The sequence below is a fragment of the Phyllobates terribilis genome, unplaced genomic scaffold, assembly GCF_046119375.1.
Source record: "Phyllobates terribilis strain yellow unplaced genomic scaffold, ASM4611937v1 Scaffold_5__5_contigs__length_657084704, whole genome shotgun sequence".
Taxonomy (NCBI): Eukaryota; Metazoa; Chordata; class Amphibia; order Anura; family Dendrobatidae; genus Phyllobates; species Phyllobates terribilis.
In genome coordinates this window covers 528,833,341-528,977,519 of record NW_027362765.1, presented here as the reverse complement: position 1 = coordinate 528,977,519, position 144,179 = coordinate 528,833,341, and the positions used below count along the sequence as shown (strand labels likewise).

Below are 144,179 nucleotides of genomic sequence, written 5' to 3'. Positions count from 1 at the left end.
TACTTAGCTGCTTTTTTCTTGCCATAATACAAATTCTAACAGTCTATTCAGTAGGACTATCAGCTGTGTATCCACCTGACTTCTGCACAACACAACCCAATTTATAAGGCAAGAAATCCCACTTATTAAACCTGACAGGGCACACCTGTGAAGTGAAATCCATTTCCGGTGACTACCACTTGAAGCTCATCAAGAGAATGCCAAGAGTGTGCAAAGCCGTCATCAAAGCAAAAGGTGGCTACTTTGAAGAACCTAGAATATAAGACATATTTTCAGTTGTTTCACACTTTTTTGTTAAGTATATAATTCCACATGTGTTAATTCATAGTTTTGATGCCTTCAGTGAGAAAGTACAATTTTCATAGTTATGAAAATACAGAAAAATCTTTAAATGAGAAGGTGTGTCCAAACTTTTGGTCTGTACTGTATATATATATATATATATATATATATATATATACTAGATGGTGGCCCGATTCGAACGCATCGGGTATTCTAGAATAGGTATGCGGCCGACGGGGCGCAATTAGCAGAGCGGCGTTTAAATTTGGCGCCCAAATCGCTGATTGGTCGCGTTAGGCAACCGCGACCAATCAGCAAAGCGGTGTTTAAATTTGGCGGCTATATCGGGGATTGGTCGCTGGCGGCGGCCGCGACCAATCTGCGAACCGTGTTAGTGAGGACTGGAGAGCGTGTTTAAATTTGGCACCAAAATCGCTGATTAGTCGCGACCAATCAGCAGAGCGATGTTTAAATTTGGCGCCAATACTGCTGATTGGTCGTGGCCGCCGACCGCGACCAATCAGCAGAGCGATACAGAGCGGGGTTTAAATTTGGCACCAAAATCGCTGATTGGTCGCCGGCCGCGACCAATCAGCAGAGCGGTGTTTAAATTTGGCGCCAAAATCGCTGATTGGTCGAGGCCGCCGGCCGCGACCAATCAGCGATTTTGGCGCAAAATTTAAACAACGCTCTGCTGATTGGTCGCGGCCGTCAGACGCGACTAATCAGCGACTTTAGGGCCAAATTTAAACCCCACTCTGCATCGCTCTGCTGATTGGTCGCGGTCGCCGGCCTCGACCAATCAGCAGAGCGTTGTTTAAATTTGGCGCCAATCTCGCTGATTGGTCGCGGATGGTGGCCGTGACCAATCAGCAGAGCGGTGTTTAAATTTGGCGCCAAAATCGCTGATTGGTCGCGGGCGGCGGCCGCGACCAATCAGCGAACCGTATTAGTGAGGAATGGAGAGCGTGTTTAAATTTGGCACCAAAATCGCTGATTAGTCGCAGCGGGCAGCGGCCGCGACCAATCAGCAGAGCGGTGTTTAACTTTAGCGCCAAGATCACTGATTGGTCGCGTGCGGAGAGCGCGACCAATCAGCGAATCGTATTGGTGAGGAGCGGGGAGCGGAATCGTATTAGTGAGGATCGGGGAGCGCCGCTGCCTGTGCGGCTACTTCCGCTGCGAGAACCCGGGACATGAGCGACTGCTCGCAGCAGAAGTATCCCGACCCGCAGCGCCGCTCCCCGGTCTTCCCTTCACACCCTAGCCGCTGATCTCCCCACAGTATCCGCATGGTGTTACAAAGGTCCGGACATTTGTGTTAAAAATCGCTGATTGGTCGCTGGCGCTGCCCGCGACCAATCACCGATTTGGACGCCAAATTTAAATATCGGCCGCGACCAATCACCGATCTTGGCTCCACATTTAAACACCTGAAAAAAGCGGCGTTGCAGCCGGGAGATGAGCGCCGCGAGGCGCTCATGTCCCGGCCGGTAGCAGCGGAAGGACCGCCGGCGTCGCTGACATCCATGCGGAAGGGAGGACCGGCGAGCGGCGCTGCGGGTCGGGATACTTCTGCTGCGAGCGCCCGCTCATGTCCCTGGTTCTCGCAGCGGAAGTAGCTGATTGGCCGCTGCAGGACCAATGATCGACGCGGGATTTCCTGGACAGATTGACAGACAGACAGACAGACGGGATAAGACAATTATATAGTAGATATATACACACACACACATATATATATATATACACATATATATATATATACATATATATACATACATATATATATATATGTACACATATATATATATATATATATATATACACACATACATATATATACAGTACAGACCAAAAGTTTGGACACACCTTTTCATTTAAAGGTTTTTCTGTATTTTCATGACTATGAAAATTGTACATTCACACTGAAGGCATCAAAACTATGAATTAACACATGTGGAATTATATACTTAACAAACAAGTGTGAAACAACTGAAAATATGTCTTATATTCTAGGTTCTTCAAAGTAGCCACCTTTTGCTTTGATGACTGCTTTGCACACTCTTGGCATTCTCTTGATGAGTTTCAAGAGGTAGTCGCGTGACCTGTCACATGACTAAATGACGTCATGGAAGGTCCTTTTACACCACCGCAAGCCGACGAAGACACCGGACGCACCATACAGGAGACAGGGGGCCATCAGAAGGTAATGTTTTTTTTTATTTTAATTATTTTTTAACTACAGGTACTATGGTACTCGGGTGTGGATGAGAGTCTCCTCTTCTCCAGACCCGGGTACCATCTGCGCATTGAATCGCTTAATATCCGCATGTGTACATGTAGTGATGCGGATATTATGCGATTCAGTGCAAGTCAATGGCGGCAATTATGATGCGTTTCCACAAAATTAATGGACATGCTGCAGATTTTTACGCAATGAAATCCGCAGCGGAAATTTCTGTAGCATGTGCTGTGGTATCTAAATATTCGTGATGGAACTCAGTGACTCATTGACCTCATCTCATTGACTTATCATGTGGTCTTCAGGTTTATAACCCATGTGGCTGCTATAGGATGATTCATTTGGGACTGACTATAACCTTATTGCTTACAAAAAAGGTAATGTTTCTATGAATATTGTCTGCTTAGACTCCTTTTACGGTCTTTTTTATGCACTTTATTGAAACTGAATACTATTAGTTTGGAGAAATTTTTTTTTTTGTGATTTAGGCCACAATAGTTTTAGAATTAATTTGGAGGCAAGCCTTTGTGTTGCATGTAATATTCATAATCATTGACCTCGATTCATCATTTGCCTTATTTTATGTCACTTTTCTTTTTTGTTATATGGATTATGTTGCTATTTTTCACTCCATATTCCTAAAAAAAAGTAAAAACGTTCTTTTTTTGTCTTTGACCCGTTTTGTGACCCCCTAGTGTAACAGCTGCACGTTTCATAAAACAGCACAAAAATTGCACCAAAATAACTCACATAAAATCACTCTAATGGTGGACTGGAGTACATTTTCACCAAATTTTACAGCTTTTTACAAAGTTGCATTTGGTGAATCAGTCTAAAACTTCTGGAAAAGACACATTGTCATAAAAATCAGAAAACTAAGTAAACAACAAAAGAAAACTTTTAAAAGGTGCAAATCATTAAATGAATTTATTGCAAAACAAAAAGACACAAGTTGAGAGGTATTCTCAAAAATGATAGGCAATGATAAATCAGGCCCAGTGTGTGCATATGCACACGAGCACTTTTTCTTTAGTGGTTCACGTGGGATGGCCTGTGGCCATATCATGGGTCTGGACATGGACTTGTACGTCTGCATTTTTAATGATTAATTTTGTGCATTAGTCTCAAAAGTCAATATTGACCCTTTAACAAGCCTTGTCACATGGCTTAGGATAAAAGCCAAGACCAGAAACTCAATTTGCAGACACTGTGTTTCGGGGTACTGCCCCTCGTCAGTGCAAAGTATGCGTTCTGGTTTGGCTGTGTGAGAGGCGTCAGACCGGTATCTAAGAAGTAACGTTTCTCCTTGTGGAGAGCGACATGCTAAGCATGTCAAGGTGAGGAGACTTTTTAAGACGCAGTGCTCCTCTGGGAAATATGCAAATTGTCTCTTTAGAGAGGAAGAGAACTAGAACTCTAGTGCCACCTAATAGAAGTAGCAATCCTAAAAGTCAATATTGACCCTTTAACGAGCCTTGTCACATGACTTAGTGTAAAATTTCTACTTCCAATAGGTGGCACTAGAGTTTTAGTTCTCTAGTTCTTGAGAAAGATTAAAAGTGCACGAGGTTCTTTTTTAAAAAAATGAATGGGAGAAAGGTTGATATGAATAAAGCTCTGGATAGGAACAGTTTGTGTGTGTCAGGTGAGAATGTGATAAAGGAGGTGAATAGGTTCTAAAGCTAATTATATGAAAAAATGGATTGATTCTGGTCTTCTTTCAGAAGTGATGAATGGGTTAGAGAATTTGGATAGTGGTGAATGTGATATTTTGAATGAGGATTAGTGTTGAGCGATACCTTCCGATATCGGGAAATATCGGATCGGATTGGATCGGACCGATACCGAAAGAGTATCGGATATCGCCGATTCCGATACCGGAAACCAATGCAAGTCAATGGGACAGAAATATCGGAATGAAAATAAACCCTTTCTTTCCTTGTAGGTTAATTCTACATGAAGGAAAACAACTAAGAATAATGTAGAATGTATTGGGGGAGGTGGGGGAGACAATAAAGGCATAGAGGCTTAGCCCAATCAAATGGAATAGCAGGAATTAATATTTTTTTTAAGACGTTCTGAGTTACGGAAATATTGACTATGTTAAGTATTTTTATATTTTGTCAGATATTTATGTTTCACTACTTCCATGCTCTTCACCTTCTTTTTTACTTCTCCCACACATTCTCCTTCATCATCCTCAGCATCTTTTTCATCCTCTTCTTCTTCACCTTCTTCATCTTCTTCTTCTTCACCTTCTTCGTATTATTCTTTTTTTTTACATTCTTCATATTCTACTTCTTCATCTTCTTCATATTCTTCTTCTTCATCATATTCTTATTTGTGACAGGCATTCCTGTAGTTGTTATCTATAAAAGGTTGGACATTACACCTTTCGTTCTGCCCGTCACAAAAGATTTACAACAGGATTTGTCCGCGTTCAGTTTGGCCTGCAGCAGCAGGTCTTTTCCAGGGGCACCACGAGGAGGAACGGACTCACCCCCATACACTGCTTAGTCATCTTCTGCTTATAATTTAGATATTATCTTTTGCTCTGATTTTTAGTCTTATGCTTAATGTTCTTCCACTTTTTGTTCTGCAGCTTCTTGTATTTCTGCTTCTTGGTTTTCTGTCTCTTGTTCTTCTGTATCTTGGTGCTTGCCTTCTCTTCTTTGTCCTCTTGGTCAACTTCTTCAGGGTCATCTTCTTGGTCTTCTTCGGGGTGGTCTTCAGAGTCGTCGTCTTCGGGGGTCCTCGTCTTCGGGGTCCTCGTCTTCTTCGGGTTGGTCTTCTGGGTCCTCGTCTTCGGGGTCCTCGTCTTCTTCGGGGTGGTCTTCAGGGTCCTCGTCTTCTTCGGGGTGGTTTTCAGGGTCCTCGTCTTCTTCGGGGTGGTCTTCAGGGTCCTCGTCTTCAGGGTCGTTGTCTTCGGGGTCCTCGTCTTCTTAGGGTTGGTCTTCAGGGTCCTCGTCTTCAGGGTCCTCGTCAGGGAGATCCAGAGTGATTACCAAGAACCATTTCAAAAAGCTTGAACTTGGAAATGTAGCAGAAGGTACAAGAAAGCTGAGGAACTACCGAGAACCAGCTGACGGTACTGGAACACGGATGGGTAGCAGAAGGTACAAGAGCCAATGGAACTGCCGAAGACCAGCTGACGGTACTGGAACTCGGTTACTAAGCAGGAGGTACCTGTGCCAGAAAGCACTACCAAGGACCAGCAGACGTTGGTGGAACTTGGATACCGAGAAGGAGGCACCTAATCCAAAGGCACTGCCGAGAACCAGCTGACGGTACTGGAACCCGGATGGGTAGCAGAAGGTACCCATGTAAAAAAAAGTTCAAGGCCGCGAGCCGGCCGCAGTTACCAAAACCCACAGTCCTACAGGGGGTGCTTGTCCTATTGGCACTATGGAACCAGCCTTCATTGCCTGATCCCGCAGCCCACATAGGAGTCACCTAAACTGCAGGCACCATAGAGTCGGCTAACCCGACCGCAACACGACAGGACAACGCATTGGAGGCAAAGTGACGTTGACACTACCCGGAAACAGCTGGCGTGCTGGAACCAGGCTGGGCAGGAGGGAGTACCCGTGCCAAAGTCACTGCCGAGAGCCAGTTGACGGTACTGGAACCCAGATGGGTAGTAGAAGGTACAAGAGCAAATGGAACTACCGAGGACCAGCTGACGGTACTGGAACCCGGATGGGTAGTAGAAGGTACAAGAGCCAATGGAACTGCCGAAGACCAGCTGACGGTACTGGAACTCGGTTACTAAGCAGGAGGTACCTGTGCCAGAAAGCACTACCAAGGACCAGCAGACGTTGGTGGAACTTGGATACCGAGAAGGAGGCACCTAATCCAAAGGCACTGCCGAGAACCAGCTGACGGTACTGGAACCCGGATGGGTAGCAGAAGGTACCCATGTAAAAAAAAGTTCAAGGCCGCGAGCCGGCTGCAGTTACCAAAACCCACAGTCCTACAGGGGGTGCTTGTCCTATAGGCACTATGGAACCAGCCTTCATTGCCAGATTCCGCAGCCCACATAGGAGTCACCTAAACTGCAGGCACCATAGAGTCGGCTAACCCGACCGCAACACGACAGGACAACGCATTGGAGGCAAAGTGACGTTGACACTACCCGGAAACAGCTGGCGTGCTGGAACCAGGCTGGGCAGGAGGGAGTACCCGTGCCAAAGACACTGCCGAGAACCAGCTGACGGTACTGGAACCCGGATGGGTAGTAGAAGGTACAAGAGCCAATGGAACTGCCGAAGACCAGCTGACGGTACTGGAACTCGGTTACTAAGCAGGAGGTACCTGTGCCAGAAAGCACTACCAAGGACCAGCAGACGTTGGTGGAACTTGGATACCGAGAAGGAGGCACCTAATCCAAAGGCACTGCCGAGAACCAGCTGATGGTACTGGAACCCGGATGGGTAGCAGAAGGTACCTATGTAAAAAAAAGATCAAGGCCGCGAGCCGGCCGCAGTTACCAAAACCCACAGTCCTACAGGGGGTGCTTGTACTATTGGCACTATGGAACCAGCCTTCATTGCCTGATCCCGCAGCCCACATAGGAGTCACCTAAACTGCAGGCACCATAGAGTCGGCTAACCCGACCGCAACACGACAGGACAACGCATTGGAGGCAAAGTGACGTTGACACTACCCGGAAACAGCTGGCGTGCTGGAACCAGGCTGGGCAGGAGGGAGTACCCGTGCCAAAGTCACTGCCGAGAACCAGCTGACGCTACTGGAACCCGGATGGGTAGCAGAAGGTACAAGAGCCAATGGAACTGCCGAAGACCAGCTGACGGTACTGGAACTCGGTTACTAAGCAGGAGGTACCTGTGCCAGAAAGCACTACCAAGGACCAGCAGACGTTGGTGGAACTTGGATACCGAGAAGGAGGCACCTAATCCAAAGGCACTGCCGAGAACCAGCTGACGGTACTGGAACCCGGATGGGTAGCAGAAGGTACCCATGTAAAAAAAAGTTCAAGGCCGCGAGCCGGCCGCAGTTACCAAAACCCACAGTCCTACAGGGGGTGCTTGTCCTATTGGCACTATGGAACCAGCCTTCATTGCCAGATCCCGCAGCCCACATAGGAGTCACCTAAACTGCAGGCACCATAGAGTCAGCTAACACGACCGCAACACGACAGGACAACGCATTGGAGGCAAAGTGACGTTGACACTACCCGGAAACAGCTGGCGTGCTGGAACCAGGCTGGGCAGGAGGGAGTACCCGTGACAAAGTCACTGCCGAGAACCAGCTGACGGTACTGGAACCCGGATGGGTAGTAGAAGGTACAAGAGCAAATTGAACTACCGAGGACCAGCTGACGGTACTGGAACCCGGATGGGTAGCAGAAGGTACAAGAGCCAATGGAACTGCCGAAGACCAGCTGACGGTACTGGAACTCGGTTACTAAGCAGGAGGTACCTGTGCCAGAAAGCACTACCAAGAACCAGCAGACGTTGGTGGAACTTGGATACCGAGAAGGAGGCACCTAATCCAAAGGCACTGCCGAGAACCAGCTGACGGTACTGGAACCCGGATGGGTAGTAGAAGGTACAAGAGCAAATGGACCTACCGAGAACCAGCTGGCGGTGCTGGAACCCAGGGTAAATACTAAAAACAGAGTGGAGCCAGAGGTGTAATTGGAGCAAGTTTTAAATCAGTAGTACAGTGGATGTGGACAAAGCAGGAGAATTTGCCGGACACACAGCAGGGGAACAGCTGACGTTACTGAACCCCAATAACACTGGAGCAAGCGTTGACTGTGCAGACGGCACTTCTGAGCAGCAACTAGCGGTATTGGAGCCCAGGGTAAATACTAAAAACAGAGGAGCCAGAGGTGTATTTGGAGGAGGTTTTAAATCAGTAGTACAGTGGATGTGGACAAAGCAGGAGAAATTGCCGTCCGCACATCAGGGGAACAGCTGACGTTACCGAACCCCAATAACACGGCAGCAAGTGTTGACTGTGCAGACGGCACTTCCGAGCGCCAACTGGCGGTGTTGGAGCTCAGGGATAATACTGAAAACAGAGGAGCCAGAGGTGTATTTGGAGGAGGTTTTAAATCAGTAGTACAGTGGATGTGGACAGAGCAGGAGAAAGTGCCGTCCGCACAGCAGGGGAACAGCTGACGTTACTGAACCCCAATAACACGGCAGCAAGTGTTGACTGTGCAGACGGCACTTCCGAGCGCCAACTGGCGGTGTTGGAGGTCAGGGATAATACTGAAAACAGAGGAGCCAGAGGTGCAATTGGAGCAACTTTAAAATCAGTAGTAGTGAGAATGTGGACAGAGCAGGAGAAATTGCCGTCCGCACAGCAGGGGAACAGCTGACGTTACTGAACCCCAATAACACGGCAGCAAGTGTTGACTGTGCAGACGGCACTTCCGAGCACCAACTGGCGGTGTTGGAGCTCAGGGATAATACTGAAAACAGAGGAGCCAGAGGTGTAATTGGAGCAACTTTAAAATCTGTAGTAGTGAGAATGTGGACAGAGCAGGAGAAATTGCCGTCCGCACAGCAGGGGAACAGCTGACGTTACTGAACCCCAATGACATGGCAGCAAGTGTTGACTGTGCAGACGGCACTTCCGAGCGCCAACTGGCGGTGTTGGAGCTCAGGGATAATACTGAAAACAGAGGAGTCAGAGGTGTAATTGGAGCAACTTTAAAATCTGTAGTAGTGAGAATGTGGACAGAGCAGGAGAAATTGCCGTCCGCACAGCCGGGGAACAGCTGACGTTACTGAACCCCAATGACACGGCAGCAAGTGTTGACTGTGCAGACGGCACTTCCGAGCGCCAACTGGCGGTGTTGGAGATCAGGGATTACAGTTCAGGTGGTAGAAACATGAACAGAACAGGAGACCTGGATACTTTTGCCAACAATTATTTATTCTGGAAGAGGACTGGCAAATTCATGAGAGATCCAGGCCTTGTTCATTTTGAGAAAAGTAAGCCGGTCAACGTTATCGGAGGATAGTCGCATGCGACGGTCTGTTAGTACACCACCTGCGGCACTAAAGACGCGTTCCGATAATACACTAGCAGCAGGGCAAGCTAGCACCTCCAATGCATACTGACTTAGCTCTGGCCATGTATCTAGCTTACAGACCCAAAACTTGAAGGGAGAAGAGCCGTCTGGGAGTACACTAAGAGGGCAAGACATGTAGTCTGTCACCATCTGACGGAAACGTTGCCTCCTGCTGACTGGAGCCGTCTGTGATGGTGTAGACATTTGTGGCGGCGGGGACACAAAACTTTGCCACATTTCGGCCATACTGGTCTTGCCTTGTGCTGAGGCGCTGCTTCTGCTCCCTCTTTGTGCAGAGCTTCCTCCACTGCCTCGACGCACTGAGCTGCTTTGTAAAGCACTAGCAGCACTGCTCTCGGTTGGAATGGAGAACATGATGGAATGCACCAGTGCGTCTTGGTACTCCCGCATTTTACGCTCCCGGTTCAACGGTGTTATGAGGCTTTGTAAGTTGTCCCGGTAGCGAGGATCTAGGAGGGTGGACACCCAATAATCATCCGTGTTGAGAATGTGGGCGATGCGGCGGTCGTTTCTCAGGCACTGCAGCATGAAATCAACCATGTGCTGCAGACTGCCAACTGGCCAAGAAACGCTGTCCCCTGCTTGAGGCGTGATCTCTGCCTGCTCTGCATCACCCCACCCTCGCTCTAGATACTGACTACTAGAGCATTGTGTACCTCCCTCCTCTGGACAGATGTCTTCCTCATCCATTGACTCCTCCTCATCCTCCTCACAAAGTGTCCCCTGCCTAGGCCTTTGTGAGGAACCACGTTGCGCAGACTGTAGAGAAGCAGATGGCATTTGTGACTCCTCATCCTCCACCTCTTCCAAAACCTCGTCCCTTAGTGCTTGCAGTGTTTTTTCAAGCAGGCAGATAAGGGGGATAGTCATGCTGACTAGTGCATCATCTGCACTCGCCATCCGCGTGGAATAATCGAAGGCACGCAAAACGTGGCAAATGTCCTTCATAGAGGCCCACTCAGTGGTGGTGAAGTGTGAACGGCGCGCACTGCGACTTGTTTGCGCCTGCTGCAGCTGGTACTCCATTACTGCTGCCTGCTGCTCACACAACCTCTCCAACATATGTAACGTTGAATTCCACCTGGTGGGTAGGTCACATATGATGCGATGTTCCGGAAGACGTAATCGGCGCTGCAGAGCTGCAATGCGTGATCTTGCATTGCTGGAACGCCGCAAGTGAGCGCACTCTATGCGGACCTTGTGAAGCAGTGCATCAAGATCCGGATAGTCCCTCAAAAAACTCTGCACGACCAAGTTGAGCACATGTGCCAGACATGGGATGTGAGTGAGGTTGCCTAGGCCCAGAGCTGCCACCAGATTTCGGCCATTGTCACACACTACCATGCCTGGCTGGAGATTCGCTGGCACAAACCACACATCGCTCTGCTGCTTTATGGCATTCCAGAGCTCCTGCGCTGTGTGGCTTCGATTTCCCAAAGAAATTAATTTTAATATGGCCTGTTGACGTTTGGCCACGGCTGTGCTCATATTGGTCACCATAACAGGTAACCGTTCACGGGTCGATGTGGAGGTAGACCGTGACGGCTCCTGCAGCGCTGATTCAGAGGAACTGGAGTATGAGGAGGAGTCAATGTGTACAGACTGGATTCTTGCAATCCTTGGAGTTGGCAGAACACGTACAGCGCCACTCTCAAGATCTGTACCCGGCTCCACAACATTTACCCAATGGGCAGTGAGGGAAAGGTATCATCCCTGTCCATGCTTACTGGTCCACGCATCGGTGGTCAGGTGGACCTTGCTACTGACGGCGTTTTGTAGCGCATGTTTAATTTTTCCCTCCACATGATGTTGCAGGGCAGGGACGGCTTGCCTGCTGAAATAAAATCGGCTGGGCACGTTGTATTGTGGGACTGCCAATGCCATAAAGTTACGGAATGTGTCAGTCTCCACCAGCCTGAATGATAGCATTTCAAGGGCCAGTAGTTTAGCAATGCCAGCATTCAGAGCCTGTGCTCGGGGGTGGTTTGCCGAGTATGGGCGCCTTTTCTCCCATGCCTGTGCTAACGATGGCTGTAGACTGGCCTGGGAGTGTGAGGATGACTGGGAAAGTGGTGCTGTGGGTGGAATTACACTGTGTCTCTGTACAACAGTGCCAGAGATTCTTCCATGGCGATCCTGTGAGGAAGCCGAACCAGCTGTGTGTGAGCTGGAGGAAGAGGCTACAACACGAGCTGAAGAGGTGGTAGGTGGCGCTGTAGGTTGGCCTAGGTCTTCAGTGTGTTTTTGTAACTCCACCACGTGCTTGGTCCGCACATGTTTCCACATATTTGTGGTATTGAGGTTGCTGACACTTTTCCCTCTTTTCACCTTCTGATTACACAGCTTGCATTTGACAAAGCAAATGTCATCTGCAACTGTGTCAAAAAAGGACCAGGCACTGCAAGTCTTGGGAGCGCCCGCTTTGGATTTTGGAAGAGCCATGCTCCTAATGGGTGCCGAAGTGGAGGCTACAGGCAACCAAGTCTGCCCCCTCCCTCTCCCTCCTTTTTGGGCTGTTCGGGGAATCTCTTCCTCAGAGCTGCTCCCATCACCTTCCTGTCCCTCACGCCATGATGGGTCAAGGACCTCATCATCTACACCACCCTCTTCAAACAACTGCTTCTCCTGGGTAGTCTCGACAGCACAGTACGCACCAGAAAGTGGCACCTGAGTCTCATCATCTGATGCGTACTGAGGTGTGCTGCTGACCATAGGCACTGGCCCACCCGCCTCTTCAGATTCAGAGAGACAAAACGGTTGCGCATCACTGCATACTACCTCTTCTTCAAATTCTCGAATTCTGCTTGGCTGGCCCCCTCTTTCCAAGCCAAGAGATTCAGAGAACAGAAGTAGAGATGGCTCCTGTCCAGGGCTCTCTGACTGCCTGGGCAATTTGGCAGGTGGTGAAGAGACAGATGGGTGCTCTTCAGTGCTCAGGACCTGAGAGGATCTGGAACTAATTGAAGTCGATGCGTTAGCTGCCATCCATCCGACAACGGCTTCAATTTGGTCCTCCCGCAGCAGTGGGGTACGGCTAGCTCCTACAAAGCTGCGCATAAAGGACTGTTCCCTGGTAAAACTGGGGGATGCTGAGTCACTGGTGCCTGCAGCAGGCACAGAATCCCCACGTCCTCTCCCTGCAGGCACAGAATCCTCACGTCCTCTCCCTGCAGAAACTCCACGCCCACGCCCACGCCCACGACCACATGCCTTACTCCCTGCCTTCTTCATCTTGGTAGACTGATAAAGATAGGCAGAAAAGTACTAAGGGCTTAGTGTGCTTATTCCTGAACAGCTGCTAACAGGTATAAGAAACACTAATTTTATAAAGTGTGGACTAGACTTTAATATGAGCTAATGTGGCCTACACAACTGTAAAGTGGAGTGTTTGGTGAACTTTATTTAGGTTTTTTTTGTCACAAAAAGACACTGGATGTGCCCAAAGATGTAATACCGATAGTATCACAAACTTTTTGTAGCTATTACAATGTAGGAAGGTAACCTACAATGCAATAGATGAGGCTGCAAAAAATAGGCTAATACTAATCTGGCTGGGGCTGCAGGGCACAATGCTGCAGAAAGGCTCCTCTAACTACTCCTATATAGTGTGTTTGGAACCAATTTAGCTGAATACGGATGGAACCACCACACTAATAGGAGAAATCAGGAAAAATTATGAATTGGCACAAAAGGACAATGTATGAGGCAGTGACACACACTGAGTGCACTACAACCAGACGGGGTTGAAGCACACACTACAGGGTGAGCTGCACTCACACACCAGACCTTGCAGACAGCGGTGAACAGTACAGATGCAGAGCACTGTGTACTAGCGCTGCAAGACCAAAAAAATTTCTCTATCTACTCCTATATAGTGTGTTTGGAACCAATTTAGCTGAATACGGATGGAACCACCACACTAATAGGAGATATCAGGAAAAATTATGAATTGGCAAAAAAGGACAATGTATGAGGCAGTGACACACACTGAGTGCACTACAACCAGATGTGGTTGAAGCACACACTACAGGGTGAGCTGCACTCACACACCAGACCTTGCAGACAGCGGTGAACAGTACAGATGCAGAGCACTGTGCACTAGCGCTGCAAGACCAAAAAAATTTCTCTATCTACTCCTATATAGTGTGTTTGGAACCAATTTAGCTGAATACGGATGGAACCACCACACTAATAGGAGATATCAGGAAAAATTGTGAATTGGCAAAAAAGGACAATGTATGAGGCAGTGACACACACTGAGTGCACTACAACCAGACGTGGTTGAAGCACACACTACAGGGTGAGCTGCACTCACACACACAGACCTTGCAGACAGCGGTGAACAGCACAGAGAACTGTGCACTAGCACTGCAAGGCACAGCGATTTATAAAGTAGCTTGGGTAAAGCAGAATAGACCAAATAGGTAGCTAAAACTGTCCCTCAGAACAACAGCGTCCTATCCCTAACTGAATTCACAGCAGAGTGAGCTCAAAATGGCGGCGGCGGCTTTTATAGTGCATCATGACATCATTTCAGCAGCCAATCACAGCCATGCCATTAGTTAAGATGCCTACATGCCTAACAGGATGTGCCCACACTTCTTAGGATCCTCATTGGCTGAATAAAATGAAAATGGCTCATTGCATTATGGGAACTTCCGATTCCGGTATACGATATTGCAAAAGTATCGGAATTAAGTATCGGAATTCCGATACCGCGAATATCGGCCGATACCCGATATTTCAGTATCGGAATGCTCAACACTAATGAGGATGTGATTATGGATGAAGTGAAAAACGTGATGAAGAGTGCTAAAAAGAATAAGACACCAGGTAAAGATGGATTGCCGGTAGAATTCTATGTGAAAGCATGGGATTTTCTGGGTGCTGATTTGACTGAGATATGCAAGTATATATGGGAGAATGGTAAGTCCTGTGAATCTATGAAAGAGGGTGTGGTTGTGCTTGCGTACAAGAAAGGTGAGAGAAAGTGTCTAAAGAATTGGAGACCTAAAACATTGTTGAATTCAGATTACAAAATCTGCAGCAAATTGTTGGTGAATCGTATGCGTGAAGTGATTGGTAGTGTTGTGGGTGAGGATTAAGTGTGTGCTGTGCCTGGAAGGAGTATGAGTGATAACTTGTTATTATTAAGGGATTTGATTGGAGACTGCATGGGGAGGAAACAGAAGTGTATGGTTCTTGCAATTGATTTTGAGAAAGCATTTGATAGGGTCTCGCTTGTGTTTTTGTTTAAAGTTCTGGAGAGAATGGGATTTCCTAAAAAATTTGTGAATGGGATAATGTCTTTGTATGATCGGGTGTCAAGTGAGTTTCTTGTTAATGGGTGGTTGAGTGAGAAAGTGAATATTATGTCTGGTGTAAGGCAGGGGTGTCCCATGTTCCCTGTCTTGTTTGTATGTGTGATTGAACCTTTGTTGTGCTTGGTGAGACGTGATAAAATGATGGGAGGATTGTTGGTACCTGGGAGTGGTGGGAAGCATGTGAAAGTTCTTGGATATATGGATGGCGTTGTGGCTGTGAGTCAAAGTGTTGCGTATATGAGTAGGGTTAAGTTTTGGATTTTTTCTGTGGTGCATCTGGCTTTAGAGTGAATTGGAATAAATGTAGTTTTAAATGTTTTGGGGATGACAGGGTTAAAATGGAGGGGGTAAAGTGTGAGGAGGGTGCTTTCAAAGTGCTGGGAGTATTATTTAATAAGGATTTTGAAGGTAAGGAGAGCTCGGAGGAGTGTGGATTGCGCATAGAACGTAAGTTACATTTATGGCGACTGAGAGACTTGACCTTGAGTGGTAAGATTTTGATCATAAAATCGGTGACTCTTCCGATTTTGCTTTTTATTGCAATAGTTTTTCTACTGTCTTATGGAAAAATCAAAAGAGTGGACAAGTTAGTTTTTACTTTTTTCTGGAGCAGTAAAATAAAGAAACTTAAGAGCTAAAGTCTTTTCAAGGCTTGTCACCATGGTGGCATAGCCTTTCCAAACATTGAGTTTTTTCTGGGGCTTCAGTATATCAAAACGGTAGTTATGTTGTTGAATAAAGAGAATAAGGGTGCTTATATGGCAAGTTATTCAGCTGGTTGGATGTTGTATGGCTTATGTTGGAGAAAGAGGGAGGCTAGAGTGCCTGTTGCTTTCAAGTGTCTGGTCTGGTATGAGGTGGTTGAAAAGTTTGTGAGGAAGCATGATTTACTTTTAATGTGATGAAAATAATATGTAAGAATAAGGTGGAGAGTAATATTGTGGGGTTGAGAGGGAATTAAGTTTTGGTTGCGTGGAAGAGTTTGGGAATGCATGGGATCTCTAATAGACAAAGGGATATTGTATGGTTATCCTTGCACAATATTTTGCCTGTGCAAAAGGTTCAGAAGAGAAGAGGTCTGACCAGAATGGATGTGTGCCGAGAGAAGGATGTGGTAGATGTGAAACTGTGTGGCATACTATGTGGGACTGTGATTATGCGTACAGTGTGTGGAAGAGTGTAGATCGTTGTGTAAAGAGTTAGCGGGTGTGAATTTTATTGATTGGCGTGTGGCGATGTTTGGAATTGGTGCGTGTAGTCGTCTGAAAAATAAAATACTAGGTTTAATTATGGCATGTGTGATGCAGAGTTTGTGGGATGTGAGGAATTTAGGACTTTTCAAAGAAAATCATGTATCTGTGAATAAGTGTGTCGGGCTGATCCTTTCTAGGTTATTCTTGATTTATAAATTAAACAGCAAAGGCGGTGGTCATTCTGATGCAGAGGGTGTTTGGAAGTTTAAAAAATGGCAGCACCTGATCAAATATCAGTGAGTTTTACTGATGTTTAGCTAAAGGATTTTTTTTTCCTAGAGTATTTAGGATGTCTTTTCTGTGTATACCTTTGGTTTGTTATACTAGAGTAAATATGAACCATGATGATGAGAGTTTGAAACAACGATGGTTAAATTGATGAGCTTATAATGAGTTGTTTATAGCTAACCTGAATGGTTTTAAAAAAAAAAGAAAAAAGAAACACAGTGTCTGCAAATTGAGTTTCTGGTCTTGGATTTTATCCTAAGTCATGTGACAAGGCTCCTTAAAGGGTCACTATTGACTTTTAGGATTGCTACTTTCTATAGATGGCACTATAGTTCTAGTTCTCTTCCTCTCTGAAGAGACAATTTGCATATTTCCCAGAGGAGCATTGCGACTTGAAAAGTCTCCTCACCTTGACGTGCTTAGCATGTCGCTCTCTGCAAGGAGAAACGTTACTTCTTAGATACCGTGCATTAGTCTCCTATTTTGTTCTGTGTCTGGATAATATTGAAGTAGTCTTAGTTTCTTAGATATAACTGCATGCTCTGCTTTGGTTATATTTCTGTGACTTTCTCTTGTGTTACTTTATGTTATTTTTTGATGCAGTGGCTGGCACTACAAATTTAATAAATTGATACCAATCGATACTTAATAGCATTCTACCAATGCTGTAGTGAAAATCAGCTTTCCATGCATGTGGATATACACAGCAGCCAATCTGGTCAGGCAAAGCCTCAGGGAGGAGGAAGAAAACAGCAGTGTGAGCCATGAATGTGTCTCGGGCTACCTCTGACTGCTTGTAGGCACTATTCATAGCCTGTAGTCAGAGATCTCTCTCATAATGAACAAGATCTAAATAGCATCCAACCAGCCAGCACTGAAAATAGTAAACAGCAGGAATCATTCATGACCCATAGTTACTGACTTTTGGATAACTTTGGGATATTGTGGTAGATTGGTAGATACCAGTTCTGCAGAACATGTAAGGCGCTAAAGTGAAGTTATAGATATTGACTTACAGCTGATGTTCTTTCTGATGGAGTTGTTGACTTTTCGCATCTTTTCCATCAGGCCTAGACCACTTAGATGACATCCTTCAGCTGTGATTCATCTGCAGAGTTTACACCAAATACACATTTGATTTCTCACATTACTAGAATCATCCCCATTTATTCCTAGCTTTCACAAACTCCTACTGTCACCTCAATGCTGGGTCCGCTGCTGCCGTATTTGTCCTTATTACTGCACCTGCTGTGTGGCACAGAAACAGTGTTCCCTTTAGTGCCTCACATAGTAATAATGCCCACCACTGTGCCCCTTATATAGTAAAAAGACCCCTTATGCCCTTTGCATAATACATTTAATGTTGTGAGTGCCCTAGAAATATATTACCAACTTTTTGCCCCCTTGTAATAATAATGCCCCCTTTGACTGTTATAACTAGCAGCCCGAGTTCCGAAACAAATAAGTTTTGGAAGTTAGAAAAGCGTGCCCTACATAATAAAAGCTAACTCAAATTACCCATGTCTATTCACTTTCAGCCTTTTTACATGATAAGCAACAAAGTTGTCATCTTTAATAAATTAGTAAATGGTATTACGGAAAACGAAAAGAAAATTTAGAAGATTACAGAGACATTCGCCAATTCAAAAAGTGAACTGCCCATGGCAGATCGCGTGGAAATCTCTCTGTATGTCGTATCACCTTCAGTTGATCCTGTTAAAATCTCTGCCTCAAGAACATTTCTATTCAATGATGTTACAATTAATTGCGTACCGTTGCAGAGTCCTCGTTTTGTATTAAAATTTCTCAACAATATAATAATGCTGCCCATCTTAAGTCTAAGGCAATGACTTGGCATACCTGATGGGGTTAAGCTATTTAAAAATTCAATAGGAAAATGTTCCCTTTCATCGTCATCATCTACAACAACAGAGTCATCGCTCCAACGTCAGCTGATGTTTTTCTCAGACTCACCTCAATATTAAACTCTTAGTAGTAGATAGTAAGTAGTAGTAAGAAAATCCTCTTAAGAGCCCACTTAATATTTAATATTGCCCCCTGAGTGCCCCTAAAAAGTAATAATGTCCACTGTGTCCCCTTAGCTATTAATACTGCTGCGAGTTCCTCAACAAAAATAATAAATAAGTACCGTGTTCCCCGTAAATAAGATCTACCCTGGTCAATTTCGAATGGCCCCAATTTTCTTAGGGGTCCCCAGCATATCTATTCAAAGGTTAAAATTGATTAGGACATTTGGTGACATCACGGTCATGTGACCATGATGTCAACAAAAGGCCTTTAACTGCAGGAGTCTAGAGCAGGGTTCCCCAACTCCAGTCCTCAAGGCCCACCAACAGGTCATGTTTTCAGGATTTCCTTAGTATTGCACAGGTGATGGAATTATTGCCTGTGCAGGTGATGCAATTATCACCTGTGTAATACTAAGGAAATCCTGAAAACATGACCTGTTGGTGGGCCTTGAGGACTGGAGTTGGGGAACCCTGGTCTAGAGGAACTAAAGAGGAGCTGCTATGCAGGGCTGGAGTTAGGGGGAAGAGGCGGAAAACTGGGCAATTTTTCAGGGCCCCCACTCTCTTAGGGGGCGCCCACATTTCTATTCTGAGCTTAAAACTGCCTAAGAACCTTTGGTTATATCACAGTCATGTGACCATGATGTCACCAAAAGTCCTTTAACGGCAGGAGTCTAAAGGAACTGAAGAGGAGACAGGCTGGTATGTACCATATGTGCAGTGTGCCTATATTTTATATGTGTTTGTGTAGTGTGTATGTGCAGTGTGTGTATATACTGTGTATGTATGTGCAGTGTGTGTTTATATACATGTATATGTGCAGTGTGTGTGTGTGTACATACAGTGGGGAAAATAAGCATTTGATAAACTGCAAATTTTGCAAGTTTTCCCACCTACAAAGAATGGAGAGGTCTGTAATATTTATCACAGGTACACTTCACATGTGAGAGACAGTATCTTAAAAAAAATCCAGAAAATCATATTTTATGATGTTTACATAATTAATTTGCATTTTATTGCAAGAAATAAGTCTTTGATACAATAGAAAAACAGAACTTAATATTCAGTACAGAAACCTTTGTTTGCAATTACAGAGGTCAGACGTTTCCTGTAGTTCTTGACCAAGTTTGCACACACTGTAGCAGGGATGTTGGCCCACTCCTTCATACAGATCTTCTCCAGATCTTTCAGGTTTCGGAGCTGTCACTGGGAAACATTGAGTTTCAGCTCCCTCCACAGATTTTGTATTGGATTCAAGTCTGGAGTCTGGATAGGTCACTCCAGGACCTTGAAATGCTTCTTACGGAGCCACTCTCTCCCACTCCTTAGTTGCCCTGGCTGTGTGTTTTGGGTCATTGTCATACTGGAATACCCAGCCATGACCCATCTTCAATGCTCTTACTGAGGAAAGGAGGCTGTTGGCCAAAATCTTGCGATATATGTCCCCATGCATCGTCCCTTCAATATGGTGCAGTCGTCCTCTCCCCTTTGCAGAAAAGCACCCTCAAAGTATGATGTTTCCCCCACCATGCTTTACGGTTGGAACAGTGTTCTTGGGGTTGTACTCATCCTTCTTATTCCTCCAAACAGGGTGAGCGCAGTTGATAGCAAAAGTTCTATTTGGATCATCCAGATGGTCATTGGCGAACTTCAAATGGGCATGAACATGTGCTTACGTGAACAGGGGGACCTTGCGTGACTTGCAGGATTTTAATCCATGATGGCAGTGTGTTACTAATGGAAATGTTTGAGACTGTGGTCCCAGCCCTCTTCAGCTCATTGACCATGTCCTCCCATGTAATTCTGGGCTGATTCCTGACCTTTCTCAGAATCATCCTTACCCCACAAGGCGAGATCTTGCATGGAGCCCCAGACCAAGGAAGATTGACAGTCATCTTGTGTTTATTCCATTTTCCCATCCCAGCCTTGTGCCGGTCTACAATTTTGCCCCTGGTGTCCTCAGACAGCTCTTTGGTCTTGGGCATGGTGGAGAGGTTGGAGTGTGATTGACTGAGTGTGTGGACAGGTGTCTTTTATACAGGTAATGAGTTCAAACAGGTGCAATTAACACAGGTAATGAGTGCAGAGTTGGAGGGTTTCTTAAAGAAAAACTAACAGGTCTGTGAGAGCCAGTATTCTTACTGGTTGGTAGGTGATCAAATACTTATTTCATGCATAAAGATGCAATTTTAATTATTTAAAAATCATGCAATCTGATTTTCTGTTTCTTTTCTGTCTCTCACAGTTGAAGTGTACCTACAATAAAAATTACAGACTTCTTCCTTCTTTGCAGGTGGGAAAACTTGCAAAATCGGTAATGTATCAAGTACTTATTTTCCCCACTGTATGTCTATATACAGTGTGTGTATATACATGTGTATGTGCAGTGTGTGTGTGTGTGTGTGTGATGACATGATTATATTTGAAAAAAATGTTTATTTTTTTGCTGTTCAAGAATAAATGTGTATTGTTGTTCATGGAAAAAATAAGACATCCAATGAAAATAAGCCCTAACCAATCTTTCACAGCAAAAAAATAATATAACACCTTGTCTTATTTTGAGAAAAAAACGGTAATAATGCACCCTGAGTTCCCCACCTATAGTAATAATTAGTGTTGGGCGAGTATGAATCGTTAACCCTTTCAGACAAGCACGCCCGAGTATTTTGGCGTGCTCCGCATTTCTTTTACTGTCGCCGTGGCTGCAAGTGTCACGGCTGTTAGACAGCTGTGACACATGCAGGGATTGCCTGTCGAACAGTAAAAGAAATACCCCATCAGTTCCTGAAATATAGTTAAAAAGTCCCCTGATTTCCCCCATAAAACCATAAAAAAAGTAATAGAGCGGCAGAAAAAGAAAAAAAACCTATACATTTTCACCTAACCCTGGATCCTGGAAAGTCCACATTGACAGTCAACGTCGGACCTGACATCTTGTTCATTTCCCTGCCATCCTCAAGCCTGTCTGTAAGCCGTGGGCCTAAAGTGACTTGCGGCCAACAGACTGTAAAGTTGTAGGGCAGGGGGGACCATGGCTCTCTGCTCTACCGCAGAGGTTAATTGTATCAGCCTTTATGCACGCCAATACAGTTAACAGTGCCATTCGCTCTGGGTTCGTCCCCTTTGCCTCCAGCGTTGATTTTGCAGGATGATTACTTGTTTCCTGATCATCATAATAAATTTCACAACTTTCTGCAAAAATATGAGAGTTTGTAACTTTTCTGTATCATATTGATCGAAAAATTGTACAGTATTGCATTAATACTTCCGATATTGATCTATGGAATAATCTACTGTGCTATTTCATACTTTTTGTTGCTGTATACAAAAGTATACCAACCTACAGAAGAACTAAAGGACACTTTTTTTGCCCATGTCAGGTTAATATAACCCCAAGCAGGAGCTTAGGATGTACAGGAGCCTCTCCCAACGTGCGCGCTAAGTAGCGTGATGTGAACAGGGCCTTCCTCTGACATCTTTTCGGAAAGGCATTTGTAGTTTTGCACTTGCTGCTCATCTTTTATCTGTCTTTGGTATATATATTTGGAGTTCTACTTTTTTTCCAATACTTCTGTCCTCTTAACAAAGATTCAGATTAATGATCCCTCATTCCTAATTGTCAAATTTCTTTTACTTCATCCTGTGTCTAATCACCAGTGACAGAAACCATTACGCAAATGAGAGCAGACGCTTTGCCACAACTGTTCTCTTTGGTAAAAACCTTGTAATTTAAAGCTTTGATTTGTAAAAAGAAAGCTGTGTTTCCCCAAGGCGTGTAGGCATCTGTTCCACATACACAGCGACACCATGCACTTCCTTTCCTTCTACTTTCACCCCGTCACTGCCATTGCCAATTATTCCTCGGCTTGCAACAAATATTTGACTTTACGGAGCAGTAATTAGAACTTACTTGACGTGTCTTTATCATGGTTGGATCAGATGTTTTCCGAGTCGTCACCTCCCTTTACTACTTATTAAGGTTAGGGGGTCATTAATCACAAAGTTTTATGTCTTTTCTAAACTGCTTTCTGGTGCTCTACATCAACTTCATCCAAAAGGAGGATTTATTATTCCTTTTGGTGGCCATTTATACCACTGCTACAGTGGGTACGGAAAGTATTCAGACCACTTTAAATTTTTCACTCTTTGTTTCATTGCAGCCATTGGGTAAATTCTAAAAAGTTATTTTTTTCTCATTAAAGTACACTCTGCACCCCATCTTGACTGAAAAAAAAACAGAAATGTTGACATTTTTGCAAATGTATTAAAAAAGAAAAACTGAAATATCACATGGTCCTAAGTATTCAGACCCTTTGCTCAGTATTGAGCAGAGGTACCCTTTTGAGCTAGTACAGCCACGAGTCTTCTTGGGAATGATGCAACAAGTTTTTCACACCTGGATTTGGGGATCCTCTTCCATTCTTCCTTGCAGATCCTCTCCAGTTCCGTCAGGTTGGATGGTGAACGTTGGTGGACAGCCATTTTCAGGTCCCCAGAGATGCTCAATTGGGTTTAGGTCAGGGCTCTGGCTGAGTCAGTCAAGAATGGTCACAGAGTTGTCCTGAAGCCACTCCTTTGTTATTTTAGCTGTGTGCTTAGAGTCATTGTCTTGTTGGAAGGTGAACCTTCGGCCAAGTCTGAGGCCCAGAGCACTCTGGAAGAGGTTTTCATCCAGGATATCGCTGTACTTGGCTGCATTCATGTTTCCTTCAATTGCAACCAGTATTCTTGTCCCTACAGCTGAAAAACACCCCCATAGCATGATGCTGCCACCACTATGTTTCACTGTTGGGATTGTATTGGGCAGGTGATGAGCAGTGCCTGGTTTTCTCCACACATACCGCTTAGAATTATCACCAAAAAGTTCTATCTTCATCTCATCAGACCAGAGAATCTTATTTCTCACAGTCTGGGAGTCTTTCATGTGTTTTTGAGCAAACTCTATGCGGGCTTTAATATGTCTTGCACTGAGGAGAGGCTTCCGTCGGGCCCAACTGATGGAGGGCTGCAGTGATAGTTGACTTTGTGGAACTTTCTTCCATCTCCCTACTGCATCTCTGGAGCTCAGCCACAGTGATCTTGGGGTTCTTCTTTACCTCTCTCACCAAGGCTCTTCTCCCACGATCGCTCAGTTTGGCTGGACGACCAGGTCTAGGAAGACTTCTGGTGGTCCCAAACTTCTTCCATTTAAGGATTATGAAGGCCACTGTGCTCTTAGGAACCTTGAGTAATGCAGAAATTCTTTTGTAACCTTGGCCAGATCTGTGCCTTGCCACAATTCTGTATCTGAGCTCCTTGGGCAGTTCCTTTGAGCTCATGATTCTCATTTGATCTGACATGCACTGTGAACTCTGAGGTCTTATATAGACAGGTGTGTCCCTTTCCAAATCAAGTCCTATCAGTTTAATTAAACACAGCTGGACTCCAATGAAGGAGTAGAATCATCTCAAGGAGGATCACAAGGAAATGAACAGCATGTGACTTAAATATGAGTGTCTGAGCAAAGGGTCTGAATTCTTATGACCATGTGATATTTTCAGCTTTTTCTTTTTTAATAAATTTGCAAAAATTAATACATTTCTGCTTTTTTCAGTCAAGATGGTGTGCAGAGTGTACTTTAATGAGAAAAAAATGAACTTTTTAGAATTTATCAAATGACTGTAATGAAACAAAGAGTGAAAAATTGAAAGGGTCTGAATACTTTCCGTACCCACTGTATCTACGATTACACCGAAAGATCAGATGTTGCAAAGTGTAGGACAGGGGTGCCAAGGGCGCATCAGTGACCAACTCCACTGCCTTACTTTTCAATTACATGCAAAAATGACATTATCCTCAATAACAAATGTATATAACATTGAACTGGGTAGATTGCTAAATGAGTAAGATGCTGCATTTGTCTGTACATAGTGATTCAAGTGTATTGTGCCAAGTACTGCTCATATAAGAGGGTGGTGGTGGACTCCTGCAGAGGGGCCCACCGGAGGATTCTCCTGTTCTCCTGTGGGCCAGTCCAAACCTGGACTTGTAATAGTGCAATGTGTACATGATAAACAGAGCCATCAACACAAGTGGCTCACATGGAAAAAAATGGTTTACCCCTATAAAATGCATACACACTGAAGAAAAAATCATAAATGTGTATGGGGTAAGAGGGAGAACACAATAAAAAAACAACGCGTTTCGAACACTAATCCTGTTATGATGCAGTTAGCGTTCAAAACTTTTCATCAGTGTGTATGCATTTTAGGTACCTTAAATAAAAAAAAAATGTAATGGTCACCAAGATTTGGAAGCTGGATCGTCTTTTATCCTTCATCATATTACAGGAACGCAGTGCAGTGATCCCGGGCTTCCTCGTTATCTGGATCGATTGACATGGGTGAGCTGGTAATGCCTCTTTTTTACCGCTATAAAGACAGATTTATTGGCCAACGTATATGTAAATACCTAAGTCAATCCATAATTTGCACTGAGAAATTTCTTAAAGGAATTATATTACTAGAAATGAATGCTCAAATGAGGAAGACATACCCATAATTGCCCTCATTGTGTTATTCTGCAGCTACATAGATCTCTGTCAGTTTTGTAGAAATTCTGCAAAGAACACAAGGGTTAATCTCCTGCTGATCCATGCAGTATTCAGCTGGTGTCCTACTCAAACCCCTCCCCTTTATCAAATGGCAGGGGCTTAGTGATCATTGATCTTACCACAGACAGTTCACAACAGGTAGGGTTCTGCTGCTGCCAGTTGTCTTACAGCCAGACACAAGAGAGTTAGGAGAGGGAGCATGGCTGAGCTCCTGAGACACACAGATGATTTCTTTATATATTTTTCAGTTTTAATTGTAATAAGAGACAAAATAGAACCAAAGAAAAGGAGAAAATTGGAATTGAAGTGTTTGAATACTTTTTTTTATTATTATTTTTCTATTTTCTGTGTTTAATATTCCTACTGACTCTTTAAAGTAGTCGAAGTTCTGTTTTTCTAATGCAAAGCTGCAAATTTCCTGAATACCCAAAAGGTTAAAGGTATTTTGTTAGCAGGTTTTTGTTATTTAATCTGAGAGCAACATAATGAAGAGACAGAGAATTTGATTCCAGCAAGATGTCACTTACTGGGCTGCTTGTTGCAGTTTCAATAAAGTCAGTGTTTTATTGTCAGGAGATTATCACTAGAGGACTAGTTGTCTCATGCAATGCAGTCCTATTACTCTGTGTAACTTCATCCCACCACTGATTAGCAGCTTTCTGCCTATGCACAGTGTACACAGAAAGCTGCCAATCAGTGATGTGGGAGGGGTTATAAAGAGCTCAGCATTCACAGAACTGCTAGATCTGCAGAAGAAAAAATAGGTATTTTGGCTGCCTGCAGTAGCAGATTGTTGAATAGTGTTTATTTATAAAACTGAACTCAACCCCGACTGGACAATCTTCTATTTCTGCACATTTGTGTTTTCCTCCCCTTCTTTCAAGAGCCATAACTTTATTTTTCCATGCACGTCGCAGGACTAGTTGTACTTTGAGGCTATGTACCCACGATGCAGAAATGAAGCAGAAAATTTCTGCTTCATTTCTGCAAGTAAAAACGCATGCGGAATTCCGCACGCGTTTATCGCGTGATTTCCACATGCGGAATTGCCTTGCGTTTTTTAATGTATTGAAAAAGGCAATTCCGCTTGCGGAAACGCAAAATTAATGAACATGCTGCGGATTTTTGAACGCAGCATAAATGCTGCGGAAAAATCCGCAGCGTGGGCATAGAACTTGCGGAATCCCCTTGGGGACCATGGGGAGCGGATTACCTAGCGTTTAACAAGCGTTTACGCTGCGGAAATTCCGCAGCATAAACGCTTGAAAAACGCTACGTGGGCACCCAGCCTGAATGACACCATTCATTTTATAATTTGATATACTGGAAAATATGAAAAAATTCTATGTGCAGTGAAATTGTTCAAAAGAATGCATTCTGCAATTGTTTTTTGGGTTCTGTTTCTATGATGTTCATAGCACTGTAAAAATGACTTGGCGAAATGATTCTCCAGGTTAGTACCTTTACGCTGATACCAAACTTGTATACTTTTAATTATTATTTAAGTTGTGAAAGAAATTGAGAAATTTAAAAAAAAAATGTGGTCATGTCACCATTTTCCGAGATCCGTAACATTTTCATTTTTCCATCAACTGAAAATGTGCGAGGGCTTAATTTTAGCGTGGCGATCTGTGTTTTTAATTTATATAATTTTGAGTTAGATATGACATCTTGATCACTTCCTATTGCATTTTCTGCAATGTTGTGGAGACCAAAATAAAACCTGCAATTTTTGCTTTTCAATTTTTTTTATTTCTCTACAGCATTTAGCAATCGGGTTAATTAGTTTTATATTTTGATAGATTGGATTTTGTAGACTCAGTGATACCACATATGTTTATTTTTTTAATATTTCTTTATTTTTTCTTTTGGAGGAAAATGGGTATTTTTTTCTATATTATTAAAGAGGACCTTTCACCAATTTTTTCATGTAGAACTGGACACACAATGCAAAGGAGGCTGCAGAGCGGAACAAAACATTTTTGTTGTTCCTTTTTTTTCGCCTCTCTGTTGTGGAGATATTAGCAATCAATGTATTTGGCACCAAATAAGTTAAGTCCAAGTGGGTATTATCAGACAGTAATTCATGCAGGGATAAGAAGTACTCACCCCCAGTGAAAGTGTCTAATAACACCCACTTGGACGTGACAAAAGTTAACCCATTAGGTACAAATACTTTAATTGCTAATACCTCTGCAATGGAGAGGTGAAATTTGGGTCTGCAGCCAAAATTACATTGTGTGTCCAGTTCAGCATGAAAAATTTGGTGAACAGTCCTCTTTAAAAACATCTTTTATTTAAGTTATTTTTTAGTCTCCTCAGGGACCTTAAACCTGCAATCGTCTGATAATCAGGCAGATTATGCAAATGGCACTGGATTCAAAGTCTATCAGAGTTTGAGCCTAGTGTTACCTTAGTGTGATCTGATTCTTTTGCATAAGAGAATTGTATCACAGGTGCGGAGAAGATGGAAAACCTAATTGCTCCATCTTCTCCATTGTCGGTGTCCATGGTAATCAAGCTGCACTCAGATGAAATCTGAGTGCAGTTGGATGTTTCACACACATCCATAGACTTGTATAGATGCGCGTAGTCTAATTATCGGATGCACCTGCAGCATGCAGTGATAGTTCTCTCATGCTGTACTGGCATGAGTTAAAAAAAACGCAGATCTGCACTGCCCCATAGTATAATATTGGGCTGAGTGCTATCCAATAAAACATTGCATAGCACTTGGCCATGTTCAGGGGCGTACATAGGAATCATGGGGCCCCATAGCAGAAGTTCTAATTGCCCCCCCCCCCCAAACAAAAGTAAATAATTGTTGGGGTCACAGAAGAGCATATCTCACAACTTTCCAGCCTTTACTTAGTAATTTTCCTCCTGCTGAAGTCCTAGATCCCTTTTTCATTGCCCCATAAAGTGTGATGCCAACAAAAGTGCCCCCCAAACACAGTATGATACCCCCATGGAGAATTCCTCCACATTCACAGTATAATGACCCTATTGTACCCCACCTCAACTCCCAAGGCAAAGTATGGTGACCCCAGCACAGTATGATCCCCCAACTGTGACCCCCACACAGCCCTCCATGCAGTATAATGGGCCTACATACAATATAATGGCCCCACGCCCCTCCACACTCCACAGAGTATAATGCACTCGCCATGGTCCTTCATAGAGTATAAAGCACTCGCCATGGTCTTCCACACAGTATAATGCACTCGCCATGATCCTCCATACAGTATAATGCACTCGCCATGATCCTCCATACAGTATAATGCACTCACCAGGGTCCTCCACTCAGTATAATGCACTCACCATGGTCCTCAACTCAGTATAATGCACTCTCCATGGTCCTCCACACAGTATAAGACACTCGCCATGGTCCTCCACACAGTATAATGCACTCGCCATGGTCCTCCACACAGTATAAGACACTCGCCATGGTACTCCACACAGTATAAGACACTCGCCATGGTCCTCAACACACTATAAGACACTCGCCATGGTCCTCCACACAGTATAATGCACTCGCCATGGTCCTCCACACAGTATAATGCACTCGCCATGGTCCTCCACGCAGTATAATGCACTTTCCATGGTCCTCCACGCAGTATAAAGAACTCCCCATGGTCCTCCACGCAGTATAATGCTCTCCCCATGGTCCTGTATGCAGTATAATGCACTCGACATGGTCCTCCACACAGAATAAGGCACTCGCCATGGTGCTCCACACGGTATAAGACACTCGCCATGGTCCTCCACACAGTATAATGCACTCGCCATGGTCCTCCATACAGTATAATGCACTCGCCATGGTCCTCCACGCAGTATAATGCACTCGCCATGGTCCTCCACGCAGTATAATGCTCTCTCCATGGTCCTGTACGCAGTATAATGCATTCACCATGGTCCTCCACACAGTATAATGAACTCCCCATGGTCCTCCACACAGTATAATGCACTCCCCATGGTCCTCCACGCAGTATAATGCACTCCCAATGGTCCTCAACACAGTATAATGCACCCCATGGTCCTGTACGCAGTATAATGCAGCCCCCCATAGGGTAAAATGCAGCTTTCCCCCACCATAGGGTAAAATGCAGCCCCCAGACCTCCAGTTTTATCAGTACTCACTGATTTATAAATAAATACATACTTACCGCTCATCGTTCCCCGCTGCTTCAGTCTCTGCAGCGTGTCTCTGTCATCACCACAGCAGCTGCCAGCTCCACTGTCCGACAAAGCGTGGAGCGTCATTACGCCGCTGCGTCAGACGCAGAGGAGGAATGATGGGAGAGAGAGTGTCACATGACGTTCCCTCCTCCATCATTGCTATCAACCAGGGCCGACTCCAGGTTTTCGTGGGCCCCGGGCACAGACACAGTATGCAGACACGCACACACACACACATTACACAGACACGCGCACACACAGTACGCAGACATGCACACACACACAGTACGCAAACACGCACACACACATTACACAGACACGCACACACACAGTACGCAGACATGCACACACACACAGTACGCAAACACGCACACACACATTACACAGACACGCGCACACACACAGTACGCAGACATGCACACACACAGTACGCAAACACGCACACACACATTACACAAACACGCACACACAATACGCAGACACATACACACACAGTACGCAGACACGCACACACACAGTACGCAGACACGCACACACACAGTACGCAGACACACACAGACACGCACACACACACACATTACACAGACACACACAGTACGCAGACACGCACACACACAGTACGCAGACATGCACACAGACACAGTATGCAGACACGCACACACACAGTACGCAGACATGCACACACAGTACGCAGACACGCACACGCACACACAGTACGCAGACACGTACACACACAGTACACAGACACGCACACACACAGTATGCAGACATGCACACATACAGTACGCAGACACGCTCACACACAGTATGCAGACATGCACACAGACACAGTACGCAGACACTCACACACACAGTACGCAGACACACGCGCGCACACAGTACGCAGACATGCGCACACACATAGTATGCAGACATGCACACACACATTACGCAGACACGCACACACACAGTATGCAGACATGCACACACACAGTATGCAGACATGCACACAGACACAGTATGCAGACATGCACACACACACACATTACACAGACACACACACAGTACGCAGACACGCGCGCGCACACAGTACGCAGACATGCGCACACACACAGTATGCAGACATGCGCACACAGTACGCAGACATGCACACACACATTACGCAGACACGCACACACACAGTATGCAGAGATGCACACACACAGTACACAGACACGTGCACACACACAGTACGCAGACACACGCACACACACAGTACGCTGACACGCGCACACACACAGTATGCAGACATGCACACACAGTATGCAAACATGCACACACACAGTATGCAGACATGCACGCACACATAGTACGCAGAATCTGTGGGAATCTGGCGACAAGCCTCGCTCACCTGCCCCTTGGCCTGTGTCCAGTCCAGCTGTGCAGAGCCGCCGGCTTGTCTGATGCCATCACAGGCCCTGGACCATGAGAGGGGCCCACTTGCCGTTGGGGCCCACACCGCTTCCCCAGCATCTCCGCAGGGAGGACCTCCGGAGGTGTTTGATTACCGGCACTTCATCAGGGCCTGCCTCCTGCTCCACCGGCGCTGCTTAATTGACTGCACTTCATCAGGGCCCCCCTTGGGGCCTACCTTCATCAGGACCCCCCTCGGTGCCTCCCTTCATCAGTGCCCCCCTCGGGGCCTGCCTTCATCAGGGCCCCCCTCGGGGCCTTCCTTCATCAGGGCCTCCCTTCATCAGGACCCCTTCTTCATCTGGGCCCCCCTCCTGCACCCCCCGCTCCGCTGCTTGATTGCCGCCGCTGCCCACCGACACTGTTTACAGGCATGGCCGCGCTCAGTGCGCTGTGCGGCTGTATCTGCTAGTAATGACGGCAGGGGCGACACAAGCACAATTAAAGGCACAGTGTTGCCCCTGCCGTGTCATTACTACAATACACAGCCGCACAGCGCACTACGCGCGGCCATGCCTGAATACAGTGCTGGTGGGCTGTGGCGGCAATCAAGCAGCTGAGCAGGGAGTGCAGGAGGGGGGCAACTGCTATTGGGCCCCCCCAGCTCACGGGCCCCATAGCAGTCGCGTTGCCTGCCACCATTGGCGGTACGCCACTGGCCATGCTATATGCTCATGTGAGCGAGCCCAAAGGTTGGTTTCACTGAAGCACCTCCATGATAAGCACGGTGATCTTCAGCAGACCCCCAGCTATTATGGCAATCCATTGGCGCCACCCTGCTGTCAGAGGCACATCCTGCCTGTGTGACATTATCTACTGGCAATGATGAAAGAAAGGAACCCGGCATATGACGTCAATGTATGTCATGCCCAGAAAGAGTTAATAATAAACATATCCTGCAGGGGGCTCCTATGCTTTCCCTAGTGGTGACTGCATGCATCATTTAACTTTGTGGCTGGCTATGTAGTGGATTCGGAGATGTGTAGCAAAAAAAACCCCACAGCTATGAAAAAAAATATTGAGAAATTTTGGAACTTTCCTTTGTCCTTTCATCTCAAGATTTAAAAATTGAATATATGTTGTTTTATTTAGACCCTACCTAATTACCTATTGCAGCCACATATAGAATTGATAGTCGCATGGCCACTTGAGCCTAAGGAATAAGTCCCGAAATGTAATCTGTCATCAGGATTTTGCCATCTAATCTGAGAGCAGCATAATGTGGGGGCAGAGACTCTGATTCCAGTGATGTATCACTTGCTGGGCTTTTTGCTGTAGTTTTGATAAAATAACTGTTTTATCAGTAGGAGATTATCACTAGAGCAGTGATTTTCAACCTTTTTTGAGCCGCGGCACACTTTTTATACTTAGAAAATCCTGGGGCACACCACCAACCAAAATAGCACAAAATGACACTAAAACAGTCATATTATACATATAGTTAATAATATAGATTCTAAATTTATTTTACTCACTCAGTGTGAAACCTGGGCCTGTTTCGATAAACACAAAAGGGATATCCTGGCAGGAATGGTGGAAAGACACACACGAAGCTCTTCCTCAACAGTTCTCAGTTTCTCCCTATTTTTAGTTTTTATCGCAGTCAAGCTTGAGAAGCCCAGCTGACATAGATATGTGGTTGAAAATGGGAGCAATGTCAAAATAGCTTTGTTGGCCAGAATGGGGAACTCCTTGGCAACAGATAACCAAAAACTGTCCAAAGGAACATCAGCAAACTTTAGCTTTAAACCGCGATCTTGCTTCAGTTCAACGAGTTCCTCTTGCTCCTTTAAAGTCATGTCCTTTCCAGCAACGGATAATGAGCTGTATGGGTCCCTAACCCAGTCAAGGCAATCTGTGAAGGCTGAAGAGAAATAGAACGATAACTTCTCCTCAAGAGTTTTCAAATGTCTGCCAATCGCTTCGCACATTGCAGCAGTATTGTCATCATGCAGTTTCTCGGTGAGTGGGAACATCTGAAGGTTGCCACCCTGCACATGTTGTTGCCAGAGCTGCACCTTTAAACGGAATCCGTTCATTTTATCAGTGCTTGTAAGCAGGTTTTCATTTCGACCTTGCATCCGTGTGTTTAGTTCATTCAGATATTGAAATATATCAGCCAGGTATGCCAGCTTTGCACACCACTCATCACTTGCAAGCAGCTTTGAATAATCGGACCTCTCGTTTGTAAGAAATATTTTAAGTTCCTCTCGCAACTCATACACACGGGCCAGCACTTTGCCGCGTGACAGCCACCTGACCTCCGTGTGGAGCAATAAGATTTTATGTTCCGCTCCCATTTCTGTACACAAAGACGCAAATAAGCGACATCTCAAAGGTCGCGTCTTTACAAAGTTCACTATGCGCACAACATCATCCAACACAGGAGCTAGATCTGCTGGTAAGGTCTTTGCAACGAGGGCCTCACGGTGCAAGAAACAGTGGGTAGCAAGAACATCTGGGTTTCTTTCTTTAACCCTACTTACAAAGCCTTTGATGCGCCCGACCATGGCTTCGGCTCCATCAGTGCAGACACCTGTGCAGTTTTCCCATGTAAGTCCACTTTTATCAAGATATTCCGATATGACTTGGAATATTGCCTCTCCTGTTGATTTTTCTGTCAGTGCCTTGCAAAATAGGAAGTTTTCTCTAATGGCTTCACCATCCACAAAACGCACATTGGCCAACAACTGACAATGTCCACTGATATCCGTCGACTCATCAAGTTGCAAGGCAAATTTCTTACTGATGCGCACCTTTTCCAAAACAACTGTTTCAATGTCCGCAGACAAGTCATCAATCCGTCTGGCAATTGTGTTATCAGAGAGAGGCACTTTAGCCATCTCTTTAGCTGCTTCAGGGCCAAGCATCTCATTTACAATAGCTTTACAAGCTGGTAGTATTAATGTTTCTGCCACAGTGTGGGACTTTTTTGATTTAGCTATGAGTTCAGCAACAAGGTAGCTAGCTTTGAGGGCTCTCTCATTTACCTTTGTGCTTTTTCTCAAAAAAGTTGCCCCTTACTCGTTGTTTGTATGTAAGCGTACAAAATACTCCATCGGTTTATTTTGAACGGAAGGGTGTTTCGTTTGGAGATGGCGTTTAAGTTTGCTTGGCACAATAGCGCTAGTGAAAAGCTTCTCACCACACACCAAGCACAGTGGTGTTGGTGCTGTCGCATCCCCAGTGGAAGTAAATCCAAATGAAAGATAGCTTTCACTGTATTGCCTTGAGCTCACCGTCTTGTCTTTTTTCTTTTGTCGAACTCTCATACTAGGGCCTTCATTTGGGTTAGAATTGTGTCCAGGGTCCTGTTCGGCATTTGCCTTTTCCATTCTCAAATACTTCTCCATCACTGCTGAGATAGTGTGCGCAGCCACACACTAAAATAGAAGAGTATTACATTATCTGCCACACTTAAAGGACCTCTGCTAGGCATCTTTCATTCCTGAGGGCTTAAAAAGCAGCTCTCGTGGTGACAAGAAGCTGATATAAACCCCCCAAGAGTGAACTTCGCGAGAGCTGTATGTGTGTGATAATAACTTATATTACTACGGTCTGCATTTCCTGCTTGAATTGACACTAGTGACGTAGCACTCAGCTTTCTCTATAAGTAGAATAGAGCCGGCTGCCAAGTGCTACGCCACTAGAGTCAATTCAAGCAGGACATGACTGCTGAAGAACGGTACTAATATCATTTATTATTCCATACATACAACTCTCACGGAGTTCACTCTTGGGGGTTTTAAATCAGCTTCTTACCACCACAAGAGCTACTTTTTTAGCCCTCAAGAGTGAAATATGCCTGGCAGAGGTCCTTTCAATAAATTATTTATTTTAAAAAAGTGAAATAAAAAAGGATAACCCCCTCATATATTCAATCCCATGTAACCTCATAAATACAGTCCCACGTATATGAGCACATGATTATCAGCATCATATACTGTGGTGATGTGCACTGTACAGCGCCACAGTATATGGTGCTGATTATTATGTGGCTCATATACTGCAATATAAAGGGGTACAATGGGAAGTACTATGGCCATGAGGCCAGAGTACAAGTGCCAGCTCATATACTCAGCATATGAGCTGGTACTTGTAGTACTACAGCCTCATGACTATAGTATTTCTCATTTTACATTTCTCATTGTTATATGCAGTATACTGCTGGAGTACTAAAAGTACCAGCTCATATGCTGAGTATTCTGCCAACAGTTCATATACTCAGGCAAAAGCTCATATAGTCAGCATTATTGGCGGGCATTACCTTGGCGGCGGGCAAATGCGAGAGTCTCTCCGCTCTCAGGATGACGCGCCGGCCTCGGTGACGTCATTAAGTCGCTCGAGGTTCAAAGCTTGCGCATGTGTTATTGTACACGTCTCCTACATTGTAAGAAGGCGTGACTGCGCATCGAGCGCATTGCCGGGAAACAAAACACAGGGGGCACCATAGTTTGGGGAACTTTCCCCGCGGCACACCCGACCATGTGTCGCGGCACACTAGTGTGCAGCGGAACACTGGTTGAAAATCACTGCACTAGAGGACTAGTAAACTTTCTGCCAGGTAGTCTTCCATATTCATGAACTCTGTATAACCCCATCCACACCACTGATTGGCAGCTTTCTGCTTATGCACAATGTACCCAGAAAGCTGCCAATAAGCAACATCACTGGAATCAAGGTCTCTGCCCTACAGGATGCTATTCTTGAATTGGGTAGGAAGAATCTGGTGACAGATTCCCTGTAAGGTGGTGGTGGATCTACCAACTCATTTATAAGCAGTTCAGCAGGTTGAGAAACTTGGCTGCCAAACCCTGTATTACCCTGTTATAATCACAGCAGTATTGCATTTCAACTACATTTCCCAGACACGGATAGAACAGGTATATCAAACAGAGGACAAGTCAAGGACAAGTATTCAACATGGAGACATTTTCGTTAATAGAAAGTAAAGTAAACCCCAATATGATCTGAAGCTAATGATAAAACACAAGTTTTTGCGTTTATTAACAAAGTTACCAAGGGGAAAAAAAATAGATTTTTAGAAACCTGTGGATGATCTGTGAACACGTGATTTCTTTAGTGTAAACTGGATTTGCATAGCAATGCACATCTGTGCTCTAACACAGGAGCAAGAGGACAACAGGAGCAGTGAGGCAGAGAAACTGCTGAGTTCTGGTTTTCACCCTGGAAAACTAGCAGACATTGATGGCGACACAAGTATATCTCACTGGCTACAAGGAGATGGGTTGTCAAAAAGAAAAGACCAGGATCTAGGAATTATCTAAAGAGGATTCTATATTGGACAAGGAAATTCAGTAGATTAAGAGTAATCTAATATATGGGATTGTTCTTGAATATTAGATGGCTCATATATGTTCTGTTAGAAGACATTCAATATTTTTGTAAAAGTATAAGCATTAAAAAAATGTTCCGGGGTTTTATGTTGTACATGCTGTTGCAAAACCTCCCGAAAAACCTTTTACGTAAGAGGTTCTTCAGCAGAGGTGTATTTTATAGGATATTTACATTGTTACATGTGATACAGAGAACTGCAGAATAACATGTCACACCGGCAGATTCATGTCGGTAGCTGGGCGAATATGCTAGAACTCAGTCCACATAATAGCTGCAGAACCTCTTTGATGTAAATCAGTCTCTGTTTCTCTTCTGAAGCAGGATCTGCAGCAGCTGAATGTGCACAGATGTCACTGGTTTACCGCGACAGAGATAAGCCAGAAGATCGCAGCATCTGATTACAAGCACTCCTACACTGATTAGAAGAACTTCTCCCTCATATTAAACGGCACAGGTTTCTGTTAGCAGTACAGAGGTTAATTTGTTCAGCTCGGAGTCTCTGAAGCTTCCCAGCTTGGATGATCTCAGCTGTTCAGTTTTGGCCACTCCTCTCTCCTATATATTCTCGCTTCTGGTAATCTAGATTGCCAGTGTTTAGTCTTGTACTGCCTGGTGAGGAGTGGAGGGGATTGGAGGGTTGGTGTTTGGCAGAGGCGTTTTGGAGAATTGTTCTGTTACTGTTGCTTGGTGGTTCGGCTGTCCCCATCCTCTCCTATTTTGTTTACCTATCTAATCTCTCCAGTGTTTTCCTCTGTTGTCTGTGTGAGCATATTTTGTATGATTAGTAGTTAAATTTTATCGTATATTGTATGTCATTCCTTATTTGTCTTGTTTTGTGTATTTAAATACACTCTTCTTCCCCACTGCCCTGGGAGGTGGAGGGGAGAGATTAAGGCTGATTCAGGAGCTCAGCAAGGTACATGGCCCAAACATCTTCACCATCAGAAGTAACCTAGGGAGCAGGGATAGCTAGGGCGCGCCTAGCGTTAGAGACAGGGAAGGAGCCCCTGGCCACGGGTTATCAGACAACAGAATCGTGTCAACAAGTTGCTACAAAACTATTTTATTTCAATGCGGTTCAGCAGAATATTGATCAATGAAGTAACTTAAATAGAATCTGCTACCAGGTTTTTGCTACCTAATCTGAGAGCAGAATGACGTATTGACAGAGACCCTGATTCCAGCAATGTGTCAATTACTTTTCTGCTTGCTTAAGTTTTGATAAAATATCTGTTTTATCAGCAGGAGATCACTAGAGGACTAGTAAACCTGCTGCCATGCAGTCCTCCATATTAGTGAGCTCTGTATAACCCTGCCCCAACCACTGATTGGCAGCTTTCTGCCTTTGCACAGTGTACACCGAAAGCTGCCAATCAGTGGTGTGGGCGGGGTTATACAGAGCTCAGCATAGAGAGAACTGCTAGATCTGCAACAGATAAACAGTAATTTTATCAAAACTGTGGCAAGCAACCCAGCAAGTGACAAATTGCTGGAATCGCAGCCTCTGCTACTAGATTATGGTGCTCTCAGATGGTATAGCAAAAACCTGGTGACTGATGGGTTGCTCATACATTACTATCCCACCCAACCTGACATTGGGAGTGGAGACAGACAACTGAGTCCACAGGAAATATAAGGTGGGATTGCATGCCCGGACTACTTCGTTACAGAGTTATGCCATCTAACTTTCGAATCTCATTAATGCCATGGCTTTACATCTTGCCTTACTGCTGGTAGCAAAGTGCCGCTCCACCTGACTATGCCATGAATCTTTACCTAATAACTAAAACTGTTTGAAAGCCATTGTGAGAAATGCATTTCTAATCTCAGAGTATTCTCAATTTATCCTGTTTCCACATTTATCATATTTAGAAATTTAGCCAAAGAATGTCCTAAAAAATAAAGTTTTTTTGCAATTTGTATTAATGGGTGCCATTCCGTTATTTGATGAGATCAAAAATTCAACCATGTTATGATTCTCTAAATCCACTTCCAAGATACTGGAATACTTGGATGTGATTTCCAAAAAATTCAATTAGACAACCAATGTTTAAAAAAAAAAAAAAAAAAGTATGGCTATGGCACTTTTCCTGTCCTGTATACGAGGGTAAATCTCTGCTTGGTATCTGCTCTTATTCTGTACATACAATCCTCAACATTGAAATTGCAACACCAAGAATACAAATTTGTGGAAATATGCAAATCAAAAGATAAATAGACATGTTAATGATATGCAAATGATGAAAAAATGGCAAACATTTTCAAAACATTTTGATTTAAGTATTGAGTATGAGCACCACATGCAGAATTACATGCACTTACACATCTGCTATCAATGAGGTTACTAATGTTTGTTTAAGCAATGTTCTGCCACACTAAATACATTTAGGATGAAAATCATCAAAATCTGCTGCTGGCAGCTCCCTGTGCAATTGCAGATCAATGACATCCCTAATGTGCGAAATGCTGGCCATGGTAGCTCGTATAGATCATACAGGCTGCTCAAAGTAGTATGGGCAACATGTAGCCTGGCATTGTGGTGTTGAAAAATGGTTCCTGAGACACTGGAGAAGTGGCCATACCACTGTTTCCACTATTGATCCATTATACAGCAAGTGAAATTGTATGTCACATACTAAGCCTAAAGCATCAAGCAGTCTCTACACAAACCATAAGAAGATATTTGCATGACATTGGCTTATAAGTCAGATTTCCAGCTACAGATGCTCCATTGACCTCACCGTATCACTCTCAAAAGCTATCATGGTGCAGAGCAAGACGGCAATGCAGGCAGGTATGGAGGTCTATCCTTTTCAGCAATGAGTCCCACATTTGTCTTTGGACACAGTGATAGAGACTAGAGATGAGCGTTGTTCTACTCGAACTGTTCGCCAATCTCAAATTCGAGCTGTTTTGGGCGGTGTTCGAGCCGTTCGGCGAACACGAACAATTTGAGAAAAATTCGGCTGTTCGAGGTTATGTTCGATAACTGTTCGTGCACCAAAATCATAACTGGATTTTTTCCCAGTAATGATGAAAATTAATGTTAATACGCAGTTTGAGTGTACAGCGGGGTGGGGGGAGGGGCAGGGGATGGATCTCTGCAGGAATAATGAAGATCTCCATTTTTTTTTCTCTTTCCCGCATTTACAGTGGGGAGGTGCAATCTGTCAGCCTATCAGCAGCGCACACACGGAGCGAAGTGCTTTTTTTCACACAAGCAAGGGCATGTGTCATTGGCAGTGTATGTCACATGTCCTTGCCCTATAAGACCAAGCCATTTTCCCCGTCGCCACCATTTTCTCACTGCTGCAGCTGCGTGTTAGACGGCACCGCTGTTGCTGTGTGCGCTATACCTTGTTAATTTCAAGCCAATTTTCGCACAAATCTACAGATAGCTTGGGAGTAGGGAATAGTTGTGATTGCAGTCCTTTTAAGGACTAGGTTACAGCATTTCCTACGACTTTTATCAGGCAGGTCTGTGCTCTTAAATAGATAGATTGTGGGAGTAAAGACTAATTGTAATTGGAGTCCTTTTCAGGACTAGGTTACATCAGTTCCTATCAGTTTTTGCCAGGCAGGTCTGTGCCAGTGCTGTGCAAGTTTGTTTCACAGCATTTGGCTGAATCTAGCAAAGCTAATCCTTTTTGGCCTATTGCAGAGTGTGTTAGTCAGTGGAGTAGCCTATCTGTGTTGCAAGATATACCACCTGTGTATAGAATACCAATTTTTTTACTACACCTAGTGAAGTAAAATCTTTTGGGCATAGCATCATTCTATTAGTCCATCTATACTGACCTCCATCAGGTTGCAAATTGAATATAATTTTTTTCTGCATCTAGCTCTGAAAAAATATTGGGCTTCTAGCTGTGTGTGGGACTTGTTGTATTAGTCCATCTATACTGACCTCCATCAGGTTGCAAACTGCATATATTTTTTTCTTCATCTACCTCTGAAAAAATATTGGGCTTCTAGCTGTGTGTGGGACTAGTTCTATTAATCCATCTATACAGACCTCCATCAGGTTGCAAACTGAATATATTTTTTTCTGCATCTACCTCTGAAAAAATATTGGGCTTCTAGCTGTGTGTGGGACTTGTTGTATTAGTCCATCTATACTGACCTCCATCAGGTTGCAAACTGAATATATTTTTTTCTGCATCTACCTCTGAAAAAATATTGGGCTTCTAGCTGTGTGTGGGACTTGTTCTATTAATCCATCTATACAGACCTCCATCAGGTTGCAAACTGAATATATTTTTTTCTGCATCTACCTCTGAAAAAATATTGGGCTTCTAGCTGTGTGTGGGACTTGTTCTATTAATCCATCTATACAGACCTCCATCAGGTTGCAAACTGAATATATTTTTTTCTGCATCTACCTCTGAAAAAATATTGGGCTTCTAGCTGTGTGTGGGACTTGTTCTATTAATCCATCTATACAGACCTCCATCAGGTTGCAAACTGAATATATTTTTTTCTGCATCTAGCTCTGAAAAAATATTTGGCCTTCTAGCAGTGTGTGGGACTTTCTCTATTAGTCCATCTATACTGACCTCCATCAGGTTGCAAATTGAATATAATTTTTTTCTGCATCTAACCCAGCCAATAGTTTTGGCCTAATACCACAGTTTGGCCACTCAGCTCTGCTCGGTTCCCATCCATTGTTTTTTTGTGCAAACAACTCCAGAGTTGTTAATTAGTTAACCACCAAAATGAGTGGAAAAAGGCCTGCTGCTGGTGGAAAGGGGAATAGGCGTGTTGGGAAGGGGAAAAAAGGTTGTGTCCGTGGGGTAGGTGTTAAAGCAACAGTAACATCTGCAGAAGAAAGACCATCTTCCAGCCAAACTAAAATGTCTACTTCTTTTAGCGGACAATGTCATAAGATCCCTTTCTTACGGCCACGCTAATCGCTACAAATTCCAGATGAGGCACAAAAACAGCAGGTGCTTCAACGGATATCAAGTGCTCCTTTAAGTGGGCTCTCCTCCACATCAACTTCAACATCACAAATACTCCAGTCCTCAATGGTGTCACCCCAATCGCACTTGCTTCCTCACAGCTCCCAAATCTCCAGCTACCCGTCTGAGTATGAGGTAGAACAGATGGTTGAGTCTGCAGAGCTGTTTACTCATACTATAGCCTGGGAATCAGAGGTCGACTCCAGCGCTTCTGTGAATCCAGACGAGGAAATGATCTGCACTGATGCCCAGAATCTTTATGAGTCGGATCCAGGACCAGACGCAGAAGGTTCTGACCATAATGTAGACCCTCATTCCCAAACTGTAACTCCTGTTGGTGGAGACAATGAGGAAGACGATGATAAGACTCAAATACCTGATTGGAGCGACAACTTTAGTTTTTTGTCAGGGCAGGAACAGGTTGGCTCTGAGGACGACGGGTGTGATAACGCACAGGGTGATGATGATGAGGTTGGAGATCCCACTTACTGTCAACCCACAGTCAGCCAAGAGATGAGGTCAGCAGAGGAGGTGGAGGAAGATGCTAGTGACGACGAGGTCAGGTTGCGCCTTCCTGGACAGAGACGTAGTACTGGAAGCACGTCAACAACTGCATCCTCAAACACAACTCTGCCTCTCACCACAAGTCGTGGTGGCTCTTCAGGTCGCATGGGTGCTAAGCCTTGCATAGCCTGGGCATTTTTTCAGATCGATAAAGATGACCCAACTCGTGTTATCTGTAACATTTGTCAGCAAAAGCGAAGTAGAGGCCAAAAAATACATAGTTTGAGTACTTCATGCATGAACCGGCACATGGACATGAAGCATAAGTTGCAGTGGGAAGCTCAGTGTGCTACAATGCGGCCTAGCCGGCCGGGCCAACCACCGTCTGCCATATCTTGTGCATCCGCGGCCTCTTCATCCTCTGTGACTGGGGGGACAGCAGTCACACCTGTTTTGGGGCGCAGACCTGCCACCTCTTTACCCGCAACAGCCAGCGTGATTGGCAGGTCATCATTTTCTTTGGAGGTGGTAACACCAGCTGGTGTTGAGCGCTGTCCGACATCGATAGCACCACCTTTGGATCAAGGCAACCTAACATGTCCGCCTGCATCTTCCTCACAGACCGGCAGTTTGCCGGGGACACCCTTATCAACCCCGTCTAAGCACAATAGCCAGCCCTCGGTCCCTCAGATGTGGACAAGTAAAAGACCATTTCCTCCTAGCCATGAGAAAGCTAAGAGGTTGATTTCACCATCTGCAAGTTCTTGGCTACAGAAATGCTGCCTTTCCGCCTGGTGGACACAGAGGATTTCCGAGACCTTATGTCCGTCGCAGTGCCCCAGTACCAGATGCCCAGTCGGCACTACTTCTCAAAGAAAGGTGTGCCTGCGCTCCACCAGCATGTCGCACACAACATCACCGCTTCTTTGAGAAACTCTGTGTGTGACAGGGTGCATTTCACCACAGACACTTGGACGAGTAGGCATGGACAGGGGCGTTACATGTCGCTGACTGGGCACTGGGTAACTATGGTGACAGCAGGACAAGGGGCTGCTGTCCAAGTCTTGCCGTCCCCACGAGTTGTGCGTCAATCCTCTTTATGTCAAAGTTCCTCCACTGCTTCTGCCTCCTCAACCTCCTCTCGGTCTTCCACCTGCACCCAAAGCCTGTCTGGTCATGCCACAAGCTTTCTAACTGCGCAGAAGGGATCCTGCACACCTCCTTACTATGCTGGCAGTAGGGCTCAACGTCATCAGGCGGTTTTTACATTGAAATGTCTGGGAAATGTGAGTCACACAGCTGAGGAGTTGTGGTCAGCTCTGGAGAACCAATTTCATGAATGGTTGTCTCCACTGGACCTGAAACCAGGGAAGGCCGTGTGCGACAATGCTGCAAACCTGGGTGCGGCCCTTCGCCGGGGCAATGTCACACACGTGCCTTGTATGGCTCACGTGTTGAACCTGGTTGTCCAGCAATTTTTAGCCCACTATCCCAGACTAGATGGCCTTCTGCAGAGGGCACGGTCGCTGTGTGCTCACTTTCGCCGTACGCATCCCGCAGCTCAGCGACTTACATCTCTACAGAAGTCGTTGGGCCTGCCACTTCACCGGCTAAAATGCGATGTGCCTACCCGGTGGAATTCAACTCTGCACATGTTGCAGCGACTGTGGCAGCACAGACAAGCCCTGGTGCAATACGTTCTGACGTATAGCCTGGGCCAACGAGATCCAGAGGTGGGGCAAATCACGCTGGAGGAGTGGTCTCAGACCAGGGACCTATGCACCCTTCTGCACAGTTTTGAAATGGCGACGAAGATGTTTAGTGCTGACGATGCCATTATCAGCATGACTATTCCGGTGATTTACATGCTGGAGCACATGTTAAACAGAATTCGGAGTCAGGTGGTGGCACAAGAGGAGGTGGAGGAAGTAGAGGAGGAGAAGTTGTATGCGGAAGGGCTAACATCTGCAAGGTCCAGACGGTCGGCAGCACCAAGGCGGCAGGCATGTGAGGGTGGGGGAGATGGTTTTACCAGGGCGCATGGTAGCAGCCAAACTAGTGAGGAAGGTGCAGGAGCCCAGGAAGAAGTGGAGGACGAACTGATGGAAGACTCATCAGATGAGGGAGACCTTGATCACATTTCTGTTGTGCGAGGTTGGGGGGAGAGGACAGAGGAAGGAAGCATGATTGTTACCTCGCCACCAACACAACAGGGACTTGGTGCTCCTGGATGCGTAACACACATGAGTGCCTTCTTGCTGCACTACCTGCAACATGACCCTCAAATTGTGAGAATTAGAAATAATCCTGACTACTGGGTTGCCACACTGTTAGATCCCCGGTACAAAAGTAAATTTGCAGAAATTATTCCTGCCATAGAAAGGGATGCACGCATGCAGGAGCATCAGCAGAGACTGTTGCAGAATCTTACATGTGCTTTTCCACAAAATACCAGTGGTGCACGTAGTGAATCTCACATTTCCAACTTGCCAACCGTGGGACCGTCAAGTGTTCAGCACTCAAACCGTAACAGAACCACAGTATCTGCTGGTAACATCAATTTTGCGGAATCATTTCACCACTTTGTTAGCCCATCCTTTGCAAGGCCACAGGAGACAAGAAGTCTGACACATAGTCAACGCCTAGAGACGATGGTACAGGAGTATCTCCAAGTAAACATTGAAGCCACGACTGTGTCACTGGACCCTTGCTCTTTTTGGGCTTCCAATCTGAATAAATGGCCGGAGCTAGCCACTTACGCCTTGGAGATCTTGTCATGCCCCGCAGCCAGCGTTCTGTCTGAACGTGTGTTCAGCGCTGCTGGTGGTGTGCTGACAGATAAGCGCACGCGGCTCTCCACTGATAATGTAGACAGACTCACGTTCATAAAGATGAACAAATCATGGATCCGAAATGACTTTTCTACCCCTGTGTCATCCTGGGGAGAGTAAAAGCTTGATGATTGGTTAAAATCACCCTACCAACCGTTTTAAGCTTTCAAATTACTAATCATGTTTATCTGTATCTTGGCTGGAAAATAATTTGGGCTTTGTAGCAGTGTGCAGCACTGATTCTATTAGGCCATCTATAATAAGCTCCACCAGATTTAAAATTACTAATCATGTTTATCTGTATCTTGACTGGAAAATAATTTGGGCTTTGTAGCAGTGTGCAGCACTGATCCTATTAGGCCATCTATACTAAAGCTTCACCAGATTTAAAATTAATAATAATTTTTAGCTGCATCTAGCCCGGAAAATAATTTTGGGGCTCCGAGATGCGCAAGACACATAAGTGCCTTCTTGCTGCACTACCTGCAGCATGACCCTCATATTGTCAGAATTCGAAGTAATCATGACTACTGGGTTGCCACACTCTTAGATCCCCCAAACTTTTCGATCAACCTTTTCATTTTAATAAAGACCAAAAAAATGGTCATTTTTGAAATTATAAGCATTAGCAGGTTGTTAGAAACTGAAATCAAACAGTTTTCAACTCAAAACTTTATTCTAGGTGATGTTACATTTTCACATAGGACCCCTTGTTCGAAAGGAGCTTCTGAACTCTCTTGTCCATTGAATTTGTCAGGTTTTGGATGGTTTCTGCTTCAATTGTTTTGCATGAGGACAGAATACCCTCCCAGAGCTGTTGCTTAGATGTGAACTGCCTCCCGCCATCATAGACACTCCTTTTAATGATGCTCCAAAGGTTCTGAATGGGGTAGAGGTCAGGGGAGCATGGGGGTCACACCATAAGTTTGTCCCCTTTTATGACCATATCAGCCAGAGATGCAGATGTTTTATGTGCAGCATGAGATGGTGCATTATCATGCAGAAAAATGATCTTGCTGTGAAATACACGGTTCTTCTTCTTGAACCATGGCAGGAAGTGCTGTTTGAGAAAATCCACATACATTATGGAGTTCATCTTTAGCGCCTTCAGGGATCCTAAAGGGGCCGACAATCTCTCTCCCCATGATTCCAGCCCAAAACATTACTCCACCTCCTCCTTGTTGGCGCTGTAGCCGTGTTTGCGTGGGGTGTCCATCAACCAGCCATACTCCACTCCATCCATCTGGACCATCGAGCGCTGCACGGCACTCATCCGTGAACAAAACAGTTTTGAAATCAGTCTTCATGTAATGTTTGGCCCACTGGAGCCGTTTCTGCTTGTGTGAAGTGGATAGAGGAGGTCGACAGGATGGCGTATGCACAGCTGCAAACCTCTGAAGGACCCTGCATCTTGTTGTTCGGGGGACGTTGGAGGCACAAGCAGCTTCAAAAACTTGTCTGCTCCTATGACAAGGCTTTTTTGCCGCTGCTCTTTCAACCTGACGTAATTGCCTGTAGGAAAGAGTCCTCAATTTGCCCTTATCAGCACGCACACGTGTGTACTGTGAATCAGCTACATACTTCTTGATTGCCAAGACACTTCATCCTGATCATCGCACAATGTTGATTGTAGTCATGCCTTGACCTAAACACTCCACAATTTGTTGCTTCTCAGCAGCCGACACATCCTTTTTCTTTCCCATTTTGGCAGAAAATGTAGGCTGCTTAATAATGTGAGACAGCCTTCTTAAGTAGTCTTGCCTTTCATTGGACACACCTGCCAAACTAATTAGCACAGGTGTCTGCAATTGCTTACAGTGATATAAAGAGCCCTGACACACATCACCATCAATGAGTTTAACTGACAAACAAACAAATTCTTCCCTTATCACTCCTAAACACTTTTTTGCATAATAATTTGGAACACAGTGTACGTGTGCTTTTCTACAAAACACCAGTGGTTCACGCAGTGAATCTTACAGTTCTAACTTGCCAACCGTGGTCTGTATGGAGTTGTTCAATAAAGGGCCCAAAATTAAGATAACATAGATGGGAGAGGTCTCTATGAATAGGAATTCCTAAGTATTTGATACCCTGTGAGGGCCAGGCAAAGGGAAAGTTGGACTGGATGGAATCCTATATGGATTTGGGGAGGGAGACATCGAGGGCCTCAGACTTCGCTGCATTGATTTTAAAATTTGACCATGTAACAAAGTGATCTATTTCAGCCATAACAGCATGGATGGATATATGTGATTGAGTGATATATACTAGGACATCATCAGCAAATAGAGAGCACTTGTACTCGGTGCCTCCCACCTCAATCCACCTAATATTGGGGTTATGGCGAATTGATGAGAGCAGGTGCTTCGTCACTAGGATGTATAAGAGAGGGGACAGAGAACATCCCTGCCTTGTCCCATTGGTGATTGTGAAAGGTGATGAAAATGTTCTGACGCGCCCCCTGGGCCTTGGGACACCCGGAGCCGGACCCTTTTTGGTGGATGCTGGTGGTTGTAGTCTCCGTGGCGGCAACCCGGTTCCGTGGCTCAGGGCGGTCAAACCAGTGGCGGAACTATTTATGTGGTTTTGATGTTTAAATGTCCGACTACGCCACCCGTGGATTGCGGTCAGAGTGAACCGCCGTTCCAGGGCAGACCGCTGAGGCTGGTGTTGTGGGTGCAGCAGAGCGTAGCATAACTCCCCACGGGAGGAGTATAGCCTCAGGGCAGTGTATGCGGAGGATGGGGGTGATGGTGCAGGGCAGCAGCAGTAATGACACGGAGTCAGTGATGCAGTCCAGGGCCTTTACTCACAGTTCTTATTATCCAGACCACGTCTGCAGGTAACGGCTGCCCACGTCGTACTGTGCTCACCAGGTGAGGGGCTCAGACAACTCCCAGATAACTTTGGAGTGCTTCACAGGACCCCCTTTGTGTGTCCTTTGTCTGGCCTTTCTTACCAACCCTTCTGTCCGGCTGCCTCGGGCCTCCTCTTGGTAAACTTGGCGCCAGTTTCCCTGACCCTATGTGGTGCCTTCCTAGCGGGTGTAGCGAGGGGCTGCGCCACATAAAATGTCACAGCCTCCTGTTTCTAGCTGAGGGTCGTTTCCTGCCTCCAATAGTTTCGGGGACCGGTCTCCCCTTTTGGCCTGACCCCTCCACGCAGGTGGATTCGGGCGTGCGGTGGCGACTCGCCCGTCCGCACCCCTGAGATCCCTTCGTTCCTCGTTCCTGGAGCCTTCTCCGCTCCTCTTCCTTCCTTCTCCCTCTTCCAGGCCTGGGCCTCTGTTACTAGGCCCGCCTCCGGAGCAGAGCTCATGCAGAGCCCCTGCTCCCTGCCACTTCTGCTCAGACTTCTCTGCACTGAACTAAGATGGTGCCCACCTTTTATACTCCCTTCTCAATGCACCCAGGAACTGCTTCCTCCCTGCTCCTGCACTACAGGGTTCCCCTTCCTCAGTGTTCCCTCCCCCCACTCCAGCCAGGGACAGGGACTGTCGTGCCCATCTCAGGGGCATATTGGTCGCCCTGCCCCACGGCAATGTGGTGTAATGCATGCAGGTGTCGGGTCCTGATCCACACTACATCCTTACCTGAGAGTGAGATATCACACCTCTGGGTGAGGTGCAATACCTCTGTAGCAACCGAGCCCTCAGGGTGCTACAGTTCCATTTATCTTCAGCCTAGGTGACGTATTGCGATACAGGGCCGTGATTTTGGCTATAAAAGGGTCCCCTAGACCCCTACCCCAAGCTTTTTAAGAGAATCATATATGGCGTGCCAGGAGACTCTATGGAATGCTTTCTCAGCATCCAACGTGAGTATCTAATTACAAATTTTTAACTGCATCTAGCCCAGGAAATACTTTGTGCCTAGTAGCAGGGTCTGCTAGTCAGCGGATTATCCCGGCTGTTAAGCAAGCTACACCACCTGTAGTTTGGACACTTCATTTTTTCAAAGGAAATGCTTCGGGACCACGGGATACTCAGTGAAGAGCATCAGGAGGCACCCCAAGGCATAGGGGCTCGGACTGGCAGTAGGATGCCTTGCGGTGGACAGCCGAGCTCGATCCTTATAAAAGCTTTTTAACTACAGCAGCTTTAGTGGACGCTACTGGAGCTGGAATTACGCGGCTGCTGGCATGAGACTTGCCCTCCAATAGATCCTTGTAAATGGATTTAAAGTGTATTTATTCAAATTAGAGAGACAATTTAAATTAAAAAGCTTAGAGCTGCCTCCACCACAGGGGGGCTCGCTCGACCCACCAGCGGACAGGCACCAGTATTGGGAGAGGGGGGCTGGCCGTCAGGGTTCACCGCGGCTCTGGCACAAACCCGGCGACACGGAGGTGGCACGGGCAGGAGCGGACTGAACGTGTCGGCTTCTCACTTTTTGGATTTTAGAAGGGCATGACATGCCTATATCTGTGTCTCCCCCTCCTTTTACTCCTCCACCTCTTTTCTTTTCGCATGACTATATGTACTTGTCACTTTTCCATGTGTTAGTTGTGTCTTCTGAGCAGTTTGTCAGCTTTTGGACACCTTTGAAGGTGTTTTCTATGTGTTTCTATGTGTTTTTGTTAGATTGCCATTGGTTTTAACGGTGTTCGAAGGTGTTCGACGAACAGTTCGGCGAACACACGGGTGTTCGACGAACCGAACCGAACTCGAACACTACGGGGGTGGCTCAACACTAATAGAGACCACTTGGCTAACGCAATGAAGAGGCCTTCATGAGGAGACGTCACACTGGTCCTTCTCCTGGCATTATGGTGCGGTATAATGTACGGTAGCTTGTTCCCTATAGTCTTTATTCAAGGTACAGTAACCGCTCAGGCATTACATTGATTTGGTGGTAGAATCAGCGGTAGGGCCATTTCTCCAAAGTGCCTCAGGAACTGTTTTCAACACAACAACACCAAGCCACATGTCACTTGTGCTACTGTGAGTAGGCCTGAGGGACCTAAACATGCTACCATGGCCTGCAGTGTCTCCTGATTTGCTTCCCTTTGCGCACATCTGGGACGTAATTAGTCGACAACTACAAAGGGAGCTGCCAGCAGCGGATCTTGATGATTTTCCCAAGTGCATTCAGTGTGGCAGAACGTTCCTCAGAGAACCATTAATAACCTTGTTGATTGCAGCCAAGGCGTATAAGTGCATGTCTGCCTGTGCCGCTCAGACTCGATATTGAATAAATCAAGATATTTTGAAAATTTTGTTTCCGTTTTTTCATAATTTATATATCATTAACAGGTCTCTTCGTCCTGTGATTTCCATAAATCCACAACTTTATTTTCTTGGTGTTATGATTTCACTGTTGAGGAGTGCATATACATAAATTACATATAGATGAAACACAAAGATGCAATAGATAATGGATTGTAGAAATTGTAATCATTCTGCATAGTCTACAGTACAGTCATTATTTTATATCAGGAGATACAAGGTTTTGCCATAAGATGCTAGGACACAGGCTACAGGCTATAAGAAGCATTGAGCGCTTGCTAATCCTGCCCTCTAGTGGTAAGATAGTAATATGACTGTACTGAAGATTATATCCTCATACTTGTCTATTTGTAAAACAAAAAAGCTATAGCTTTAGAAAAGAATTATGAATTAAAGTTTTGTTGTTTTTTTTATCAGTCAAGATACATTACATACAATATCTAGTAAATTGGAAGAAGAATGATGAGTAAAATAATGTATCCATATGGTGATGAATTTATGTTCTGATCGATCTGTTACAACATTCATGAGCACAAGTCTTTCTGATCTAGAAGAATTTTTTTCATCCTCTCAATATTCTGACATATGTACATGAATGGGAATGGCATATTCAAGTCCTAGCAAAAAAAATAAAAATGTAGATCTCTGCTTGCGTTCATCATATCTAACCCAAAGCTGCCCTTTTTTGCTTACATGGCTGCAGTAATGACATAATGACTGCAGCACGTGACCTCTGCAGCCGATCACTGGCCTTAGCGCTCCTACTTGGCTTCACCACTGCTCCCAATAATTGTCTGCAGTGATCACTTGCTTTAGTCGTGAAGTCATCCCTGCAGCCATATCATCAAAGACTGGCTGGCAGCAGCGGAGGAAACTAAAGATGGTTTATTATTTTCAATAGGCTCCTGCCTTTGGGGAATCATATTAAAAAAAAAAAAAAAAAGTGTACGCACTGGGGAAGCAAATTAGTCCTGGTTATGCAAGAGACTCCTTGTCCGCTTCCCATGCTTGGTACAGTAAATTAGTGGGGGCAATTTTAGCCATGAGCATACCTCTATTGGGCCTTTGTCCTAATGTCTTTATTTAAAGAGGGCCTACCACCAGATAAAAAAGTGGTCAGTTTTTGCTTATATTTTATTTCTGCTGCTCCCCTGAATATACCAATCTTTGTTCTTTTTAAATCCATCAAAAGGTTACAGAGATATGAACCTTTTCATCTAGTGCAGATTTTTATGCTATTTACAAGGGGGTGTGGCTCACAGGGTAATAATGCAGAGCAGTCGAAAGACATGCACCACCCCCTTGGTAAAGACAATAAAAATAATCACTAAATGAAAAGGCCCACATCTCTGGAACTGTATGGTGGGTTGAAGAATAATTTTTTAATCAGGTTTTTACTATAAATGTTAGTTACATAAGGTTGAAAAATTATAGGTTTATCAAGTTTACTCTTTATTGAACAGTTATCCAATATTTCTAGCTATGTCCGCTGGTCCTCTGTATTGACCCCACATGTATTTATACATATAAATCAGATCTCCTCTGCGGTGCCATTTTTCAAAGCTAAACAAACCCAATGTTTCTAACCACTCTTAATAAGGCTATATTTGCACATCCGTGTGACATGTCGTGTAACATTCATTTTTTCCCCCAGACAGCACATGGACCCATATATCATGTTTTCTTGAAAATAAGCCCTAGCATGATTTTACAGGATTTTTGGAGTATGCTTGAAATATAATCCCTACTCCAAAAATAAGCCCTAGTTATGGTCAGGGCCAGCGTTTGGGGGAGAATGAAACAAGGCAATTGCCCAGGGTCCCCACTCTTTTAGGGGGCCCCAGCATTTCTATTTGGAAGTTAAGACTGCTTAAGGACCTTTGGTGACATCACTGTTATGTGACCATGATGTCACCAAAAAGCTCCTAACTGCAGTGGTCTAGAGCTGAAGAGGAGACAGGCTGGTATGTATGTGCAGTGTGTGTGTGCTTATAATATACAGGTGTATGTATGTGCAGCGAGTTTGTATATAGGTGTGCCAGAGCCACACGGCACCTGTGAGATTCCTAATTTATTAAGAGGTGTGTGCCTTTTAAGTAGGTGCATCTTATGCCAGTGGTGCCATTCAGTAATACTTGCCTGAACAACGCCAGTCTTAAAAGGACTCTCTCAGCACAGAATGATTGTTCAAACCAAGTACAGGCACTTGGTGCTTCACAGAGGGGCCAAATCATTTAAATTCACCTTTGTGCCTGCTTGGTTTCCATCTATCTCCAGCCTTCTCTGGCCATATGAAAAAGCTGTCAAAGAAAAGGGGAGTGGAGACTGAGGGAAAACAAGCAGGTGGTAAGGTGTATTTAAATGATTGGCCCCGCCGTGAAGAATCAAGCGGCGGGACTTAGTTTGAAATCATCCTGTGTCAACAGAATCCTTTTAAAGGGGTTTTCCCACCAACAAAGTTAACTTTAAATCAACATTTTAATCAATAGATCTTTGAATAAAAATAAGTTCCATAATTGGATGTTTTAAAAAAAAAAAAAAAAATGTTCCTGTGCTGAGACTCTTATAACTGCCCCTGCTATGTACTATGTAATGACTGTGACCGACAGTGTAGGAACATGGTCTGATCATATCAGAGCCCCATGACCAAGGAATGACGCAAAAGTAGGAATTAGTCCTACCGATAATGATATTTACAGGAGTCCATCATGACAGCACCACCAGGAGGTCTTCCTTCTCATCCTTGATAGGAACAGAAAACACAGAAGTTAGGCTATATGCCCACAATGCAGAAATACTCCGGATTTTTTCCTGAGCGTTTCTGCATCTCCCTGGCAGAAAAAACGCATGCGGATTGTACATGCATTTTCCTGCCAGGGACATGCGGATGTGAAGCGTTCTTCACTTGCATTTCCGCATGCAGGTTGTCAAACACTTTCCAAGCGATTTTAGCATCACTTGGAAAGTGCTTGACAACTTGGTCGCACTATATAAATCCATGCAAACGGCATGGATTTATATAGTGTGACCGAAAGAATGGTAAAAAATTAAATATATACTTACCTTCTGATGGCCCCCGGTGTCTTTATTCGATGTGTCCCGGTTTGATGGCAGCTCGCGGTAGATTTAAGGACCTGCCGACGTCAGCGGTCGCGTGACCAGTCACATGACTAAATGACGTCAGCGCAGGTCCTTTAGTCTAACGCGAGCTGCTGGCAAGCAGAGACAAGGACAACGGGGGCCATCGGAAGGTAGGTACAATATTTATTTTTATTTTATTTTTTTTTCTATGGTACCCGGGTCCGGAGGAGTCTCCTCCTCTCCAGACCTGGGTACCATCCACACATTGAAACGCATGGAATCCGCATGTACAGGTGCAGTGATGCGGATTCCATGCGTTCCAATGCAAGTCAATGGTGGCGAAACGCCGCGCTTCTGCAAAATAATTGGTAGTGCTGCGTATTTTTCCGCAATGATAATCCGCAGCGGAAATTTCTGCAGCATGTGCACAGCACATGCGGATTATCATTGAGGAACATGGCATACCTTCTACCAAGTGTTTTTTAAGCGTTTCTGCAGTGGAATTGCCGCTGCGGAAACACTTAAAAAACGCATAGTGGGCACATAACCTTAAATAGCCCCTCTCCACCACCACCCTCCAGTGATCTTTCAAGTACTACACCAGGATGGAGGCAACAAATGTGTTTATTGAATTTCCTTCTATACACGTTTACTTCACGTAACAGACAGGAAATCCAAAGGAAGGGAATGTAATGGTGCTGTCATGACGGACTCCTGGAAATACCATTACCGATAGGACTAATTCCTACTTTCCAGGACGTCCCTCCTGACAGCACCACCAGGAGAAATATCAAAACTCCTTTAGGGCGGGATTACCGTTTGGAGGACTTTCTTCCCTAAGGCCGACTGTTGATTTGACAAAATGTCCAATTTGTAATTTCTATAAAAGGTATTTAGACTTGACCAGGTGGCTGCTCTGCAGATCTGATCCACAGAGGCCCCCGCTCTTTCTGCCGATGAAGTAGACATTGCTCTTGTTGAGGGAGCTCTGATGTTTTTTGGGGGAGATTTTCCTGCTTCAATGTAAGCAGAGTTGATCGTTGACTTTATCCACCTAGCGAGAGTAGATTTTGAGGCTTTCCTTCCTTTGTTTATTCCACCGAATTGGATAAAAATGTTTGAATAAATTATCCAATGTTACGTAATCTTCATATATTGTAGAATCGTTCTTTTAACATCCAGGGAGTGAAAAGAAAGTTCTTTCTGATTGCTATAATTTTGGCAGAAGGAAGGCAAGACAATCTCCTTACTTCAGTGGAAAACGGTAGCCACCTTAGGAAGGAATGCTGGGTCTAATCTTGGGATGAGACAATCTTCCTGGATCTTCAGGTATGGATCTCACTAATGCGTATTGCTGTAGTTATTGCAACAAGGAAGACAGCCTTTAAGGATATGAATTTTAATTCTGCCTGATCTAAAGACTCATATGGTTTCTTGCATAGAGCGTTTGATACTAGATTGAGGTCCCATGGGGGCACCAAGCTCCTTATTGTAGGTTTAAGGTTAATAGCTTTAATGAATCTGACTATCCAAGGGTGATTCGCTAGTGGATAGTCAAGAATAACCCCAAGGTTGATACCTGTACCTTTAAAAGTATTGGGTCTCAACCCTTTATCGAAGCCTTTTCAAAGAAAATCTAGCATCCATAGAATATCTGGGACGACATGATGGAAACTGGAGTCTTAATTTAGGAAGAAAACTTCTTCCAGATCTTCAGATAGATGGCTGAAGTCACCGGCTTTCTTTTGATCTTAGAATTTCCTTCTCAGGATCCAGGCCAATAGACATAGCATCTCCTTGAGGACATTCACAATCTGGGCTATACATGGGTAAGCACCAGTATGTTTTTGATTGCTAGTGGATTTTTGGCTTTTGATCTTCAGATGGGGGTTTTTATATCCATATTTCATGGATTTGACTAATTGATGGTCTTTTTATTCTATACTTCCATTTCTGGCCTTATGGTGTTATCTCGTACCCTATAATACAACCCCTGGCAAAAATGATGGAATCACTGGGCTCGGAGGATGTTCATTCAGTTGTTTAATGTTGTTGAAAAAAAGCAGATCACAGACATGGCAGAAAACTAAAGTCATTTCAAATGGCAACTTTAGGGCTTTAAGAAACACTAAAAGAAATCGAGATTAAAAATGCAGTACTCAGTAAGGGTAATTTTTTCAGACCAAGCAGAGGGAAAAAATTATGGAATCACTCTGTAAATTTTCATTTCCAAAACTAACACCTGCATCAAATTAGATCTGCTCATTAGTCTGCAACTAAAAAGGAGTGATCACAACTTGGAGAGCTGTTGCACCAAGTGGACTGACATGAATCATGGCTCCAACACAAGAGATGTCAATTGAAACAAAGGAGAGGATTATCAAACTCTTAAAAGAAGGTAAATCATCACGCAATGTTGCAAAAGATGTTGGTTGTTCAGTCAGCTGTGTCTAAAATCTGGACCAAATACAAACAACATGGGAATGTTTTTAAAGGCAAACATACTGGTAGACAAAGGAAGACATTAAAGCGTCAAGACAGGAAACAAAGCAATATGTCTCCAAAACAGGAAATGCACAACAAAACAAATGAGGAACGAATGGGAGGAAACTGGAGTCAATGTCTGTGACCAAACTGTAAGAAACCGCCTAAAGAAAATGGGATTTACATACAGAAAAGCTAAACATAAGCCATCATTAACACCTAAACAGAAAAAAACAAGGTTACAATGGTCTAAGGAATAGCAATCGTGGACTGTGGATGACTGGATGAAAGTCATATTCAGTGATGAATCGTGAATCTGCATTGGGCAAGGTGATTATGCTGGAAATTTTGTTTGGTGCCGTTACAATGAAATTTATAAAGATGACTGCATAAAGAGAACATGCGAATTTCCACAGTCATTGATGATATGGGGCTGCATGTCAGGTAAAGGCACTGGGGAGATGGCTGTCATTACATCTTCAACAAATGCCCAAGTTTACATTGATATTTTGGACAGTTTTCTTATCCCATCAATTGAAAGGATGTTTGGGGATGATTACACCATTTTTCAAGATGATAATGCATCCTGCCATAGAGCAAAAACTGTGAAAGCATACCTTGAAAGAAGACACATAAGGTCAATGTCATGGCCTGCAAATAGTCCAGATCTCAACCCAATTGAAAAGAGAAAATGGTCCATGACAAGGCTCAAACCTGCAAAGCTGATCTGGCAACAGCAATCAGAGAAAGTTGGAGCCAGATTGATGAAGAGTACTGTTTGTCACTCATTAAGTCCATGCCTCAGAGACTGCAAGCTGTTATTAAAGCCAGAGGTGGTGCAACAAAATACTAGTGATGTATTGGAGGGTTCTTTTGTGTGTTTGTTTTTCATGATTCCATAATTTTTTCCTCAGAATTGAGTGATTCCATATTTTTTTCCCTCTGCTTGGTCTGAAAAAAATTACCCTTACTGAGTACCACATTATTTATCTTGATTTCTTTTAGTGTTTCTTAAAGTCCTAAAGTTGCCATTTGAAATGACTTTAGTTTTGTGCCATGTCTGTGATCTGCTTTTTCTCAACAACATTAAACAACTGAATGAACATCCTCCGAGCCCGGTGATTCCATAGTTTTTGCCAGGGGTTGTAGATTGTGCTGCTCCTTGCTATGTCTTCCGTGTTTCCTCCTTATAGACTAAAATGCTATATATGACAGATGTACTTGTTGTTTTTAACCTGCCTTCAATACATTTTGTTTTTATATCCCACTCTTTGGTGGCCTTAGTGTTACTACGTTTCTTTGTATTTCATAAACACTATATAGGCTATGCTACAACACAAGGGTAGGGTGACCCTGCTTGGGCCCTACTCACGTGATCCAGGGATGGTTCTATGGACTGAACCTCCGACTAGCTAGTATTCTGGCCCTCCATGATAAGGTAGACTGCTAGCCTAGCTGATCTTAAGCCTGTAAATAGTTGCCTCACATCATCTGATTTGTCAGATCCTTTTGAGCCCCATCTGCTGCCAATCCTGGAAATTAGGTCCTGTTGTAAGGTGTTATCCTGGTCTATCCCCTGCGCATCCCATACTAGAACGCACGCCAGGGTGCAGAGGATGTTGGTCCTCCAGGAATCGGAAGCCTGATTCATATGGACGCGGGTGGCACTATGTCCTGGGATTATCCCCTGCGCGATGGGTGTTCCAGGCTGGAAAACACACTGGTCCTCCCAGAAGCGCCGGCCGGCACGGCAACTTCCGGCCAGAAAACACGCCCCCATAAGTCTGTCATCGGGGAACGCCCGCGCGCCCCTAAGTGCACGCGGGCCACGTGAGTCCCTCGTATCTATACATGCCACTGCTGGAAAGCCTCCGGAGCATGTCCTACGTGGTCTAGCCACCCGGGTCACCAGCACTGATTCAAGCATGGCAGCAGGAGCCCAGAGCCCCCTAGGGAGGGATAAGGCTGTTCCCGGGAGCACCCAGCTCGACCGGTCTGCAGAGGGACCTTAGGAGGCACCCGCCTGACTCTTCCAACGGTGAAGGTAAGGTCTGAAACACCCCGACCCTCCATGAAATTTTGAAACTCGTGGTGTCTTTCTTTCGGTGTCTCGTCCCTGATAGGGACAGGAAAAACACTGGAGGGTGGTGGTTGGGGGTGCTATTTAACTTCTGTGTTTCCTGTCCCCATCAAGGATAAGAAGGACATCCTCCTGGTGCTGTCAGGAGGGACGTCCTGGAAAGAGTATACAGGCATTACAGCATGGGATCACAGTGGATTCTTTTTTTGATGTAAAACATGGCTTAAAAACAGGCAGTGAAATGTTTAAAAGAAATCACCTGTGATCCCTGCTGTAGTGTCTGTTTACTCTCTTTTGCTTCCTCCCCTGCCCAGGAGCTGTGGTATGATCAGACCATGTCCCTGTACGGTCAGACACAGCCATTACACAATACATAACAGGGGCATATTTATAAGATTCTCTTTTTTTTTTTTCACCTCGACTTGTGGAACTTATTTTTTTTGCAATATCTATTAATTAAAATGTACTTTGTTCGTGGGAAAACCCCTTTAACCCCTTAATTACCGGGGACGTATTAGTACGCATATTTGCGTGCCCCGGGTTCAGTGAGGGCTGCTGCGCTGAGCCCTCACTGAACGGAGCACGTCAGCTGATTCTTACAGCTGACATGTGCCCGCAACAGCCGCGGGTGGAATCGCGATCCACCCACGGCTGTTAACATGTTAAATGCCGCTGTCAATCTCTGACAGCAGCATTTAACGTGCGCTTCCGGGTAGCGCGTCATAAGCCCCGCCCACCGGCGACCCCGTCACGTGATCGCGGGTCGCCGATGGGTGGGCATGACAACCCAGGGTCTGCAGCAGACGCCTGTGGTTGTCATGATCTTGTCGCTATGAGCGCCACCTAGTGGTCGGCGCTCATAGCACAGGACCATTTCTGCTGCATGCAGGGGACCTGCTCGTCCCCTGTATGTAGCAGAGGCGATCGGATAGTTGCTGATTCTAGTCTCCTATGGAGACTATAGAAGCATGCAAAAAGTAAAAAAAAAAAGTTTTTAAAAATATAAAAAAAATAAAAAAATATAAACGTTTAAATCACCCCCCTTTTGTCCCATTCAAAATAAAATAGTAAAAAATAAACCCCACATACACATATTTGGTATCGCCGCGTTCAGAATCGCCCGATCTATCAATATAAAAAAAGAATTAATCCGATCGGTAAACGGCGTAACGAGAAAAAAATTCTAAACGCCAGAATTACGTTTTTTGGTCGCCGCAAAATTGCAATAAAATGCAATAACGGGCGATCAAAACATCGGATCTACCCCAAATGTTAATAAAAATGTCAGCCCGGTGCGCAAAAAATAAGCCATCAACCAGCCCCAGATCACGAAAAATGAAGACGCTACGGGTCTTAGAAAATGGCGCTATTTTTTTATTTTTTATTTTTTTACCAAATTGTGGAATTTTTTTTCACCACTTAAATATAAAAGAACCTATACATGTTTGGTGTCTATGAACTCGTAATGACCTGTAGAATAAGAAGGGCAGGTCTGTTTTAGCATTCAGTGAACGTGGTAAAAAAAAATAAAAAACAACTGTGGTATTGCACTTTTTTTTGCAATTTTACCGCACTTGGAATTTTTGTCCCGTTTTCCCGTACAGGATATGGTAAAACTAGTAATGGCGTTGAAAAGTACAACTCGTCCCGCAAAAAATAAGCCCTCACATGGCCATATTGACCAAAAAATAAAAACGCTATGGCTCTGGGAACAAGGGGAGCAAAAACGAAAATGCAAAAACGGAAAATGCTCCGGGGCTTAAGGGGTTAATGAATGAAGACAATTGTTCTCGTTAGCAGATCGCCCCGTGTAAACAGGAGATGTGCTGCCAATAACATATGTATGGGGACAGAATGATCTATTCGCGATCCGTTCCAACCCCATCGTTCTTTGTCAACATGTATAAAGAGTAGATTGCTGTACATGGAAAAAGAAAACAGGATTTCAAGAAAGTCATGATTTACCGTAATTCAGGTTTGGAGAGTTATGTTGATGTTCCAAAATGTTATGACACAATTATATTGGAATAAATGTTGATTTTTTTGCTCAATACTAAATGTGGGTTGTTGTGTGCAATGTTCCCAATTCATGGAAATAAAAACTAGTATAAAAGATTTTGTGCTGATGTTTTTGAACACACTGCTATTATTTTGAACACTACTGTATACAGAAGGCAGCCTCTATCTCAAAACCTGACAACCCCTTTGAGTTTCCAAAAGATTGGGTAGTTTGTGCACTGCCCAATTACATTATGGGAGATATAAAAAAAAAAATCAAAAAAAAAATCAAGGGAATCGTGCATAAAACCCCCAAACATCTTACCTAGAGTCCCTTCATTTCAGCCACTAAGATGTCGTTACACATCACTTCTTATCCACTAGCTCTAGTAAGTACTGTGAACATAAGCTATATTTGCTTCTTGCTCACACCTCCCCCTAAAGTTGGGCAAATCTTTCAATATCAGTGGGATTGGCTGACAGTCTGGGAGCCTCCCAATAGAGGACGTCAGCGGAGAGAAGGATCAGCATGTTGGCAATGCAATGGCCGATCCGTCTGTTTGGGGCAAAGATAAGTCGCTGCAAGAGGAGTATCTGGGGAGGTAGATGTCAGCCGATTCCCATTCTTCTCACCTTTAGGGAGATCTCATTTTTTGTAACCACTTAAAGGGACCCTGACACTTGAGTCATGCTGCCTGAACTACGGGCAGCATGAATCAGACAATGGCTACATTATAGCAGTCATGTAGATCTTACCCTGAAACGAAAAAAAAACAAAAAAACTTAAAAAGCATTCATGGGGCAATGCAATGGATATGGCTAGTCTGTGGCAGGTACAAGGAACACTGCAGTGTTCCAGAGTGAGACATACCTGGCTGCAATAACAGTGTCGGATTCATGCTCCGTGTGCCTGGCAGCACGAGTCTGTCAAGTCAGGGGTATTCTCTTTCAAATTAAAAAATAAAAATTGTGGTGGCCGTGTTAGAACTAGTAAAATCAGTTGTTACTCATCCTTCGAGAGTCCAGTGCTGTAACCAATCACTGGGCTCCAAGGCTCATGTCATGTACCGCTGAGCTCAGTGATTGTCTGCAGCACTGCTGGTATGACATCGCTGCAGCCTGTAAACAATCAGGGCGAGTACCAACAGTTATTAATCAAATACAATGAAAACGTAAAAAAAAAAAAAAAAAAATTGGAAAGGGAAACCCCCTTGAAGAACAGACATATTTGCTTTCATCTTTGAAATGTTTCAACTGTTTAGCTTTCTTTTTTTTAATGAAAAAAAAAAAAAAAAAAGTGCATTGAAAATAACGAAAACTTACATAGCAAACATTTTATTATTATAGGAGGTAGAAATGCAATCCAAACACATGTAGATATAAAAGGCAACAAAATGTTTCCCTCCAGTTACAAAGAGTCAGGGTGATCGTTCTAATTACTTAAGAATCAAAAATACATTAAAAAGATGCCGACATTGAGCCTGAAAATTGATCTACAAAACATACATTAAATAAGTGTGGACATTAAGCCAATGTGATTGGGAGCCCAACGTCACACGACAGAACGGCCATGATCAGGGCAGTATTTTAGAGCCATTGTAAACTGTACATCATAACATGTATTGTAGCTTGTACTTATATTACATGATATCTGAAAAATAATGTCAGGGCCATAAACCATAAGTATTGGGAAAAACTAATACATGATTAGCTGCTTCATGGGATTCCTGGCAGCAATCAGAGTATTTCTAATTGAACTATTACCTCTTCCTTTATGCCTGGAGCCATGATGCACCCTAGTGCAACTAGGTGATGAGACTCGTGTATTCGGACCTTAGAAGACAATAGAAAGTTGCAATACTGCTCTGTAACAGCGCTCAATTCCATTGTCTTGGCACCAATTGAGCTGAAGTCACACATTTTGAGTAATATGAATAGGCTGTCAAGTCTCAAGAGAAAAATTCCTCTACTAATGGCACACACCTAAAATCAAATTAAAAGCATTTTAAAGGGTTGCCCCATCAAAATTACTATACATCCTTAGAGATGTGGACAGTGATGGTTTCCAGTTAAAGACTCCACTACAAAGCCTGACTTACACATTAGATGGCTGTCAGCCAAATGATGGTTTGGCCAGCAGCTATTTCGGCTGTCTCAGTCACAGGAGCGTTCGTTTGGCTTACCGCCCGTGTGTTTTATAAGACAGCAGTCAGCTATATCGGAGCATAAAGTAAGTGAATGGAGTCACATGGTGAACCGCAAGGCACCGCTAAAAGAAAGTTGCAAAAATGAAAACTGATCCCAACTCAGACTTGCTTGTTGCGGTGTATTGCAGGGCGTCCCCAGTCACATGCATTATTCCTGTAATGTAGCAGTGACAGATTCATCCTTGACAGTGTGACCTGTGCCATGGCCAAAGTTGTAATACAGCCCAAACAAAAAGGTTTGTACATCAAGAGAAAACGCCTTTAAAACCCATCACCTAATATTCTTAAGTTAAAGGGGTATTCTAGAGTTGCCTCTTGAGCAGCTCACAGCTCTGCAGTTTCCTTACTTCTTGGCCTCTGGGGCAGGCACTCCTCCTTGGGTGACAGTTTTGGTCAGGTTTCTTCTGTTACTCTCATTGTTCTGAGAACTGACAGATATTAGGAGTTAACACCTCTCCAACAATGTAACTCGTGAGCAGACTGGGCCTGGCTCTGGTGGTCAGTCTCCTTGGAATCAATCTGTACATTATGTAAGAGAAAAGCACACACAGCAGAATGACAGCAGCTAGAAAAAGCAAGTCAATTGCAAACTTCCTCATTTTCATGGTGTCTAGCTGAAGAAATGTAATAACATGAGAACACCCCTTTAACAGTCTCCCATAATTTGGTTCTATGACCCTCAATAGACATGGCACATGATGGGAGCAGAGGATTGAGAAGTTTAGAGTGGAAGTTTACTTTAACTGGATTCCTTTCCATTTAATATCATTATCACAAATGACTACTTGATCTACGGACTATAAACTACTTTCATATACAGTGGCTAGGCTGTATGATTTGCTATGATAGCAGTTCTGACGTTAATAGTTCTGGAGAGGATAATGAAGCTTTACTTATTAATGTCATTTTTGACTTTAGCATTGTCAACTAGATCATTAATTTAGGTTCCAATATCACCCCGGTATCTTTACGTGGCAGGAAAACTTCAATTAAAAAAAATATACATAGTGATGAACTCATGATTCATTAAGCAACTCATTCACAACATAATTGTTCAATCGCTATAAAATAGAGGAATTCATTTCTGCATCGGTGGCGGCTTTTCACACAATAGCGAATCACACACGATCCCAACAGGGTTGTAGCCAAAACTCCATCAACATTCAACAAAAAAGGAAATAAATTTGCACAGCAAACTAAAGCCCTGTTATTTCACAGTACATGACATAATACCATTCAATATTCACTGTACCCATAGAATGAAAACATGTGATCTGCAGAGTACATAACAGCAATGTATAGGAAGACGAGCACAAGGTGTGGTTGAGAGATTACTAGTTGATTTTCCATACCCAACCCCCCATACTATCATCTTCAATGTCACCCAGTGATTTATCAGCTATACCCAACTTTTAAAAAATAAATTGATTACTCCGAGGCTGCATTGGCATATGGCTGCTGCCAGGCGGTTTTACCCCATTAAACAGTCACGTTTTTAGGGAAACACTGCCTAACAACTTCATGGATTTGTCAGACAGCACTTTACTATCATCCAATCTACCAGGTCTTCAACATATGGCTGAATTGGTCCTCAACTGAGGATGCAGAAGAGGCAAGGCAAGGTGGCAGGATTCAATTACTTTTTCTATCCATTACTGGCAAATTAAACAAAGTTATCTAAAATGAGACCGTGAGTTTCTTAGTGAGCAATTGATACCTAGGGAAAAAAAAAAGCAGATTCTGTGGACTACCCAATAGTTTTGGAAAAAAATATGCTGCCCACTCATCACTAGTGACATCGCAGAGGCACTTTACAACTACCATTTGTAGAAGTGGACTATCACAATAGTAAATGTGGAGCTGGACTATCATCGCTCAACCTTCTGGTGCACAAAGCCATTCCACTAGATGATTATATTGCTGTGCATGAAAAACCTCTGCCCTCGAAGGTGTGACTTTGGACATATTTAAAAGCCATGTGTCTCATTTGCTGCTACAGGCACAGGGAAGGTCCTCAATTTGTTTTTCCAAACTCATTCAGATAACTCCCCTAAGAGCAGCAATGAGAGGTATAAACAAGGATTGTTAGCCGGATTTACAAGCAGATAAACAAGAACTTTTGAATTCCAAAACCAATTCTAGTACAGACTCAAAATAAAAGGTCCCAGGAATCGGTAGAGCAGCCGCTGCCATGATCCTTTATGGGTGTGCTTGCCAAAGATGAAAGTATCAAGTTGTACTGCAGAGAAAAACAATTGCCTGACTTGCCTTCTTAACAACCGTTTACTTTTGGTGAATTTCACTGTAAAAACAAGTGAATTGTTCATGATTTAAATTGGGCAGGACACCGACAAAGTCCACAGAGAATGCCTTGGTTAAAAATCAAAAGCTCATCATCTTTGGATACTGTACGTGACGCAGTGAATGGATGGCGTAAACACTTTTTGCCTGCAGACCGGGTGGGCGACGGGCCGCAGCCCCGATATCCACTGTCTGTACAGAGTGCAAAGAACGGTAAGGGTTGCATTGTTTCGTTGATTTTCTCTTCCTCTTTCCAAAACAAAAAAATTATAAAAAACAGTAGTGAGTGGTGTAAACCAATGTACAGGAGAACAATTGGCCAATTAAGTGCTTCCAATCTGCAGTATTTCTTGTCAGTCGTCTCAGAAGTGAATCAAAAAGTGGCAGCAGTCTCATACACAGTCACTGCTCAGTGAGCCAGGGTTAGTCATAGCGACCCTTTAGCATCGTGTTCAACAAAGGACCAACCTAAAGAGAGTAAAAAAAGAAAACATGAAGAAATGCGTAACAGAAGTGATCAGTAAGAACTCTGCATTGGGCTCGTCTGTTACTCATCCTGAAAAAGTACTAAATAAATTATCAAACGGGTGTTGCCTCTCTTGTCAAAGCGTTATGCCTCTACTCAGTCAACACTGATTGGACAGCATAGTGCAGGGACCTCAACTTGTAACCCCTAGCTAGTTTGCTTTATTATTTTTTTTATGGGGAATAACAGCAGAAAGGCATAATCCAGAATTGGTGTATTATGTGGGATACAGTGGGTACGGAAAGTATTCAGACCCCTTTAAATTTTTGACCCTTTGTTTCATTGCAGCCATTTGGTAAATTCTAAAAAGTTCAGTACACTCTGCACCCCATCTTAACTGAAAAAAATAACAGAAATGTAGAAATTTTGCAAATTTATTAAAAAAAAAAGACTGAAATATCACATGGTCCTAAGTATTCAGACCCTTTGCTCAGTATTGAGTAGAAGCACCCTTTTGAGCTAGTACAGCCATGAATCTCCTTGGGAATGATGCAACAAGTTTTTCACACCTGGATTTTGGGGATCTTCTGCCATTCTTCCTTGCAGATCCTCTCCAGTTCCATCTGGCTGGATTGTGAACATGGGTGGACAGCCATTTTCAGGTCCCTCCAGAGATGCTCAATTGGGCTTAGGTCAGGGCTGGGCCAGTCAAGAATGGTCACAGATTGGTTCTGAAGCTACTCCTTTGTTATTTTAGCTGTGTGCTTAGGGTCATTGTCTTGTTGGAAGGTGAACCTTCGGCCAAGTCTGAGGTCCAGAGCACTCAGGAAGAGGTTTTCATCCAGGATAGCTCTACTTGGCCGCATTCATGTTTCCTTCAATTGTAACCAGTCGTCCTGTCCCTGCAGCTGAAAAACACCCCTATAGCATGATGCTGCCACCATCATGTTTCACTGTTAGGATTGTATTGGGCAGGTGATGAGCAGTGCCTGGTTTTCTCCACACATACCACTTAGAATTATCAACAAAATGTTCTATCTTCATCTCATCAGACCAGAGAATCTTATTTCTCATAGCCTGGAAGTCCTTCATGTGTTTTTGAGCAAACTATGTGGGCTCTCATATGAGGAGAGGCTTCCGTCGGGCCAAGGCCCGATTGGTGGAGGGTTGCAGTGATAGTTGACTTTGTGGAACTTTCTCCCATCTCCCTACTGCATCTCTGGAGCTCAGCCACAGTGATCTTGGGGTTCTTCTTTACCTCTCTCACCAAGGCTCGTCTCCCACCATTGCTCAGTTTGGCTGGAAGACCAGGTCTAGGAAGACTCCTGGTGGTCCCAAACTTCTTCCATTTAAGGATTATGGAGGCCACTGTGCTCTTAGGAACCTTGAGTAATGCAGAAATTATTCTGTAACCTTTGCCAGATCTGTGCCTTGCCACAATTCTGTCTCTGAGCTCCTTGGGCAGTTCCTTTGAGCTCATGATTCTCATTTGGCCTGACATGCACTGTGAGCTGTGAGGTCTTATATAGACAGGTGTGTGCCTTTCCAAATCAAGTCCTATCAGTTTAATTAAACACAGCTGGACTCCAATGAAGGAGTAGAACCATCTCAATAAGGGTCACAAGGAAATGGACAGCATGTGACTTAAATATGAGTTTCTGAGCAAAGGGTCTGAATACTTATGACCATGTGAAATTTCAGTTTTTCTTTTTTAATGAATTTGCAAAAATTTCTACATTTCTGTTTTTTTTCAGTCAAGATGGGGTGCAGAGTGTACTTTAAAGAGAAAAAAAATGAACTTTTTAGAATTTACCAAATGGCTGCAATGAAAGAGTGAAAAATTTAAAGGGGTCTGAATACTTTCCGTACCCACTGTATAAAACATCTACTAAGACAGGACAGCTTCGGTTTAAATATACTGTAATTGCATCACTAGTTATATTACAAAACTTGCAAAGTGTGCTAAGTAAAGTACATTTTATGTATACTGTATGTACCCATTTACATCCCTCCTGCTTTACAAAGAGCGTGTCCAGCTTCTGGCCCCTCACTGTATTGTGAAAAAAAAATGGGTCCAATTCATTAAGACCGGTGATCTTTATACCGATCTTGATTATGGTGTGGTGCAGTCCAACGTTCTTTATTCAGGTACACAACTCTTAATTAATCAGGAGAGTGACTAGTGGCGTGAGCCTCGCAACAAATCTTACTCCAGTCAATTACTGAAGTAAGATTTGTGAAAGAATTCGACAGAGAATTATGACGTAGGACTTGCTGTGTTGTCATGACCCCACCCCACCAATTTTGGCAGAGCTGGGAGAAACTGGTATAAAAACAAAGTCGCAATATTTTTGCGAAACTACGATGGTGACGTAAAAAACTGATGCCACTCTGACCGAATACTGATTGTTCCACCATAAGGACGAAAATAGTCACTTATTTTATAGGCTCATGTGCATCTGGACATCATTCCTTTACAGGTCAATAGTGTATGAAAAGAAAGGCCCTAAAAGCCTGAAAAATCCCTATAGTAAGTCAATTACCTCCTCTGGGCTCCCAAGTGCTTCTCCCAGCATTTTCTCAATGTTTCTCATTATTGCCACCTTTTGGTGAGCCTTGAGTGGGTATTCTATTCTTCTTGGAGTGGGTGCACCCTATTTAAATTGCAATCATGGTGAAATAGGTTAAAAAAGGCAGGATCATTCAAATGGAAATAAAACCAACATTAAAAGCATAAAAGGAAAGGCCATGTGATTAAGATTTTAATGCCATTTAGTATACTAAGGAGGTATATAATGACAAGAAGCCAGATGGGTCTTTCTTCTGCGCATTTGCAGGTGTCCCACCTATTCCACATTGTCTTATGAAATAGACATTCATCAATGTTCGGCATGAAAATACATTATCAGCGTTATACCATACAGATATCCATGTAACTGCTGCAGCCAATCACTGGCCTCAGAGTTAATGCTAGCATGTACGGAGTGGGACAGCTGGCTGCAGCGGTCACATGGATGTATGACATATCATCACTCGATGCATCCGACCTGGTATATGGAGTGAACGGGCTTCATTAAACCCTGCCAATGTGTCTCATCAGTTATAATCAGTACAGTAAACATACCTTGTACCAGAAATTGACTGTAATCGTCGTCCCTCCATCCATGAGTGACTCTATATGGTGCCACCTGCAACAGTAGTAAAGCAATTCACAACACATGAATGCTTTGGATTTTATTTTACTCGATGAGCAAGTTAATTAGCATTAATTTCTATTCTGTTGGGTTTACATGGCTTTCTGACAACCAGATCTAATGCCTTTTCTGGCCCTAAACATCAGCCTTGCAAAGACTCACATTTTGGCATTGTCTTGAATCTCTAAGGTCAAGTCCTGAGCCACGCAAGAAAGGCCAAAATATGGTAAATGATAAACCACAGGCGGATGAAACACCAATCCCCCAAATAGAGAGAAGGAATCATAGGCAAATGTCAGGTTTGTGTTCGGTTTTGTATTATTATTATTATTATTTACACCTTTTTCCATTTTTGGTGTGATAATACAAAAATAATTTTGAAATATTCTCGTTTTATAATAGCCACTGGAGCAATCACAGTAGACTGGAACTGTTTTCTATAGCTCACTTTTCAACTTTGTTGTATATACTGAGACAATGTGAGCAGAGTCATCTCATCATTAGATGGGAGTCAAATACTGCTGGAGACCCAGACCAGGCAGGATAGTAACATTAAATAACAGCTCTGCATGCATCAAAACAACACAACATGGCTAAACAATTATGAAAAGCAACTATTATTTCGATGCAGCAGACTAAAAATAGAAATAATAGAAAGTAATAATGGCTTACCAATACATTGGAATATACAGAACATCACCAGGCCCCACAACTGTCTCGTAGCCATGCACATTTCTGAAGTTAGGAAACCGCTCTAAATCAGGGTTCTCAAAGTCCACCTAATATACATGAAAATGAAATAAATGTACATGTTAAATGCGAGGGATAACACCCCATCATCCCAACAACACCCACAAACGGTAACAAAAGGCATGACAAATGCAATGTTACATGAATGCACAAAGGAGGTAGAGGCACTTTACAGACAGTGACTGGTGGGACAACATGATTGGCATTTTTGGACATGGCTAAAAATAAATTTACCTACAGATATAGGGTTAATCAGCAGGTTAATAAGAGTTAAAATCCTGCCTGACTGGCTTTTTGGAGCAGCGGCCTCAGGGCTGTATAGGGGAGTAGGGTGAGAGCGGTCGACCAACAAAAGGGCTGAAACGTATGGGCACTAGTGATGAGCGCGCAGCTATCCCTGCATGTGTCACAGCTTTCTAACATATGTGACCCATGCAGCCGCCGCGGCTGTTACTGAAATGCTGTGCACGCCGAAACTACTCAGCGAGTACTCGAGTGTCCTCGCTTAAAGTATTAAACGAGCACGCTCGCTCATCACTAATGGGCGCCTTAAAGGCGGGTTTAGATGGCCACATTTCACGGGCCGTATATGGTTTGCCATGTCCACACCCACCACAGATCTCCTGACCTTAACAGAATAGGTAACAGAAGAAATTAAAAGGCACCCATTGGGGAAATGCTGTACTATTCTACCAGTTTACGAGTGGGAGGAAAGTGATAATTGGAGTTTTATGGAAATTAAATTCCTCTCAGCCGTACATGTAATTCTAGATCATACAAGCCTGAGGTTGTTACCTTTGACTTACCAACACTGAATAAAGTATTTAGAGAAAAAGTTTTACAAGACCAGCACATAGCTCTGTGCTCGGTTTTATGGAGTCAGATATGAGTGGTAACTCATCAGACAATTGTAGCCTCCCATCACAGAACAGTTATTCTAGACAGCTGCAGTATATACCCTTCATTCCTGCCACAATGACACTGCATCACAGGAGGATACATGCCACAGACATTTGAAGGAAATGGCAATCTCACGATTCTGCCTCACTAAAAGGGTTGAGTGCTGAAGACTCTGTAAAGAGTGCAGGTACCGAAACGCGAAATAGTATGAAGCAAATCCCATAGTACTATATCAATACAAGAAAGACTCCAAATCAGACAGTCATCTCCACGTATTCACCTATATACGGCATGTACAGTGTAGCATCTGGTGATGAGGGTCATTATCGTAGGGAATCTTTAAGGGTACGGTCACACAGGATGTAAACTCTGGAAAACATCTAACAAAATCCACTCTTCTCCATCTACACCCTTGGCCTGGGACAACTCAAAGTCCCATGGCTTCCAGTACCATCTGTACGCTGCAGACACTCAAATCTACCTCTCTGGCCCAGACGTCACCTCTCTGCTGTCCAGAATCCTGGAGTGTATCAGCCATATTCTCATTCTCCTCTCACTTCCTCAAGCTCAATGTGGACAAATCTGAACTCATTATCTTTCCTTCATCTTGCGTATCTTCCCCACCTGATCTATCTAGAATAAATGACATCACGATTTCCCGTGTGCCAGAAATTTGCTGCCTCGGAGTAACCCTCGACTCGGCCCTGTACTGCAAACCGCACATCCAAGCTCTGGCCACCTCCTGTCACCTTAACTTAAAAATATTTCCAGAATCCATCCTTTCCTGAACCCTCAATCTACTAAAATGCTTGTGCATGCCCTCATCTCTCGCCTCAACTACTGCAACATCCTCCTCTGCGGACTACCTGTTAACACTCTCGCACCTCTCTAGTCCATTCTTAACTCTGCTGCCTGACTGGTTCATCTCTCTCCTTACTACTCCTCTGCTACCCCCCTTTGCAGATCCCTTTATTGGCTCCTAATTCCTCAGAGTATCCAGTCGAAACTACCAACACTGACCCTACAAAGCCATCCATAACCTGTCTCCTCCATACAACTCCAAACTAATCTCCCGATATCTTCACTCACGTAATCTTCGGTCCTCTCAAGACCTTCTCTCCTCCACACTTATTTGTTCCTTCCACCCAATCGCTTCCAAGACTTGTCCAGAATATCCCCCATCCTCTGGAATTGTGTGCCTCAACATCTGACTAGCCACCACATTCGGATCCTTCAGACAGAACCTGAAAACCTCTCTCTTCAAGAAAGCTTATAGCCTGCCATGACCACGCTGACGCATCACCACCACCAGAGCTGCTGCAACCCCCCAACCTACTGTCTCCTTCCCCATCATCCTGTAGAATGTAAGCCTGCAAGGGCAAGGTCCTCTTCCCTCTGTACCAGTCTATCATTATTAATTCATTTACTGTGATATCTGTATTTGGTATGTAACCCCTTCTCATGTACAGCACCATGGAAACAATGATGCTATATAAAATATTATTATATTAAGTTAAAATGTAATCCCTGCATGTTTCGTGGATGTTTAACAGCCGCCAAACATGTGGCCGAAGGGACGTGAACATGTCACTCGAGCACCCAAGGCAAACTCGAGTAACGTGCACTTATGCACATCACTGGTTTTTAATATACACCTCATAGAGTGACATATTAGAAGATTATTAATAACTTATGTCTTCAGAGTCAAAGAATCATCTACAAAGTCCTTTTCTGTATCAGAAGCCATTTTCCTTGGTTTTATATCCTGGGTTATACGAGGAGTGCAGTTAATAAATAGTAAAAATGCATTGAAGATCTCCGTCAGAAACTCCTTAGTCACAGGTGCATCTGTGACTCATATGTTAATGGATCAGAAATATTAACATGTCGAGAGACCGCTGATATATGGACATTTTTAGGAATGACAGTCTTACCAGATGGGTGGTCGTCAGAAGACTTGCTCTGGTATACGAGATGATTTACATAGTTATGCAGCTCTGTTGTACTAGCTTCTTCTAGATTTGCAGAGTCATCGTCCACAGGTAAGTTACAGTAAGTATTTTCTGAAAAGAACTCCCCATATGAAGATAGAGATGAAGAGGATATCTTTTTTGTAAAGGGGTGTACAGACCTAATCTTACCCTGGTCTTCTGATCTATTCCTATAAGAATTATCTGCGATCGTTCCGCACTTCCTTGTTTAAGCAGAGCGCAGATTTCAATGTCGGGAAATGATTAAATGTTTTTCTGACAGTGACTTGCCAATCCACATCATTCAGCTTCTCCTCTATTGAATCGGAAGAGTTTGATCTGGCTGATCGATAGTGAGCCGCAGTGTGAGCATTAGAAGATGAACGGAGGTTTACAGCGCGGCTGTGAACGGTGCTCTCCCTTTAAAGCTGCTATGCATTAATTCGCTTCGGATCCCTTGTTACCGCTGATGACTTTACATATGCCTTTTTGGGAGTCATTCCTTTATGGTGGATCTTTAAGATGGAGCCCATCAGTATTACTGTACAGTCATCTGAGAGCCGCATCTGAGCAAGAATTAACAGAGGCTGCCTCCTCCGTTATTTGGCTATTCAATAAAATCCCCCTGGAGAGTTCAATGCAGGAATGTACTCACCGGATCTTTGTGGTGTCACTTGCACCTTCTTAGTTCTCTTCAGAGTCGGCATTTGAAGAAGGAGAGAGGAGATTCTGTGAAGAGTGGAGACCGTGCCTTTGCTTGATTGACCTCTCAGTCCTAGGTTTAGCAGCAGTCTTGTTTGCGGCTACCGGCCGCTTGTTGCTTTGAGCAGTAGCAGCCTGGGAACTCCTTGTAGCTTGGATTTTTCTTTTGGGAAATTGTTTAGGAATGGTCCAGACGATCTTATAAGTCCATAAAGGCAGATATATCCACTTAAAAAGGTTTAAAATAGCATTTTTCAGAGGTTTGTAGTGGAGCTCTTCTAAAGTGTGGCTGCTTCAGTCCTCTGGCAAACCATGCCCCCCCAATCACCTGGCCCGAGGCCCATCCTCTACAGCACTTTGAGTTCTATATACTCGGTGTACGAGTAATATTTGGGATCTTCTTTGGGCTGTATTTATCCATACTTCAGAGGAATGGGATGATATTTTAAAATATCCAGGGAAAGTAATTTGTCCCATAGTCCTCCCCCACCTGGGTTTAAATAACAGCCATAGGGTCTGTCTCCCATGACTTTTAGTAATAAGGAGTTCTACATGAAGAATATCAGTCCTTTACTATTTTTTTGCATTTACCAGTGTCAAGGAGGTGCACAGATCGGAGATAAACTTCTGAGCTCTGATTGCGTGCCGCAATTGTAGATACTTGAAGTCAGGAGTTACACAAAATTAAAAGTCTGTTTTAAATGCTCAAAAATAACCCCCTTTATATAAAATTTATGCAAGTATCTCAATCCTCTCCTTTTCCATTCCCCAAAAACTTCTAAATGTTGCAATATCTTCAAACAGGAGTTATTCCAGATAGGGGTGTACTTTGAATATTATGCCATTTCTTACATGCGCACCAAATTTTATGGACAAGATTTTAAAGTCAGCACCCGTGCTTGGACCTAAGCCTGCATGACCCTAGAAGTCCGTTCTAAAGGAATGCCAGAGTAAGCCAAGTGTTGTACTCAGCATTCACAAGCACTACCATAGAGAATGAATGCAGTGGAGATGCACAGGCTCAACTCCTGCTCTATTCAGACGGGGCTCCTCAGAGTTATATTCTTAGGATTGGTGAAAATCTCTTCAGATGGGCCCCTAGAAAGTTATCCCCCTATCCAATCGATATGGAATAACTTCATAATTTGGGACAATCCAGATAAGCATCCAAAAGGAAAGTGTGAGCGCCCGTGCTCAGTAAGAAACACTTGGGAGACCAGGGTATACAGAACCCCTAATTTACTCCACAAAATAGGAATTAGGCCCAATTCACCGTGTCCTAGGTGTGGTAAGGATGAAGCCCATTTAATTCATATGCTATGGGAATGCAAAAGAATTGGAGTATTTTGGAAAGTGGTGGCTTCTCTGATAGAAGGGGTCTATTCTATAAAACTTTTGTTAGATCCAAGAGTGTGCATATTGCTTATACTAGAGGAGATGGTACTAGAGTCCCGATCGTGATAGGCAGGGCTGTGGAGTCGGGAGTCCATTTTGGTGGAGTCGGAGTTGGTATAAAATGGACCAACTCCTAAAATATATAATAAATTGGGTACAGTAGTTCAATGCAGTTTGTGGGTAATATTTTTTCATAAGAATCTGGGAAAGTTATGAAATGTCCTATAAACGTCTGTCCTATTCCTGATCTAAGGGTGTAGACTGTTAGCGGAGATGAATCTGTGCTACAGTAAATTTATCACTTAAACAAGAGCCATGTATCAGGGAGTCGGAGTCGTGGAAATTGAGGAGTCGGAGGTTTGGCTTACCGACTCCACAGCCCTGGTGATCGGTATGGTTCGTATTTTATGCCGAGCTCGCAAATTACTTGCCTTACACTGATAGATTCCAGTCCCTCTACTACTGCAGAATTAAAATAAATTATGTAAAACTTGAAAAAGCAGTTTAGCAAAAAAGAAATGCATTCCACAAATTTGAAAAAAAAAATGGGAAAAATGGTTGGATACTCCAGGTTCGCCCTCTAGTAAGAGAATGGGAGATGCGGATGTTTTCAGCATTTTAAAGATGCATCTAAACGAATATTGATAGAAGTTGCATTTGGCTTTTTAATAAAAAAACATATACCAATAGGGGGGAGGGAAGTGAACATTTTTCTTTGCCCAAAAACAGAAAATATTGATGTTTAGTTTGACGATAGGTTCACATCAGAAATATGCTACTTTCAAATTGCTATATGGATAGAGCATTAAGTATTATTGCAAGGTTACGTTTTGGAAAAATGGAAAATGTAATTAAGTGGTTTTTCAATAAAAAAAAAAAATTAGCTGATTTAAGAAATACTTGAGAGACACGAAAAATCCATCAGAGCTATTTAGCCCCCCTTTCTCATCTGAAGATCAGGAGGATAGTTAGTGCAAAATACCAAATAAAAATATAAACACCATAGGATAGATATTACACGAATGTTTTTAATCACCACCTTGAAAATATCTGCTGATGGTTACCAGAACATATGATATGTTCACATGGACATCAGGCAGCTGCAATCAGGGGAGAACGGTATGCTGGCAGGATGGCCGAAACGATTCTCACCTGGCTCTGTCTGTCACAGGGATGGTGAACAGGGTATGGATAGAGGCATTCAAACTGTTCAGGTGGAAAGAGGATACAACGTTTGTATCCTTTAATCTGGGCAAAGAAGTTTTGCTGCTCGTCATAGTGCGCCGGAGTCACATTCCCTGCACAGAAACAGCAACATGAGTTTAGACACGTACACAGGCGACCAAAGCATCCCAATACTGTCACAGAAATGTGGAAAATGCTCTCGCTTCATGTACAGATGTAATACATCCCTCTCTATGTTCTAATACAACCATAAAATAAACCATAAAAAAAAAAATATTAACCAATTAAATGACAAGCAATTCTTCATTACCCAAACTGATTTTTGTAAATGTAGTTTATTACAGATACTGCCTTATTTACAGAGCAGTGATAAAAACTATACACTACCAGCAATGTAATTTATAGTGTATGCATCCACTTGTGCTTCTGTAATAACTACTGAATGATGGGAAGTTATGTAGAAAAGTCACCTACCCATCAGCATCCTGTGTACTGCAACTTGCAGCACATTTCTTCCCCATAAGGTCTTCAACATCAATCCCATGATACATCATCCCAATGCACATTAGATTAAACGGGTGGTCCGAACCGAATATTAATTTCCATCCTAGTGTCTATTTTAATAGAATAGTTTTCTAATATAGTTTAAAAAGTCCCTACCCTTCACTAACAGCTTTATTCATTTATTTTTTTTAACCTATTTCCAATTTAAACACTCTTCATTTGAGAATTCCAAGTGCGTGCAGGGATACTCAGTCGGGAAGTCAACAGGGGGCAAAAGCTGCGGTCACTGCCACAGCCCTGTTCCCACCCTGAAAAAGTCATCAGTGATGTCCATTTCAGGGGCTGAGCTAGTCCCTGCTGCACTAAACATGAACCAGTTGTCAAGTCAGTGACTGTGCACTTTTCGCTGGTTCTAATTAAAAAAAAGAGACAAGCCAGCAACAGAGTGCACCGTCAGTGCACATTGTAAGGACACTGAGCGAGCAGAGACCAGCGTCGCCCCTGAACTAGATGTCACTTTCAGGTACAGGGCTGGTTCCTGCTTGCAGTGTTCTCTCCTTACAATGCGCACTGACAGTGCGCTCTGTTGCAGGTTCATCACTTCTAATTAGAGCTGGCGAGGGAGCGGACAGTCAATGCACAGAAAGAAAGGAACTCGCATTGAGGATACGGCAGAATTGACAACTGACGCATGCTAAGTACAGCAGGGGCTAGGCCAGCCCCTGAAATTAATGTAACTGACGAAGCTTCGTTTCAGGATGGAGACAGAGGCTATGGAAGTGAGAGCCGCCTCTGCCACCTGATGACATCCCTTTTGAGTATCCCAACACGCACTGGGGGATCTCAAATAAAGCGTCATCAAAACAAAAAATAAATAAAAGCAGTTTGATTTGATTAAAGCTGGAAGATTAGGGACTTTTAAACCATATTAGACAAATTATTAAGAGACATTTAGGATGAAAATCAGTATTAGTTTTGGAACACCCCTTTATAAGCTATCCATATTAACCAATACCCACAGGATCGACCATCCATTTAATGTGTATAGGGCCCATAGCGATTTTCACGATAGATAATATTTAAGTAGCACTAACAAATTCCGTATCATTTTATAATATACAGATACAAATCATTAGACGTTAAAGAGTAACAACTCCCCAATTCAAACAAGAGGAGTGAAGGCCCTGCTCACAACAGCTTGCAATCTATGAGGAAGTAAGAGTGACACAAAAGTGCTTGTATTGTACGGTGCAGCCATAATACATGAGGTATTCGTGTAAAACTGCATGAAACAGTCACCAGCCATATCTGTATTTGTCCAGATACAAAGTACTAATTCGTGCATGGAGGGTGTGGGAACAGATGAAAACAAGGACCCGATTCTGAGGAAGGTTTAGGAAGGGAGAACTGAGAACAGATACATTAGTGAATTGATGTTATAGATGCCTGCATAAACAGAGGAGTTTAGGGCTTGTCTGGTTACTGCATTCAGGTGATGTCAGGGGAGAGAAGTATCTGGTGGCCTAAAACAAAATTCACAATTTGTTTCCCAACAGTGGCTTTCCCATGTGTAGGGAAGTCAGGAGAAATAGTGGTCAGAGAATCAAACAAGCGTCTTCAGCCAACAGCTTTGTAAGTTATATGGCACCTCAAAAGGATAGTTATTTCTAAGGAGGGAAAAAAAAACACGCATGGAAAACAAATATGCGAATACATATCGGTTTCCTAATCATCTCTTACCTCAAAGTAAATACCATGTATGTCAAATATTTAGCCTATAAAAAAACATGACTATGACCAACCGTTAAGTATAGAAAGCCAAACAATTGCTTGGAAAATTGCTTGAAAAAGCGCATGCGAAAACGCATGTAAAAACGCTTCTCTCTGGCAGAAAAAACGCATGTAAATCTGCCAGAGAGAGACAAAAACGCTCTGCATCAAATCTGCCACGTGGGCACATAGCCAGATGGCAGTAAAAACATGTTAAAAATGCAGTACAATCAACCCACCCAGTGTAGAGAAATGGACAAAGGGGCAGAGAAAATTGAAACCCCTAGGTATGGCTATATGCTCATGTACATACAAGTTGTAACGTATGTATGTCTGTATGTATGTATGTCTGTACACATGGTAAACACTTGTGGAGAACACCAAAAACAAGGACATACAGTCTGTACAGTGAAAAAAAAATAAGGAAACATTAATTCACATATAGAAAAATCAATATGCTGATACTAGGATGTATAGTTGTAGCAGAATATAAAACATGCAAAATGCATCTCGGACGGGCTTGGCAACCAGTTTCCCCCCTTTTCTGGTCGGCATTATGTGAATGATTTTAAGTTACCCATACATGTGTTTTACCATGTTCTGATGCCTTTTACTTTGCTGTGATTGACCTCAGTGGTAACTTTATGTGTTTATATGCTGCAGCAACATATTGATTTTTCTATATGTGAATTGAGGTTTCCTTATTACTGGCTGATATTTTTCTCTCTGCATAGACGGTATCTTTTTGTCTTTGGTGTCATCTACAAGTGTTCACTATAATAAAAATGTAAAATACATACAGACATACACACACGTACCTCTCTACTGAAAGCGGTGCGAGAATGGCCCATTCTAGAGAAGATTATGGGTCCCATATCTAATCTGCACTGATCAGATATTTATGGTATATCGTATGGATGTTTTCGAAGTCTGAGATGGGAATACCCCTTTAAACATAAAGCACTGACTGATCATAGAAAACAAATCCATGTCTGTTTCGTAACCATCTTCTTTTTTCCCCCGCTTTAGAAATAAATACCATACATACTCGAGTATAAGCAGACTTTTACATCCCATTTTTAGGCTGAAAAAGCCCCCCTCGGCTTATACTTTATTGTATATACATTCCGGTGGTGGATAGTGGTGGGGGGTTGCGGCAGCAGAGGAGCGGGGCACACGCAGTAGCCGGTTTCTGCAGCTACCACATGTGCCCGCTGCTAAAGGAAAGTGAATATTCACCCTTCTCCACACCCATGGGAGTGGAGGAGTGACTATTTCTTTAATAGCGTGCGCACAGTGTCAGCAGCTCCCACTGTGGCTCAGTGATTCTCTGTGCCCACTACTAAAGAGAACGCATATTCCATGGGCGTGGAGAAGGGTGAAGACGCATTCTCTTTAGTAGCGGACAGAGAATCACTGAGCCACAGCGGGAGCTGCTGACACTGTGCGCACGCTATTAAAGAACAGGGATATTCACTCTTCTCCACTACCATAGTCCCAGCATGGAGAGGAGTGAATATCCCCGCAGCTCACCTTGGCGTCTGAGGGCACATGGCAGTGATGTGATGCGCTGCTCAGATGCGGAGGTGAGCTGCTGGCAGACAGGTCGCAGCGCTGGACTAGAGGGAAGGAAGGTGAGTAGATGTTTATTTTTTATTTTTTTTAACGTCTGAAGTGATGGGGTGCCATGCATGCCAGGATTGGGGATTAAGGGTGTCTTGCATGCCAGGATTGGGGATGAGGGGTGCAATGCATGCCAGGATTGGGGATGAGGGGTGTCATGCATGCCAGGATTGGGGATCAGGGGTGCCATGCATGGATGGGGAAATTTACCAGTAGCTGCTGCATTTCCCACCCTAGGCTTATACTTGAGTCAATAAGTTTTCCCAGTTATTTGTGGTAAAATGAGGTACCTTGGCTTATACTCGAGTATATACGGTACCCTTTAGGCTGCCATATACATTACATAGCTGTTGGCTGAACGAGTTTGCTTTGTTTCCCTCCCGACTCCACCACAAACAGGCACCCATGACTTGTACAAGTATTCACTTGTTTTGAGAGAGAAAATACTGCTGTGGATACAAAGATTGGTAGTTTGGTACCCTTACATTACCTATTGGTTGATAGTCAGAGCCTCCATACACATTAGATGGTTGGACGACCCTGTGGATAATCAGAGAATTTGCACATCTGTAATGACTAATCAGAGAAGAGGAGAGGGGTCGTTTAGTCATTATCCTGGCCTAATGTTTGCCAATGTCTCTGCATAGATCAGACAGTTTCTCATCCAGCAGTGTCCTGCATTGCTTATAGTGGCATTTCCAGTAATCGTTCTCTACTGTCTGAGACAAACACACATCCTCCAGCGCTCACTACATGACTGGACTGACGATTCATACATTGCTTTAGATAATGAATAACTGGAGGACGCACCCAGAGACATTCCACATCACACACATATCTAGTGCTATCCCAGGACAGTCTTTACCTTCCATGCCAATCAGCAGAAGGTTGGAGGTTAACTGGCCCCAGCCGTGTTTCGCCTGCTGTTTGTTAATCCAATTCCAGTTAAAACCCAAGAAATCCACCACAATTTTACGACCTACGGTGTCATTGAGAGTCTGCTGCAGATACAACCTGCATGGAGGAAACAAACATATACTGAAAAGACAGCTATTCAGAATATGTACCAGTTGTGTCATCTACCCCTCAACTCAAATGCTAAGGCTTCATACACATTAGATGAAAGTTGGCTAAACCCATTGATTTCAGCAGGCTAGTTAACGTGTATGGGGGCCTCCTCACTTGAACGGGCAGGTGTAATTTCAACAAGAGATCCTTTCGTTTAAAGGGAAGATAAGCCATTATCAGAGGTGTCTGGCAGCAGCTCTCTTCTCTCTCCTCTTCTATACAAATGAGTGCTTGTGTATGGAGGAGTTGAGAGAGATAGTCTGACAGCTCTTCCGACGGGTCTGTTTTAATATTTCCGAACAATTCAGGAGTCCTTCTGGTATTCCTCCTGGAAATCTAATAGAAACAAAATGAGTATATACCTTGCTGTCAGTATGCAAATAGTAATAGTACATATAAATAACATGGGGTACTTGTGTAAAATGTATGCTCTGGCTCATTTCTTTGGTTTTGCTGTAGTTTCTTGTACTTTGCACAAACAGGTGTGGCCCCCTTTTCTGCGCTAGGCATTTCATGTATATAGCGTCCCATGACTGGGTCCTGCTCTGCCCTCATCTACATTGAGGTCGTTGACACAAGGTGAGATTTTAGTACTAGAGCATACATGCCAAACTCTGGCCCGTGGGCCAAATCTGGCCTGCAGGGTGATATTTGGTCCACGACACCAGAACTGCCACCCCTATGTAGGTCTCATTATTTTGTATGGATGACTACATGGGTGGAGGACTAGATGGGGCCCATTCTGTATACTGGTAGGCCTGCAACTTTGTCCATGTTTTTCATTTTGACCCTCTGTGTGTTTAAGTTTGACATCCCTGTACTAGAGGACTGGATCGTTCTAATTGGGGTACACCTTGGTGCTGGTGGGACAGCTTTTACGCTTTTGTGATACAAAAAAAAAAACAGTGATTACCAAGTACCCCATGTTACTTATATGTACTATTACTATGTACTTACAGCAGGGTATATGCTCATTTTGTTTCGATCTTAGGTTTTGTATGTTAAATGGCCAGTGTGAACATGCTCCTATATGCTCATTTATTTGGTATTCCTCCTGGAAATGTATGAATAAACAGAAAATTACAATTGGACACTGTTAGGCTATGTTCACACATGTTTTTTTCAGCGTTTTTGCTGCAGATTTTTATGCAAATTTTCAGCTGCCTTTTGCAGTACCAGCAAAGTCTATGAGAAACCAGAATTCTCTGTTCATACATCATGATTTTTTTTTTGTTCAGTATTTTGAGCCTTGGTTGGGTTTTTGGAAAATAGAGCATGTCATTTCAGCGTTTTTTCACCCATAGGAAGTAATGGGGGGTGAAAAAAAAAAAAACGCATCAAGAACGCAGGTACCTATTTTTCAGCGTTTTTGATGACAAAATAAAATGGGGTCCATTATTTTTTTTCACAGAACTTTATGTACATGCATAAATAGAGACAGAAGGACAGTGAAAAAAGCACCAAAACTGCAAGAAAAATCTGCAGCAAACCTCCTTTGAGAAATCAGGTTTTGCTGCAGATATGTGAAGCAAAAAAAAAAACATGATGTGTGAACATAGCCTTACAACTGAATGGACTGTGTGAGGACACACCCTGTTGACAAAGAGAATGATAAAGTCCAGTTGCTAAATTACTGACACATTCCAGGAGGAGTAACAAGCACAGAATATCATGAGAAATGTAAATATTTACTAACACAAATGTCAGGGGAACAGTCACGTCCTCTGAAGAACATCTGAAAAACTGCTTCTATACTTTAATTATGTTAGAAATAGTTGTGCAGAAAGAGATAATCTACTGTAGTCGTGTGGAAGTTCAGCCGTCCTACAATCACAACCTTCTTGCAAGTCAGCGATTTACTTTATTCCACCCAAAATCACAGATCTAAAATTAGTTGCATGATGGAGAGTCACACAACAGTCTCTGGCTGAGGATTGCTGTTACCAGTGCAGCCCTGGCCTCATGTGCGGGCAGCTAAATATTCCCAAGGAGGCAGATGTCTTGTGCAAGCTCAAATTCTTAAGACAAAAACATTAGTATCTGCTATCGGTTTAACCCAAAAGTCCGATAACCAGTCATTGTCACGGCCCAATTATAGTACTGGATTGTGAGACAAGACCCTGGTCCGCACCATGTGACCATCAGAATTTGTCCCCTTCCAGAAAAACTTTCAAGCATCTGCTGTAATTACATTGACTGAGAAAAACTTAGGAAATAATGGAGTTAGATACAAGGGTCAATATATAATGCCGTGCACAGCACGTCAAGTCTCACTAGTCAACTATGGTGCTGACAGTCGACCCAGAAACCTGCCAAAGGTCTCCATATAAATTAGATGAAAGCTGACCGAACCCATAGATTGCCTAAATTTGCTTCATGATTTTTGTGGTACACTCCTAAAACAATCTCTGATGTCAGGATGAAATGAGTCTGGAATGGACTAGGACCAGTTTTTGGTTTTACTGGTTACGGCTCTGTTCACATCTGCAGCACTGTCTCCATGACAGATTCTGATTTTTATTTTTATTTTTTTTTAATTTTTTTATTTTTTTTAACTGTCAGCAGCTCTACTACACCCATCAAAACAATGCACACCCTGGCGGAACTTGATAAACTTTATTAAAATAGTAGCATGGGAGATTATATATATATATATATATATATATATAAAACGCGTTTCAAATATATATATATATGTGTGTGTGGAGACAGATCGCCAGACAGCGAGATCGTATGGGGCCAGCCAAGCACTGCCAGTATCTATTGTCTAAAGCAACATGCACAGCACTGCTGCTATAAACAGATGTGAACAGGGCCCTAGTCTGTTGTGACTTTGTTCAATTAGTTTTTTTAGCCTTAAAAAGGGTGGCCACTACCTGGACAACCCCTTCACAATTCCTCTCAAAGCACCAGCTCTCACTTTCTCCAGATGTATGAGCTTTCCCGCAGATGGGGAGAGTGAAGCCAGCGCTGATTGTCACACGATCCCTGCAGCCTATGTCAGGCAAGTCCTGGGAAGGCCAGTGCAGACACCGCTGGAATGGCGACGGCACCAGAAGTGAATGTGTTATTATTTTACAAGGATTATTTTATAAGGGGGAAACAGATTGAGAAAGGGGTTGTTTGAGTATTGGACAACCTCTCTAAAGGAAGTACCCATCACCAATCTGCACGCAAAATTCGTCCCTGTATACTGAGGTAGGTGAAATCCACAGAAAGAATTGACACGTGGGAAAAAACTGCACTGCATTTGGTAAACATCTGCTTTGCCCGGCACTGGATAAGGCTGGAAATGGGCTGTAAAATCCAAGCAGTCAATCTGCTCCTTGTGTAGGTGGCTTTAGAGAGGAAAATGAAAACCACCATGACCTCAAGGCAGAAATTTTAAAAAAAAATTTTTTATAAAAGGTAACAGAACCAGCTTACCTTTCATTGCTACCCCTTTGCTCCATGTCTCTTAGTTGGGCTACAAATTCTGGAAACTTCATCTCTTCCCTAATGGACTTGGGCTTGAACGTCATAAAGTTTGACATTTTCTTCTCATCGTAATATAGAAATTTGTGGCTGTTGGCACTGTACACAGAAAAGTCCCCATTTCCAATATTTTCTTTCAGATAGTCCAAGTCCCATTTCAGTGCTGGGTGCACAAGATCTGTGTCAGTCAAAACCACCGGCTCCTGGTCCACAAAATGAATAAAAAGACAGATTGTATGAGACATTATCATCTAGCTGCCCACACATCCACTGCTGGGCAATCTGCTGTTGGTACAAGCAACTAATTCTACATATTAACAACGGTCTCAGCAGCACCAGTTCCAGTTTATGCCCAATTTAGGAGAATATTTCCTGTGTCGGTATATACCCAGTGATTTATGTGATGGGAGCTAGTTAGCGGACTCACTTCAATAACTAAACCAGCCCCCTTCTGTCACAGTTGAGACACAAACGTAGAAGGAGGCTGGCTTAGCTATTAAAATGAAGTGTTCCAAAATTTCAATAAGGCAAAAAAAAAAAAGTAGAATATATGAGTCCAGCCAGCTTTCTTGATCCATACACACATCTGTTAACTCCTTAGGGAGCGGGTGATTTTTCAAATCCCTTTATTTTTGTTGACTTAGCAGTATGAGGTCTTGTTTTTTGATTGACAAGGTTTCGTATTGAATGACACCATTCATTTTATTATACACTGTAGTGAAAATGGGGGGGGGCGGTAGGAAGGGATACAATTCTGCCTCTTATTTTTTTTACTAAAACCTCCCAAAACAAAGTTTTGGTTCCTGTTTGAGAACCGTAATTTTTATTCTTCCATTTATGGAGCTCTGTCAGTGCTTGTTTTTCTTTAACCCCAATTTTTCACTGATACCAATTTGAGGTACATACAACATTATGATCAATTTTTATTGCATTTTTAAGGGAGCTGTGGTGAAAAAAAATAATTTTGGAATTTTATTTTTTCACTGTACAGTGATTACTGTATGGGTTATTTAATTTCTTTTTAGACCACTCTTTTACGGATGTAGCTAAATGTTAATTTTTTTTATTTCCATATTTTTAATGGGAAAAAAATGGGGTGATTCTAATTATATATATTATTTGTTTTTTTAAACACTTTATTGTTTAGTCCCTTTAGAAGACTTGACCCTGCAATTGTGTGATCGCTTATACCAGAGAGCGTCACAGGCTGAGTTTCACAGGAATACCAAGACAACAGGAAGGCATTCAGTGGGGGTAATGGCCAATTGCTTCAAGCACTGGCAACCACTCCAAGTAAACCGTTATCGGCAGTGATCGCAGCTAAGCCGCCATCTACACTGTGTGGATGGAGCTTAGTTCCTGAGCCCTATATAACACACAAAATCCCTAGCATTGACATACATGTATGAGATTTAGGGTGCATTAGCAGATCAGTGTCCAGTCCGTGAGACTCTGAGCATGCCCTAGTTTCCTCTGTTTTGAAGATCAGACTTGGCCATTGAAGTCTATGGAGATCCTTTATAAACAGATGGAAAATGGAAACCATCCAATTTTTAAACTACCCCATTGCTGGAAGAGAAGTAAAAAGCTCAGTCTACTTCTTTCAATTTCTAAAAACAGGATGCAACAGGGATGACACATGGATGAAAAACAGTCCGTTTTAAACGGATGTAAATATAGACGTGTGTGAATGCCGCCTTACAGGTTCTTGAATTTGGTTTCCCCACTTTTACTATAAAGAACCCTTTCCTCTACAGATGTTGATTTCCTTCCACGAGTGAAGTAATATGTAACGTGCCACATCTTTACATTCACCTAGACATAGAGGATGTCAAAGATGACATTTTCCAACCTGATTGTGAGAACAACCTTTCCTCTAATGTGCAGTATATACTTCATATATACAGATTTGTTCTGTACACACTTGACCATAATAAGACAAACCACAGGCGACACTCCATTCCTTACTGATGAGGAAGTGTTGGTGTAAGGTCAGAAGTACGTGACAGAGAACATGGTGCGCAGGCATGTTCTGTACGCAGACTACATCCTTTATATACCCCAGCTTCCTGACTTTACATGGGCAGACTGCTCAGAAGTCTGTAGCGTCTATGTACAGTAATGTCCACATGGAGAAAAAGCTACACTGGGTTCTGTTAGAGAAGGGAACATGAAGTCACAACGGGCACAGTGTGTGCCTAATACAATCCTTCTTACGTCTTCTGAATTATAAATATTCATGTCACCGTAGTAGTTTTTGTGACTGCAAAAAAAAAAAAAAAAAGATTGCTTGCAGTTGATCAGTTAAAGGGTTTTACCCATTTTCATAAATGCGGATTGTGCTTGTAAATACAAGAAATTTAGAAATTTGCTGCTTATTGAAATTTTCACCTGTTACTCAGATATTAACAATCTTGTTTGTTTATAGCTCGTTGCCTTGGTGACTGACCACCACTGCTAGGCAGCAGAGCAGGCACAGTGCTTACAAGCGCTTTTCTATTGAGCTTGAAAGCACTGTTTAAGTCAGCCACAATCAAAGGAGGTGCAGCTACCTCCAGGCTTCAGCATATTGATGAAAACTGAACAACAGTGATCAGCTTCCTAGGCAGCAAGTTGTAAACAAAAGAAAAGGGGCAATATCTTTTTATAAGCAGTAAGTTACAAGAGCTATACAACAATAATGGTCTATGAATATGGGAATAACCCTTTTTAATCACGTTTGTCAATTCCAGTTTTTTCACATTTTGCTGGAGGCCTTTAGCAGATTGTCATATAGGATGTCTACCTTTTCTGATGTTAAAAACTGAATTGCAGATATAGTACTGTGCAAAAGTTTAAGGGGATGTGCAGGGCAGTGGAGTCGGTAAGCCAAACCACAGACCCAGACTCCTCAATTTCCCTGACTTTACAGCACTGCCTCACTACTGAGCATGTACATAAAGTGCAGCACAGATTCATCTCACTGCCTCACTACTGAGCATGTACATAAAGTGCAGCACAGATTCATCTCACTGCCTCACTACTGAGCATGTACATAAAGAGCAGTACAGATTCATCTCACTGCCTCACTACTGAGCATGTACATAAAGAGCAGTACAGATTCATCTCACTGCCTCACTACTGAGCATGTACATAAAGAGCAGTACAGATTCATCTCACTGCCTCACTACTGAGCGTGTACATAAAGAGCAGTACAGATTCATCTCACTGCCTCACTACTGAGCGTGTACATAAAGTGCAGCACAGATTCATCTCACTGCCTCACTACTGAGCGTGTACATAAAGTGCAGCACAGATTCATCTCACTGCCTCACTACTGAGCGTGTACATAAAGTGCAGCACAGATTCATCTCACTGCCTCACTACTGAGCATGTACATAAAGTGCAGCACAGATTCATCTCACTGCCTCACTACTGAGCATGTACATAAAGTGCAGCACAGATTCATCTCACTGCCTCACTACTGAGCGTGTACATAAAGAGCAGTACAGATTCATCTCACTGCCTCACTACTGAGCGTGTACATAAAGAGCAGTACAGATTCATCTCACTGCCTCACTACTGAGCATGTACATAAAGAGCAGTACAGATTCATCTCACTGCCTCACTACTGAGCATGTACATAAAGTGCAGCACAGATTCATCTCACTGCCTCACTACTGAGCGTGTACATAAAGAGCAGTACAGATTCATCTCACTGCCTCACTACTGAGCGTGTACATAAAGTGCAGCACAGATTCATCTCACTGCCTCACTACTGAGCGTGTACATAAAGTGCAGCACAGATTCATCTCACTGCCTCACTACTGAGCGTGTACATAAAGAGCAGCACAGATTCATCTCACTGCCTCACTACTGAGCGTGTACATAAAGTGCAGCACAGATTCATCTCACTGCCTCACTACTGAGCGTGTACATAAAGAGCAGTACAGATTCATCTCACTGCCTCACTACTGAGCATGTACATAAAGAGCAGTACAGATTCATCTCACTGCCTCACTACTGAGCGTGTACATAAAGTGCAGCACAGATTCATCTCACTGCCTCACTACTGAGCGTGTACATAAAGTGCAGCACAGATTCATCTCACTACTGAGCGTGTACATAAAGCGCAGCACAGATTCATCTCACTGCCTCACTACTGAGCGTGTACATAAAGTGCAGCACAGATTCATCTCACTACTGAGCATGTACATAAAGCGCAGCACAGATTCATCTCAACTAAAAGCCCAGATCCTTAGATCAGGAACAGAACAGACATTTATAGGACATTTCATAACTTTCCCAAATTCTCATGAAAACATTTACAGCACATTCTGCATTGAACTACTGTACCAATTTATTATATATTTTAGGAGTCGGTCCATTTTACACCGACTCCACAGCCCTGGGGATTTGCACACATTTTGTATTTGCAGCAGATTTTTCCCTATTCATGGGTGAAAAACACTACAAAAATGCTGAAAGAATTAACATGCTGCATAACTAAAAAAAAAAAAATGCTTTGAAGGTTCAAGTCGGCCAAAAAAAAAAAAAAAAAAAAAGCCAGCTTGTACATGAGATTCCAGAAATCTCATTCATTTTTGCTGGTACTGTAAAACGCTGATTTTTCTTTTCAAAAGTGCACCATGTCAACAAATCCTAAGACAGGTGAGGAAAAAATATTACACTAAGGATGCTTTCAAAAATAGAAGTGTTAATAGTTTACTTTAATCAATTAGCAAAACGCAAGAGAAAAAGGCAAATCAATATTTGGTGTGACCCTCCTTTTCCTTCAAATCACTGGAGCATCGATACTTGTAGGTACATTTGCACATTTTTTGAAGCAACTCCGGATTGTTCCAAAAATCTGAGTGTACTAACCACAGATCTCCTGGATGTAGGCTTGTGCAAATCCTTCTGTCACTTCAAGTAATCCCAGACAGACAGTTTCTATAGAGATCAGGGCTCTGTGGGGGTCATACCATCACTTCCATGAGGTCTTGATCTTCTTTACAATGTAGTTCTTAATGATGTTTGGAGTCGTTGTCCTACTGCAGAATACATTACAAGTGGTTTCCCTGATAGTAATGCATGAAGTATAAGTATCTGCCTGTATTTTTCAGCATTGAGGACACCAAGAAATGGGCAGCATTCAGGACTGTAATATGCAATGGTTGACCAAGGAAACTTAGTGCAACAGATAAAAGACATCATGCTCCCTTCACTTCAAAGCAGGAAGATGTCTAGCAGTGCCATCAGCTCAGAACTGGCAGCAACCAGTGTGATCCTGGTATACCCATCTACTGTTCGGAGAAAAAGTCTGGCCAGAAGTGGTCTTCATGGAAAAATTAAAGCCATGAATAATACCTTACACATAATAATGCAATACCATCAGGGGGGCAACTGATTGTACGGCTGCAGCATAAATTTGGAGGCAATGTTGAAAACATACAGCCAACGTCAATAAGAACGCAAAAAAAAAAAAAAGGGAAGAGCTCTGATCTTATCATCAAGACTGTGGGATTACATGAGGAGACAAAGACTGGCACAAGCCTACATCCATAGATCCTTCTGTGTGCAAGCATACCTAGAAGAATTGATGCTTTGTTACTGTTCTGTAGACTAAAGGGAGGTCACGCCAAGTATTGATTGGATTTAGAGTTCTCTTTTGTTCATTCATTTTGCCAATTGATACAAATAAGCTATTTGCACTTCTATTTTTAACACATTGTTAAAGGGGTTGTTATGTATGGTCGGCCTGGGTCCTGCACGCGGCACCCCTGCTGATCAGCTGTTATCGGTGCCGCTGGCCAGAAGTACTTACCTGCGGTGCCTGGCAGTCAAGTTGTAGTGGCCACCGCTTGTAACTGCACATCCTACCATTCATTTGAATAGGAGGCAGATGTGCAGTACCCCGCAGCGGCCACTATAACTTGACAGCCAGGCACCACAGGTAAGGACTTCCGGCCAGCGGCACCGATAACAGCTGATCGGCGGGGGTGCCGCGTGAGGGACCCTGGCTGATCATACACTGATGCCCTATTCTACGGAGAGGGCATCAATGTCAAAGTTGTGGACAACTTCTTTAAACTTCAGCATATTTTCCTCACCTGTCAAACTTTTCCACAGTACTATATATGTTGAATGAAAACAGAATAGATGCCCGTCTATGCTACAGTAAATTAGGGTGGCACACATGAGAGGTCTAATAATAGAAGTGATGGCCAAACCTAGGGCTTATTTACAAGTGTGGTCATCAGAATTGCGGCACGTAAGCACCAACCTATGTGCTGTGAATGATAATGGAAACACGCATGCCACTGTCTGAGATCAGGTAACAAACGACATCCATATAAACCTGGGAGCCTAGCTAAACAAATGAAACACGTAGTGGTTCATTAACCAGAACCCAAGAATGCACCTTATCTGATAAGTGTGCCCTCCGGAGACTAGACTCGTGATGGGTGCCATACTCCTGGGAGCGTCGCTCCTCTGTTATACATTTACCACTGATAAACATACTATACATATACAAAGGATCAAAGACGAGATTACACGGCGATGTTGTGGTCTTCCTACAGTAAGCGCTCGTGTTCTTTCATGGCAATAAAGCAGTGGTGATATTACTATATACTGCATTTATCCATCTACTCCGGGGAGTAATGACTGCACAATATTTCTCCATTGTCAGGACTCCTCTAAAAACTAATTTTTATGACATCAAGTGCCTCCAGATTAGAGCAGCATTGTATTTCTGTAACATGCGAATGATTAGGGATCCTCCGGTACCATTCACTCCTGCATGGTACCCAGAACATGTCTTAAATCAACAGACTAGGACGTGATACTTGCTAATATGCTGACGCAACATCAGGACCACTAATCTCCCTATGCGGAAGTGAGTAGAACTGGAGAAACCCTTTGAGGATAGAGACAGACCTATAACTTTGATTACAGCTGTCCGATTTTGGCAGAATCCAGCGATCATCCAACCATCATGTGTGGGACTATTACTACTCTCCGCCAATGGCAGAAGACATGAAAAAGAATGGTCCGGCAAGGTCAAAAATCAGTTTAGAAGACACAGACTGAAGAAGCGAAAAAGTACTAACTTTCATGAAAACCTACTTTTTATCCAAAAATAGATCCAGCTAGTTAAAAAAAATAAAAAAAGCCTCAATCTTTAATTTCCTTGCAAGAGGACCTTTCAACAAAAGTCATGTTGAACTGGATGCACGATATAATAGGGGCTACAGAGCGGAATACACTTTTTTTTTTTTTTTAATCTCATCACTTATATGTGGAGATATTAGCAATTAAAATATTTGGTGCCTAATGAGAAACTTTTGCTAAATCCAAGTGGGTGTTTTCAGACAGTTTTCAATAGTTACTTGGACTTCATGAAGCGGACCAATCATTAGCAAGAGCAGCACCCAGAGGAAAGAAGAACTGTGTGAGATATGAGACCCTGCTCCGATCACACTGCAGCAGAGTACAAGCTGAGCACAACAGACAAGAGTCATGCGGACACATCTATGGACAGGCATTGTGGAGGGAGGGGCAGTACCAGAACCTAGCAGAGGTGATAACGCTGGGAGAGGAGAGCTGATAGTAGGGTTTTAATGTGACACAGCTAAACTCCGCTGTGCTGCCCCTCAACCTCACAATAGACCTTTTCTGAAAGGTGTGAGTCACCTGTGCTTTCTAATCAAGCAAGGAGGTTAGACTGGGAGATCAGGCTGGCTGTCATATATCTCACTCTGAGAAATCTGCTCTAAGCTATGGTGGGGCCTGTTCTTCCTGGCTTTGAGCCTGCTGATGATTGGTAATAACACCAAAAAAAAAAAAACTCAATCCATAATCAAAATAGCCAGAAAAGAAGCAAACATACATCACTAAAAGAAGGAACTTATTAATAAAGGGCTAAAAATATCTTTGAATAATTTTTATGATTCATAATCAGTATAACAAAGAATATCACAAGATGGGGGGCACAGATGAAGAAAAGGTGGGTACACCTGGTAAATATATGGCACACTATAAATATAATGCAAAGAGAATACCCCTATATTCAAAATACAGACAGTGTCAATATATTATAATTGGCACATACAGATCGCAAAATAGATTAGTTACATAATGAGAAGTGACACCAGACCTGCATATAAGATCCCAAACCATAAAGGGATTAAAGATAAAGGAGTGTGGTGGGTCCCTAGTGTGGTGCATTACAGGTAACGTTCCCCTTATCATTGTATGGTTAATCCCTTTATAGTTTGAGATCTTATACACACGTGGTCAAAATTGTTGGTACCCCTCATTTAATGAAATAAAAACCCACAATGGTCACAGAAATAACTTGAATCTGACAAAAGTAATAAATTAAAAATCTATGAAAATGAACAAATGAAAGTCAGTCATTGCTTTTCAACCCTGCTTCCACAGAATTTAAAAAAAAAATTAAACTCCGAAATGATGGTACCCCTGAAAATAATGTGACAAAAGGGACATGTTAAATCAGGTTGTGTCCACTAATTAGCATCACAGGTGTCTACAATCTTGTAATCAGTCAGTGGGCCTGTATATAGGGCTACAGATACTCACTGTGCTGATTGGTGACATGGTGTGTACCACACTCAACATGGACCAGAGGAAGCAAAGTAAAGAGTTGTCTCAGGAGATTAGAAAGAAAATTATAGACAAGCATGTTAAAGGTAAAAGGTTATAAGACCATCTCCAAGCAGCTTGATGTTCCTGTGACTACAGTTGCACATATTATTCAGAAATGTAAGATCCATGGGACTGTAGTCAACCTCCCTGGACGTGGCCGCAGGAGGAAAATTGATGACAAATCAAAGACGAATAATAAGAACAAAAGAGCCCAGGATAACTTCTAAACAGTATTGTAGAAAAAAAATTATAAAAAAGCCAGGCTGGAATTTGCCAAACTACATGTTGACAAGCCACAAAGCTTCTGGGAGAATGTCCTATGGACAGATGAGACAAAAAATGGAAGTTTTTGGCAAGGCACATCAGCTCTATGTTCACAGATGGAAAAATGAAGCATATCAACAAAATAACACTGTCCCTACTGTGAAACATGGAGGAGGCTCTGTTATGTTCTGGGGTTGCTTTGCTGCATCTGGCGCAGGGTATCTTGAATCTGTGCAGGGTACAATGAAATCTCAAGACTATCAAGGGATTCTAGAGGGAAATGTGCTGCCCAGTGTCAGAAAGCTTGGTCTCAGTCGCAGGTCATGGGTCTTGCAACAGGATAATGACCCAAAACACACAGCTAAAAACACCCAAGAATGGCTAAGAGGAAAACATTGGACTATTCTGAAGTGGCCTTCTATGAGCCCTGACCTAAATCCTATTGAGCATCTTTGGAAAGAGCGGAAACATGCCGTCTGGAAAAGGCAACCTTCAAACACGAGACAACTGGAGCAGTTTGCTCATGAGGAGTGGCCAAAATACCTGTCGAGAGGTGCAGAAGTCTCATTGACAGTTACAGGAATCGTTTGATTGCAGTGATTGCCTCAAAAGGTTGTTCAACAAAATATTAAGAGAACCATCATTTCTATCCAGGCCTATTTCATGAGTTTAATATTTTTTTTTTTTTTTTTTTTTTTTTTTTTTTTTTAATTCTGTGGAAGTAGAAAAGCAATGACTGACTTTCATTTGTTCATTTTCATAGACTTTTAATTTATTATTACTTTTGTCAGATTCAAGTTATTTCTGTGACCATTGTGGGTTTTTCTTTCATTAAACGAGGGGTACCAACAATTTTGACCACGTGTGCATGCAGGTCTAGTGTCACTTTTCATTATATAAATGATAGCTATTCATTTTGTGCAATCTGCATGTGGTAATTATGATATATTGACACTATGTCCGTATTTTGAATATAGGGGTATTCTCTTTGCAGTATATTTATAGTGTGCCATATATTTATTTTACCAGGTATACCCACCTTTTCTTCACCTGTACCCCCCCATCTTGTGATATTCTTTGTTACACTTATTGAATCATTTTTATGATTCATAAAGATATTTTTAGCCCTTTAAGAACTGGCTACTTTTAGCGACGCTTATGATTGGTCAACATCAGAGGGAAAAGTACACACCCCCAGTGAACACTGATAACAAAAAAAAAACACCAAATGTTAAGTTGAAGCAGGTGTAAACTCATTAGGTGCCAAAGACTGACTATTAACATCTCCACTACAGAGTAGAAATAAAAAAAAATAAATAAATAAAAAAAGTTTTATTTCACTCTGCATCCAGTTCAACGTCAAAAATCTGGTGAAAGGTCCTCTTTAAAGAATATAGAAAATAAAAATTTTGCTGCTTGTATCATTTTGTCCAGCAGGGAAAGTTATGAAACTTTGCTATCACTTTATTAAGTGATTTGTTTTCATTCCAGTTATAAAAAAAAAAAAAAAAAAATTAAAAGAAAAATTGTTTGAAAGTGATCTCCAAACCCCTGCTCCACACCACCCTCCCCACTCACCCTGAGTTTATATTACCAGCCTTCAGCTGAATTGATATCAGAACACTCATTTGGAGTACAGATGATGGCAGTGAAAAGGTTAGCAGCTGCGTCAGACTAAGACCACGGCCCCACTATCAGTATTTTGGTCAGTATTTTTTCTCAGGAGTGGGAGCCAAAACCAGGTGAGGAACAATCAGAGAAAAGGTATAATAGAAATAAGTCACCAATTCTGCATTTATCACCCACTCCTGGTTTTGGCTCCCACTCCTGAGAAAAAATACTGACCGAATACTGACCAAATACTGATAGTGGGGCTGTGGCCCATCTCTGGGGATAAGATGCTGCGGGAGATTGTTCGGATGATCACAACCTCAGGTGGAGGACAGGTGAGCTGACCCATCACTGCCATCATCTATACTCTATATGAGTACATTCTGATCCCAATACAGATGAAGGCAGGCATATTGAAAAATCAAGAGTTTGGAAGCCAAAATTACATGCAATTTTTTTTTTCTTCCAGGATTGAAAACAAATCCCCTTATCGAGTGATTTGCAAAATTTCATAACTTTTCCTGATGGGAAAAAATGAAAGTTTGGTTAGGCTTTAAGGGAAATGTTTAACCTCTTCACCACCCTGCGATTTTCCTTATTCATTATTTGCTCCCCTTATTGCCAGAGCCATAACTTTTTTATTTTTCCGTCAGTATGGCCATGTGAGGGCTTGCTTCTTGCGGGAAGAGTTGTACTTGTGAATGACATCATTGATATTACCATATAGTTTACGGGAACACAGGAAAACAAATTTCAAGTGCGGTGAAATTGCAAAAAAAAAAAAGTGCAATTTCACAACAAATTTTCTTTTAACATGTTCACTAAATGCGAAAACTGACCTGCCATTATGATTCTACAGGTTCAGTACAAGTTTGCAGATATCAAACATGTATAGGTTCTTTTTCATTTAAGTGGTAAAAAAAAAAAAATCAGAAATCTGTAAGAAAGAAAAAAATGGCGCCATTTTCCGAGACCCAATTGTTGGGATCTGGGGCTGGGTGAGGGCTTATTATCTGGGCACCACGCTTGAGAATATATTCATCCCATTTTGAGGTCGATATGATGTGTTGATTGCCTGTTATTGCAATGTTGCGGCAGCCAAAAAAACCCTAATTCTGGGTTATGGTTTTTTCTTGTTACGCCGTTTTCTGATCGGATTAATTTACTTCATATCTTGATAGATCGGGCTATTTTGAACGCAGCGATACCAAAAGGTGTATTTTTTTATATTGGTTTATTTTGAATGGGGCAAAAAGGGGGGGGGGTAGATTTGAACTTGAGTTATTTATTTATTTTTACTGGCTTTAAATAGTCCCTTTAGGAGACTTGAAGTTGCGATAACCCGATCGCCTGTGCTACACATAGCAGTGCTGAAACCCTGCTATGTGTAGCAGAAATCATCATCTCCTATGAATGCCGACCACGGTTTCATAGGAGATTTACAACAACAGGCACGGGGGTCTTCTGCAAACACTGAGCTGTCATGACAACCCACTGGCGCCCTGCGATCACGTGACAGGTGCGCCAATGGGCAGATCTTGTGACGTGCTTCCACCCATCACAGGTTCACAGCGGCATTTAACCCAACAGCCACGGGTGGATCTCTGATCCACCCAGGGCTTTTAGAGACAGATGACAGCTGATCAGATCAGCTGTCACGTACAGGGAAAGATGCAGGCTCAGAGCCAGAGCCCGCATCAAATGCAAAGACACCTCCAAGGTCATGAAGGGGTTAAATAAAATGTGACAGGGGGCTGTCGCATTAAGAAAAAAATCCTGTCTGTATGCTTTATTAGGGTTTGTTCACATGCTTTTTTTTTCCCCCAACAGTAGAAACAGTGCTGCAATTTACAGTACCAGCAAAGTGAAAGAGATTTCTGAAATCTGATGCACACACTGCTTATATTTTCCTTGCAGATTTGAACCAGAGTTTTCTTTTTTTCTGTCTGCAGCATGTCAATTCTTTCAGCATTTTTTTTTCACCCAAATGAATTGGGGGGAAAACACATGCAAAAAAACAACTTTTTTTTACGCAGTTTTTCCTGGCAACACTGAGTATTTGCAGCACATTTTTCTGCACCAAAAAGGTGCACATACCCTTACAGCACATGGTGGTTTGGTGATATATGGCACAATTGTCAGTTAAACTCCCATAGAATGTTATTGTCTATGACTCGGATTCATCAATCGCCATTTCTTGAAGTCACTTATGTAACTTATATTCCGTGACATCTATTGTTATACATTTTTCAAAATTGCACAAACAGCTCATGAATCTGATACAAAATCTAAAATTCTTATGCGTCTTAAACCATTTTTTTGTGCAACTTTTCAGCACTAAAACATTTAACAAGTCACACATTTGTCTAAAAATGTGCGAAATTGAAAACTCAGCCAAAAATATTTTTCTCCGAGCAGGAAATGTGCCAAAAAACGTAACATTTGGTAAAAAACTCGCATTTCATGAATCTGTCCAAAACTTCTAGATATGCAAAAGTTGTCAAGGAAAAAATAAAAAAAATAAAAAAAAAGTTAAGAAAAATGTAAAGAGAACAAGGCGCAAATAATGAAGAGACAAAAAAAAAAAAAAAGAAAAGAAAAATTGAGAAACCACAATGAACTGTGAATTGGGGCTTATATTTCTTTCAGTGATGGCGGGGATTTTTTTTTTCGTTTAGACCCAGCAGCATGCATCACACATTGAGCTTTAATGTGTATAGACCCAGTCATGACCACGACGGGCACACAGGATGCCACACTGACTCAATTAGTCCTATGCAAAAAGAGGTCATGAGCGTTATGTACAAACAACTGAGAAGGCGGAAGTGGCACAAAATGAAAAAAATAAGCCGCTTCTGCCACCAGTAGAGAACAGGATTTTGATGGAGCACTTAACCACAAAACTGAAACTGTGATATACCTAGCACAGGGCACTCCCATTATTCCTTGAGGGGTATTACAAGCACAAAGGATAAGTGGCATTATACCATATTTTTCAGACTATAAGATGCACCACCCCAAATTTGGGAGAAAAATGGCGTGTGCGTCTTATAGTCCAAATGTAGTTTAGAGGGGGTTGTGGCGATGGAGCAGGATGACAGGAGGCAGGGTCCCTTGCCAGTGGCGGCAGAAGTGTGGCAATGCTGCGGGCCCGGTGTAAGCAGAGAGTAGAGCGGAGTGCATTGTTTTCCTGGCGGCAAACTTCCTGAAGCCGTGGGCCGCTGGAGGCAGAGATTGCGCAGATTGGCATCTCAACCCAACAATGAACTCCGTTCACCGACACGCAGCATCGCACCCCCTCCTCCCACCCAGGGCCCACAGCATTGCCCGACTTCTGTCGCCGCCAGGCTCCTGAGGAAGGGACCATGCATCTTGTGACTCCTGCTCCACCGTCGCCGGCTTCATGAGGAATGGACCATGCATCTTGTGACTCCTGCTCCACCATCACCGACTTCATGAGGAATGGACCATGCATCTTGTGACTCCTGCTCCACCGCCGCCAGCTCCTTGAGGAAGGGACCATGCATCTTGTGACTCCTGCTTCACCACCGCCGGCTTCTTGAGGAAGGGACCATGCATCTTGTGACCCCTGCTTCACTGCCTCCTTGAGGAAGTGACCATGCATCTTGTGACCCCTGCTTCACTGCCTCTTTGAGGAAGTGACCATGCATCTTGTGACCCCTGCTCCACCGCCGCCAGCCCCTTAAGGAAGGGACCATGCATCTTGTGACCCCTGCTCCACTGCCGCCAGCAGCAGGTAAGATACCTTAAATTCGGACTACAAGAACCCCCAACCTAACCTTCCTCATTATTATAAAAATAAATATATATATATATATATATCTTTTTTTTCCTATTTTCTCCCCAAAATTTGGGGAGAATACAGTAGCTGCTAATCAGGTTGACACTTCACCTTTTCCAAGTGACCTTTGGGAAAATTATTTTTATTCTTTCGGGGGAAAGGAAGGGTGATCCCAAGGGGAAATAAAATGTTCAGAAACACTGCTGTTCCACCATTATTTTCTTATTTGTTTTTACGGCGCTCATTGTACGGTAAAAATGACCTGGAATTAAGATTCTCCTGGTCGATACGATTCTGGCAACACCAAACAAGGGTGTATTATGTATCGTATGTATGTACGCATTAGTGGTTAGAGAAATTGAGAAACTTAAAAAAATGAATTTGTGTCGCCATTTTCTGAAACCTGTAACTTTTATACATTTTTTTGGTCCATGGAGCTTGGGGGAAGGCTTGTTTTTTGAGGGCTGAGCTGGCAATGTTATTGATACCATTTTTGGGCTACATATGACATTTTGATCGCTTTTTATGGGCGGTGTAAAGTCTGGAAAATTGAATTTTTCACATTGTCATTTTTTTTACCTTTAACATACAGTATAATTTTACATTTTGACACATCGGACAAAACGATATGAAAGAGGTTTTATTTTTCCTGCTGTGTCACCAGAGAAGCAAAAAAGAAAAAAAAAATTGGTGAAGCCCCAGCCCTTATCCAAGCCCCACCCCTGGACAAAAGTGGGACAGTTGTGCAGATTAATCTTGGCACTCTGCAGGCTTTCTACCAGACTGATGGGTCAGGGACAGAAAGTTCCTGCTCCCCGGGGGAAAAGTCATCCCGTTCACTTCATCATTCACTCCTAGGCGCAAAATGAAGCAGTTCATGTCCTTTAGCTCTACCAGATTTCAGAATAGCATATGAAAAAGTTTGTGCTCAAATGATCCCACAGATGTTCAATGGTATTCAGGTCTGGGGACTGGGATGGCCATTCCAGAACATTGTAATTGTTCCTCTGCATGAATGCCTGAGTAGATTTGGAGCGGTGTTTTGGATCATTGTCTTGCTGAAAGATCCATCCCCTGCGTAACTTCAACTTTATCACTGATTCTTGAACATTATTGTCAAGGATCTGCTGATACTGAGTGGAATCCATGCGTCCCTCAACTTTAACAAGATTCCCGGTGCCGGCATTGGCCACACAGCCCCAAAGCATGATGGAACCTCCACCAAATTTTACTGTGGGTAGCAAGTGTTTTTCTTGGAATGCGGTGTTTTTTTGCCGCCATGCATAACGCCTTTTTGTATGACCAAACAACTCAATCTTGGTTTCATCAGTCCTCAGGACCCTCTCCCAAAAAGAAATTGGCTTCTCCAAATGTGCTTTTGCATACCTCAGCCGACTCGGTTTGTGGCGTGCTTGCAGAAACTGCTTCTTTCGCATCACTCTCCCATACAGCTTCTCCTTGTGCAAAGTGCGTTGTATAGTTGACCGATGCACAGTGACACCATCTGCAGCAAGTTGATGCTGCAGCTCTCTGGAGGTGGTCTGAGGATTGTCCTTGACTGATCTCACCATTCTTCTTCTCTGCCTTTCTGATGTTTTTCTTGGCCTGCCACTTCTGGCCTTAACAAGAACTGTCCCTGTGTTCTTCCATTTCCTTACTATGTTCCTCACAGTGGAAACTGACAGGTTAAATCTCTGAGACAGCTTTTTGTATCCTTCCCCTGAACAACTATGTTGAATAATCTTTGTTTTCAGATCATTTGACAGTTGTTTTGAGGAGCCCATGATGCCACTCTTCAGAGGAGATTCAAACAGGAGAACAACTTGCAAGTGGCCACTTTAAGTAGCTTTTCTCACGATTGCATACACCTGGCTATGAAGTTCAAAGCTCAATGAGGTTACAAAACCAAAAAAAGTGCTTTAGTAAGTCAGTAAAAAGTAGGTAGGAGTATTTAAAACAAGAAAATTATAAGGGTGCCCAAACTTATGCACCTGTCAAATTTTGTTTGAATGCAGATTGCACATTTTCTGTTAGTACAATAAACCTCATTTCAAGGCAGAAACATTACTGTGTCCAACAGTTATTACATATATCAAACTGAAATAGCTGTTGCAAAAACACCAATTTTTATAAAACATTAAGCTTAAGATTAATAGGGGTGCCCAAACGTTTTCATATAACTGTATCTATAGTTATTTGGTTAATCCCTCCCCCTTTTTTTTTCCTTTTTTTATGTACGGCCGGTGATAATGTCATGCAAGGTGAGGGAAGGAACAAGTGTACAACGGCAGTAAGAGGGGGAAGGGAGCCCAACAGCTAGGGAAAGGTGGAGTGGAGACCCCCTAGGCAGATCTAATATCACCCTGACTATCCTGTCATCCCTATATAGGTTCCGCATCTATCGCCCAGCAGGAAACCTAATCCCTAAATGTACCTAGGTAGGGAGGGGACAGGGTGAACACTAGTCAGTCAACTAAAGACAACAAGGTAAACAAACAAAGAGGATACACTTAGTTTGATAAGACACCAGAGCGATAACGCCAACTGTCCTCCAAGAAGAATCTAGCCAACTACAAGTACTCCAGGCATGAACAGAGGAAAATAGAACTATCACCGGAGACACTCTGGAGAGAGTTTTTAACTACAAAGCATGGGTGTGTCAATTAGCAGCAGAAGGTGGAGGTCGCTGCTGGGTTCTAAAGAAAGGAGGATATCACTTCACCACAGAGATTAGAGGATCAAGAAGGCCGGATCCAGAGCGACTGTCTGTCACACTTCATACATCTGTGACCCAAGTCTTAAGTCTTTTGCAGCCTCTAAAAGGTTTTCCTCCAGGATTGTCCTCCTGAGAAAATACGGACCAAAATGTTATGACCCAGAACCAATGAAAGGATGGTGGGTGGTGGACCCAACATGGCTGTGCAGCTACAAAAGGGGGGACCTGAGATGGCTGCACATTCATCCTGGAGACTCCGACAAGCAACTGTAAAGTCAAGACAGATCTAGCACAACATACACCCAAGTACTTGGGTGACTCCGATGTGACCAGTAGCAGCCCACCCCTGCCCCCCCACACACACACCTGGCGCTGCCCACCCCTCCCACACACAGCTGGCTCTGCCCACCCCTGCCCCACACACAGCTGGCTCTGCCCACCCCTGCCCAAACACACACCTGGCTCTGCCCACCCCTGCCCCACACACACCTGGCTCTGCCCACCCCTGCCCCACACACACACACACACACCTGGCTCTGCCCACCCCTGCCCCACACACACACACACACACACACACACACCTGGCTCTGCCCACCCCTGCCCCACACACACACACACACACACACCTGGCTCTGCCCACCCCTGCCCCACACACACACACACCTGGCTCTGCCCACCCCTGCCCCACACACACACACACCTGGCTCTGCCCACCCCTGCCCCACACACACACACACACACACACCTGGCTCTGCCCACCCCTGCCCCACACACACACACCTGGCTCTGCCCACCCCTGCCCCACACACACACACACACACCTGGCTCTGCCCACCCCTGCCCCACACACACACACACACACACACACACACACCTGGCTCTGCCCACCCCTGCCCCACACACACACACACACACACCTGGCTCTGCCCACCCCTGCCCCACACACACACACCTGGCTCTGCCCACCCCTGCCCCACACACACACACACACACCTGGCTCTGCCCACCCCTGCCCCCCCCCCCCCCCCCACACACACACACACACCTGGCTCTGCCCACCCCTGCCCCCCCACACACACACACCTGGCTCTGCCCACCCCTGCCCCCCCCACACACACACACACACACACACCTGGCTCTGCCCACCCCTGCCCCCCCCCCCCACACACACACACCTGGCTCTGCCCACCCCTGCCCCCCCCCACACACACACACACCTGGCTCTGCCCACCCCTGCCCCCCCCACACACACACACACACCTGGCTCTGCCCACCCCTGCCCCCGCCCCACACACACACCTGGCTCTGCCCACCCCTGCCCCCCCCACACACACACACACACCTGGCTCTGCCCACCCCTGCCCCCCCCACACACACACACACACACACCTGGCTCTGCCCACCCCTGCCCCCCCCCCCCACACACACACACACACACCTGGCTCTGCCCACCCCTGCCCCCCCACACACACACACACACCTGGCTCTGCCCACCCCTGCCCCCCCCACACACACACACACACCTGACTCTGCCCACCCCTGCCCCCGCCCCACACACACACACACACCTGGCTCTGCCCACCCCTGCCCCACACACACACACACACGGCTCAGCCCACCCCTGCCACACACACGCCCCTGGCGCTCCGCACCCCTGCCCCACACACACGGCGCTGCGCACCCCTGCCCCACACACACCACAGGCGCTGCGCACCCCTGCCCCACACACACACACACCTGGCTCTGCCCACCCCTGCCCCACACACACACACACACACCTGGCTCTGCCCACCCCTGCCCCACACACACACACACACACCTGGCTCTGCCCACCCCTGCCCCACACACACACACACACACACCTGGCTCTGCCCACCCCTGCCCCACACACACACACACACACACACCTGGCTCTGCCCACCCCTGCCCCACACACACACACACACCTGGCTCTGCCCACCCCTGCCCCACACACACACACACCTGGCTCTGCCCACCCCTGCCCCCCCCCCCCCCCCCCCACACACACACACACACACACACCTGGCTCAGCCCACCCCTGCCACACACACGCACCAGGCGCTGCGCACCCCTGCCCCACACACACGCACCCCTGCCCCCCACACACCACAGGCGCTGCGCACCCCTGCCCCACACACACACACCTGGCGCTGAGCACCCCTGCCCCACACACACCTGGCGCTGAGCACCCCTGCCCCACACACACACACCTGGCTCTGCCCACACACACACCTGGCTCTGCCCACCCCTGCCCCACACACACACCTGGCTCTGCCCACCCCTGCCCCACACACACACACACCTGGCTCTGCCCACCCCTGCCCCACACACACACCTGGCTCTGCCCACCCCTGCCCCACACACACACACACCTGGCTCTGCCCACCCCTGCCACACACACACACACCTGGCTCTGCCCACCCCTGCCCCACACACACACACACACCTGGCTCTGCCCACCCCTGCCCCACACACACACACACACACACACCTGGCTCTGCCCACCCCTGCCCCACACACACACACCTGGCTCTGCCCACCCCTGCCCCACACACACACACCTGGCTCTGCCCACCCCTGCCACACACACACCTGGCTCTGCCCACCCCTGCCCCACACACATACACCTGGCTCTGCCCACCCCTGCCCCACACACACACACACCTGGCTCTGCCCACCCCTGCCCCACACACACACACACACACCTGGCTCTGCCCACCCCTGCCCCACACACACACACCTGGCTCTGCCCACCCCTGCCCCCCACACACACACACCTGGCTCTGCCCACCCCTGCCCCACACACACACACACACCTGGCTCTGCCCACCCCTGCCCCACACACACACACACCTGGCTCTGCCCACCCCTGCCCCACACACACACACACACCTGGCTCTGCCCACCCCTGCCCCACACACACACACACGCACGCACCCCTGCCCCACACACCTGGCGCTGCCCACCCCTGCCACACACACACACACACCTGGCTCTGCCCACCCTTGCCCCACACACACACACACCTGGCGCTGCGCACCCCTGCCACACACACACACACAAACTGGCTCTGCCCACCCCTGCCCCACACACACACACACCTGGCTCTACCCACCCCTTCCCCACACACACACACCTGGCTCTGCCCACCCCTGCCCCACACACACACACCTGGCTCTGCCCACCCCTGCCCCACACACACACACACCTGGCTCTGCCCACCCCTGCCCCCCCCCCCACACACACACCTGGCTCAGCCCACCCCTGCCACACACACGAACCAGGCGATGCGCACCCCTGCCCCACACACACCCCTGGCGCTGCGCACCCCTGCCCCACACACACCACAGGCGCTGCGCACCCCTGCCCCACACACACACACACACACCTGGCGCTGCGCACCCCTGCCCCACACACACACACCTGGCTCTGCCCACCCCTGCCCCACACACACACACACACACCTGGCTCTGCCCACCCCTGCCCCACACACACACACCTGGCTCTGCCCACCCCTGCCCCACACACACACACACATCTGGCTCTGCCCACCCCTGCCCCACACACACACACCTGGCTCTGCCCACCCCTGCCCCACACACACACACACACACACACCTGGCTCTGCCCACCCCTGCCCCACACACACACAAACACACACACACACACACACACCTGGCTCAGCCCACCCCTGCCACACACACGCACCAGGCGCTGCGCACCCCTGCCCCACACACACCCCTGGCACTGCGCACCCCTGCCCCACACACACACACCTGGCGCTGCGCACCCCTGCCCCACACACACGCGCACACACACACACCTGGCGCTGCGCACACCTGCCCCACACACACACACACGGCTCTGCCCACCCCGGCCCCACACACACACACCTGGCTCTGCCCACCCCTGCCCCACACACACACACCTGGCTCTGCCCACCCCTGCCCCACACACACACACCTGGCTCTGCCCACCCCTGCCCCACACACACACACCTGGCTCTGCCCACCCCTGCCCCACACACACACCTGGCTCTGCCCACCCCTGCCCCACACACACACACCTGGCTCTGCCCACCCCTGCCCCACACACACACACACACCTGGCTCTGCCCACCCCTGCCCCACACACACACACACACCTGGCTCTGCCCACCCCTGCCCCACACACACACACCTGGCTCTGCCCACCCCTGCCCCACACACACACACAAACCTGGCTCTGCCCACCCCTGCCCCACACACACACACACACACACACACACACACCTGGCTCTGCCCACCCCTGCCCCCCCCCCCCCACACACACCTGGCTCTGCCCACCCCTGCCCCACACACACACACACACACACACACACCTGGCTCTGCCCACCCCTGCCCCACACACACACACACCTGGCTCTGCCCACCCCTGCCCCACACACACACACCTGGCTCTGCCCACCCCTGCCCCCCCACACACACACACACCTGGCTCTGCCCACCCCTGCCCCCCCACACACACGGCTCTGCCCACCCCTGCCCCCCCCCACACACACACACACACACACCTGGCTCTGCCCACCCCTGCCCCCCCCCACACACACACACCTGGCTCTGCCCACCCCTGCCCCCCCCCCACACACACACACCTGGCTCTGCCCACCCCTGCCCCCCCCACACACACACACACACACCTGGCTCTGCCCACCCCTGCCCCACACACACACACACCTGGCTCTGCCCACCCCTGCCCCACACACACACACACACACCTGGCTCTGCCCACCCCTGCCCCACACACACACACCTGGCTCTGCCCACCCCTGCCCCACACACACACACCTGGCTCTGCCCACCCCTGCCCCACACACACACTCCTGGCTCTGCCCACCCCTGCCCCACACACACACACACACCTGGCTCTGCCCACCCCTGCCCCACACACACACACACCTGGCTCTGCCCACCCCTGCCACACACACACACACCTGGCTCTGCCCACCCCTGCCACACACACACACCTGGCTCTGCCCACCCCTGCCCCACACACACACACCTGGCTCTGCGCACCCCTGCCACACACACACACACACAAACCTGGCTCTGCCCACCCCTGCCACACACACAAACCTGGTTCTGCCCACCCCTGCCCCACACACACACAAACCTGGCTCTGCCCACCCCTGCCCCACACACACACAAACCTGGCTCTGCCCACCCCTGCCCCACACACACACCTGGCTCTGCCCACCCCTGCCCCACACACACACACACACCTGGCTCTGCCCACCCCTGCCCCCCACACACACACACACACCTGGCTCTGCCCACCCCTGCCCCCCACACACACACACACCTGGCTCTGCCCACCCCTGCCCCCCACACACACACACCTGGCTCTGCCCACCCCTGCCCCCCCCACACACACACACACACACACACACACACCTGGCTCTGCCCACCCCTGCCCCCCCCACACACACACACCTGGCTCTGCCCACCCCTGCCCCACACACACCTGGCTCTGCCCACCCCTGCCCCACACACACACACACCTGGCTCTGCCCACCCCTGCCCCACACACACACACACACACACACACACACCTGGCTCTGCCCACCCCAGCCCCACACACACACACCTGGCTCTGCCCACCCCTGCCCCACACACACACACCTGGCTCTGCCCACCCCTGCCCCACACACACACACACACCTGGCTCTGCCCACCCCTGCCACACACACATGCACCCCTGCCCCACACACACACACCTGGCTCTGCGCACCCCTGCCACACACACACACAAACCTGGCTCTGCCCACCCCCCCTCCCCCCCCCCCCCACACACACACACACACACACACACACACACACACACACCTGGCTCAGCCCACCCCTGCCACACACAAGCACCAGGCGCTGCGCACCCCTGCCCCACACACACACACACACCTGGCGCTGCGCACCCCTGCCCCCCACACACCACAGGCGCTGCGCACCCCTGCCCCACACACACGCACACCTGGCGCTGCGCACCCCTGCCCCACGCACACACACACCTGGCGCTGAGCACCCCTGCCACACACACACACATGGCTCTGCCCACCCCGGCCCCACACACACACCTGGCTCTGCCCACCCCTGCCCCACACACACCTGGCTCTGCCCACCCCTGCCCTACACACACACCTGGCTCTGCCCACCCCTGCCCCACACACACACCTGGCTCTGCCCACCCCTGCCCCACACACACACACCTGGCTCTGCCCACCCCTGCCCCACACACACACACCTGACTCTGCCCACCCCTGCCCCACACACACCTGGCTCTGCCCACCCCTGCCCCACACACACCTGGCTCTGCGCACCCCTGCCACACACACACACACAAACCTGGCTCTGCCCACCCCTGCCACACACACAAACCTGGCTCTGCCCACCCCTGCCCCACACACACACAAACCTGGCTCTGCCCACCCCTGCCCCACACACACACCTGGCTCTGCCCACCCCTGCCCCACACACACACACACACCTGGCTCTGCCCACCCCTGCCCCCCACACACACACACCTGGCTCTGCCCACCCCTGCCCCACACAAACCTGGCTCTGCCCACCCCTGCCCCACACACACAAACCTGGCTCTGCCCACCCCTGCCCCACACACACACAAACCTGGCTCTGCCCACCCCTGCCCCACACACACACAAACCTGGCTCTGCCCACCCCTGCCCCACACACACACCTGGCTCTGCCCACCCCTGCCCCACACACACACCTGGCTCTGCCCACCCCTGCCCCCCACACACACACACCTGGCTCTGCCCACCCCTGCCCCCCCCACACACACACACACCTGGCTCTGCCCACCCCTGCCCCCCCCACACACACACACACACACACACCTGGCTCTGCCCACCCCTGCCCCCCCCCACACACACACACCTGGCTCTGCCCACCCCTGCCCCACACACACCTGGCTCTGCCCACCCCTGCCCCACACACACACACCTGGCTCTGCCCACCCCTGCCCCACACACACACACACACACCTGGCTCTGCCCACCCCAGCCCCACACACACACACCTGGCTCTGCCCACCCCTGCCCCACACACACACACCTGGCTCTGCCCACCCCTGCCCCACACACACACACACACCTGGCTCTGTCCACCCCTGCCCCACACACACACACACACCTGGCTCTGCCCACCCCTGCCCCACACACACACACACACCTGGCTCTGCCCACCCCTGCCCCACACACACACACACACCTGGCTCTGCCCACCCCTGCCCCACACACACACACACACCTGGCTCTGCCCACCCCTGCCCCAGACACACACCTGGCTCTGCCCACCCCTGCCCCACACACACACCTGGCTCTGCCCACCCCTGCCCCACACACACACACCTGGCTCTGCCCACCCCTGCCCCACACACACACACCTGGCTCTGCCCACCCCTGCCCCACACACACACACACACACCTGGCTCTGCCCACCCCTGCCACACACACACACCTGGCTCTGCCCACCCCTGCCCCACACACACACACCTGGCTCTGCGCACCCCTGCCACACACACACACACAAACTGGCTCTGCCCACCCCTGCCCCACACACACACACCTGGCTCTACCCACCCCTTCCCCACACACACACACCTGGCTCTGCCCACCCCTGCCCCACACACACACACCTGGCTCTGCCCACCCCTGCCCCCCCCACACACACACCTGGCTCTGCCCACCCCTGCCCCCCCCCCCCACACACACACCTGGCTCAGCCCACCCCTGCCACACACACGAACCAGGCGATGCGCACCCCTGCCCCACACACACCCCTGGCGCTGCGCACCCCTGCCCCACACACACCACAGGCGCTGCGCACCCCTGCCCCACACACACACACACCTGGCGCTGCGCACCCCTGCCCCACACACACACACCTGGCTCTGCCCACCCCTGCCCCACACACACACACACACACACCTGGCTCTGCCCACCCCTGCCCCACACACACACACCTGGCTCTGCCCACCCCTGCCCCACACACACACACATCTGGCTCTGCCCACCCCTGCCCCACACACACACACCTGGCTCTGCCCACCCCTGCCCCACACACACACACACACACACCTGGCTCTGCCCACCCCTGCCCCACACACACACAAACACACACACACACACACACCTGGCTCAGCCCACCCCTGCCACACACACGCACCAGGCGCTGCGCACCCCTGCCCCACACACACCCCTGGCACTGCGCACCCCTGCCCCACACACACACACCTGGCGCTGCGCACCCCTGCCCCACACACACGCGCACACACACACACACACCTGGCGCTGCGCACACCTGCCCCACACACACACACACCTGGCGCTGCGCACACCTGCCCCACACACACACCTGGCTCTGCCCACCCCTGCCCCACACACACACACCTGGCTCTGCCCACCCCTGCCCCACACACACACACCTGGCTCTGCCCACCCCTGCCCCACACACACACACCTGGCTCTGCCCACCCCTGCCCCACACACACACCTGGCTCTGCCCACCCCTGCCCCACACACACACACCTGGCTCTGCCCACCCCTGCCCCACACACACACACACACCTGGCTCTGCCCACCCCTGCCCCACACACACACACACACCTGGCTCTGCCCACCCCTGCCCCACACACACACACACACCTGGCTCTGCCCACCCCTGCCCCACACACACACACCTGGCTCTGCCCACCCCTGCCCCACACACACACACAAACCTGGCTCTGCCCACCCCTGCCCCACACACACACACACACACACACACCTGGCTCTGCCCACCCCTGCCCCCCCCCCCCCACACACACCTGGCTCTGCCCACCCCTGCCCCACACACACACACACACACACCTGGCTCTGCCCACCCCTGCCCCACACACACACACCTGGCTCTGCCCACCCCTGCCCCACACACACACACACCTGGCTCTGCCCACCCCTGCCCCACACACACACCTGGCTCTGCCCACCCCTGCCCCCCCCACACACACGGCTCTGCCCACCCCTGCCCCCCCCCACACACACACACACACACCTGGCTCTGCCCACCCCTGCCCCCCCCCACACACACACACCTGGCTCTGCCCACCCCTGCCCCCCCCCCACACACACACACCTGGCTCTGCCCACCCCTGCCCCCCCCACACACACACACACACCTGGCTCTGCCCACCCCTGCCCCACACACACACACACCTGGCTCTGCCCACCCCTGCCCCACACACACACACACACACACACACCTGGCTCTGCCCACCCCTGCCCCACACACACACACCTGGCTCTGCCCACCCCTGCCCCACACACACACACCTGGCTCTGCCCACCCCTGCCCCACACACACACTCCTGGCTCTGCCCACCCCTGCCCCACACACACACACCTGGCTCTGCCCACCCCTGCCCCACACACACACACACCTGGCTCTGCCCACCCCTGCCACACACACACACACCTGGCTCTGCCCACCCCTGCCACACACACACACCTGGCTCTGCCCACCCCTGCCCCACACACACACACCTGGCTCTGCGCACCCCTGCCACACACACACACACAAACCTGGCTCTGCCCACCCCTGCCACACACACAAACCTGGCTCTGCCCACCCCTGCCCCACACACACACAAACCTGGCTCTGCCCACCCCTGCCCCACACACACACAAACCTGGCTCTGCCCACCCCTGCCCCACACACACACCTGGCTCTGCCCACCCCTGCCCCACACACACACACACACACACCTGGCTCTGCCCACCCCTGCCCCCCACACACACACACCTGGCTCTGCCCACCCCTGCCCCCCCCCCACACACACACACACACCTGGCTCTGCCCACCCCTGCCCCCCCCACACACACACACCTGGCTCTGCCCACCCCTGCCCCACACACACCTGGCTCTGCCCACCCCTGCCCCACACACACACACCTGGCTCTGCCCACCCCTGCCCCACACACACACACACACACACACACACACACACACACCTGGCTCTGCCCACCCCAGCCCCACACACACACACCTGGCTCTGCCCACCCCTGCCCCACACACACACACCTGGCTCTGCCCACCCCTGCCCCACACACACACACACACCTGGCTCTGCCCACCCCTGCCCCACACACACACACCTGGCTCTGCCCACCCCTGCCACACACACATGCACCCCTGCCCCACACACACACACCTGGCTCTGCGCACCCCTGCCACACACACACACAAACCTGGCTCTGCCCACCCCAGCCCCACACACACACACCTGGCTCTGCCCACCCCTGCCCCACACACACACACCTGGCTCTGCCCACCCCTGCCCCACACACACACACACACCTGGCTCTGCCCACCCCTGCCCCACACACACATGCACCCCTGCCCCACACACACACACCTGGCTCTGCGCACCCCTGCCACACACACACACAAACCTGGCTCTGCCCACCCCCCCTCCCCCCCCCCCCCCCCACACACACACACACACACACACACCTGGCTCAGCCCACCCCTGCCACACACAAGCACCAGGCGCTGCGCACCCCTGCCCCACACACACACACACACCTGGCGCTGCGCACCCCTGCCCCCCACACACCACAGGCGCTGCGCACCCCTGCCCCACACACACGCACACCTGGCGCTACGCACCCCTGCCCCACGCACACGCACACACACACCTGGCGCTGAGCACCCCTGCCACACACACACACATGGCTCTGCCCACCCCGGCCCCACACACACACCTGGCTCTGCCCACCCCTGCCCCACACACACCTGGCTCTGCCCACCCCTGCCCTACACACACACCTGGCTCTGCCCACCCCTGCCCCACATACACACCTGGCTCTGCCCACCCCTGCCCCACACACACACACCTGGCTCTGCCCACCCCTGCCCCACACACACACACCTGGCTCTGCCCACCCCTGCCCCACACACACCTGGCTCTGCCCACCCCTGCCCCCCCCCCCCACACACACACACCTGGCTCTGCCCACCCCTGCCCCCCCCACACACACACACACCTGGCTCTGCCCACCCCTGCCCCCCACACACACACACACACACACCTGGCTCTGCCCACCCCTGCCCCACACACACACACACACACACCTGGCTCTGCCCACCCCTGCCCCACACACACACACACACACCTGGCTCTGCCCACCCCTGCCCCACACATACACACACACCTGGCTCTGCCCACCCCTGCCCCACACACACACACCTGGCTCTGCCCACCCCTGCCCCACACACACACACACCTGGCTCTGCCCACCCCTGCCCCACACACACACACACACACCTGGCTCTGCCCACCCCTGCCCCACACACACACACACACACACACACACCTGGCTCTGCCCACCCCTGCCCCACACACACACACACACCTGGCTCTGCCCACCCCTGCCCCACACACACACACACACCTGGCTCTGCCCACCCCTGCCCCACACACACACACACACCTGGCTCTGCCCACCCCTGCCCCACACACACACACACACCTGGCTCTGCCCACCCCTGCCCCACACACACACCTGGCTCTGCCCACCCCTGCCCCACACACACACCTGGCTCTGCCCACCCCTGCCCCACACACACACACCTGGCTCTGCCCACCCCTGCCCCACACACACACACACCTGGCTCTGCCCACCCCTGCCCCACACACACACACACCTGGCTCTGCCCACCCCTGCCCCACACACACCTGGCTCTGCCCACCCCTGCCCCACACACACACACACCTGGCTCTGCCCACCCCTGCCCCACACACACACCTGGCTCTGCCCACCCCTGCCCCACACACACACACACACACACACACACACACACACCTGGCTCTGCCCACCCCTGCCCCACACACACACACCTGGCTCTGCCCACCCCTGCCCCACACACCTGGCTCTGCCCACCCCTGCCCCACACACCTGGCTCTGCCCACCCCTGCCCCACACACACACACACCTGGCTCTGCCCACCCCTGCCCCACACACACACCTGGCTCTGCCCACCCCTGCCCCACACACACACACACCTGGCTCTGCCCACCCCTGCCCCACACACACACCTGGCTCTGCCCACCCCTGCCCCACACACACACACACACACACACACACACACACACACCTGGCTCTGCCCACCCCTGCCCCACACACACACACCTGGCTCTGCCCACCCCTGCCCCACACACCTGGCTCTGCCCACCCCTGCCCCACACACCTGGCTCTGCCCACCCCTGCCCCACACACACACACACCTGGCTCTGCCCACCCCTGCCCCACACACACACACACCTGGCTCTGCCCACCCCTGCCCCACACACACACACACACACACACCTGGCTCTGCCCACCCCTGCCCCACACACACACACACACACCTGGCTCTGCCCACCCCTGCCCCACACACACACACACACACCTGGCTCTGCCCACCCCTGCCCCACACACACACACCTGGCTCTGCCCACCCCTGCCCCACACACACACACACACCTGGCTCTGCCCACCCCTGCCCCACACACACACACACACCTGGCTCTGCCCACCCCTGCCCCACACACACACACCTGGCTCTGCCCACCCCTGCCCCACACACACACACCTGGCTCTGCCCACCCCTGCCCCAGACACACACCTGGCTCTGCCCACCCCTGCCCCACACACACACCTGGCTCTGCCCACCCCTGCCCCACACACACACACCTGGCTCTGCCCACCCCTGCCCCACACACACACCTGGCTCTGCCCACCCCTGCCCCACACACACACACACCTGGCTCTGCCCACCCCTGCCCCACACACACACACACCTGGCTCTGCCCACCCCTGCCCCACACACACACACACCTGGCTCTGCCTACCCCTGCCCCACACACACACCTGGCTCTGCCCACTCCTGCCCCACACACACACACACACATGGCTCTGCCCACCCCTGCCCCACACACCTGGCTCTGCCCACCCCTGCCCCACACACCTGGCTCTGCCCACCCCTGCCCCACACACCTGGCTCTGCCCACCCCTGCCCCACACACACACACACCTGGCTCTGCCCACCCCTGCCCCACACACACACCTGGCTCTGCCCACCCCTGCCCCACACACACACCTGGCTCTGCCCACCCCTGCCCCACACACACACACACACACCTGGCTCTGCCCACCCCTGCCCCACACACCTGGCTCTGCCCACCCCTGCCCCACACACACACACACACACCTGGCTCTGCCCACCCCTGCCCCACACACACACACACCTGGCTCTGCCCACCCCTGCCCCACACACACACACACACCTGGCTCTGCCCACCCCTGCCCCACACACACACACACAAACACACACACACAAACACACACAAACACACACAAACACACACAAACACACACAAACACACACAAACACACACAAACACACACAAACACACACAAACACACACACCTGCCGCTGCCCACCCGTCACCCCATCAATGGGTAATCACTATAGACGCCTGACGTGACCGGTACAGCCACATCTCACCTCGTTATCTATGAGTTCTTCCGCCCTGGGATCTGAATGGTGCAGTCGTGGGATCTGCCGGGTTAGAAACTGATATGAACGTAACTGGGACTCGCACCAGCCGGGACTGTGGAGCTCGGCCTCCTCGGCGTCGGCCCTCCTAGTCTCAGCCACCACTTCAGCAGCCGCTATCTCGACCTCGGCCTCCGCCATCCCCGGGCGGCGTAACAACAAACACCGACCTAAACAACAGCCCGGCCCGGAGCGGAGCACAGAAATGAGAGCTGGGAGGCTAGAGCGGCAATGTGCTCTAGCACATAACAGGGGCCCCTAGTGGCAGCCCGGGATCCTGCGTGCACAGACACCTGTCAGTAAATAACCTCGTACAGACGGCAATGAACGAGTCTGATAATGAGGCGAAAACGTAATGTCAGCATGGACGAGACCAAGGAGACCAAGGAGACCAAGGAGACCAAGGAGACCCGGGGGAGGGGTGGGGGGCTGAGGAGGGGCTCTCGTGCCTCATGTCTTCTCTTCTTCACCCTGTAGTATCAGTATGTTCTTCTTACTTTATTAATAGCCCATTGTGTAATTAGTGCTACAGTTGTGTGTATACATATATACATACAGTACAGACCAAAAGTTTGGACACACCTTCTCATTTAAAGATTTTTCTGTATTTTCATGACTATGAAAATTGTACATTCACACTGAAGGCATCAAAACTATGAATTAATACATGTGGAATTATATACTTAACAAAAAAGTGTAAAACAACTGAAAATATGTCTTAGGCTATGTGCCCACGTTGCATTTATGAAGCAGAAAATTTCTGCTGCATAAATGCAAGTCCTCTCCCGGAAAAACGCATGCGGAATTCCGCACGCGTTTATCGCGCATTTTCCACATGCGGAATTGCCTTGCGTTTTTTATGCATTGGACAAAGGCAATTCCGCTTGCGGAAACGCAAAATTAAATGACATGCTGCGGATTTTTGAACGCGGCATAAACGCTGCGGAAAAATCCGCAGCATGTGCATAGCACTTGCGGAATCCCATTGGGGACCATGGGGTGCGGATATACATGCGTTTTTCAAGCGTTTACGCTGCGGAAATTCCGCAGCATATACGCTTGAAAAATGCTACGTGGGCACACAGCCTTATATTCGAGGTTCTTCAAAGTAGCCACCTTTTGCTTTGATGACTGCTTTGCACACTCTTGGCATTCTCTTGATGAGCTTCAAGAGGTAGTCACCGGAAATGGTCTTCCAACAATCTTGAAGGAGTTCCCAGAGATGCTTAGCACTTGTTGGTCCTTTTGCATTCACTCTGCGGTCCAGCTCACCCCAAACCATCTCGATTGGGTTCAGGTTTGGTGACTGTGGAGGCCAGGTCATCTGGCGTAGCACCCCATCACTCTACTTCTTGGTCAAATAGCCCTTACACAGCCTGGAGGTTTGTTTGAGGTCATTCTCCTGTTAAAAAATAAGTGATGGTCCAACTAAACGCAAACCGGATGGAATAGCGTGCCGCTGCAAGATGTTGTGGCAGCCATGCTGGTTCAGTATGCCTTCAATTTTGAATAAATCCCCAACAGTAAGAAATAGATTGGCTGACCTATCGTCACAATATGGCAAAAAGCACGTTTGTGCCAGCGTCCCCATATAAGTAAACAAAAAAGAGAGAGCAAGGGACATAAAAGGCACCAAACACACAAAATAATTCAGATAGGTACACAGTATCTTGAAAAATTCATACAAAATTTATTATTGTTCTCAAAAACATTAAACACTACCATAAAAAACATGATAAAAAGAGCATGTAAGACAGACAAGACAAATAGATAGGAAAAAACCTCCTTACAGAAGATAATATAATATAATCCAGAATAGAAAATCATTAACCTGTGCAAAATAATCAATAATTATGGTACATAATCTAAATCCACCTAGTAAAAGAATTTTAGCATGATTTAAATAGAGCAATCAATAAGACAGCATGCTGCCAGGATAGGGGATAAATATAAAAGTACCAATAATATATAACTAACTGTGCACATATATTATTGGTACTTTTATATTTATCCCCTATCCTGGCAGCATGCTGTCTTATTTTTTTATCTATTTGTCTTGTCTGTCTTACATGCTCTTTTTATCATGTTTTTTATGGTAGTGTTTAATGTTTTTGAGAACAATAATACATTTTGTATGCATTTTTCAAGATACTGTGTACCTAACCGAATTATTTTGTGTGTTTGGTGCCTTTTATGTCCCTTGCTCTCTATTTTTTAAATCCCCAACAGTGTCACCAGCAAAGCACCCCCACACCATCACACCTCCTCCTCCATGCTTCACGGTGGGAACCTGGCATGTAGAGTCCATCCGTTCACCTTTTCTGCGTCGCACAAAGACACGGTGGTTGGAACCAAAGATCTCAAACTTGGACTCATCAGACCAAAGCACAGATTTCCACTGGTCTAATGTCCATTCCTTGTGTTCTTTAGCCCAAACAAGTCTCTTCTGCTTGTTGCCTGTCCTTAGCAGTGGTTTCCTAGCAGCTATTTTACCATGAAGGCCTGCTGCACAAAGTCTCCTCTTAACAGTTGTTGTAGAGATGTGTCTGCTGCTAGAACTCTGTGTGGCATTGATCTGGTCTCTGGTCTCTGAGCTGCTGTTAACCTGCGATTTCTGAGGCTGGTGACTCGGATAAACTTATCCTCAGAAGCAGAGGTGACTCTTGGTCTTCCTTTCCTGGGGCGGTCCTCATGTGAGCCAGTTTCTTTGTAGCGCTTGATGGTTTTTGCAACTGCACTTGGGGACACTTTCAAAGTTTGCCCAATTTTTCGGACTGAATGACCTTCATTTCTTAAAGTAATGATGGCTACTCGTTTTTCTTTACTTAGCTGCTTTTTTCTTGCCATAATACAAATTCTAACAGTCTATTCAGTAGGACTATCAGCTGTGTATCCACCTGACTTCTGCACACCACAACTGATGGTCCCAACCCCATTTATAAGGCAAGAAATCCCACTTATTAAACCTGACAGGGCACACCTGTGAAGTGAAAACCATTTCCGGTGACTACCTCTTGAAGCTCATCAAGAGAATGCCAAGAGTGTGCAAAGCAGTCATCAAAGCAAAAGGTGGCTACTTTGAAGAACCTAGAATATAAGACATATTTTCAGTTGTTTCACACTTTTCTGTTAAGTATATAATTCCACATGTGTTAATTCATAGTTTTGATGCCTTCAGTGTGAATGTACAATTTTCAAAGTCATGAAAATACAGAAAAATCTTTCAATGAGAAGGTGTGTCCAAACTTTTGGTCTGTACTGTATATATATATATATATATATATATATATATATATATACAGTTATATGAAAAAGTTTGGGCACCCCATTTAATCTTAAGCTTAATGTTTTATAAAAATTGGTGTTTTTGCAACAGCTATTTCAGTTTGATATATGTAATAACTGTTGGACACAGTAATGTTTCTGCCTTGAAATGAGGTTTATTGTACTAACAGAAAATGTGCAATCTGCATTCAAACAAAATTTGACAGGTGCATAAGTATGGGCACCTCACCAGAAAAGTTACATTAATATTTAGTAGATCCTCCTTTTGCAAAATAACAGCCTCTAGTCGCTTCCTGTAGCTTTTAATGATTTCCTGGATCCTGGATGAAGGTATTTTTGACCATTCCTCTTTACAAAACAATTCCAGTTCAGTTAAGTTTGATGGTCGCCGAGCATGGACAGCCCTCTTCAAATGATCCCACAGATGTTCAATGATATTCAGGTCTGGGGACTGGGATGACCATTCCAGAACATTGTAATTGTTCCTCTGCATGAATGCCTGAGTAGATTTGGAGCGGTGTTTAGGATCATTGTCTTGCTGAAAGATCCATCCCCTGCGTAACTTCAACTTTGTCACTGATTCTTGAACATTATTGTCAAGAATCTGCTGATACTGAGTGGAATCCATGCGTCCCTCAACTTTAACAAGATTCCCGGTGCCGGCATTGGCCACACAGCCCCAAAGCATGATGGAACCTCAACCTAATTTTACTGTGGGTAGCAAGTGTTTTTCTTGGAATGCTGTGTTTTTTTGCTGCCATGCATAACGCCTTTTTGTATGACCAAACAACTCAATCTTGGTTTCATCAGTCCTCAGGACCTTCTTCCAAAAAGAAAGTGGCTTCTCCAAATGTGCTTTTGCATACCTCAGCCGACTCTGTTTGTGGAGTGCTTGCAGAAACGGCTTCTTTTGCAACACACTCCCATACAGCTTCTCCTTGTGCAAAGTGCGTTGTATAGTTGACCGATGCACAGTGACACCATCTGCAGCAAGTTGATGCTGCAGCTCTCTGGAGGTGGTCTGAGGATTGTCCTTGACTGATCTCACCATTCTTCTTCTCTGCCGTTCTGATGTTTTTCTTGGCCTGCCACTTCTGGTCTTAACAAGAACTGTCCCTGTGTTCTTCCATTTCCTTACTATGTTCCTCACAGTGGAAACTGACAGGTTAAATCTCTGAGACAGCTTTTTGTATCCTTCCCCTGAACAACTATGTTGAATAATCTTTGTTTTCAGATCATTTGACAGTTGTTTTGAGGAGCCCATGATGCCACTCTTCAGAGGAGATTCAAACAGGAGAACAACTTGCAAGTGGCCACTTTAAGTAGCTTTTCTCATGATTGCATACACCTGGCTATGAAGTTCAAAGCTCAATGAGGTTACAAAACCAAAAAAAGTGCTTTAGTAAGTCAGTAAAAAGTAGGTAGGAGTATTTAAAACAAGAAAATGATAAGGGTGCCCATACTTATGCACCTGTCAAATTTTGCTTGAATGCAGATTGCACATTTTCTGTTAGTACAATAAACCTCATTTCAAGGCAGAAACATTACTGTGTCCAACAGTTATTACATATATCAAACTGAAATAGCTGTTGCAAAAACACCAATTTTTATAAAACATTAAGCTTAAGATTAATAGGGGTGCCCAAACTTTTTCATATAACTGTATATATAGATATATATATATATATCTATATATATATATATATACTAGATGGTGGCCCGATTCTAACGCATCGGGTATTCTAGAATATGGGTCGCGGCCGGCTGGGCTCTACCAATCCGCTACCAATGCTCAGTGTGAACCTGCTTTCATCTGTGAAGAGCACAGGGCGCCAGTGGCGACTTTGCCAATCCTGGTGTTCTGTGGCAAATGCAAAGCGTTCTGCACGGTGTTGGGCTGTGAGCACAACCCCCATCTGTGGACGTCGGGCCCTCATGCCACCCTCATGGAGTCGGTTTCTAACCGTTTGTGCAGACACATGCACATTTGTGGCCTCCTGGAGATCATTTTGCAGTGCTCCTCCTGTTCCTCCTTGCACAAAGGCGGAGGTAGCGGTCCTGCTGCTGGGTTGTTGCCCTCCTATGGCCCCCTCCACATCTCCTGGTGTACTGGCCTGTCTCCTGGTAGCACCTCCAGCCTCTGGACACTACGCTGACAGACACAGCAAACCTTCTTGCCACAGCTCGCATTGATGTGCCATCCTGGATGAGCTGCACTATCTGAGCAACTTCTGTGGGTTGTAGAGTCCGTCTCATGCTACCACGAGTGTGAAAGCACAACCAACTTTCAAAAGTGACCAAAACATCAGCCAGAAAGCATTGGTACTGAGATGTGGTCTGTGGTCCCCACCTGCAGAACCACTCCTTTATTGAGGGTGTCTTGATAATTGCCAAGAATTTCTATCTATTGTTTATTCCATTTGCACAACAGCAAGTGAAATTGATTGTCAATCAGTGTTGCTTCCTAAGTGGACAGTTTGATTTCACAGAAGTTTGATTTACTTGGAGTTATATTCTGTTGTTTAAGTGTTCCATTTATTTTTTGAGCAGTGTAAATATATAGATGGAAATTATTGGCAATTATCAAGACACACTCAATACAACCTCATCAGGAGTATGCCCAGGCTTTGTAGGGAGGTTATACAGGCACGTGGAGGCCACACACAATACTGAGCCTCATTTTGACTTGTTTTAAGGACATTACATCAAAGTTGGATCAGCCTGTAGTGTGTTTTTTACACTTTAATTTTGGGGGTGACTCCAAATCCAGGCCTCCATTGGTTCAAATATTGAATGAGAATATTTCATTCATTCAGATGTAGGATGTGTTATTTGCGTGTTCCCTTTATTTTTTTGAGCAGTGTGTATATATACTGTATATTGTAAGGCAGCGCTAGTCGTCATACTGGGGGATACTCGCTGCACCGGGTCAATTAAAGCACGCCAGCCACGTTTTTCAGTTTTCACACTTCAGCAGTTTCTTGCACTTCATAACTGCTTATCACACAGTCCATCTTAGTGGCTCACCGGCATATTGCACACGTAACATTCGGGAGCCTTTCCAGCAACAGACACGTCCACTTGGCTCCAGTTACAGCCCTCAGCTAGGCAACAACATAAGTGTCCATATAACGCAGTGTTTTTACCTTTGGCGGGGTTTAGCTGCCTCAGGGTTATTCTGCCACCACTGTGGCTTTACGGCTTCCCAGATGGGGGTCTCCAGCCCTCGTACCATCCAAGGCTACTGGTATGCTTACACAGCCAACATCCAGCCTCCGCCTTTCAGGCTTCAATAGGCCTTGCTAGGCCTCATACTCCAGCGGTTTCCCTCACAGGAACAGGTCTCATGCCTTACACACACACCACTGTGTCAAGACTACCAGGGTTTATATATCCTGTAGTACACCCCACAGGACCTGTGCTGATGTCACAGTCATGTGATCAGACATTCTGTGCATACAGGACCTGTGCTATGTCACAGTCATGTGGCCAGTCACCTAAGGGTGAAGGTACATGGTCAGCCCAAAACACATCCTGGATCATTACAGTAATGCCAAGCAAGCCGCTGCATTACATATCCCCCCCCTCTGTTCAAACTTGTGGGGTTGAACACATAGTATATACAATTACCTCACAAACCGCAGTTCACACCGAGACCATGTACTTGACAATTGCATTGTTCAGCGCCTGGAACATTAGTCATCGATATTAGCCCATTCCTTAGGGACCTACCATTCGTCATTGTCACTGACCTCGTCAAGTCACATTTCCGGGTCGTTATCTTGTCAGACCTCCCCCGCTCCCAGCGGTCAGTCTTCACCTTGTCAGACCTCCCCCGCTCCCAGCGGTCAGTCATAACCTTGTCAGGCCTCCCCCGCTCCCAGCGGTCCGTACAGCAGTGTGACTCACATGCCCTGGTATTTAAGGTCCGGTTCAACTCTGTACTGTCCCGTCCTCTATTGGGTCGTTTGTATGGGCCACTCAAACCTGAGTTACTGGAGGTCTCTCTACCTCTGAACCCACGCCCACTACTCTCAGGACATCTTGAAAGGTCCCTAACTTCAGCTGTAGCTGTTCTGTTATTTAGGGGGCCCTTTCTCTGTCTGGTCTCACAAATTCTAGACAGCTGCCATCTTTTGCTGCTCAGGCGATGCTGCCTTTCCATTTGCAGTCTGGCGAGATTCAACTGTTCTACCTCTCGCAGGTAGGTCACTCGGTACTCTATCAGCATGCGCATATATTCCAGGCTTTCTTCCGCTCCTACAGCGGAGAATGACACCATGCCGTCTTCATCTGGTATCCAGTCCTGACGATCACGTGGACTGCTTACTTTCACCACCCCAGACTTCTTTACCATCATCTGCATGGCTCGGCCATTTCTCCCAATGAGCTTTCTCACCAGAACATAAGGCACCCGGATGACCTCTTCTCGCAGACTGTGAGCTTTTCTCATAAGCTCCAGTTGTCTAACAGCTTGTTCCGTCTTCAACCGGAGAAACAGCTTCGTGCGAATACATCGCCAGTGCATGTCACTTAGGATTGCCACCCTCTTTGCTGTGACTTCGGTCGTGGACAGGACCACCAGCTGTTTAGCTCCTGAGGTCGAGTACACCTTACAGGCTCCCACGGCCTTCTTAAACTCTTCATGCACGGACTCACTGGTGCATTCTTCCCTCAAATCCTCAGGTACATCTATGAGGCATTTGTATCGGGATGTTTCTGTCTCACCAGTGGTCCCCAAAAGATCATCTAGCTCAGGTTTCAGGGGCAACTGACTTTCAGCTTCTTCACTCTGTATGCTTCCCCTGAGCTGACTCACAGCTACAAACTCAAGAATTTCTGTCTTGACCACTTCCATTTCATATCTATCTTTGGTTAACACTCTCTTAGCTCTCCTCAGGTCCACCTTCTCATGGTATAAGGGAGTGAGTGCAAGTTGTTTTTCCTTTTCCTTCTCCAAGGAGGCCTCATTCACTGAATGATACCTTGCCAGGCGACTTTTGAGCTTGAAAACTTCTTCCTCTAGCTCGGCTACTCGCCTCTCAGCATCCCATCTCTGAAACTCTTCCTGCTTTAGCTGCTCCTTTAACAATAGAGTTCTCTCAGACCTCTCTGTCTCCAATGCGCCCACTCGGCTCTCGACAGCCAGTCTCTGAAGCTTCTCTTGCTTCCAATGGGCTTGTAGCGACTCCTTGAGCTTCTTGATCTCGGCTCCTACTACCACCGAATCATCCGAGCTCGTATTATTCAAGGAGGTATCTGTTTCATACCTCCCATCTCCAGTGGCCAACTCCTGGCCCTGGTCTGTGGCTTCTCCGATAGACTCCTCCATCTGTTTCCGCTCAGCTTCCATCTTGCTGATTCTTTCCTTAAGGCACGTCTCTGCCCTCTGGAGATTATCACAGAACGTCTGCAGCTCCTTCACCTGAGCTTCCAGACCTAGGGTCTTTTTTGCGGAAATCACCATTTTCATCACGGGTGTCCTGCAGAGTGGTCTCAACCACTTGGCGCATGTGCTCTGCATCAGCCTTATCATCCTCTAGTTTTTCTTTAACCTTGAGGAGATCCTCATAGTCTCTCTTGATTTGTTGCAGTTCCCTATTGAACTTTTCATGCCTCTTTTCTGCCTCACGATCGTGACCAGACACTTCATCTTTTATTGCCTCTTTCAGGGCGGATAGCTCCCGGTCTCGCTGGTACAGAGAGTCCACCAGCCGCTCCTTCTCCTGCATTAGAGGCTTTACTTGGTCCTGGAATTGCTGCAGCTCCCTCATGAGTTCACAATATTCCTTCTTGGAGTCACACAGCTCCCGATTGAACTGTTCGCGCAGTCGTTCTAGGTTTTGTTCACACCCAGAAACTTCATCCTGCAGCACCTCTTTGAGGGCAGACAGCTCTAACTGTGCCAGAGAGAAGCGACCTTTCACCTCGCACAACTCATCTTCACACTCTGCTTTGTCAATCTCCAATTGAAAAACCTCCTCCTTGATTTTGGAGCGGTCCTCCTCTAATTCGTAGAACACTTCCTTCCATTGGTTAACCTCCTCGTCGCTTCCCTCCAGGTCTCGCTGCCAGTTCCTCACAACCTGGTATATTTTCTGCAGTTCAGACTCCAGGTTCAGCTGGTCTGAGGACACGTTCTCCAGGTTTTTCCTTAGTTGCTGCACGTCACTCTGATACTGCTTGTTATGCACACGCCCGGGCTAAGCGGCGTGTGCGTGTGATTGGTAGTGATTCCACTGGACCGTGCCGGAGAGTGAATGCCTGGAGGGGCGTGACTAAGTATTCACCCGATCCGACCAGGGTCGCACGACGGCATACGACGCCAGTGCACCAAGGAGGAACCGAGCAGAGGGACCAGGTGCTACTCCAGGACAGACCCCGGACACGGCTGTTGACCCACACAGGGGAATACAGGAACAGGCTGGTAGGCTGGCACACAGACTGGTGGGTATAGGCAGGCACGACTGGTATGCAGGCAGGCGGGTATGCAGGCAGGGGGGTAAAGGCAAGCACAGCTAGAGTGCAGACAGGGAGGCACTAGCAGGTAGGAACACAGGCGGGATAGGACCCAGTACACACCGGGACACAGGAACAATACAGGCAAAGGGGTACAGGCAAGCACGGCTAGAGTGCAGACAAGGCTGAGCAGGGAGGACAGGGCTCTGTTCACACGGAACAGACAGGAAGGGAAAGGCAGAGCCAGACACCCACAGGGTACTTGCAGTGAAGTAGCGAGTGGACCACAAACTCACAAACGGGAGTACAGAGACAACTGGCAGGAGTTAGGTACGAGTTCAGACTCTGCAGAAAAAGGAAGGGAACGGACATAGAGGCAAAAACAGGTAAAGGATAGGAGAGAGTTCAGACTGGAACTGAGTGTACGGAGGAGACCGACACTGCAGCGGGATACAGGAGCGGGTCTGGGAATACTGCCCCCAGAGAGGCGGGACGAACAGGCAAGGAGCGTGTTCAGACAGGACAGACAAGATACAGGAGCGGGTCTAGGTAATCGGCCCCTAGAAGGCAGGAGGAACAGGCTAGGAGCGTGTTCAGACAGGACAGACAAGAGAACACAGAAAGGACTCAGTTCAGACACGGGAACTAATACCGAAAAGCAGGAGACATACAGGACTCAGTTCAGACACGGGAGCTGATACCGCAAAGCAGGAGACATACAGGACTCAGTTCAGACAGGCCTGGAAATACAGCCTCCAGGAAAGGCAGACAAGGAAACAAAGAACGGGACCTGGCACCTTCAGAGTGCAAGCACACACTGAAGGAAACACTATGCTCAGGCAGGGATAGAAGGGAGCTGCTGAGCTATATACCAAGTGACAGACAGCAATAGGCTGAGGACGCACAAGGGGTGTGACCCACAGCAGGTACAAAAGGCAGGAAGTGATCGGGCGCCGCCCTTAAGCAGCAGAAACAGACACAAACAGACAGCATGGAGGGAAGCCAGAGAGACATTCTGGACAGGAGATCAAGTGCGCCCTCTTGCACAGTGGGAGATGGACCACCATGCAAGGACGCCGCCAGGTATGTTACAGTACCTCCCCCCTTACGCCCCCTCTTCTTCAGGCCTGCCAGAATCTTCCGCAGGGAATTCGAGGACCAGTCGTTCACTGGGTTGGAGGGGGACAGAGACTTGAGGGTAATCTCTGCTTCGAGGTACATCTTGTCAAGCTCACAGGAAAAAATAGACGGGTTATCAGGTACATAATGAGGAAAAGTCACTGTCTCTTTGTTATCTGGTGGTATCCCGGAGGATTCAGGAAACAACTGGAGGTCCTCCGCCGGGTCAGAAGAGTGCAGAGGCTCAGAGAAAACAACTGCTTCAGAGTACACTAGGTCGGACTCACTGGAGGAAGCAGGCGAGGTATCGGGTACCGAGTATAGGAAAGTCTCTGTCCATTCACCACCAGGTGGCACCCCGAAGGGTTCTGAACACAACTGGAGGTCCTCCGCCTGGTCGGAGGGGTGTAGAGACTCGGGAGTAACCTCTGCTTCGGAGTACACTAGGTCGGACTCACTGGACGAAGCGAGCGAGGTATCAGGTACAGGATATAGGAAAGTCTCTGTCCATTCACCACCAGGTGGCACCCCGAAGGATTCTGAACACAACTGGAGGTCCTCCGCCTGGTCGGAGGGGTGTAGAGACTCAGGAGTAACCTCTGCTTCGGAGTACACTAGGTTGGACTCACTGGACGAAGCGAGCGAGGTATCAGGTACAGAGTATAGGAGAGTCTCTGTCCTTTCGCTACCAGGTAGCACCCCGAAGGGTTCAGGAGACAACTGGAGATCCTCCGCCTGGTCGGAGGGGTGTAGAGACTCGGAGGTAACTACCACTTTGGGGTACCCATTGTCAGGCTCACAGGACGAAGCGGACAAAGTATTGTGTACCGGGTGTAGAGAAGTCTCTCTCCATTTGTCATCGAGTGGTATCCCGGAGGGTTCAGGAGGCAACAGGGGATCCTCCGCCAGGTAGTAGAGGTGCACAGACTCTGAGGTAACCACAGCTTTGGAGCATCCTTGGACATGCACACCGGTTAAAGAGAGAGAAGCATCTGATGCCGGGTGCAGGAAGTTCTCCTGTGTGGAGTCTGGATGGGCAGAAGTCTCTTCAGCCAGGAGAACTGGTGCACTACCCACGCACATCACCCATTGGGGTTTCTCCGGGATACAGGGAGATGAAGCTTCAGTAGGGACTTCAAGGTTGGGGTCAGGAGGTCTCAGGGAGGACAGACCCTGGCGTGACGGCTTGCCTCTAAGTCTAGCACGTCTGGACTGCCTCTTGAGGTTGAGAGAAGTATTCCGGAAAGCGTAGTCACCCTGTGAGGATTCTGGGTGGGCAGTAGTCTCATTGGGCTGGAGGACTATTGCGCTACCCACACACATTACCCGTCGGGGCTGCTCCGGGATATTGGGAAGTGAAGCTTCAGCAGGGGCTTCAGAGTTAGGGTCCTCGAAGACCATACGAAAGGCCACCAGGAAGGCCTGCAGGTCAAGGATGACAGGATCCCATGCTTCCCATAGGGGGGTGACCCATTTCAAGGCATCACCCGCTAGGTAGTCAATCATAAAGGCCACTTTAGCCCAATCGGAAGGAAAATAGAGAGGGTAGGCCTTAAAGTGTAGCATGCATTGCTCCACAAAAGCACGACACTGTCTTGGATCCCCATAGTAACGTGGCGGATCCGCAGGAACGAGGGCTGATAGATCCATCTGGACGGGTGCGTAACTCGCCTGGAACTCAGCTAAAGGGGGAAAAAAATTTATTTATTTTATTTTAATGCATGTATTCGCTGGAAAAACTTCTCAAAGAGCGAAGGCCGTGGGGCTCAACGGGAACCATGGCCTGAGCATGCTGTTATGCACACGCCCGGGCTAAGCGGCGTGTGCGTGTGATTGGTAGTGATTCCACTGGACCGTGCCGGAGAGTGAATGCCTGGAGGGGCGTGACTAAGTATTCACCCGATCCGACCAGGGTCGCACGACGGCATACGACGCCAGTGCACCAAGGAGGAACCGAGCAGAGGGACCAGGTGCTACTCCAGGACAGACCCCGGACACGGCTGTTGACCCACACAGGGGAATACAGGAACAGGCTGGTAGGCTGACACACAGACTGGTGGGTATAGGCAGGCACGACTGGTATGCAGGCAGGCGGGTATGCAGGCAGGGGGGTAAAGGCAAGCACAGCTAGAGTGCAGACAGGGAGGCACTAGCAGGTAGGAACACAGGCGGGATAGGACCCAGTACACACCGGGACACAGGAACAATACAGGCAAAGGGGTACAGGCAAGCACGGCTAGAGTGCAGACAAGGCTGAGCAGGGAGGACAGGGCTCTGTTCACACGGAACAGACAGGAAGGGAAAGGCAGAGCCAGACACCCACAGGGTACTTGCAGTGAAGTAGCGAGTGGACCACAAACTCACAAACGGGAGTACAGAGACAACTGGCAGGAGTTAGGTACGAGTTCAGACTCTGCAGAAAAAGGAAGGGAACGGACATAGAGGCAAAAACAGGTAAAGGATAGGAGAGAGTTCAGACTGGAACTGAGTGTACGGAGGAGACCGACACTGCAGCGGGATACAGGAGCGGGTCTGGGAATACTGCCCCCAGAGAGGCGGGACGAACAGGCAAGGAGCGTGTTCAGACAGGACAGACAAGATACAGGAGCGGGTCTAGGTAATCGGCCCCTAGAAGGCAGGAGGAACAGGCTAGGAGCGTGTTCAGACAGGACAGACAAGAGAACACAGAAAGGACTCAGTTCAGACACGGGAACTAATACCGAAAAGCAGGAGACATACAGGACTCAGTTCAGACACGGGAGCTGATACCGCAAAGCAGGAGACATACAGGACTCAGTTCAGACAGGCCTGGAAATACAGCCTCCAGGAAAGGCAGACAAGGAAACAAAGAACGGGACCTGGCACCTTCAGAGTGCAAGCACACACTGAAGGAAACACTATGCTCAGGCAGGGATAGAAGGGAGCTGCTGAGCTATATACCAAGTGACAGACAGCAATAGGCTGAGGACGCACAAGGGGTGTGACCCACAGCAGGTACAAAAGGCAGGAAGTGATCGGGCGCCGCCCTTAAGCAGCAGAAACAGACACAAACAGACAGCATGGAGGGAAGCCAGAGAGACATTCTGGACAGGAGATCAAGTGCGCCCTCTTGCACAGTGGGAGATGGACCACCATGCAAGGACGCCGCCAGGTATGTTACAGTACCTCCCCCCTTACGCCCCCTCTTCTTCAGGCCTGCCAGAATCTTCCGCAGGGAATTCGAGGACCAGTCGTTCACTGGGTTGGAGGGGGACAGAGACTTGAGGGTAATCTCTGCTTCGAGGTACATCTTGTCAAGCTCACAGGAAAAAATAGACGGGTTATCAGGTACATAATGAGGAAAAGTCACTGTCTCTTTGTTATCTGGTGGTATCCCGGAGGATTCAGGAAACAACTGGAGGTCCTCCGCCGGGTCAGAAGAGTGCAGAGGCTCAGAGAAAACAACTGCTTCAGAGTACACTAGGTCGGACTCACTGGAGGAAGCAGGCGAGGTATCGGGTACCGAGTATAGGAAAGTCTCTGTCCATTCACCACCAGGTGGCACCCCGAAGGGTTCTGAACACAACTGGAGGTCCTCCGCCTGGTCGGAGGGGTGTAGAGACTCGGGAGTAACCTCTGCTTCGGAGTACACTAGGTCGGACTCACTGGACGAAGCGAGCGAGGTATCAGGTACAGGATATAGGAAAGTCTCTGTCCATTCACCACCAGGTGGCACCCCGAAGGATTCTGAACACAACTGGAGGTCCTCCGCCTGGTCGGAGGGGTGTAGAGACTCAGGAGTAACCTCTGCTTCGGAGTACACTAGGTTGGACTCACTGGACGAAGCGAGCGAGGTATCAGGTACAGAGTATAGGAAAGTCTCTGTCCATTCACCACCAGGTGGCACCCCGAAGGATTCTGAACACAACTGGAGGTCCTCCGCCTGGTCGGAGGGGTGTAGAGACTCAGGAGTAACCTCTGCTTCGGAGTACACTAGGTTGGACTCACTGGACGAAGCGAGCGAGGTATCAGGTACAGAGTATAGGAGAGTCTCTGTCCTTTCGCTACCAGGTAGCACCCCGAAGGGTTCAGGAGACAACTGGAGATCCTCCGCCTGGTCGGAGGGGTGTAGAGACTCGGAGGTAACTACCACTTTGGGGTACCCATTGTCAGGCTCACAGGACGAAGCGGACAAAGTATTGTGTACCGGGTGTAGAGAAGTCTCTCTCCATTTGTCATCGAGTGGTATCCCGGAGGGTTCAGGAGGCAACAGGGGATCCTCCGCCAGGTAGTAGAGGTGCACAGACTCTGAGGTAACCACAGCTTTGGAGCATCCTTGGACATGCACACCGGTTAAAGAGAGAGAAGCATCTGATGCCGGGTGCAGGAAGTTCTCCTGTGTGGAGTCTGGATGGGCAGAAGTCTCTTCAGCCAGGAGAACTGGTGCACTACCCACGCACATCACCCATTGGGGTTTCTCCGGGATACAGGGAGATGAAGCTTCAGTAGGGACTTCAAGGTTGGGGTCAGGAGGTCTCAGGGAGGACAGACCCTGGCGTGACGGCTTGCCTCTAAGTCTAGCACGTCTGGACTGCCTCTTGAGGTTGAGAGAAGTATTCCGGAAAGCGTAGTCACCCTGTGAGGATTCTGGGTGGGCAGTAGTCTCATTGGGCTGGAGGACTATTGCGCTACCCACACACATTACCCGTCGGGGCTGCTCCGGGATATTGGGAAGTGAAGCTTCAGCAGGGGCTTCAGAGTTAGGGTCCTCGAAGACCATACGAAAGGCCACCAGGAAGGCCTGCAGGTCAAGGATGACAGGATCCCATGCTTCCCATAGGGGGGTGACCCATTTCAAGGCATCACCCGCTAGGTAGTCAATCATAAAGGCCACTTTAGCCCAATCGGAAGGAAAATAGAGAGGGTAGGCCTTAAAGTGTAGCATGCATTGCTCCACAAAAGCACGACACTGTCTTGGATCCCCATAGTAACGTGGCGGATCCGCAGGAACGAGGGCTGATAGATCCATCTGGACGGGTGCGTAACTCGCCTGGAACTCAGCTAAAGGGGGAAAAAAATTTATTTATTTTATTTTAATGCATGTATTCGCTGGAAAAACTTCTCAAAGAGCGAAGGCCGTGGGGCTCAACGGGAACCATGGCCTGAGCATGCTGTTATGCACACGCCCGGGCTAAGCGGCGTGTGCGTGTGATTGGTAGTGATTCCACTGGACCGTGCCGGAGAGTGAATGCCTGGAGGGGCGTGACTAAGTATTCACCCGATCCGACCAGGGTCGCACGACGGCATACGACGCCAGTGCACCAAGGAGGAACCGAGCAGAGGGACCAGGTGCTACTCCAGGACAGACCCCGGACACGGCTGTTGACCCACACAGGGGAATACAGGAACAGGCTGGTAGGCTGGCACACAGACTGGTGGGTATAGGCAGGCACGACTGGTATGCAGGCAGGCGGGTATGCAGGCAGGGGGGTAAAGGCAAGCACAGCTAGAGTGCAGACAGGGAGGCACTAGCAGGTAGGAACACAGGCGGGATAGGACCCAGTACACACCGGGACACAGGAACAATACAGGCAAAGGGGTACAGGCAAGCACGGCTAGAGTGCAGACAAGGCTGAGCAGGGAGGACAGGGCTCTGTTCACACGGAACAGACAGGAAGGGAAAGGCAGAGCCAGACACCCACAGGGTACTTGCAGTGAAGTAGCGAGTGGACCACAAACTCACAAACGGGAGTACAGAGACAACTGGCAGGAGTTAGGTACGAGTTCAGACTCTGCAGAAAAAGGAAGGGAACGGACATAGAGGCAAAAACAGGTAAAGGATAGGAGAGAGTTCAGACTGGAACTGAGTGTACGGAGGAGACCGACACTGCAGCGGGATACAGGAGCGGGTCTGGGAATACTGCCCCCAGAGAGGCGGGACGAACAGGCAAGGAGCGTGTTCAGACAGGACAGACAAGATACAGGAGCGGGTCTAGGTAATCGGCCCCTAGAAGGCAGGAGGAACAGGCTAGGAGCGTGTTCAGACAGGACAGACAAGAGAACACAGAAAGGACTCAGTTCAGACACGGGAACTAATACCGAAAAGCAGGAGACATACAGGACTCAGTTCAGACACGGGAGCTGATACCGCAAAGCAGGAGACATACAGGACTCAGTTCAGACAGGCCTGGAAATACAGCCTCCAGGAAAGGCAGACAAGGAAACAAAGAACGGGACCTGGCACCTTCAGAGTGCAAGCACACACTGAAGGAAACACTATGCTCAGGCAGGGATAGAAGGGAGCTGCTGAGCTATATACCAAGTGACAGACAGCAATAGGCTGAGGACGCACAAGGGGTGTGACCCACAGCAGGTACAAAAGGCAGGAAGTGATCGGGCGCCGCCCTTAAGCAGCAGAAACAGACACAAACAGACAGCATGGAGGGAAGCCAGAGAGACATTCTGGACAGGAGATCAAGTGCGCCCTCTTGCACAGTGGGAGATGGACCACCATGCAAGGACGCCGCCAGGTATGTTACACTGCTGCCTGATAGGCTCCAGCTCTTGGTCATGACTGGCCGTCTCCTCTTTCAGGGCTGTCAGATCCTTCTGACTCAGTACTGTACCGGAGGTTGCTACTGGCAACGTCACCTCCTCTTCTGCTTCTAAAGGAGGATCCACACTTGAAACAAAGGCACACAGTACTACATTTTCTAAATTTTCCCTTTCAGCAAAGACTACAGGAGCAACCTTTTTGTGGCCCTTGCGCCGTCGACGACGAGAGGGGGACTCTCTCCCCTCGTCTAGCCCTTCCTGACTGAACTCTCTTTCTACTTTTGTAGTGTCACGGTCAGTTGTGGGGTCTGCGTCACTCCCTATGGTGTCGTGGACCAACAAGTCACCTCCCACCTTGACGTCACCCCTTTCTACTGGAGCTACTCCATTATCAACATTGTCATTTTTAGGCGGTACCAACCCACCACCAGTAAATTTTTTTGATTTTCTATACTCCACGCTGTTTTGAACTACCGCCCCTTTTTTAGACTCCGCCCCCTTTTTAACAACCACACCGGTAGGGGAATTTTTACAAGAAAAATCAACAATAGTCTTAGGACTCAGTTCACAACAGCTCTTACCACCTACCCGGGCACTCTGGGACAACAATGGCGCCCCCAGAGAGTTCGCAGAATGGTCCACTGCCACCATTCTATACGGTGCCAACCGCTCCTGCGGTTCCTCCACAATGTCCAGTAGAAGTTTCCCAAATACCTGCTGCGGTTTTAGCCGGCACTTTAATCGCTCAATAGCTTCATTTTCTTTTGCTGCTCCGTTCACAGCCATCGCGGTACACTATTCACACACACCGCTCTCCCCAGAAAATTTTCGCGGCCCCACCAAGCCACAGAAAACCAGGTTTGAGTGCGACGACAATTTTCGTAACCCCTGCCGAGTCACCGCAAGATGCTTTAATCTTCGTGACCCCGCTGAGTCACAGCAAGATGCTTTAATCTTCGTGACCCCGCCGAGCCACAGCAAAACCGGGTTTGAGAGCGACAACAATTTTCGCAACTCCACCAAGTTGCAGCCAGATGCTTTAATCTTCATGACCCCACTGAGCCACAGCAAGATGCTTGCATCCACACTCGTCGTTCAATGCCGTTACCTCTAGCAACAAGGCTGCCGTTGCCCCTAGAAACCGGGCTGCAGTTGCACCTAACAACCGGGCTGCAGTTGCCCCTAGCAACCGGGCTGCAATTGCCCGCATTCTCCAACCACATGTAAGGCAGCGCTAGTCGTCATACTGGGGGATACTCGCTGCACCGGGTCAATTAAAGCACGCCAGCCACGTTTTTCAGTTTTCACACTTCAGCAGTTTATTGCACTTCATAACTGCTTATCACACAGTCCATCTTAGTGGCTCACCGGCATATTGCACACATAACATTCGGGAGCCTTTCCAGCGACAGACACGTCCACTTGGCTCCAGTAACAGCCCTCAGCTAGGCAACAACATACAGTGGTGGCCAAAAGTATTGGCACCCCTGCAATTCTGTCAGATAATACTCAGTTTCTTCCTGAAAATGATTGCAATCACAAATTATTTGGTCTTATTATCTTCATTTAATTTGTCTTCAATGAAAAAACACAAAAAGAATTGTCCTAAAGCCAAATTGGATATAATTCTGCACCAAACATAAAAAGGGGGTGGACAAAAGTATTGGCACTGTGTAATTAACAGCACCTATAACTTACCTGTGGCACCTAACAGGTGTTGGCAATAGCTAAATTACACTTGCAGCCAGTTAACATGGATTAAAGTTGACTCAACCTCTGTCCTGTGTCATTGTGTGTACCACATTGAGCATGGAGAAAAGAAAGCAGACCAAAGAACTGTCTGAGGACTTGAGAAACCAAATTGTGAGGAAGCATGAGCAATCTCAAGGCTACAAGTCCATCTCCGAAGACCTGAATATTCCTGTGTCTTCCGTGCGCAGTGTCATCAAGAAGTTTAAAGCCCATGGCACTGTGGCTAACCTCACTAGATGTGGACGGAAAAGAAAAATTGACGAGAGATTTCAACGCAAGATTGTGCGGATGGTGGATAAAGAACCTCGACTAACATCCAAACAAGTTCAAGCTGCCCTGCAGTCCGAGGGTACAACAGTGTCAACCCATACTATCCGTCAGTATCTGAATGAAAAGGGACTGTATGGTAGGATACCCAAGAAGACCCCACTTCTTACCCCGAGACATAAAAAAGCCAGGCTGGAGTTTGCCAAAACTTACATGAGAAAGCCTAAAACGTTTTGGAAGAATGTTCTCTGGTCAGATGAGACAAAAGTAGAGCTTTTTGGGAAAAAGCATCAACATAGAGTGTACAGGAAAAAAAAAGAGCCATTCAAAGAAAAGAACACGGTCCCTACAGTCAAACATGGCGGAGGTTCCCTGATGTTTTGGGGTTGCTTTGCTGCCTCTGGCACTGGACTGCTTGACCGTGCGCATGGCATTATGAAGTCTGAAGACTACCAACAAATTTTGCAGCATAATGTAGGGCCCAGTGTGAGAAAGCTGGGTCTCCCTCAGAGGTCATGGGTCTTCCAGCAGGACAATGACCCAAAACACACTTCCAAAAGCACTATAAAATGGTTTGAGAGCCACCTTACAATATATATATACACACCTTCTCATTTAAAGATTTTTCTGTATTTTCATGACTATGAAAAATGTACATTCATACTGAAGGCATCAAAACTATGAATTAACACATGTGGAATTATACAGTTAACAAAAAAGTGTGAAACAACTGAAACTATGTCTTATATTCTAGGTTCTTCAAAGTAGCCACCTTTTGCTTTGATGACTGGTTTGCATACTCTTGGCATTCTCTTGATGAGCTTCAAGAGGTAGTCACCGGAAATGGTCTTCCAGCAATCTTGAAGGAGTTCCCAGAGATGCTTAGCACTTGTTGGTCCTTTTGCATTCACTCTGCGGTCCAGCTCACCCCAAACCATCTCGACTGGGTTCAGGTCTGGTGACTGTGGAGGCCAGGTCATCTGGCGTAGCACCCCATCACTCTCCTTCTTGGTCAAATAGCCCTTACACAGCCTGGAGGTGTGTTTGGGGTCATTGTCCTGTTGGAAAATAAATGATGGCCCAACTAAACGCAAACCGGATGGAATAGCATGCCGCTGCAAGATGCTGTGGTAGCCATGCTGGTTCAGTATGCCTTCAAATTTCAATAAATCCCAAACAGTGTCACCAACAAAGCACCCCCACACCATCACACCTCCTCCTCCATGCTTCACGATGGGATCCAGGCATGTAGAGGCCATCCGTTCACCTTTTCTGCGTCGCACAAAGACACGGTGGTTGGAACCAAAGATCTCAAATTTGGACTCATCAGACCAAAGCACAGATTTCCACTGGTCTAATGTCCATTCCTTGTGTTCTTTAGCCCAACCAAGTCTCTTCTGCTTGTTGCTTGTCCTTAGCAGTGGTTTCCTAGCAGCTATTTTACCATGAAGGCCTGCTGCACAAAGTCTCCTCTTAACAGTTGTTGTAGACTGTAACGGGTCTGGGAGGCGGAACCTCTGAGCTACTATACAAGGGGGCGGTCCTTGTAAGGGAGCGGGTGGCGACCAGGGAAGACGGGCTGGAAGTCTCAGCAGGTGAACGGGACAGTCTCTGAGGGAACGGGACAGTCTCTGAGTGAACGGGCTAGAGGTCACGGCAAGTGACCGGGGCAGTCTCTAGGTATAGGGTTGGTACGACCTGTGGCGGCTGAAGATAGACGTGAGCTCCCAGGTGAGCAGGCGAGAGTCTCTGGATGAACGGGTGGTCACAGCATGTGACGGCGGAGCCTCCAGGAAGACCAGCGGACAGGCGACAGATGAGCGCTCCCAGGTGAGCGGGCAGAAGTCTCTGGACAGGCGGGTGGTCACAGCACGTGACGGCAGAGCCTCCGGGTAGGCAAGCAGACTGGTAGCAGATGAGCGCTCCCAGGTGAGCGGGCAGGAGTCACTGGACAGGCAGGTGGTCACAGCACGTGACGGCGGAGCCTCCAGGTAGGCTAGCAGGCAGGTAGCAGATGTGCGCTCCCAGGTGAGCGGGCAAGCTGGTCCATAGACAGACTGACAGGAGTTGGAAGGCAGACCGTCGGACCACAGGCAAGCAGGCAGGTAGCTGATGTGCGCTCCCAGGTGAGCGGGCAGGCTGGTCCTTAGACAGACTGACAGGATTAGTAATGCAGACCGTCGGACCTCAGACTAGCAGGCAGGTAGCAAGTAATCAGGCAGGAATCTGGCAGGTAACTGGCAGGTAACTGGCAACGGGACCTGAGGGCTGAAGCACAGGTGAGACACAGGTGCAAACAACATTGCTCGGGCACCTCCATTTTGGAGGAGGTGCCTTATATATGGTAAAGTCCTCCGGCCATTGGCCGGGGACTCCTTAGGACGGCGCGCGCGGCCCCTTTAAGAGGGAGGGAGAGCACGCGCGCGCCCTAAGCACAGTGGCCAGGAAGGAGCGCGCGCTGCCAGCAGAGCGGGAGAGGGACGCCGGGCACGGAGCAGAGCGGTGAGGGGAACAGCGTCCCTGCCTAGCAGAGGGCAGGGACGCCGGCACTACATAGAGATGTGTCTGCTGCTAGAACTCTGTGTGGCATTGATCTGGTCTCTAATCTGAGCTGCTGTTAACCTGCGATTTCTGAGGCTGGTGACTCGGATAAACTTATCCTCAGAAGCAGAGGTGACTCTTGGTCTTCCTTTCCTGGGGCGGTCCTCATGTGAGCCAGTTTTTTTGTAGCGCTTGATGGTTTTTGCAACTGCAATTTTTCAGACCGACTGACCTTCATTTCTTAAAAGTAATGATGGGCACTCGTTTTTCTTTACTTAGCTGCTTTTTTCTTGCCATAATACAAATTTTAACAGTCCATTCAGTAGGACTATCAGCTGTGTATCCACCAGACTTCTGCACAACACAACTGATGGTCCCAACCCCCTTTTATAAGGCAAGAAATCCCACTTATTAAACCTGACAGGGCACACCTGTGAAGTGAAAACCATTTCCGGTGACTACCTCTTGAAGCTCATCAAGAGAATGCCAAGAGTGTGCAAAGCAGTCATCAAAGCAAAAGGTGGCTACTTTGAAGAACCTAGAATATTAGACATATTTTCAGTTGTTTCACACTTTTTTGCTAAGTATATAATTCCACATGTGTTAATTCATAGTTTTGATGCCTTCAGTGTGAATGTACAATTTTCATAGTCATGAAAATATAGAAAAATCTTTAAATGAGAAGGTGTGTCCAAACTTTTGGTCTGTACTGTATATATATATATATATATATATATATAGTAAGGTGGCTGCCGGACAGGTCTTGGACGGGAGGTATGTGTTCGCGAAGTGCCAAGCTTCGGTGATGTAGGACCCGGAGAAGCAGGCTCCAGCACACATAGTGCTGAGAGGAATTTAATGAGCCCGGATTACAGGGCTGGGTTTTACGAGCAGCTGAAAGAGCTGGGGGGGAACAGCTGCTCACTTACCTCCAGTCCAGGTCTTGGAAGGCTAATTTAAGACAGCTGCGCCTGTCTCTGTCTGTGCTTGTTGGGCAAGGTGAGCAGACCTTGCAGGTGTTTCTTAGACTCTGCTGGAGGCAGAGAAAAGCACCTTGTTTAAACGGCTGAAGCCGTACTACATGGACCTGTTTTGAGCTTTGTTCTGTTATTCCTTTTTGTGCCAGGAAAAGGCTGTCATTTTTGTTTCTTAACTGGTGTATGGACACTAAAATAAACGACCAGTTTGTTTGAACCCGTGGACTGCATCACTGTGTGAACCCGTGCCTACCTCCAACGCGGATCAGTGAGTACAAATCCCTACAAATGGTGCTAGAAGCACGGGCACAGATCCCAAGCGGCAGTGTGACTGCTACAAGAAGACGTATATGTCCTGGGTGAAGTCGGCCATAAGCCAGCAAGTGTCGCCGGGAAAAATGGAGGACCTGCTTAAACATCTGTTGCAGGAACAGCAGGCGCAACAAGCGCAGCACCAGCAGCAACTTCAGCAACAGCAGGCTCAGCAGGCGCAGTTCCAGCAGCTGTACCTGCAGAGCCAGCAAAGCATGCAGCAGAGCCAGCAGAGCATGCAGCAGTAGCATCGGGAGCAGCTGCAGCAGCAACGGGAGCAGCAGCAGGAAACAAATAAACTTCTGATGAAGCAGATCCAAAAGCAGCAAAGACAAATGGAAATCTTGGCAGAGCAGATCCGTGACAGGACGGCCGCCACATCCTCAGGTACAGGTGATGACTCACACGTCAGGAAGACGGTAAGAAGAGCATTACAAAAGATGACCCCGGGTGATGACGTTGAGGCGTTTCTGACTGTCTTTGAGAGGGTGGCAGAGCGGGAGAAATTGCCTTCAGAGCAGTGGGTGGAGGTACTGGCGCCATATTTGACAGGCGAGCCGCAGAAGGCCTATTATGACTTGGCCTTGCAGGACGCGAAAGAGTACGCTAAGTTGAAAACTGAGATTTTGGCATGCTTGGGAGTGACTCTGACTGTAAGGGCGCAACGGGTGCACCCCTGCGCCTATTGTAGTGACAAACCTCCCCGGTCCCAGATGTTCGACCTCCTACACCTGGTCCAAAAGTGGTTGCAACCTGAATCTTCCTCCCCAGATGGTGGAGAAGGTCGTTATAGACAGGTTTATACACTCTCTCCCGAAGTCGGTGAAATCCTGGGTTGCCCAGGGAGATCCCCATAATGCCGATGACTTGGTGGGGTTGGTGGAAAGATACCAGGCGGTTGAGAGTCCGTTGGGAAAACAAGGGGTCGTAGCCTCTCAATACTGGGGTTCCCAAAAGGCGGCGGACACCCAAAAGAAGGGAGCTAGCGCCACACCTGGGGGGCGTCCTAGAGTTCGGGAGGGGTCTGAGTTGCTGCCCAAGGTCCCACCCCATAATATAGTGTGTTGAAGATGTCATACCCCTGGCCATATTGCCACCCGGTGTCCCATAAACTCTGAGCCAATGGACTGCAACATGGGCCGGCGTTACTCTTATTTTGCCTACCCCGCCTGCAGCGCGGTTCGTCAACATGGCGAGGGCCCTCAGGCATGCTCAGTGTCAGTAAACGGGGCACAAGTCTCTGGACTATTGGACTCAGGAAGTTTGGTGACCCTGATAAGGGCCACACTCCCTCATCGGCTGGTTCCTGGGAAGGTGGTGGTTGTCCGGTGTATCCATGGGGATGCTAAGAACTATCCTGTGGCCCAGGTGGATGTAAACACGGACTGTGGCACCACATCTTATGAAGTGGTGGTCGTTAAGGTCCTATTGCATCCCATAATAATTGGACGTGACTTTGCATTATTCTGGGTAATGTGGGGGAAAGCGGGGACACCTGGTTGCTCGGACAACAGCCAGATCACCCCTAAGGAAACTTACCCGCAGAACATAGTAGATGAGTTTCCCATGTGTGTGCTGGTGGGCGATGAGGATGAAGTGGCATCCCCTGAGGCCAATATCCCTGACCTGGAGGTGTCCGAGGGAAACTTTGGAACTGCCCAACTCAGGGATTTAACTCTGAAAGGGGCCTTTGAAAATGTTACTGTGTTAAATGGGGTGCCTCAGGAACCAGGGGCTGACACTCGGTTCCCTCATTTTGCTGTGAATGGGGATTTGCTGTACAGAGTAACCAAGCCAAGGGGTGAGGTAATAGAACAGTTGCTGGTGCCAGGGCCCTATAGACGCAGGGTGTTAGACATGGCTCATTCTCATGTGTTGGCTGGTCACCTGGGTGCAGACAAGACTCAAGAACGGATCCTCCAAAGATTCTACTGGCCAGGTTGCTATAGAGAAATAAAGAGTTATTGTCGTTCCTGCCCCACATGCCAGATAACCTCCCCAGTGGCCCACTTCCGCAGTCCCTTAGTGCCCCTACCCGTCATCGAGGTTCCATTCGAACGCATGGCAATGGATCTAGTGGGGCCTCTGGTCAAGTCCTCCCGAGGGCATCAGTATATCCTGGTGGTATTAGATTATGCTACACAGTATCCGGAGGCCGTACCACTACGAAACTCCACCGCCAGGTGTATAGCCCGGGAATTAGTCCACATGTTTTCAAGAACGGGGTTGCCTAAGGAGATCCTAACAGACCAAGGAACTCCATTTATGTCGAAGGTCATGAGGGAATTGTGCAAGACACTGCAGATTGCACAACTGAGAACCTCCGTGTACCACCCCCAGACGGACGGACTGGTCGAGAGGTTTAACAAAACCTTGAAAGCTATGTTAAGGAAAGCCGTGGAAAAGGATGGCCGAGACTTGGACTATCTCCTTCCCTATCTGTTGTTCGCCATCAGGGAAGTTCCCCAAGCTTCCACAGGTTTCTCCCCATTTGAACTACTCTATGGACGACACCCTCGAGGACTCCTGGATGTGGCGAAAGAGTCCTGGGAAGCTGAGACCACTCCCTACAGGAGCGTGGTGGAACATGTTGCCCAGATGCAAGAGAGGATTGCCCATGTGATGCCCATTGTGAGGGAGCACCTCCTCAAGGCACAAGAGGCACAGTCCAGGGTGTATAATAGGTCGGCCAGGGTGAGATCGTTCAACCCAGGAGAGCGAGTGCTTGTGCTAGTGCCCACAGTGAAGGGCAAGTTCATGGCCAAGTGGCAGGGCCCCTGTGAGGTGGTAGAGAAAGTGGGGGAAGTCAACTATAGAATCCACCAAACAGGGAAGAGGAAGCCCTACCAAATTTACCATGTTAACTTGGTTAAGCCATGGCAAGATAGAGAGCCCGCAGAAGCTCCCTGTTTAGTGGCTGAGGCTGATGTGAAAGAGGTCAAGGTTGCAGAGTCACTGTCACATGCCCAAAAGCAACAGTGCAAAGAGTCGTTACAGCGAAATAAAGACCTGTTTTCGGAGTTGCCAGGACTCACTCAGGTCATAGAGCATGAGCTTCTCACAGAGCCTCATGTTTGCATCAATCTAAAACCATACCGGATCCCCGAAGCCCACAGAGAGGTGATCTCAAAAGAAGTAAGGCAGATGCTTAACCTGGGAGTCATTGAAGAGTCCAAAAGTGGATGGTCCAGTCCTATAGTCTTAGTGCCGAAACCAGATGGGGAATGGCGGTTTTGGAACGACTATAGGAAGCTGAACGAGGTCTCAAAGTTCGACGCCTACCCAATGCCTAGGGTAGATGAGCTTATCGATAGGCTAGGACCCGCTCGGTACATCACTACTCTGGACCTCACCAAAGGATATTGGCAAATTCCCCTGTCCAAAGAGGCCAAGGAGAAGACAGCCTTCTCGACGCCAGACGGATGTTATCAATACGTCAGGATACCGTTTGGGTTGCAGGGAGCTCCGGCCACCTTCCAGAGAGCCATGGACCGGATCTTAGCACCCCACAAAAAGTATGCAGCGGCCTACCTAGATGACATCATCATATTTAGCCAGGACTGGGAAAGTTATCTGGACAAAGTTCAAGCCATACTTGATGCCCTAAGGAAGGCGGGCTTTACTATCAACCCGAAAAAATGTGCCATGGGGATGGTGGAAACCAAGTACCTAGGGTACGTGGTTGGTAGAGGGGAAATAAAACCACAAATAAATAAGGTCGAGGCGATCTTGAACTGGCCACAGCCCCTCTCGAACAAGCAGGTCAGGGCATTTCTAGGCATTGTGGGCTACTATCGAAGATTTGTCCCTAACTTTTCCCTGATAGCAGCCCTGCTGACGGATCTTCTGAAAGGGACGAAGTCAGCTATGGCCAAGTGGTCCCCGGAAGCAGAAGCGGCCTTCCAGGAATTGAAACTGGTCCTCTGTAAACAACCAGTCTTGGTGGCGCCCAACTTCTCCAAGGAGTTTGTGGTCCAGACGGATGCATCGGATGTCGGGCTGGGAGCAGTCTTGTCCCAGGAAATTAATGGAGAATAACACCCTGTAATATCCCTCAGTCGGAAGCTCTCCGCTTGTGAGAAGAACTATTCCATTGTAGAAAAAGAATGTGTTATGCACACGCCCGGGCTAAGCGGCGTGTGCGTGTGATTGGTAGTGATTCCACTGGACCGTGCCGGAGAGTGAATGCCTGGAGGGGCGTGACTAAGTATTCACCCGATCCGACCAGGGTCGCACGACGGCATACGACGCCAGTGCACCAAGGAGGAACCGAGCAGAGGGACCAGGTGCTACTCCAGGACAGACCCCGGACACGGCTGTTGACCCACACAGGGGAATACAGGAACAGGCTGGTAGGCTGGCACACAGACTGGTGGGTATAGGCAGGCACGACTGGTATGCAGGCAGGCGGGTATGCAGGCAGGGGGGTAAAGGCAAGCACAGCTAGAGTGCAGACAAGGCTGAGCAGGGAGGACAGGGCTCTGTTCACACGGAACAGACAGGAAGGGAAAGACAGAGCCAGATACTCACACAGTACTTGCAGAGACAACAAGCAGGAGTTAGGTACGAGTTCAGACTCTGCAGAAAAAGGAAGGGAACGGACATAGAGGCAAAACAGGTAAAGGACAGGAGAGAGTTCAGACTGGAACTGAGTGTACGGAGGAGACCGACACTGCAGAGGGATACAGGAGCGGGTCTGGGAATACGGCCCCCAGAGAGGCGGAACGAACAGGCAAGGAGCGTGTTCAGACAGGACAGACCAGACACAGGAGCGGGTCTAGGAAATCGGCCACTAGAAGGCGAGAGGAACAGGCTAGGAGCGAGTTCAGACAGGTCAGACAAGATACAGGAACGGGTCTAGGTAATCGGCCCCTAGAAGGCAGGAGGAACAGGCTAGGAGCGTGTTCAGACAGGACAGACAAGATACACAGAAAGGACTCAGTGCAGACACGGGAACTAATACCGCAAAGCAGGAGACATACAGGACTCAGTTCAGACACGGGAGCTGATACCGCAAAGCAGGAGACATACAGGACACAGTTCAGACACGGGAGCTGATACCGCAAAGCAGGAGACATACAGGACTAAGTTCAGACAGGCCTGGAAATACAGCCTCCAGGAAAGGCAGACAAGGAAACAAAGACGGGACCTGGCACCTTCAGAGTGCAAGCACACACTGAAGGAAACACTATGCTCAGGCAGGGATAGAAGGGAGCTGCTGAGCTATATACCAAGTGACAGACAGCAATAGGCTGAGGACGCACAAGGGGTGTGACCCACAGCAGGTACAAAAGGCAGGAAGTGATCGGGCGCCGCCCTTAAGCAGCAGAAACAGACACAAACAGACAGCATGGAGGGAAGCCAGAGAGACATTCTGGACAGGAGATCAAGTGCGCCCTCTTGCACAGTGGGAGATGGACCACCATGCAAGGACGCCGCCAGGTATGTTACAGTACCTCCCCCCTTACGCCCCCTCTTCTTCAGGCCTGCCAGAATCTTCCGCAGGGAATTCGAGGGCCAGTCGTTCACTGGGTTGGAGGGGGACAGAGACTTAAGGGTAATCTCTGCTTCGAGGTACATCTTGTCAAGCTCACAGGAAGAAATAGACGGGTTATCACGTACATAATGAGGAAAAGTCACTGTCTCTTTGTTATCTGGTGGTATCCCGGAGGATTCAGGAAACAACTGGAGGTCCTCCGCCGGGTCAGAAGAGTGCAGAGGCTCAGAGAAAACAACTGCTTCAGAGTACACTAGGTCGGACTCACTGGAGGAAGCAGGCGAGGTATCGGGTACCGAGTATAGGAAAGTCTCTGTCCATTCACCACCAGGTGGCACCCCGAAGGGTTCTGGAGACAGCTGGCGGTCCTCCGCCTGGTCAGAGGGGTGTAGAGACTCACGGGTAACCTCTGCTTCAGAGTACACTAGGTCGGACTCACTGGAGGAAGCAGGCGAGGTATCGGGTACCGAGTATAGGAAAGTCTCTGTCCATTCACCACCAGGTGGCACCCCGAAGGGTTCTGGAGACAGCTGGCGGTCCTCCGCCTGGTCAGAGGGGTGTAGAGACTCACGGGTAACCTCTGCTTCAGAGTACACTAGGTCGGACTCACTGGACGAAGCAAGCGAGGTATCAGATCCAGGATATAGGAAAGTCTCTGTCCATTCACCACCAGGTGGCACCCCGAAGGATTCTGAACACAACTGGAGGTCCTCCGCCTGGTCGGAGGGGTGTAGAGACTCAGGAGTAACCTCTGCTTCGGAGTACACTAAGTTGGACTCACTGGACGAAGCGAGCGAGGTATCAGGTACAGAGTATAGGAGAGTCTCTGTCCTTTCGCTACCAGGTAGCACCCCGAAGGGTTCAGTAGACAACTGGAGATCCTCCGCCTGGTCGGAGGGGTGTAGAGACTCGGAGGTAACTACCACTTTGGGGTACCCATTGTCAGGCTCACAGGACGAAGCGGACAAAGTATTGAGTACCGGGTGTAGAGAAGTCTCTCTCCATTTGTCATCGAGTGGTATCCCGGAGGGTTCAGGAGGCAACAGGGGATCCTCCGCCAGGTAGTAGAGGTGCACAGACTCAGAGGTAACCACAGCTTTGGAGCATCCTTGGACATGCACACCGGTTAAAGAGAGAGAAGCATCTGATGCCGGGTGCAGGAAGTTCTCCTGTGTGGAGTCTGGATGGGCAGAAGTCTCTTCGGGCAGGAGAACTGGTGCACTACCCACGCACATTACCCATTGGGGTTTCTCCGGGATACAGGGAGATGAAGCTTCAGTAGGGACTTCAAAGTTGGGGTCAGGAGGTCTCAGGGAGGACAGACCCTGGCGTGACGGCTTGCCTCTAAGTCTAGCACGTCTGGACTGCCTCTTGAGGTTGAGAGAAGTATTCCGGAAAGCGTAGTCACCCTGTGAGGATTCTGGGTGGGCAGTAGTCTCATTGGGCTGGAGGACTATTGCGCTACCCACACACATTACCCATCGGGGCTGCTCCGGGATATTGGGAGGTGAAGCTTCAGCAGGAGCCTCCGGGTTAGGATCATCGAAGACCATTAGAAAGGCCACCAGGAAGGCCATTAGGTCCCGGAGGATCGGATCCTGTGTTTCATATAGGGGGTTGATCCATTCCAAGGCATCACCCGCCAGGTAAGACATAATAAAGGCCACTTTAGCCCAATCGGAAGAAAAATAGAGAGGGCAGGCCTTAAAGTGTAGCATGCATTGCTCCACAAATGCACGACACTGTCTTGGATCCCCATAGTAACGTGGCGGATCCGCAGGAACGAGAGCTGATAGATCCATCTGGACGGTGCGTAATTTCGCCTGGAACTCAGCTAAGAGAAAAAAAATTTATTTATTTATTTTAATGCATATATTCGCTGGAAAACTTCTCAGAGGGCGAAGGCCGTGGGGCTCAACGGGAACCATGGCCTGAGCATGCTGTTATGCACACGCCCGGGCTAAGCGGCGTGTGCGTGTGATTGGTAGTGATTCCACTGGACCGTGCCGGAGAGTGAATGCCTGGAGGGGCGTGACTAAGTATTCACCCGATCCGACCAGGGTCGCA

General features: G+C 47.1%; 1 protein-coding gene across 1 annotated transcript; it reads right to left on the bottom strand.

The window, feature by feature from the left end:
* Positions 1-60,482: 60,482 nt before the first annotated feature.
* On the bottom strand, positions 60,483-113,631 carry HIF1AN (hypoxia inducible factor 1 subunit alpha inhibitor). The gene is made up of 8 exons (XM_073685752.1): positions 113,319-113,631; positions 82,625-82,875; positions 78,996-79,144; positions 74,201-74,346; positions 68,004-68,110; positions 67,262-67,325; positions 66,681-66,791; positions 60,483-64,139 (listed from the first exon to the last, which is right to left on the bottom strand). Exons 1-8 carry the CDS (start codon positions 113,508-113,510, stop codon positions 64,095-64,097), a joined length of 1,065 nt encoding a protein of 354 aa, XP_073541853.1. The 5' UTR covers positions 113,511-113,631; the 3' UTR covers positions 60,483-64,094.
* Positions 113,632-144,179: the final 30,548 nt, after the last annotated feature.

What these genes read in the sequence shown, in the direction of transcription:
- HIF1AN (XM_073685752.1), bottom strand. Translation starts at nt 113,510, where the DNA reads ATGGCGGAGGCCGAGGTCGAGATAGCGGCTGCTGAAGTGGTGGCTGAG. An exon ending in CAAAGGGGTAGCAATGAAAG is followed by an intron (nt 79,145 to 82,624) that starts GTAAGCTGGTTC and finishes TCCTCCATGCAG; the next exon opens with GTTGTATCTGCAGCAGACTC. An exon ending in CACTTGGGAGCCCAGAGGAG is followed by an intron (nt 64,140 to 66,680) that starts GTAATTGACTTA and finishes TACTCTCTTTAG; the next exon opens with GTTGGTCCTTTGTTGAACAC.